This window comes from Tenrec ecaudatus, chromosome 14 (assembly GCF_050624435.1).
Source record: "Tenrec ecaudatus isolate mTenEca1 chromosome 14, mTenEca1.hap1, whole genome shotgun sequence".
Classification (NCBI taxonomy): Eukaryota; Metazoa; Chordata; class Mammalia; order Afrosoricida; family Tenrecidae; genus Tenrec; species Tenrec ecaudatus.
The window spans coordinates 53,338,979-53,472,058 of record NC_134543.1 but is presented as its reverse complement, the minus strand read 5'-3'; the positions used below and the strand labels follow the sequence as shown (position 1 = coordinate 53,472,058).

The 133,080-nt window shown below is 45.4% G+C and overlaps 2 protein-coding genes across 3 annotated transcripts; one reads left to right on the top strand and one right to left on the bottom strand.

The window, feature by feature from the left end:
• The first annotated feature begins 19,658 nt into the window (after positions 1–19,658).
• On the top strand, positions 19,659–34,226 carry RTRAF (RNA transcription, translation and transport factor). Its single transcript, XM_075531180.1, has 8 exons — positions 19,659–19,825; positions 21,420–21,544; positions 24,265–24,364; positions 30,345–30,431; positions 31,273–31,361; positions 31,855–31,923; positions 33,716–33,764; positions 33,901–34,226. Exons 1-8 carry the CDS (start codon positions 19,765–19,767, stop codon positions 34,053–34,055), a joined length of 735 nt encoding a protein of 244 aa, XP_075387295.1. The 5' UTR covers positions 19,659–19,764; the 3' UTR covers positions 34,056–34,226.
• A 113-nt stretch (positions 34,227–34,339) lies between these two features.
• NID2 (nidogen 2) lies at positions 34,340–119,599 on the bottom strand. Of its 2 annotated transcripts, none has more exons than XM_075531178.1 (21): positions 119,320–119,599; positions 118,380–118,688; positions 98,214–98,446; positions 92,015–92,742; positions 74,383–74,532; positions 73,766–74,011; positions 71,689–71,889; positions 69,827–70,057; positions 63,211–63,354; positions 62,279–62,407; positions 61,273–61,416; positions 47,892–48,011; positions 46,720–46,953; positions 42,730–42,951; positions 42,081–42,250; positions 39,750–39,879; positions 39,006–39,177; positions 38,152–38,309; positions 36,179–36,302; positions 35,286–35,398; positions 34,340–35,019 (listed from the first exon to the last, which is right to left on the bottom strand). In XM_075531178.1, the coding sequence occupies exons 1-21, from the start codon at positions 119,524–119,526 to the stop codon at positions 35,009–35,011; spliced, it is 4,176 nt and encodes a 1,391-aa protein (XP_075387293.1). In that variant the 5' UTR covers positions 119,527–119,599; the 3' UTR covers positions 34,340–35,008. The 2 variants fall into 2 exon arrangements, with proteins under 2 accessions (XP_075387293.1, XP_075387294.1); XM_075531179.1 differs by having other exon boundaries at positions 46,720–46,950.
• Between the last annotated feature and the right edge of the window lie 13,481 nt (positions 119,600–133,080).

Below are 133,080 nucleotides of genomic sequence, written 5' to 3'. Positions count from 1 at the left end.
ACACATAAAAGCAATAGAGTTCCAATACGCCCTGATTCTCAGAGACAGAGAGGTATTGCTCAGAGTACAGATTTTTGGGGGTTATTTTACATTTTTAAGTATTTGAAAAAAACCCAAAAGAATAGTTTGTGACACATGCCAGGTGCATGAAATTAAAATGTCAGTGACCATAAATTAGATTTCAACAGAACACAGCCGTGCCCATTCATTTCCTCTGCCTGTCTTAACCTACCACCACGCCAGGTTTGAGAAGCTGTAATCGTGGAGTGTTTGGACTGCAACCACGAAAATGTTTGTTATCTGGCCTTATGGGAAAAAAAAGTTTGCAAAGCCCTGGCTGACGGTGATATTCTGCATGTGTTCAAAAGTTTATATATATATAGAGATGCTCCATCATGACTAATTCTGAAGGCCTTCTACATGTCATGTCTTCAGTGCCCAGGGTCTCAGAGCTCCTTGGGGGTGGTTCTGTCCCCTCTTGCTAATAAGGTGAAGAGCCCACAAGTTTGAAATCCTAGCCTGAGCACTACTTTGCAGAGGTTCTCCATTGGGCTCCCTGCGGTTGGCACCTCTATCACTCTGTGGCTGTTCTGGTTGATGTCCCGTGGAAGCTCTGCTAGCACTTACCATTAATTACAATAATTGAAATTAAGTGGTGCCTCCTGTGTGGGAATTTTCCAGTCCCTGGTAGGACCGGGCGTCCAAATATTTCTTCCTTCTCAAGCGCTCCCTCTGCTGGTTCATTTTCGGCAAACACCACATCGCCAGGATTAAATGTGTAGGAGGACTTCCCAGCCAGAAAGTATCAAAAGAAAATTTCCACCGGAACCAGCAAAGGGCATTTGGGGAGCTGTCTCCACGCCTAGTCAAGTCCCTCCCAGTGCGTGGGCATTAGAGTTGATAAGAAGACAAAACCCCCATTGCTTGGAAACTCACAACTCCCTAGTTACCCAGAAGAGGACTACAGAAAAGGAAGCCTGGTTGAATGCTGGCCATTAAAATGACAAAAGCTGTCAGCTCCCGGGGTTACAATCGGAGTTGACTGTGACACACGGGCAACCAATGAGTGTCAGAGTAGAATTGTGGTCCCGGGTTTTCAACAGCAGGTTTTAAATTCCCCCCCACCCCCCCACCCCCCCGAAGTCAATAGCCAGACCTTTCTTCTGAGCACTTCTGGGGAGCCGAAAATCCCCACCCTTTCCCTTGGCAGCAGCACCCAGGGGTGCCTGTTGATAAGGCAAAACTGAGTACTCTGTCAATGAAACTCTGATAATGTCTTGATGGGGCAGGGCTCTGTCCGATGTATTAAGGTTTTGAAGCCTTATGTAAGACTCATTTTTTTCATTGGGGGAGAGGAGCTACCTGGTGAGCACTGTAGGGTAATCGTTGATAATTAGTGGGCATTGCATAATGAAGCAAATCTTACTGCCTATAGTGGATGAGTAAGCTGTTGTCTTGGGGAGATTTCCCACAACTTCCTCCAATGGACCTTAAAGAATGGCGACTTTGCTATTCCAGGACAAAGGTCTCCTGAGTAACAAAGTAGGCTAGTGATGATAACAGAGCACAAAGCACACTCTCATGTAGCCAGTAAACCGTGTGCCCTTGGAGAATTGCGATTCTGTATCTCTGGAGAAAGCCTCCTCATTGTCTGGAAGGCTTTCTGCAAGAGACATTGGCACAGCCTGACCCTCAGCCCCGGTGACTTGGGACAAAATGTTGGGTCTACTCTGGGTTCCCAGCTTTGTCGGGGCAAGGGAAACCATGCTCTGACTCTCCGCATCCATTCGGAGCTAGGAACTCCCTAGCTATAAAGTAGCTATAAAAGGGCTGATCTCTGTAGGCTGCACGATGCTGACTTGACATCCTGTACAGGGTCACTATGAGTCAAACAGCAGGAACATCTGGATCAGACCCTGGGGATCACAAGGGGATGAGACACCATCCCTTGCTGCTGGTATCATGGGAGAGCTATGGAAGGTACACAGGCAGTAGGGTGCCAGACTTGGGTGACTGTAGGGAAAAGTCACAGAAACAAACCCTCACAGAGCTGATTTTAGAGCTGGGCCTTGTGAGGGGGCGGGGTGGGGTGGGCATCGGTCTGGGGAAGGAGGGCCATTGCTGAGGTCTTCCAGGCTTGAGAAACTGGTCAATCAGCGGGGCTAGCAAGCTCCCTGCCAGTTCTGGAAATGACAAGTGGAGCAGGATGCATAGCTGAAACAAATGACAATGTGTCCCCCGCTGTCTGTTTGGCATTTTTTCTCCTGATGTTATATGTTTGTTGACTGAAGTAACAAACACAAAGCAGTAAAAATGTAGTGTTATCAAAAGTATAACACAAGTTTTAGAAAATGAATGAATAAATATTACAAGCATAGTTCTGTCTAATTTTTTATACCTATTGACAGAATGGATATTATTCCAGTACTTAGAATATGCTGTTGTATGATAAATGTCTAAAAAAGGGAGTAGGGATGCCTTCATGAAGAAATCACTGAAGAGAAAACAGCAAAATATGGTTAAGAGAACAGATGTACCTGGCTGTCAGAAAAAATAGTATCTGAGGTCTCAAAAGCTTGTCTCGAAACAAGTAACCATCTAAGAGAGGCATGTCAATTAAGTCCACATGGAAGAAGCATGCCAGCCTGTGTGATCCAAGGATTATAAATAATATAATCCAAATCCAAAGGAGGGAATGATATCAGAGCTTAAATTGTGAACTGGCTTGAAGAAGACTATGAACGACAGTGGAAGCCCAAAATCCATTTGCAGGATCCACACACCAATTAAGCCTCCAGTGAGCTAGCTCCCTCTGACTGTGGTCAAAGGAGGTGAACAGCCTCGTTGACAGATGGAGAGTAAGGTAGGGGCAATTATAGCAAATACAGCCAGGTTAAAATGTCACATGTGATTAGATCCCCCTTTTGTGCTTTATCAGTTTTTTGTTTGCTTGTTTGTTAAGTAAAGGGATATGCACATGGAAGAAGCCTCTGGTGAGTCCACTCTGAGCACAGAGCAGGGATGTGGCCAGCCTTTGCTACCACACAGCGCGCACGCTGGGAAGGGGGTTATGGCAGCTACAGTGAGGTTAAAATCTAACACCTTATCATGTGATCTCCCATTTGACTCATTTTAATGCTGTTCTAGTTTTTATTATTATTCTTTGTCAATGGAGGTTTTCCTCTATTTTGTTATAATTGTGAGCTTTTTTTGTATTTGTAAGTTTTTTGGCATATGAAATTCAGGATGGGTGAATGACATTTACTGGATTAATGGGGATATGGCAGGGGAAGCTGGAGGGAAATGGAGAGCTAATAACAAGGAGTACAGGAAATAAGAAAATGCTTTAAAATGAATTGTAATGGTTGTGCAACTCTTTTTGATATGACTGAACTGATTTGAGTTATGATACTTGGATTATGTCCCAATAAAACTTTATTTAAAAGAAAGAGTAAGGAACATATATTTGTGATTTCTACATTGGGCGCCTGCCTGGCTACCCACCTTAGAACCCTGATTACAAGTACCATTTTTACAGCAAACCCCCAAAATTAAACATCCGTTCTACTGAATGGGTGTGAACCAGCTGAATCTCACCTCTAGACACATGTACATGTACACACCATACATACATACAGCATATACACTGCCCTGGTTTCCATGGGCTTTGCCTGACCCATTTTGAACCAGTTCGAAGCCCTGGTATAAATAAAGACGAAGTTAACAAGTTAACACTTTGGAAGGAAACCACTGGCACTTATGCTGCCAAATCAGTGGTTGGGCAAAGTTGGGTGTCTGGCCTGGACATATTTCTCCCTCTCGGTACAGAGATTTTGTCAGAGGAGACCAAGAAGCATCTTAGAATAGGTCCTCATCTCCTGGCTCCAGGTGCCACCTGTCCAGGGACAAGGACCCTGGGTAACATGTAGAAATGTTCTTGGGGAAAGATGGAATAGACACATAGAGGCCCGATCGGAGGAGGACACAGAACGTAATTAGTTTTTGTACAACAGAGGATTTGGCCTATTTCTTCCTCTGAGTTTAATCAACTCAATGCCTGAAAGGGTGGGAAAGGAGAGAAGTTGGAAGGAAATTGTTCCAAATGAAGGCTGCCTCCCTGGGGAGCCAGCTGTGCAAGCAGCTGGAAAGGCAGGTGTGTTCTTGAACTATGAATCATGTCTCCTTGTGGAACAAGAACAAAGGAATGGGCCTCATGGAGGGAGGGCTGGGCAAAAGCCCTAGGAGGGGGCTGAGATAGGAAGTCCCTGTGGAGGAAGTCTGTCTATGAGAAGCCCTGGGATTTCTTCAGCTGTTTCCAAATTGGAATGTGTATCACACTTACCTGTAGGGTTTTATTGAAACACAGTTTGCTGGGCTCTGCCCCAGTGGTCCAGACCCAAGAGACCTAGGAGACAAGGCATGTGAAGGTGTAGTTCAAGCAAGTCCCCAAGTAATGCTGGTGCTTGAGCCAGGGATCAACTTGGAGAATCATGTGAGGTATATGACTGTAGATGGTGGAAAGAGTGGGCAGTGATGGGTCAGTGGCAGAATTCTTTCCTTCAGTGGGGAAGATCCAGGTCTGATTCCTGGACAACACACCACATGGGCAGCCATCATCCATCTGGTGGTGGAAGCTTGGGCGTGGCCGCATGCTAAACAAGTTTCAGTAGAACTTCCAGACTGAGTGTGGAGAAAAGAGAAATTAACCAGTAGATCACAACTGTCAGGTCCACAACCGATGACAGATGACACAGGGCCCGCAGCGTTTTGTTCCATTACACATGGGGTTACCGTAAGTGGGGAGCCGATCTGATGGCAGCAAAAAACAGAGTAAAAAATGAAAGACTACACAGTCACTACACCAAGAACTAGTTGACCCTCAACCATCTCAAGAGGAAGTATATAATCAAGAACTAATGATACTAAAGGACGAAGTTCAAGCTTCACTGAAGGTCGTAGTCAAAACGAGGCTCCAGGAATTGACAAAATACCAATTGGAATATTTCCATAAGCTGATGAAGCCCTGCATTCACAAGGCATGCTCATGAAAGCAGCAGTCAAGGAAGCAAAAGAGAAATTGCATTGGGTGAATATTCTGCCCAAGACCTTTTTAAAGGATTGAAAAGCAAGGCTGTGCATTTAAGGATTAAGGTGCACCTGACCCAAGCCAAGGTATTTTCAGTTGCCTCGTATGCATGTGAAAAATGGACACTGACTAATGAAGACTGATGAAAACTTGATGCATTTGAACTACGGTGTTGGCAGAGAATATTGAAAGTACTGTGGACTGCAGAAAGAATAAACACATCTGTCGTGGAAGAAAGGCCGTTAGAATGCTCCTTGGCAGCAAGCATGTTGAGATTTCATCTCACGTACATTAGACGTGTTAGCAGCAGATTAGTCCCTGGAAAAGAACAGCGTGCTTGGTAAACCAGAGGGGCAGGGAAAAGGAGAAATGCCCCCGACAAGCTGAACTGGCACAGGGGCTGAACAGGACATAATGAAAATGTGTCCACTTAATGTGTCCACATAATGAAAATGTGTCACTTTTTTTTTGGATCAAAAAGTGAGTGCTGGTAAAATGTGAACATAGCAAGGTTCATAAAGCGGCATGAAAATGACTAACATTTGGTAATAAAAACACACGAACTATGACCGTTGCAACTCTAATTGGAGCCTTGTTTGGGACAACGTGGCCTCCTGGACCAGCATCGGTTCTTAATCCCACGCTACCTCGTACAGTGCTTGGAGGTCAACCAGTTCCTTTAGGCACAGGGACTGTTTTCCTGATGCCATCCTTTGGTGCTTCCTGCCGCGTTCCATATTCCGCCCATAGAGCCCGTCAGCACGCCTCCTCGGGGCCTCACGTTTGTCTTGCGCTCTTTTCAGCTGGCAAACTGCTGAGCGCGTTGTTCCTTTCGGGCTTTCTAACTGCAGAGTTCGGCAGGTGTCGATTTTACCCTTTACCGTCTGGAGCTGCCCATTGAGATTTCCTATTCCATTTGCTTTAGCTAATCTACATTCAAGAGTTTAAAATCTCTTCTAATACCGCTTTGATCTTTCCTTGCTGTTTTTCTTTATAAAGACCTTTTGCTTTCTATGATAAAATAATAATTATAAATTATCAAGGGTTCATGGGGTGGGGGATGGGGAGAGGGAAAATAATGAATTGCTGATAGCAAGGGCTCAAGTAGAAAGCAAATGTTCCGAGAATGATGAGACAAATGTGCTTGACACACTGGATGGATGGATGGATTGTGATAAGAGTTGTACGAGCCCCCAATAAAATGATATATTTTTAAAAGGATCTTTTGCCTTCTTCATGTAGGATGTTCTTCATGTCACCCCAGAGCCCATCAGCTCTTCTGTCATGGGCGTTCACCGTGTCAAATGTTTCTTGAGTTCTATAAATTCAGGTGGAAAATATTCAAGGGCATATTTGGAAAGAAAAACAAAACAAGACCAATAGATAATATCAATGGAAAAAAGATTGAAATTGTCACGAATTTTATTTTTCTTGAATCCACACCCAATGCTTGTGGCGGCAGGATTCCAGAAGTCAAACGATGTGCCGCATTGGCCAGCTCTGCAGCACAAGACTTTGTTTAAAATGCTAAAAAGCAAGAATGTCACTTGAGGACCAAGGTGAACCTGACCCAAGCCCTGGTGTTTTCATGGTGCACTTTCTGACGTGCACATGAAAGTTGGACAATGAGTAAGTCAAACAAAAGAAGAACTGGTGCATTTCAATTAGGATGTTGGTGAAGAATATTTAAAGTACTATAGGCTGCCAGAAAAACAGGTAAATCTGTCTTGGATGAATTTCAACCAGAATGCCCCTTAGGAATGAGGTCTTAAAAACATTGTCCTATGTCCTTTGAGCGTGCTGTTCGGAAAGAGCAGGGCTTGGAAAGGGCACCGTGCTGGTTACACTCGACAGCCACGGAAAAACAGGAGGACCCTCAAAGAGAAGGGCGATTGCAACCATGGAATCAAACATGACAATTGTGAGGATGGGGCAGGGCTCCGACTTGTTTTTTGCACATGGGCTAGATATGAGTTGGAATCTGTTTGATAGCACCTAGCAACAACAACATAGCAAATGAGGGTAAAAGGAACAGAATTTATACTGTGTATTGTTTAGTTCGGGGTTGGGGTAAATGTTCAAACATAGCTAAAGAAAGCCAATGTCACTCACCAGTCAAAACAAGCCCGGGTTGACACTGCTGCTGTCCCCATGAGCACAGCTGATGCTCTCTCTTATGAGGGCAGTTCTCTGGACCCCCATGTTCTAGGTGAGGCAGCTGAAGTTGTCCAAGAGTACAGCCAACTGGAAGCTAAGGTACGACTAGAACCTACAGAACATCACAGATGCAAAGATGGGGATGTGCCTAGGATACTGTCACTTAGAAAAGTCCACAAACTTTCTCCAACACCTCCACTCCTGGAAATGTAGGAACCTCTCCCACGGTAGCCTGGCCTTTGGCCTACATCTCGTCCCTCCCCTTCTCGCCTATGGACGGTTCAAGCCCTCGAGAGGGAGTCTGCAGTACACATGAGAGCAGGGCTTCTCCACCGTCCTCAGGCCGTGACCCTTTCATACAGCTCCTCATGTCGTGCCGACCACCCCCAGCCATAAAATTATTTTCATTGCCCCTTCTTAACTGACATTTTGCTACTGTTATGAAACATGTGACCCCTGTGAAAGGGTCGTTTGACCCCCAAAGGGGTCGCAACCCACAGGTTGAGAATCACTGCATTAGTATGTAGGTCTATGTCCTGTAGTTTGATCGTTTGCACTCGGGTACTGTGTTTTTCTTGTTTTGAACACTGGTCTGGGCCAGGAGACTTTAGAAGTGCTGAGGACTCAAAAGCCAGTTCCTACCCCAAGGAGTTCCTGGTCCCCAGTTGGGGACAAAGAAGGGGTAATGGCATTGAGTGGTGACATCATGAGGGAAAGTGCACACGCGGAAGGAACGCCTCACACCGCCAACTAGAATCACGTTCTTAGATTTAAGTATGAAGTTCATATTGACATTGTTGGGTGAGGGGTTCCCCAACACCCAAAGCCGTCCTCAGGAGCGACTTTGCGATTATAGAAAATATTAAAGGCAGACAGCCAGACGGCGGGGCACGGGCTCCACATCCCATGTCAGAACCAAGAGAGTGAGTATATTTCCCAGCAGGTATAGATTACAGAGTTTACGGGCCTTTCATAAGACATGCACGCCATACAGTTAGCATCAGACATAATCAATAGGTGATATCATAAGCAGGTAACAAAAAGCAAGCAATGATATGAATCAGTGCTTTGATTTAGTGCTAGTTGAAGTTGACCTCAGACTCTTAATCTCTGATCAGTATCAACAAGAGATGTTAAAACAGAGTCTGCTACATTTCACAGTGGGTTGGCTATGGAACCTGACTGCTTTCATCCACAGATAACCTCAGGCATTGTGAAGCAGCCAGACACAGAAATGATTCATCTTCTATGGTAGCTCCCCTATGACACTTCTTTTATGGGGAGGGGGGTTATTGGAGTGACTGTGTCCAGTCATGAGAATATATATTAAGATTTATTTCTATCTCTTAACCATGAGAGTCTTCCCCCACTAGACCTGTAATTATGAGCACGGATAATTGAGCTGTATCGCATTCTCATCCAGTCCCTCTGTTTACCATAAAATTCCATTTGACAACAGAAAGCAGAGCTGTCTGTGTTTCTTTGAAATTCATGAGAATTCACGAGAATGACAGGAAGAGCCCAGATCCCTGATTTTTTTTCTACCTTGGCTCACCATAATGTGACCAATCCAATGGCATTCTTGCGTTGTCCTTTACTATTTTTGAAGTCATTCCATTTAGCAAGTCTGTGCCAGAAGGAGCAGGCGGCAGAGTTACAAGTTGGAGGGCCAACCACAAGGCCAACAGTTTAGTCCCATCAGCCGATCCCAGGGACAAAGACGAGGCCTTCTACCTCCCTAAAGATTTACCGTCTTGGGAAGCCACAGGGGCAGTTCTACTCTGTCCTACAGGATTTCTCTGAGATGGAATTGACTCAATGGCAGTGATTGTGGTGTGGCTTTGATGTTGAAAGGTTGCGACATCATAGGGCCATAATGCTCTTTGTTAGTATTACATGGGCAAGAAGGTCCTGCAGCCCAGGTGAGGGAGACAGTGACACACACGCACAGTGGTTTGATTGCCAAGAGAATGGCCTGTCGACCTGTGTCCCACCAGGGCTCCAAGGCAGGAGCAGGTAAGAAGGACCGGGTAAAGTGCCTCCTAGGAGAAGTACCGCTGGAGAAGTCCTCGGAGGGGACAAAGAGAGGGTGGACAGTGATGAGCACAGCATCTCAGGCGGAGGGACCAGCAGAGGCGAAGCTGCAGAGGTCTGGGAGTTGTTGAAGACAGTGCTGACATCTATTTTTTCAATTGAAAGATCATGGGCACAGATAGCAACTGGAAACACAGGGAATCCAGGACAGATGACTCCTGCAGGACCAGTGGTGAGAGTGGCAATGCCTGGAGGGTGGAGGGAATGTGGGTAGAAAGGGGGAAACGACTTCAAGAATCTACGCATAGCCTCCTCCCTGGGGGAGGGACAGCAGAGAAGAGAGTGGGGGAGATGTCAGACAGTGTAACATATGACAAAATAATAATAATTTATGAATTATGAAGGGTTCATGAGGGAGGGGTGAGTGGGGAGGGAGGGGTGAAAACTGAGCAGCCCGTATTAAGGGCTCAGGTAGAAGGCAAATGTTTTGAATATGATGATGGCAACAAATGTACATATGTGCTTGACACAATGGATGAATGGATGGATTGTAACAAGAATTGTACGAGCCCCCAATAAAATGATTTTTTAAAGAAAGGATCATTTTATTGAGGGCTCTTATAACTCTTGCTACAATTCACACACTGATTATATCATACATAATTATACATATATTGCCATCGTTCTTTTCTAGACAGTTACTTGCCCTTGGGATCAGGATTCCCACTCTGGACTGGACAGGAACATGTACATGGGTAGAGACAAGAGGTAAAGCTCACAGCACATGGAATACAGGAAAAGGAATGGGAACAGTGATACCAAAAGGGTAGAAGGAAGGTGGGGAGAGGAAAGGAGAAAGTGGAAACCGATTGTGATGAATGGCATATAGCCACACACACATACACGCCCTCCAGGGGGAAGAACAACAGAAACCAGGAGAGACAGTAGTCGGTGTGAGCTATGAAAATGATAACCATTTATAATCTATCAAGGGGCCACGGGGGGTGGGGAAATCTATTAGTCACAGCAAGTATGGAAGCCGAGAGCAAGCATTGTTAAAGCATAGCTAGCAATTTTATAGAACAGTAAGTTTAATTCTGTTGAAATTAATAATTTCTGAGCTTGTATTGTGTATATTCTTTTTGATTTTTGTTTTCTTAGCATATTTTATGAAAATCTTGGTCTCTTTATCGATTGGGTATTTGAAAATTAGTCCTTTGTCACAGCTAGCTTGAGAAGCACCAGCGTCCAGGGAATGTTAAGGCTCAGCTCCATACAGTTTAGGATGTGAAACAGAAAAGAAATATGTGAGAGAGAAATGACAGATTGAGTCCTATTATATGGGATTTTTGTTTTGTTGTTTTGTGTTTTCATCAGGGCAAGGGTAAGGCAAGCCAAGTTTTGGGCTCAGAGAAAAGAGGGGTTGGGTATGGGGGTGCAGAAAGAAAAAAAGAAATCTAGAATGTATGAAATCCTTTTAAAAAATAATTTAATTGGGGGCTCATCCAACTCATAACAATCCATCCATTCATCTATCCGTTGTGTCAAGCACATTTTTACTTTTGTTGCCATCATCATTCTCAAAACATTTGCTTTCTGCCTGAGCACTGCTACCAGTTGCTCATTTTCCCTCTCCCTCCCCACCCCTTTCCCTCTCCCTCTTCATGAACCCTTGATAATTTATAAATTATTATTTTGTCATGTCTTACACTGTCTGACATCTCCCTTCACCCACTTTTCTGTTGTCCGTCTCCCAGGGAGGGGTTATATGTAGATCCTTGTGTAATCAGTGAATGAAATCTTTTGATTTAAATGTTGGCTCGTGTTTTCCTTTTTACCAATTAGCCCCATTCAAACAGAATGCATGTGGGACCCATAGTGGTTTGCGGTCTTTGACATCTCAGACAAAGCAAAGCCGCTAAGCGTGGCAAGCCAGGCTGTGGCAGAGTCTGGTCCAGGGTCCCAGTGGCCCCAGAAGTGGAGCTCTGGCCCTTGGAGTGGTGTGAGCGTAGCGGGTGAGCCTGTGTGCTGGAGAAGAGCACAGTGGACATGGAGGCCCTGGGACCTGGCAGAGGGCAGCATGTGGCACAGCAGTGACCTGTGTGCCCACCACCAAGGATTGCACAGACAGGGAACCGCCCCTGGGGGATGCAGTGTAGGCCAAGCGGAGCACTGCACAGATCTGCCGCCAGTCACCGGCTCCTTGGCCTTTCAGAAGTTCTCCCCAGTTCAGGTGAAACTTTTAGGTAGCTAGAAACAGGGGCTGGGGATGTCCCCCTCCATGCCCGGAGCCCCCCTTCCAGGAGGTTGGAAGAGAACCAGGCGAGGTTCGGGCAGCCATATAGGCTAAGGGGCAAGTGCCATTTCAAGCTGAGCCAGGGGGCGGTACACCTGGGTAGGCCCAAACTAGGCCAGGTGGGCTTAATTCAGCCAATGGGGTTAACGCATACCTTTGGCCATGCCTCCCAACCAAAAGCCCCAAGTAGAGACCTGGAGGCTGCCCATCCCTGTTTATTCTTCGGCCTGCAAAGGGGGTGTCTCTGGACTCAGGCTGCCACGTGTGGGTGGCCTGTCCCAAGAGGTTGTCCATGCTCGGTGATGAAACCTGATACTTTATAAGGACCCACTTGGGTTACAAACCAGGCTCCCTTGTGACATCCTTTCTCGTGCAAAGCCAAGAACTGCTATTTCCCACCAGGAAAACCTAACAAAACTCCTGGAGCGAGCAGGGAGTGGTGGGGAAAAGAGAATCACCTCTGAGTCCCTTTCCACCCACGAGGGCCCCATTTGTGGATGGGCTGCATTTGTGGACACTTTATAACGCGTTGTCCAGCAGTGCTTCACGTGAACAGTCCGGGACCCATTGGATTTCCCAGAGGCGCCAGCGAAAGCCACTACCAGAAGCTCTATCCTTTAACCCCCATGTTTTTGGAAAACCAACTTACAAATATTTCCGGAATGTGAGCAGAGAGTGCAAGGGTGGCTGCCTTTCAGAACCACACTCATCTCTGAGCTCCCAGGTTCAACTCCGCTGGGAAGTTGGGCTCACTGGGGGGAAACTCTCAGCCTCATTAACAATCTAAATGATTTATCTAACAGTCATTAGTGGGGCCCGTGAGTGAGGTCAGGCCTCCTGCTCAGAAAGCCTGCCCTGCTGAGGATGAGAGATCCTTCAGTCCCTGGGCATGGGGATCCTGCCAGGCCCTGACTATTGGGTCCTGAACACTAATCCCAGAGGCCCACTGCGCTCCCTTGCTCTGCCCAGAGCAGCCAAGGCCGGCCAGCTCACACCACAAAGAGAAACACCGTGTTCAATCAGTAGTGAATACAAAGAACAAAACTACGTATACTCTTTGATTACCAACCCCCAATATAGTCCCGCACTCGCCATCCATTACGGGGAGCTTTTTGAATGAAAAGATGCACGCAGAAGTCACCGTGCTTTGTCTGGGCTTGGAAGAATTGGGGCCAGCACTTTCCTGGGGCTGAGGGAGCTGGGGGAGAATCATTTGTTTGAATAGCCATAGCTAAGGAGGTGGGAAGGACAGGCCTGGATGTATAGCTCTCTCTCTCTCTCTCTCTCTCTCTCTCTCCCCCTCCCCCCCCTTCCTCCCTCCCATGTATTCCTCCTTTCAGCCTGAGAGATTATGTCAGCTCTGTAAGTGAAGAAATGATGCCATGCTTCCTCCAGCTAGCTCTTTCAGCAATGCTGAGTCCTAAGTGCAAGGTCGGGTCAGGCCATAAAGGGAGTTGGTGACAGGTGGACAGGGCACATGTACTTGGCTGCTTGCTAATCAGAAGGCCAGAGGCCCAAGTCTGCTCAGGGCCGCTTCAGAAGAAAGTCCTGGAAATCCATTTCCGACCAACCACAGGCACTGGAGTACAGCAGCCTGGGAGTGCAGCCCTGCTCTACTGCGTGGGGAAGCACCATGACCGTGAATCGGGTCAGCAGTCCACTAGGGAGGAGTAGTGCACAGAGGTCACCTTGACTTAGAGTTGAGTAGGCAGCAACTGGCTTTTCTGAAGGAGAATTATCCCTGTGGTGTCTCAGTCACCATAGCAGTGCCTGGGAACACCAAAACCGCACTCCCTGCCATTGAGTGGATGCTGACTCAGCGACGGCCTGTGGGTTCCTGGGACTGTAACTGTTGATGAGAGTAGAAAGCCTAGTCTGTCTCCCGAGGAGCTGCTGGTGGTTTTGAACTGCCGACCATCCAGCTCACAGCCAAATGCCTAACCACTGCAGCACCAAGGCTGGGAAGACAGACAGTAAAGGGTGTTTTGCAATAGATTAGCCTCACCCCCCAACACACACACACACACACACACACACACACACGACAGATAGTAAAGGGTGCTTTGTACTAGATTAATCTCACCCTCCAACACACACACACACACACACACACACACACACACACACACACACACACACCCTTCTGACATCCACCATTGCCACTCGCTGTCCTCAACCTTAGCTGGTCACCCAACTTCTGCTCTTTACCAAGCGCATTCTGGTTTCCACACAGCAGCCAAACCAGTCTGAAATCCCAAGTCAGTTTACTGCCCGTTTCAAACCTCTCCTGGGTTTGTATTCCGGGATCCCTTCCTTGAGTGACCTGCCCATACCCCACCATCACTCCCTCCTCACTCAGCACACCCTGCTCCTCCCACCCCTTGCTCACTGCCCCCCACCACACTGATCTTACGCTGGTTCCCCTTCCTGCCTAAGGACCTTCTAGTTCATGCTGTTTCCTCTGCCCTTTCTTGCCTTTGGAAATGCAGGAACATCTCTGATTTATTGGCTCAGTTTCAATGTCACCTCCTTTCAGAGACCTCCTTTCAGAGGCCTCCTCTGACCACTGTGTGCTAAGTTGGTCACTTCCTGGAACTATCCCTGCCCTTGTCCATCTGTGGTTGTGGTCACGCTCCCTGTTCAGAGGCAGAGTGCGTGCAGGTGGGGAGTGTGCCTGTCTGCTTCATCTTTATGGCTCGAGTGTCTAGCATGGGACAAGTTGGCTGTTCACGGCTGTTGCATTTGCCCCTGGTTCCTGGCAACCCAAGGAGTAACGGTTGTGATCCATAGGGGTTGAATCAAGTGGATCACCAGGCCTTTCTTCCTGGCCTATCACCGCAACACACAAACCTCCAATGACAGAGGTGGTGGTCGTCCATGGGTACATTGGCAGAGAATCTAATTCCGGTCTTTCACCCGGAAGGTGAAAATTCTACCCCTGAACCAACAGACTAATATACTTTTTCCCCCTTCTTCTAATGGATTTGTGTGTATGTGTATGTGTGTTACACATAGAGGGAACAGAACATTCACCATTTCAACCATCTTCTTCACAGATACAGTTGAGTGCATTCATTATGTAACAGTGGCCCTTGAGTTGTTTCCCACTTATCGTAATCCCATGTGTGTAAGCGTCCATCTGTAGTTCTATGGTTTCAATTCTTACTGTATGCTGCCAACTCCTCAAATGTGTTTCCAGTCTGTATTAAAACAAACAACTACTGCCATTGAGTCAGATCTGAGTAGTGCCCCTATTGGACAGACTAGAACTGCCCTTGGTGTTTCATGGGAGCAGGAAGTCTCATCTCTCGCCTGAGGAGAGGCTGCTGGTCTCAGATCGCTGACCAGGCAGTTAGTGGCCTAACATGCAACCCACGATACCTCCCTGACTGCCCCACGTCGATGTCACCCCATAGCCACCCTCTAGGGCAGAGTAGAACAGCCCCTGTGGGTTTCCATGCCACGCCACTCGTTACAGGAGTAGATAGCCTTGTCTTGCTCCTGAGGAGTAGCTGGTGGGTTTGAACTGGCAGCGCTGCAGTGAGCAGCTAGGGCTCCTCTTAAATAGCTCAAACTCAGCAAGTCACAAACCTGATTCTTCAGCTTCTCCAGACGGGTTCACTTCTTCATTGCTCCTCCTTCAAGTGTCTGGTGGGTGACTTTCGGCAAGTCATTGTTAAGACCTGCATCCCCATCTAATCCTTCCATTGAGTCAGCCAGGGATTCTGTGCAGTGCTCCTTAAAAATCCTCCAGGGATCTGGCCTCGTGTGTGTCCATTTCAGTGACAAGACCCCAGCTCAACGTGATATAGCGCAAAAAGAAATTCATTGACTCATCTATCTGGACCCAAGCCCTCACAAGACATTTCCAGGAATTGCTTGTCCCCACCACCTGGCTCTGCGCTGCTTGCCTCTGTGTTGTTTTCTCTGTTGGACAGGCTTTGCCCTTCAGGATCAAGCACAGAACGCTAATGGGTTATGCTCCTCGTGTGGCTAAATAAATCTCATTGCATTCCCATTTCATTTCTACCCATAAAATCTAGCTCTGCTTTCTTGCTTTTTGCTTGTAATTCCAACTCAATGAAATTCCAAAGCCTGGCCTTAAACCAATAAATAGAAGCAAGTCTTCATTCTCAACAGAAGTGTCTCAGAAAGAGATAGAAAAGATGTTCTCCCCTCAGCCTCCTTTCCAGAGTTCTAAGGGGGAGAGAGCTTTCTACCACATGAAATTAGTTTAAAATCTTGCCATCTGATCTGATGAGGAGTTCAAATGAAAGCGTTCATTAAGGGAACAATTGATTTTTGGCACAATAGAGATACTTTTGTGGTTATTCCTGTGTTATCAGTTTGTCCTGTTCTCTGTCTTTGGAAAAAGAATTTGAACAAAAGGATCTAAGAAACTGTGAAAGACTTTTAAAATGTTGCAAGTTGTGAAAATAGCCTCCAAAGAGTAGCCTCTGAGTAGATGTCCGACTGTATCATGTGTCATACTGATCGCGTTGTTGGTATCGGTCCCCTGCTTTCGTGAAACCATATAAACTTGCGGATCGTTTCAGACTTTGTGGGCCTTACACTCTGTTAGAACTTCTCAACTCTGCCCTCATGGCATCAAAGTAGGACATTAAGCAGACAAGTGTAGCTGTGTTCCAACACAATTGTATTTATGGATGTACAAGTGCAGATTTCATATGAATTTTCACATATCAAGAACTGTATTTTTTCAATCATCTAAAACATGAAAATCATTTTTAGCTCTTGTTTTCTTTTTAAAATCATTTTATTGGGGGCTCATACAACTCTTATCACAATCCATCCATGCATTTATTGTGTCAAGCACATTTGTACATTTGTTGCCATCATCATTCTCAAAACATTTCTACTTGAGCCCTTGGTATCAGCTCCTCATTTTCCCCTCCCTTCCTCCCCCCCACGGACCCTTGATAATTTATAAATTATTATTATGTTGTCATGTCTTATACTGTCCAATGTCTCCCTTCACCCACTTTTCTGTTATCCGTGCCCCAAAGAGGGGATGATATGTAGATCATTGTGATCGGTTCCCTCTTTCTCCCCCACCTTCCCCTTCCCCTCCTGGCATTGCTACTCTCATTATTGGTCCTGAGCGGTTTATCTGTCCTGGATTCCCTGTGTTTCCAGCTCTGATCTGTACCAGTGTACATATCCTTTGGTCTAGCTGGATTTGTAAGGTGGAGTTGGGATCATGATGGGGCGGGGGAAGGCACGGGAAGCATTAAAGAACTAGAGGAAAGTTGTATGTTTCATGGGTGCTGTACTGCACCCTGACCGGCTCGATTCCTCCCTGTGACCCTTCTGTAAGGGGATGTCCAGTTGCCTACAGATGGGCTTTGGGTCTCCACTCCTTACTTACCCTCATTCACAATGATATGATTTTTGTTCTTTGATGCCTGATACCTGAACCTTTTGACACCTTGTGATCACACAGGCTGGTGTGTTTCTTCTATGTGGGCTTTGTTACTTCTGGGCTAGATGGCCGCTTGTTTACCTTCAAGCCTTTAAGACTCAAGACACTATATCTTCTGATAGTCATTAGCTCTTGTTTTCTATTTAGGTTTCTATTTAGAACTCTTTCCCACCATCCATGTGGTCAAATCCCTTCCCTTCTTCTTGTGTTAGTTTATACTTTACCTTCCAACAGTTCACCATATCCCACTGCCCTCACCCACCCTTACCTCCCTCCACTTCTTACTCCTCTTGGTTTGTTGGGGTGTTTTCCTCATGGTACTTACCATCTTTTAAAACAGTAAATATGTATTTATTATTAGGTCGTCTTCCCCTGCCTCAGAGTAAGTTCCCCGAAGGTGGAAATTTTCCTCTATAAGCTCTCAGCGCATCTAACATGTCTAGGAGCCTGCCTGGCACACAGTTGACACTTAATCATTTTGTTGAATAATCAAATGGCTAAATTAATACCTGAAAAAAGAGGCAGACCTACAACAACATGGGTTGACTCTGTGGCTGCAACAATGAGCTCAAACATAACAACAATTGCAGGATGGCACAGGACCAGGCAGTGTTATAAAAGTCACACTGTGCTTCGTAACCGCTTGAGGGCCCCAAATAACAATGACAACAACAAAGAGACCTCTGAGTGATCCTATTACCTGGCCACTTAGTAATAGAAGTTAGTTCCTTCTTTTTCAAGTGCACAGAGAACTTACTCTTCAGAGTGATGTGGCTGCAAAAGAAGTCAGCACAGGTTGCCAAGGGGCTGGGGGTTGGGGGGGGGGGGAATGTCCACTAAGGAAAGGCACTGGGACTAAACTGCAAATTGTCAGGCTTGCTAGAGGAGGTAATGATTAATCTTACTCAACCTTAAAGGATGACAAAGAGTTAGCAAGATGAATATGATGCAGAAAGATCTTCTCTGCGATAAACAAGCGGCCATCTAGCTGAGAAGCAACAAAGCCCACATGGAAGAAGCACGTCATCCTTTGTGATCACGAGGTGTCCACAGGATCAGGAATCAGGTATCAAAGAACAAAACATCATACCATTGTGAATGAGGGCAAATGAGGAGTGTAAACCCAAAACCCATTTATAAGCAACTGTACATCCCCTTAAAGAAGAGTCATGGGGAGAGACAAGCCAGTCAGGATGCAGTATAACACCGATGAAACATACAACTTTCCTCTAGTTCTTTAATGTTTCCTGCCCCCTCCTACTATCATGATCCTAATTCTACTTTAAAACCCCAGCTAAACCAGAGGACGTACATTGGTACAGATCAGAGCTGGAAACACAGGGAATCCAGGACAGATAAACCCCTCAGGACCAATAATGAGAATAGACCTACCAGGAGCGGAGGTAGGAGAGAAAAGGGGAACTGATCACAATGATCTACATATCACCCCCTCCTTGGGGAATGGACAACAGAAAAGTGGGTGAAGGGAGACATTGGACTGTAAGACATGAAAAAAATAATTTATAAATTTTCAAGGGTTCATGAGGGAGGGAGGGAATGAGGAGCTGATACCAAGGGCTCAAGTAGAAAGCAAATGTTTTGAGAATAATGATGGCAACAAATGTACTAATGTGCTTGACACAATGGATGTCAAGAATCACCCTGCTTTCAACAGCTGGTGGTGACATCACATAGTATAGTTGTATGTTTACCTGCAGGACACTCCCAACTGCATCTCACTACTGGGACGCTTGGTCTTCAATCTTTATAGTAGCAATGCCTTTGGTCGTGAATATGGAAGACAGAAGAATTGATGCATTTGAATTTTGGTGTTGGCAAAGAAAGCATCAAGGCTGCCCAAAGAACAAACAAATGTGTCTTGGAAGAAGTACAACCAGAATGCTTCTTAGAGCAATAATGGCAAGACCTTGTCTCAGGAACTTTGGACGTGTTATCAGAAGAGACCATTCCCTGGAAAGGGACATCATGCTCCGTAAAGCAGAAGGGCAGTGAAAAAGAGGAAGACCCTTGATGAGATGGATTGATACAGTGGCTGCAAAACTGGGCTACAAGACAATTTTTTTTTACAATTGTATATATGGATACGGAAATGCAGCGATAAAAGAGGGCAACTTGAAAGACATGGATAGGCACAGTGGTAGCAACAATGGGTTCGCATAAGACAATGCTCAGGATGGCGCAGGGTTAGGCGGTATTTCATTCTGTTGTGCATTGAGTCGCTCTGAGTCCGGCCTGACTCAGGGCATCTCACAACAGAACAGCATGCAGAAGACACACAATGAATGAATGAATGAATCACTATGGTTAAAAATACTAAACAGTAAATTTTTGATACAAAAAGGAGTAGGGCCAATAGCATGGCCGCACAGAACACTATTTCCTGCATGCTACTTCAAGAAGGCGAAGAACACACGAGGTAACTCGTTTTACTTCCCAGTTGCATGCTACCTTTTGTACAAGTGGGCAGCTGACAATAAAGTTTATTTGGGCGTCGACGTGCCCCGACGCTGGCCCCGCTTGCCGTAGCGGAGCCGCGATTGGCGGACACGGGCTGACGGCCGCCGCTCCTGCGCTCCGATTGGCTAAAGCCTCTGTCATTCCCGAGCGTGCCGACGCCGGCTCGCCCTCTCGCCGCGTCGCGGGGCCTGCGCCGGCCGCTCTTCCTCGCCTCGCCTCGCCTCCCGTCTGCCGGCTGCGGCGCGGGGACCGCTGCGGGAAGCCGGGACCATGTTTCGACGCAAGCTGACGGCCCTCGATTATCACAACCCTGCCGGCTTCAACTGCAAAGGTGAGGCGGCGGCCCCGCCGACCGCGCGCGTCTCAGAGCCCGGCCGCCGCCTCAGCTGGCATCCTCCGCGGCCTGGCCTTCCCCGTGGGCCGCGGGGCGGCCCCTTTCCCCCAGGCCGCCACGCACCACTCCCACCCCACCCCCACCCCCACCTGGGCTTCCGAGGCTCGCTCCCAACGCCTCGGCGTCGCCGCTTTTCCGACTTGGTTAACTCGTAGCACCCTCGCCCCTATCTCTGCACTCCAAAGGGAAAGCCTTCGTAATTCCAGCATTGACCCCCTCCCCCCCGGTGTTTCACTGGGCGGCCCCTGCACCTGCGGAGCACCGGGGGCGGGGGAGGGGCGGGGGTTGGGGAAGGTGCTGATTAACTTGGAGACAAGTTCACTCCCGTCACGGGCGAAGGCGTGAGGGTCGGGGACCCGGGAGGCAGTGAAGTACAAACCAAGCCCAGTACCCACCGTGCAAAAAAAAAGTGCAAAAAAGTTCGTAGCAGATGAGATGGATAGTTGAGTTGTAAATACAAAGGCATTTTGTTGCAGTAAAGGGGGGAAAGCTTAGCAGTAATACCATTAAGTTCACTGCCATCATGTGTACAGGGTTCCCCAGATTGTAAATTCCTGCGGCAATAGACTGCCAAGTCTTTGTCCTGCTCTCCAACTCTGCTGCATGGGTTCGGCTATCGCCTCCCTCAGGTCTCACTTTTGTTTTAATTGTCAACTTTTATTTAATTACAGCGCCCTGTTCCTCCTTAGACAGCCGACTCAGCTACTCCCTCCCTCCTGTCTTATCGTTGTTACCCTCCTTGGTGGTCTAAGGGGCCAGGGCATTTTCAATGGCTACTTTTGTGCGGGAGCACGAGTGGGCTTCACAAGTGGCTTTGGGCGCTCTCTACATAGTTAAAAGTCTCAGAAACACCAGGGCACTTCTACTCTGCCCTGTAGGGTCGCTGTAAATCAAAATACCGGTGAGAGGTTTGGGGGGTTTCCCCATATAAAACTGGAAGGTTTACCAAGACACTCAGGTACTCTGGGTTTTGCATGGCATCTTAATTCTCCTCCCCCAGCGATGATGGGCTTAACAGCCAGCTTCTTCTGTCAGCAGCCAAATGCTTAACCACTGAGCCACCAGGTGCCTCATTAAGACCTACTAGTACCCAGGATTATTTTATTAGCTACTTCTCATTTCCTCCACTAGTTTTTGGTAGACTACTGGTTTGAAAGTAATTATTAAGTACAACCTGTGACGGAAGTTGAATTGGACGCAGATAAAACATCATTTGCAAGAGGATTGCCAGTGCTTTGTTGATCAGTAGAAGCATACAAATTTATAGAATTTTGTTTTTCTCTTTTTTATTTAACAGAATTGGCAATAGCACTTAAATCTGGATTTGATTCTTTGACCCTCAGTTTTCTCTTCAGCAAAATAGGTATTTTTTTAACCTCAAGGGAAAGCATGCACTGAACATGCAAACACCTTAATATTGTTTGCATAATCGCCATGAACTATTGGGGGCTAAAAAAACTCCCAGATGACTATTTACATGTGAAGTGTTGAATTGTCTCTAGTGATTTTAATGATAATCCTTTTTTTGCAGATGAAACAGAATTTAGAAATTTTATTGTGTGGCTTGAAGACCAGAAAATCAGACAGTACAAGATTGAAGACAGAGGGAATTTAAGAAACATCCACAGCAGCGATTGGCCCAAGTTCTTTGAAAAGGTAATCACCGGAAAATAAAATTGAGATCACATTCTCAAAGACTGTGTGATTTAAAACAATAACGAATAATGATCAGATATTGAACTTTTTTCTTATTTGTTATCTTGTTATTAGAGAAAATTTTATAAGCTCCTTCTACCAAGCTTAAAATAGTTTTCTCTGGAAACATTGTGTTTTCTTTTTAAAAAATTCCATAAATAGCAGTTAACAACTCACTTTAATTATGTGACAAAAATTGGGTTCCTTATATTAGATTAAAAATACAAAAATAATATACTGTGATACTTAAGCAAAGAAGGACATTATTGACATGCTTAAAATTAGGACATGTGTTTATGGTTGTGTATAATGTACACAGAGGTCCCTTGTTTATAAGGTAGAAATAATATACCGTAAATAGGTTTGTATGTGTATTACATACTGCCTCTTCAATTTTGGGCATACTCATTAACATCTATGCCTCAATTTTCTCATCTTTGGTTAATGTTAACAATGTGCTTTCAGGAGTGGTGAGTGCTATTAAAGGTCCTTCATTGGCACAAACAGCTTGTGCTTGACTACTAACTTAAAGGTTGATCATTTGAACTCCCCTGGTAGTACTGTGGAAGAAAGGTGTGGTTACCTGCTTATGTGAAGGTTACAGTCTGAAAACCTTGTGGAACACTTTTATACTGTAATGTGAATTGGAATGGACTCAGCAGTACTGATTGGTAGTTGTTAGTTCGTAGGGAGTCCTGGTGATGTGGTTACATGTTGGGTTTAAGACTGCAAGATCATCCCAAGGAGAAAGATGGGACTTTCTACTCCCATACAGAGCTACACGCTCTTGGGAACTCATGGGGGCAGTTCAACTCTGTCCTGTATAGGGTCACTGAGTCCGTATCGACTTGATGGTGGTGAGTTTGGTTTTGGTTTGGTTAGTTAATGGTACACTGAAGATGCTCACAGAGGGAGCTCCCCCGCTGCAAATGTTTTATGTTGTTTATCATTATTCCCTCTACTGCAATCTCCAAAAAGAAGAAAGGTGCTGGAGTGGATTCCACCTTACGGCAACCTCTTCAGTGTCAGTCAGAAGTCTGGCATTCCAGGCTCAGAGCCACACTCACTGGTGTGGCCACACTCACTGGTGGTGCCGATAGGGCTTTTCAATGACGGGGTTTTGTTTTTGTTTTTCGAAATACATCACCAGGCCTATCTTCTGAGACACTTAGTTTTTCAGGTGGCAGTTTAGCATGTTACTGTTGGCACCACCCAAGGACTACTGCCGAATCGTTTTCCTTTGCTCTTAAAAAGTTTTCTTTTTTAAGACTTAGAAATAAACTCAATAGTTATGTGTTTGTTTATGCCACATTTTACTGAAAGCTGATTCTTATGTTGATTCTCAGTATAGATTTCTACATATAGGTGAGTTTTTAATGAATGTGGAAAGCTGACGCTACACACCGCGAAGTGACTATAAAGTTATCCAGTTATAGTGTATTGGAATTTATACTTCCCAGGTGCTGTTCTACTTAAAAGTCGGTGTGTTTGAAATGATGATGCCCCTTCTCATTTGAAATGACTTTTAAATTTTAGGTTACATCTTTTGGCTATCCTTAATATGGACAGTTTCTAAATTGTGGAAGAGGGTTTGCTTTTTGATTCATGGCTAAGGTTTGTTTTTTTAGCAGAGGGATCATATTTTTTAGTTAGGAAATGAATTAAGACTAAAAGGTACTGATTTTTTCATTATTCCTGATAGGATTCCCAAAAGGGAGGTCCAGAAGTTTGGAGTAAATGGCATCATTGCTGGAATTAGATTTTAAGGTCCCGAGAGAATTATTTGGAGGACAGAACTCGTTTAGCTACATGGCTTCTGGTACTTAAAATCTGAAGTGGCACATGTACGTTGCCTGGCTTCCTTTAGTCGGTGGCATTTCCATAATGTAAACGCTAAGGTTTAGAAACTACCGAGGTATTTTTATGCCCTCTTTTTGTAAGTTGTCCTTCTATTAACTGCTGTGTGTGCCTTGGGTGCTGTAACTAACCATCCCTGACTCTAGTCCTAGAGATAATGCATCATTGTTGGCAAGTGTAATCCACTTTAGGGCTTAGTTTCCTCATCTTTGAAGAGTAAGTTACTGTAGATCAGCAGTGTCCTACTGGCATCTATCGAGGTAAACATTTTTTTATCGTTAAATCTTTTTTATTTTTAATAATTTTACTTCTTTTCCAATCTAGATACATTTCTAGTTTTTTTTTATTGCTCTGGCTAGGTTTGTTTTTGTTTTGGTATCATTTTATTAGGGGCTCTTACAGTTAAAAAAAATTTTTTTTAACATTATGGACTCATACAACTCTTATCACAATCCATATATACATCAATTGTATAAAGCATATCTGTACATTCTTTGCCCTCGTCATTTTCAAAGCATTTGCTCTCCATCAAGGTAAACTTTCAAAAAGCATGGTGAAACTTTTTTTCATGTTAATAACATGTTTCCTTTGGGCATTGTTATCAAAAGTTTTTAATTGTCTCCTTGCCAGGAAATGGGAAGATTGATTATATTACTTAACAATGGCTGTTGGAGAAACTCTAAAATCAGGAGGTTGGGCACGTAGACCAAGAGGTCATAAATGAGAAGCTCCAATGGAGGGCATCTTTCAACTCCCCAATTTTTTTGGTTCTGTGATTTTATGGTAATGAAACTGCATTTTGGTTTGTTTTTTTCTATTTACAGTATCTCAAAGATGTTAACTGTCCTTTCAAGATTCAAGATCGACAAGAAGCAATTGACTGGCTTCTTGGCTTGGCTGTTAGACTCGAATATGGAGATAATGGTAGGTTTGTGGGGAATATGTATTTTTAAAGATAGGGGAGTATAAAGGTTTAAAGGAATTACACCAAACTCAACGGCTACTGAGTTGATTCCGACTCATAGCAACCGTCTAAAGCAGGATAGGGCTGCCTCTGCCTAAGTGGTATAATGGGTTACATGTTGGGCTGCTAACTTCTAGGTAATCAGTTCAAAGCCACCAGCTGCTTCTGAGGAGAAGGATGAGGCTGTCTACACCCATAAAGAATTAAAGTACAGTAACCACCTGGGCTCCTAGAAATGTCTAGGTTGTGTTTTTTGTCTTACGTTGTTTTAGCTTTTGTTCATTTAAGTCTTTAACTTCTTCACACACACACATACACACGCACACACCCCTTTCAGCATCTATTTAGAATTTTACTTTTTGTTTAGAACCTTTCTTCTGTATCCAGGTACCAGCCCCCTCAATCTCCCAAATTAGCTGAGAATGCATTTTATCTTTATTACCACAAAATTAAAATTATTTTTTGCTAATTTTCACTGGTTTGGATTTTTCTTTTGAATTTGGGAATGGAGTCTGTTTCCAAAGTGACTGACTTAGGTATATTTGGACTTTGCAGTCTGCACCTTAGCCTTTCATGTTCAGGAACTGGTGTTAGTGTCTCAGAATTGATTTCTACATGTTGGTAGCAGACAGTAGTTTCACAGTTACCTTTGAAATTTTATCTACTCCATTACCACTGCCATCATTTTAATTAGGCTCTGTCACTTTCTGCCAACATTATTGTAATATTTTCCAAACCAGTCTCTTGTTAGTGTCACCTAACCTGTCATACACATGGGTCACCAATCTGAACCTTCTGAAACTTAAATCTGTTTGAGAGCGCTATTGGTTCAGAGCACAGCACAAAAGTTGTGTATTAACTGAGCATCATTGGCTGAGTTTTCTACAAAAGCAACTTCAAGTATGGTACTTGGGGTCTTTCATGATTAGTATCCAACCAGTGTTTGTATACTGGACATGCTGCCAAACAAAAATTAACCCTTTCCTTTTTGCAGCCTTTTCTTCCTTTCAGTTTCTTGGCTCTCAGTTATCCCTTGACCGATAATGCCATTTCACTCAAGGTCTACCAATCGGAATCCTACCCATAGTTTTAATGTCCAGCTTAAATGCCATCTATCTGCAGAAATCTTTCCTTCAGAATTTGCATAGCTTCTCCTCTGCCTTTTAAGTCATTTACCACCATTTCCTCAGCCCCACTAAGTTTTAGCTGATTTTCAGTGTGGTTTTCTGTGTGGCACCTTGAATTCATTTCCCATTGTTGCTGCAACAGGTTACCACAGATTTAGTCACAGGTATATTATTTTACAGTTCAGGAGGCCAAAGGCCCCAAATTGATCTCAGTGGGCTAACATCAGTGTGTTGGTGGGACTGGCTCCTTCGGAGCTTCTAAGGGAGACTCTGTTTCCTGCTCCTTTCCTGTTTTTAGAAGGAGCCTGCATTCCTTAGCTCCTGGTACTTTCCGCCATCTTTAAAGCTAGCAGCCTATCACGATGACATTTTCTACCCTGATTTTCCCTCCTTCTGTGAAATCAATGTCTGGTGACTGGTGACATTGGACCCTCTTCATCCATACCTGCAAGACCCTTTTCGCCGTGTTACTTAAAATGTAGTCAGGTTCTAGAGATTGGTTCTTGGACATCTTTGAGGGAGCCATTGTTCCCTTGGCAACAGCATCCATCGTAATTTCATGCAAACAGTATATGATATCAACCTCAATAAATGGTGGCTAAGGCAATATATGAATGTTTACATATGTATCAGAAGCAGCCAGGTTTTGATAGTGCCTCAGACTTCAATTTCAGTAGTCTTTCAAAGTAATTTTAAGCATACTTCTCATTTGGAATTTTACTTTCAAAAGAAAACACTTTTCTTTAGAAAATAACATAATTAGTATTGGTAGTATTGCTTGATATTTAAGACCCTTTTCCAAGATCTTTCTATGTATGGATTAATTTGCAGTAATGTCGGAGTCAGGGGGTCCACAGGAGCGACTGCAATTGTGGAAAATATTAAAGACAGTGGCGTGTAGGGGCTCCTCGTCCTATGTCAGGACTGAGAGCGTGGATGTATTTTCCAATAGGTATATAAAATGGGGCTTACAGATCTTTCATAAGGCATGCATGTCATACAACTAACATATTACATAGTTAATAGGTAACATAATAAATAAGCAATGAGATAAGTCAGCATCTTGACCTAGTGCTAGTTGACCTCAAACCTCCATGAGGGGACTGCTACATTTATGGTGGGTTGGCTATAGAACCTGATTGCTTTTTATCTACAGATAACAGGTACTGTGTTAGGCATTGTGAAGTAGCTAGTCACAGTAGGCCTTGTGAAGTGGCCAGTCACAGAAATGATTCATCTTATATGGTAGCTCCTTTATGACATTTCCTTTATGGGAGTGGGGGAGGGTTATTGGAGGGACTGTGCCCAGTCATGCGAATGTATATTAAAGTTTATTTATATCTCATAACCGTAAGACTCTTCCCCCACCAGTCAGCTTTCCAGACCCGTAATTTTGAGCATGGATGATTTAACTGCAGTATAGTCTTACCTAGTCCCTCAGATTACCCCACAGCAGTATATTCCCTAGTTTATCACGAGTGCTTTTCCATTATTCCAAATGGGTCATCATATTCCTATTTGTTTTACACTGTTTAATTAATATTCCATTTATCACATTTTTTAAAATTTTAAACTCAAATTACCGAAGTACTGAGAATAGCAGGTATTATGGGACTGCATATTCTTTCAGTAGTTAAAGTCATTTTATTGGGTCTCATACAACTCTTACCACAATCCATCCTTCCATCGTGTCAAGCACATTTGTACATTTGTTGCCATCATCATTCTCAAAACATTTGCTTTCTACTTGAGTCCTTGGTATTGGCTCTTCATTTTTCCCCTCCCTCCTCCATCCTCCCTCATGAACCCTGGATAAATGATAAATTATTATTTTTTCAAGTCTTATACTGTCTGATGTCCCTCTTCACCCACTTTTCTGTTGTCCATCCCCCAGGGAGGGGGTTATATGTAGATCCTTGTGATTGGTTCCCCCTTTCTCCACCACCTTCCCTTCCCCTCTTGGTATCACTACTCTCATTATTGGTGCTAAGGGGTTTATATATCTGGATTCCCTGTGTTTCCAGTTCCGATCTGTACCAGTGCACATCCTCTGGCCTAGCCAGATTTGTAAGGTAGAATTGGGATCATGATAGTGGTGGGGAGGAAGCATTCAAGAACTGGAGAAAAGTTGTATGCTTCATGGGTGCTGTACTGCACCCTGACTGGCTCGTCTCCTTGTGACCTTTCTGTAAGGGGATGTCCAGTTGCCTACAGATGGGCTTTGGGTCTCCACTCTGCATTCCCCCTCACATTTCTCAATAATAGTATTGTATGGTGTTTTCGATAAATACCATTGAGGAACTAGTTCATATCTGATGTAAATTTTCTGATCTAAGAAAAGAAAGTCAGCATAGTTTAAAGGTAGCTACAAAAGTGCATTAAAAGTCTAAAAAAAAGTCTAAACTAGAACACGTTTTTGTTTAAAACAGACTGATAAAAATGATTAAAGTATTAATACTGTCCAGGAATAATGCTCATTACCAATAGGAGGTGCTGATGTTCCCTTGTGGTTTTTCCTTAATATGCTGTGTTTTCTTGATATGATTTAAATTTTTAAAAAAATATCCTTTGGTGAAAGCGTTGTGAATATTGTGCCTAGTTATACAGTACTGCTGTCACAAATATCACTAAAGTGGATGACTTTGCTGTGTTAGTTATATGTAATCACAGGTTCTAGAGATTGGTTCATGGACATGTTTGAGGGAGCCACTGTTCCCTCAGCAACATTGTTCTCTGGGGATCCCCAGATGTTAGTTTTACTTCATATGCTCATTCTTTTTCTTCCTTCATCTCTCCCTCATATTTCAATATACATGTCCTGAAAACACTTCTGTTTATAATCATAGTACCCCACCTGTGAACGAACATTAAATTGACTCTGACTCCTAGCCGTCCTTTAGGACAGAATAGTTGTTTCCATATTATTTCAAGGCTGGCATCTTTACAAGACTGCCATATCTATCTTTCTATGAACAGCTGGCTTTTTGGTTGTCAGCGGGGCACTTTAACCACTGTGCTGTCTGGTTTCCTGACAATAGTACTGTCTCATTTTGATAGGCATTTGCTTCTATTGACAGTTTTCAAACTTCTTTTTTTTTTTAAGGAAAAAATCCTGGATCACATCATATTTAGTATTATACTAGTTGGTGGTGGTGTTAGATACCTTCAAGTTGGCTTCCGACTCATGGCAATCCTGTGTACAACAGTTCAAAACCCTGACTGTTCCTGCACCGCTCGCCTCTTTGTTACGTTTGAGCCCACGATCGCTGCAGCCAGTGGGTCAGTCCATCTTGGCGAGGGTCTTCCTCGTTGTTGATGGCCTTCTGCCTCACCACGCATGTCTCTTACCAGGAACTGGTGTGGCATCCTTGCTTCTATGGGGAATGGACTGTTCTAGGACAGGTTTGTTTGCTCCTTGGGCAGTTCATGATACATGTATTCTTTGCCTGCACCGCAGTTCAAATGCACCCATTCTTCAGTCTTCCTTATTCAGTGTCACAACTTTAGATGCCTATGAGATGATTGAAAATAGCGGTTTAGTTTTAAATGTATTTGACTTATGTAATATGAGAAGTTCCTCACTCTGTCTTTTGTTCCTAGGCAATTAGACTCAGGGTTTCTATTGCTTGTGTTGTAAAGAGCACAGATGTGTGTTACAGCAGAAGACAAGTGATAGCTGATGTGCCTTCTTACTGATCACAGTAACTTCCATCCTTCACCTAAAGTTGCTCCCTTGTAATGAATCCATGTATTGGAGGGGTACTGTTAGTCCTCAAAGTTCCATGCTATAATTACTATGGTGCTTAAGGGGCTTGGGGGGGGGGGTTTCCGAGTTCCTTTATTCCTTCTACATTTCTTTTTGTGACTTTCCACTGTACAGAGAAGTTTTTCTTTCTCTCTGGTGATGTGTAAGTAAATCAGTATGAATTTTGAGGTTCTTAATTTTATTCAGAGGGTTATATTCCTTTTTGTCATGTATTTTTATGCCTGCCAGTGGAAGCCCTTGAAGTCAAATCCTGTGTGACTTATAGTGCTTTTTTCATCTTATTTTTTTCCATAAATTATGTAAGTGCTATAGATGAAGCTGCTTTTATTGTATGTTAAGCTTAGTGAATTATTATTGAGTGTTTTCTTGCATTGTTTGTATGATTTTTTTTCAGCATCAAGGATTTTCCAGTGAAGCTATAAAAATCTACCTTTAGAGCTCTATGATTTCCAGTCTTCTTGAAAAACAATGTAGATCTATGTATGGTGACGTGTTTGACCTATTGATTTTTTCGAAATAATTTAAAAATCTACCGTATCATTCAAATGAAGATTAGGGATGGAACTTTTTAGTCATTTTTACATTGATTCTCATAAAATGAAATTCTTACTATTTCTTTCATGCTTATATAGCATGTTTTATGTGAATCTAACTTTAGACCTCGTCTAAAATTCACATATTGTTTAAAATTAATTACTATTAGAACTGTTAATGAAAAGATATTTGCGTCAGGCATTCTAGAAATAGGCTTAAACAAAGAGTTGTAGTCATGTTGTCATCTGTTATGTTGGATGGGGGTGGAGGGGGAGAAGTTTTAGGTGTTTTTCAAAAAGTTTGTGGGAAAATTCCATTCTGTTTTTCCAAAAATGCCATTTCATTCTCCCACAAACTTTGAAGTCCTCTTGTATATTGTATAACAAAAAGGAAATTTTGTTGATTGGATGCATTGTCCCTGCACATAATTTGGCATTCAAATAAATTGAGCAGTGCTGATTGTACCTTAAGTTGCAGTTCTAAAAATGGTATTTTTGCTGCCTATTTTTACAGCTGAAAAATACAAGGACACAGTTCCTGATAATTCAAAAAATGCTGACAATGCAGCTAAAAATGCAGAGCCACTGGTCAACTTGGATGGTAAATATATTAATGAATATGTGAGGTTTTTCATCAGTCTACTTTCAATAAACTAAGAATGTTTTATGTAGCCAGTGTTTAGGGAAAAATTTCATTCTCTGATAGTCTTTCTCTCGTACCACAATAACTGACTTTTAAAATTTTATTCCTTAATTTGGTCATGGTCATTTGGAAGATGACTTACACTGAATCGTGGTGGTTGGAGAATTTTTGCCCTCTCAGATGTATAAAGAATTTTCTTTGATCTTGTGACACTGAAACAACCAGGAAAAGTTTTCACTATTTTAAGTACCAGTTGCCTTTCAACAGTTTTCCCCCTTTTAGAAGTGTGAAGGTTATAATTCGTTTACAAACTGTGTTAAGTATCCTTCCACTTGGTGATTCATTGTAACCTATACTTCATGAGTTTTCCTTATGAGTTAATAAATGTCCAAGAATGGGCACTCCAGAGCTGTTGCTTAGGAAAGCGATTTTGAGAAAACTGTTCCTTAAAGGATCCTACAAATTAAAATTAATAGCCTGGGGAAGAAATGTTAATTAAGAGTCTGTGTAGAGAGCTATGGGACAGACATGATGTGAGTTAGTCATTGCTAGACTGTTGAGTTTGACTGCTGACACAGTCACAGGAAACCATCAAACTCATCTTAAATTGATGCTCTGTGCTGCTCTGGGGTGGTTTTTCTTTTTCTGTCAGCAGTTTTAGAACTTAGAAATTTGTTGGCATTCTTACTAGGAAATAAAATATTTGTACATTTGTCTTCATAAAGATCAAGCTGTGAAGATGTATATTTTCAGAGCTGTAAGTTTTTTGTGTATGTTTTGTTTTTTTATTCCTTTGTAGTAAATAACCCTGATTTCAAGGCTGGTGTAATGGCTTTGGCTAATCTTCTTCAGATTCAGCGCCATGATGATTACCTGGTAATGCTAAAGGTCAGTTTCCTAGTCTCTTATTTTTGACAGAAGCTGTGCATATAGGAGAGTTCATTTTTCTAAAAAACTGATGTGTTAGTCTGGGTAGACTAGAGAAACAAATCCATGGGCACACATTACTAACCTTGTGGTTACATGTGTGACTGCTTGTACACATGTGGGTCTTTTACGGATAGATGAGAATCCTAACAATGATTCTTCTTGAGAAGGTCGTTGACTGGCTGAGGCTCTGTAGTGGGAAGGGGGCCTGCTTTTGACATGTATCCTGAATGTCTATGAGTCTGCACTACACATGCATTGCCTACTCAGTGTGTTTTAACTATGACCACCTATGTTATTAAACAGTGGAAGTATGAATTTTAATGTAATTTTTAAAATTATTAGGAAGGTTCATGAAGGAGATAATTCCTCTAACTGTGGCATCCTTAATTTGTTCTGAAGAGAGACTGGCAGAGTCCTTAAACAGTAAAAAGTTATTTTTTGAATGTCATAGGCAATTCGAATTTTGGTTCAGGAGCGCCTGACGCAGGATGCAGTTGCTAAAGCTCATCAAACAAAAGAGGTATGTTTATTTTTATAAATTATAAATGATCATTGCCCCCCCCCTTTATTTTCTGGTATTGTTATGGGTTTAAACTTTGTAAGTCTTACCTTAGACTAGTCATTCTGTTAGAATCGTCTAGAAAGGAGGATAGCTCACTTTGCTAGGAATGAATGTAGTTCTTGAGCAAGTTGGAAGTCAGGAATTCTCGGATGTAGCCAGCTTTGCTGAGGCTCCTTTTGGTTGGTTGGTTGGTGTTTCTGCTGTGAAGATGCTGCAGTGAGGACAGTTGGGATTCCCAGCTCCGCCATCTGCCCCCTGCATTCTGATCAGGGCCTTCTCTCCTAACTCCTGAGCCAGGCAAGCAGCCTTCAACGGTCACTGATGTCAGGGCTAGACAGTTGCCGCTGAAAAGCACCCAGTCTTCTTTGAAAGGTTCTTACTGACTGATGGTTTAATTCAGGGCACTGAAAATTAAGGATCTGCTGATTTCACCCTCTGTAGAACAGATGGTAAATTGTTCTAGTAAAATAGAATCATCCATTCATTTGTTCAGCAAAAGTATGCCTTTGGAAGGCAGTACAGATGTGAGTTCAGCGAAATTTCTCTGCTCATATTTGCAAAATAAAATACATTTTTACTTTTTAAGCCATTTCAAACTATATCAGCCTATAATAATGTAGTTGAATTTCCATAGTTTAGTGCTCTTTTATAAGCACTATTAACTAGCATTTGTGCCATTGGGTAGTTTTCAGAGGTAATTGTTTCTCGGTGATCTGTTGGCAGACAAATGGGAAAACCGGAGACTCATGCTAGAATAATTTTATAAAGGCAATCAATAAAGCTCTAGTCTTTAATGTTACTCATTGTATTTCCATATATTTTGCTGTTCTATTTATATACGTTTGTGGTCACATGTCAGGCTCCTAATTGCATGGTCAGTTGTAAACCACCAGCCGGTCCAAGGGAGAAAGATGGGGCTTTCTATTCCTGTAAAGAGTTAGTCTCAGAAACTCACAGGGGCAATTTTGCCTTCTACAGCATCACTGTGAGTTGACATCGACTCAGTGGCAGAGTTTAGATACTGCTTTTCCAAGCCCTATTAGAAAATTTAGGAAACAAGGGCAGTATGCACATTTAAAGCAGTGGTTCTCAACCTTCTTAAATACAGTTCCTCATGTTGTGGTGACCCCTGTGAAATGGTCGTTCAACACCCCCCCAGGGGTCACGACCCACAGGTTGAGAACCACTGTTCTAAAGCAACCTAAAACTGGCTTGAGTGCCGTTAGTCTGGTTTTAGTACCTTACTTAGCTCAAACTGTGGCATCCTTAGTTGGATTCTGAAGAGAGGCTGACCGTTTGAGTCCTTAAACAGTATTTTAAACCCAGGGAGATCTGCATTAATAAATTTAGCAAGAATACTAAAGCATTTTAATTCATTTCATTCATGCTAACTGAAAATAAAAATGCTTTCAGTAGGTTTGTCCAAATCTGTGAAGACAGATGAATGTGCTTGGGGAGATTATTAAGAGGCTCCTGTTCGTTTGCTCTGTGCGCTCACTGGCTGAAGCGGGCAGGGCCTGCTCTGCCTTCGTCTGCACTGAGTGAGACTCCAGATGCTGCCGCAGAAGGGTTAGAGCAGTCATTGCCTTTGCTGTGGTGCTGCCCGGTGTGATTCCGGGCGGTTTCCACTCCCCCCACCCCAAAGCAGATTTAAACCAAACAAGTCTTTAGAGCTGAAAGTGGTTCATAGAGTAGTTTGCTATTTTTCATTTTAAATAAATGTAAGGGTAACTCTCTTGTCTTTTTAAAGGGCTTGCCTGTTGCGTTAGACAAGCATAGTCTTGGATTTGACACAGGAGGTAAGTGATTTGTTTTTGATTAACTTTATGGAGAGGAAGTCACTGATGGGAGAGATTTGGGTTTGTTTTTAAGGTCAGATGACCTTGAATTTAAAAAACAACATAACATTAACAGTGTTCCTTTGTTATAAAACAGATGCAGTCCTTAATGAAGCTGCTCAGATTCTCCGACTGCTGCATATAGAGGAGCTCAGAGAGCTGCAGACAACAATCAACGAAGCCATCGTCGCCGTTCAGTCCATCATTGCGGACCCAAAGACAGACCACAGACTGGGCAAGGTTGGAAGATGAACACGCCAGCTTCTCACCTGCTCGGCACAGTGGGGGGCCGTTGTACACTGCTGGTATGTGTTTGGAAATAAAATGTCACATTTTCGGGGACAGATCACAGAAAATAGACTATGTTCTAGATATTTACCATCATAGCTTTTTTTTTCCTTTAATAAAGTTTGGGCAAGTGGATTTGTTTATTGGGTTATTTTCACAACGTGCTGCCATGCCATAATTCACTTGCTTTTGTGGTAAAAGTACATGTCAGCCCCCAAATTTGTCAGAGAGACATACAGAGTCTCAAGTCACTTTAAAGCATTTTATTGGAGTGATCTAGAAAATTTGAGAACTGGTACATCTTTGGTATTTATAAATGTAGTAGAGGCACAGGATCAGAAAATACAAATTGAATCATTCTAGCACCTTTTAATATAAATAGAAATGTATTGATGCAGAGGTAAAAACAGACACTAAAACTCTTTGTTGGGAAATTATAAATAGGTTGGTTCTTTCCCTTCCATTCTTCTGAGCCACATGAAGACTTGTGATCTTTAAAATTTGTAGTGTTAGATGGATTGCATGTGCTTTGAGCTGCTATTGGTCAGAGAAAAGCCACAGCAGAAGGCACATTTAAAGGCTCAATGTACCCCTAGCTGGTTCTTAATTTTGGCCTTTAAATATATTACAAATGTTTATGAAAACTTGCTTTAATAAGCAGCAGTTGAAATTCTCTCACTTTTTTTACTTGCAATAGCAATGTTTCTTTTTAAAATACAGTAGTAAAAATTGAGGTATAAACTTTTCACAAAATAGCACTTAGTACTTTTGCACTAAAAAATATTCATCTTGTGTGTCTAGGAACAACTAATGGCCAATTCCTCTTTCATTTTCTCCACCTTAGTGTTTGCAGGAAGTGTTCTTTAGGGTTCAGATTCTGACTGTGAACTTCAGGTCCTCCCCTTCAGACTGTACATTTACTTTCTTCCTGTCAGGGGAGAGAGGGGACAAGGGAGCACCAGTGAATGATTCGGAACCCAGAGTTGCAATAGTGCCTCTTCTTAAAAAGAAATACTCCCATCTATCGGCCACTTTGGTGTCTAGTCAGGTTACATAGATTTAAGGAAGTCAAAGTGGGTTCCCCAAGATGTTCACGGTGGTGGCCAGGCCTGTGGCAGCAGCCAGGTTCAGGGTGAGCAGGTATGTTCCTCTCTCCCTGCTTACTCGAAGGCGCTCCAGGAGAATATTGTTTACCTGTTGGGCAGTAGGGGTAAACTGCAGTTATCCCATAGAGATGCGATCTCTGCTCTGGGAGATACTCGTCAGTAAACTGGCCGCCTTCTTTCTTTACTGATATAATACCATCCCTGTGACAAAGAGTGAATTTGTAAGTCGTTAAACATTTTAAGAGGTTTGATAGAAATGGTTTTAGTAAAGATCTCTGCCAACCCTTTGGAGTACATTTTTAAAGGTAAAGAGGGTTTGCCAAAATCATGGTTCTCAAAGTCATGATCAGTGTCAACTGAACTTATTAGAAATACAAGTCTTTGGCTCTCACTTAAGCCCTCCTGAATCACAAATGTCAGTCATCTTCTAAAGATGGCCTTCTGGGTAATCTTGGCACACAAATTTGAGAGCCCTTGGTCTAAGCTGGTGATTCACCACCTTTGCTATGTAGTGCAATCACGTGAGCACTTTGAAGTGTTAATGTCTGGGCTTCACACCAAACCACTTGAGTCAAAATTACGATTAAGATTGTGGAAAGGAACTAGGGCTTAGATTGCTTGTCTTACCCCCAGTTCCTTTTTTGAGAACTACTAGCTTAAAGTCTTCCAGGTGGCTCACTAATAGGACCACAATGTCATAAAAAGAATTAAACAAACCCTGTATGTAATACAAGGTACCATTTAAGGGGTAGTCTTAGAACCCTTGATGTTCAGATTTCATTTAGTTAGGTTAGTTTCTCACAGCTTTCAGCTTTGCCTCTGTACATGTGAGCAATACCATCCCATTCCTTTGTAAAGTTGAAACCATGACTTCAGAGGCCTTCCTTAGAATAATTACTTAATACCATGGTGGAACAACTGACAGCCCTCCAGAAGAGTTCCCCCCTTTTCAGCCTTGGCCAGATGTGGTATTGACCTCACCTCCTCCAGTCTGTGTGGTAGAAGTGATCTGCATAGCTCACAATGCTGAAAGGGTAGTTGAGGTTGTTTTGAATGACACGCCGACCAGTTCCATCAGGTAGGGCACACTCCAGCTTTTTGGTTCCTTTTAAAGGCAGCAAAGAGAAAGGGGCCTTTTAAGCCATGGGAGGTGGGGGGAAGCTTTGCAGGTAGATTGTTTCTCAAGAAAACGAGAGGAAGCAGGGTGTTTGTCTCATTGCAGTCAGAAATTAGCAACTGAAATTTCCCATTCTATGAACTAGTCCCTAAACAGTTCAATCCAACACCAAACAAAACTCACTGCCAGTGAGTTGATTCTGACCCATCTTGACCCTCCAGAGTCTGGGTTTCTGAGACTAAATCTTTGCAGAAGCAGAAAGCCCCATCATCTGCCTTCCCCTGGTAGTTTCAAACTGCTGACCTTCTCGTCAGGTTACCAGCCAAACAAGTAACCCACTATGCCACAGAGCTGCTTCTGGCAGTTCAATAGCTTTCTTGTTTTAATTTCTTTTGGAAGAAAGGACAGAATTGAATAAATTTGACAGTTTCCCCCAAAGCAGAATAGGAGCAAGGTGCATGTCTCTTAACTTACAGATCAAATCTTAGCTCATAAATTATGAAAATATAAAACCCACAGCTGGGTTTTAGTCTATTTCTACTCAGAGTGACCCTATTCGACAGGGTGGAAGCACTGCATCTGTCCCGAGGCTGTCTGGACTTGCTATATGCTTCTCCCAGGAGCGGCTGGGGGCTCGAACTACCAGCCTTTTCAGTTAGCAGCTGTGCGTCTAATCACTCTGCCACCAAGACTCGAGGGCAGTGGGGTTGGTTGTTTGTTTTTTGATAACTTTCTAGGTAAGAAGGGGGAAATTAAAATGTTAAGTAGCATGACCCACACACTCCGTCAGCAGTTCTCAATCTGTGGGTTATGACCCCTTTGGGGGTCAAATGACCTTTTCACAGGGGTCGCCCAATTCATCACAGTAGCAAAATTAGTTATGAAGTAGCAATGAAAATAATGTTATGGTTGGGGGGGGAGGGGCCACCACAACATGAACTCTACGAAAGGGTCGAGGCATTAAGAAGGTTGAGAACCACTGCACTAAGGCTTCAAAACGTTTCATGGGGAAAATTCTATTTTTCCCGTGAATGTTTTGGAAGCTATTATAATTTTCCATGTAGTTTTGGACAGTGTAGGCAAAGCAGCTTTGAAATTTTCCTAATAGCTAAACGAGTCAAGAATTTCTGAATTTCTTATTTCTGTGGAAACAAATTTCAAATGCTTTTAAAACACTAATTTGTTTTAGACAACTGTAAATGTTTATTTGGAACTTTTTGACCATAAACTCCTTCAGAAGACTCACATTCTTGAGACTCAGACTGCATGCATCCTTTCAGTTATGCTAATAACAAAAAGCACACCAGAGAGAAATTAAGAGTTTGGGTGTAAGCAGCCATCCTGCAACATCACTTGTCAAAGAAAGTCCCTGGCATAAGACCTGTGTGATAGTAAAGTCTATTGATGAGTAAGTTATGCACACAAGCAAAAAAAGGAGAAGAATCTCATGAACTCAACCACGCAAAGCAGTACAAAATTGGTTGGACATAGGTTCAGTTTTCAAACTTAACGTATATACTCATGCATAAGCCAAGTTTTTCAGCACATTTTTAAGGTAGTTTTTGTGGTAAAATTAGGTGCCTCGGCTAATATTCGAATCAGCTTATGCTTGAGTATATACAAGTAAATGGCTGATTCAACCCATCCCCCTAATTCTCATGAGGTTCATTATAAGAATCATTTCAAAATGTTCTCTAAATGATAAGCTAACTGCCGTGATGCTGTAAGTGCAAGCCAGGAGCTCTAAATGCAGGAGTTGTTTCGTAATAGCACCTGTCTCATCGCTAGCGCCTACTACAGTTAAGGGTTAGCTATTTGTGTCCCTTCAGTAGATTACCTGCATCTGCCCAGCAAAGCAGTTTGGAGAAGGGGTCAAAGGTTAAACCATTGGGTAGCCCAATGTCTCTGTTCACCAAAATCCTTCTGTTTTCTCCGCTTAAAGTCGAAGTTTCAATTTTAGGAGCTTCTCGATTCCAGTCTGTCCAGTACAAGTTGCTGTGGATAAATTGAAGAGGAAACAAGTCAACATGGTACTCCTATATGCTGAGGCACTCCTACATCCTCAGGAAGCCCCTGGAGTGAGGGCTGGCTTTTGTGATTGCTTTTTGTGAACAGAATGTGGCTGAGGTGAGGAATGTCATTGCCAATATTAGGTTTCCAGATGACTGACTGTACCTTCTCTCTTGGGTGCCCTCACTTGGTCGACTGCTCTGAGACAAAGTGGCTGTCATGGGACCTACCCTGTAAGAGGCCCGTGTGCCAAAGAGCTGGTGTCTGGGCTTGGGTGTCAGTCTCTACTTAACTGCCGGTAAACCTTTGAGGTAAAGTAGCTCTGACACTACAGTCCCCACATGTTGCTGAAAGAATCCCTTTCCCTTGCTTGCTAAAGGTTGTCTCCTCAGAAGGTGTGCCTTCTATATGCTTGAGATGTAGGCCTAGTCACTCTCACAGCACTCTGAGTCATGTCACAAGCTAATGTTTTTACTCTTCCTAAGAGTAAAAATTTCTGAGGAAACTAAAACCTTGTTTTTGCCTGGAGCAGTGCCTAGTACCTAATAGATCCTCAATCAATAGTTACTAAATTAATGAATTGGAACCTTTACTCGTCACCTCCCCACGGGGCATGAAAATTCAAGTTTGATGAAGTTACAGGAACAGACAGGTAGCAGGAGATTAGAGAAGCCCACTGACCCTCTGATGGGATCCACAGCGATGGCTCGGGGGTTCACCAGCTCTGTGTGGAAGAGGACCCTGCGCTGAGAGCCATCCAGCATGGCGCTTTCTATCTTGTCCAGGCCACTGTCCGTCCAGTACATAGTTCTGTGGAAGTGATCGATGGTGAGCCCTTCGGGGCTTATCAGACCTAGAAGAAAAACAAAAACAGGCCTGCCATGTTTGTCTGACATGAAGGGTAAAGGAAAAGCAGGGAAATCCATGTCTAAATACCTCAAACAACAAAAAACAAACCTGAGAATGCTTAAGTCCAAAGAACAAGGTAAATAGAAACAGATTCTTGGACTACTTTTTTTCCTGTCACATCTAGTTTCTTCTAGACTAGCTGACCTACCAGCCTGATGGTAACTATGGCCACACCTGGAATTCTGCCATTTAGCTATTTCTTTCAAGAAGCTCAAAGGTCTTCCTCATTCCTTCGGTATAAACATGTTTGTTTACCAAGAGGCTGGACTGAGTGTAGCTCAGGACCTGTCCCATGGTAAACGAATGGAAAGTCTGAAGGTTCTAGTCCACCGAGAATTACCTCAAAACATTTTTAATCAGTCATTGAAAACTCCATGTGGCATAGTTTTACCTCAGGCAAATGGGGTCACCACGAGTCGTTGGCTGAAAGCAGAGTGAGATTGGCATCAAATCTGCAAGTGACTTCACCTCAGTGGAATCAGATAACATGCAGGTTTGTTGGGCAAAGCTGCTGACCTGTGTTAATGATGATCTCGGGCTCAGCTCCTAGGGCCAGACTCGCACGGCTGATCATTCGTCCAGCAACATCTGTCCAGTACACCATCCTCTCCTGGCAGTCGTAGTCAATTCCTACGACTATAGAGCCCTTCACGGACCAAAAGGTAGAGTTAGGAAAAGGCGGCCGCCTTGACTTTCCTCTAGGTTCACCACAGCTGCCTTTCACCTGCCTGGCTGCACTGAGCCCCCTGCCCTGTCGTCTTGTGGACAGTCAGCAAGTAGGGTGCGTGATGGAGGCAAACTTCCTGGGCTCAGAGTCAGGCCTGGCCACAGCTGTGTGGCTGTGAGTGCTTCACCTCTCTAAGCTCTGGAATCTCTTCATTTGCAGAATGGAGGTAATAATAGTGGCGTACTTCCTGTGGTGTTTGTACAAAGTATTCACCTAAGGACTAGTCAATCATTAGTACACAGGAAGACTTCACAAAGTCTCCTACAGGAGCCCTGGTGGGGCCCTGAGGAAAATGTTGGACTGCTGACTGCAAGGTTGGCAGTTGTAGCCCACAAGCTGCTCAGAGGGACTAGATGCAGCTCTTCCTCTGGAAAAGAATGACAGCCTCAGAAAACTCGCATCAGGTCGCTAGAGTTGGGGCTGACTCGCTGGCAGGGGTTTCATTTGGTTTCGGGGGAGTGCTATTCCTGTGGGCACTAAAGACAAGTGACTTCACAGGAATGAAGACCATGCATTTCATGGAAACATTTAATCAGCTCCTGCAATAGATTGAGACAAAAATTAGCCCCAGAAAAATATGCCCTTAGCATTTTACTGGGCAAGATATTGGGACCCCTTTCCAATGTTACCAGTATCCCTTTCAAAGAGCCTTCCTGAAGTCCACCACCGTGTGCCTACAAAATCCACTCTCCGCACCCTGTGAGTTTAAGCGCTCCCCTGCCCGAGGTGCAAGCATTCCTCAGAGAGCAATGCTTAGCTTGTACTCTTGCACAAAAAGAAAGTTTGCATCAGGACAAACGTCGCCCCACCTCTGGCTCCCCTCAGTGCTGCAGAGCTCTCACTAAATACCGGCTTTGAGAAAATGCTGAATCTGAGCTTTGCCCCACCGCCTCATTCTTCACTTAGCCCAGCAGATGTGGAACGCCAGCCTGGAGAGGCCATCTGCTGTCCCAGGGTCACGCCAGTTCCCTCCTTGCCTGACAAAGCTCAGCTTAAGCCTCTGGGAGAGCAGTCAGCACCAGCAACAAAGTACAAAGCAGGATTTGAGTCCTGCTGAAAATTAGGCAGGGCCCCAAAGGTCAACTGTAATTCTATGAAAATAGAAAACTCAGTTGTCCCAGGCAAGAGTCCTTTCACATGAATCTCCACTAACCCAGGGAATCATGGGATTCCTTAAACTTTCTTGGAGGCAAAAGGTCCCAGTTTAAGCAGACTTCTTCCACCTGTGCTTCTAACCTCTGTCCCATTTGTCAGTTCCACCACATCGACCCCACCCCAGGCCCTTTCAGAAATGAAGTGAGGCCATCTGACTGGGCCTCAATCGATAGGTGGTTCGCCTGGGTGACACCAATTTCTTGCTTATGAACCCTTCTTGAGAAATATTTACAAAATATTTCTAAATCCTGGCTGCTTATAAACTTTTTGGGGAACCACATGAGTTAGCTCATGAACAGAAATAAGTACAAACACGTGCAATGCGCTGTTCTTACCCCTAGATCAGCAAGGGCCCGCAGCACGAAGTAGAGAAATGCAATTGGACGCCGAGCCGCGTTAAGTGTCAAAGGTGGTGCCTCTGAGTCAACCCTGCCTCTTCCTCCCGCACGCCGCCATAAGGGAGCCCTTGGCAGCAGGGAGCATTTGTTACCCTTGGGCAGCTCAGTTCTCTGCCAGCCTCAAAGCAAGGGAGGGGAATGAGGCCCCATCGCACAGCAGAATGGGAGGGGCGGGGAATGCAATGGGGGAGCCTTCATCAACTGATTACTGATTCATTCATTTCTCAACTGGTGGCAGAAATTACAGCAGTGGTTGGGATTTCTCCTGGCCCTGGGTGATTAAGATCGTCAATTCTTAACTGGGTCGCCCTCTGCCTCCCCTTCTTAACATTCCTGGAATCCCGTCTATAGCTGAAACCCTGTGTAACAGCTGGAGGCAAGTGACCTTGGGCAATCTGAGGTGACACCTGCCACTGAAGGTCCCACTTTCTGCCAGGGCAGGTGCAAGGCCAAAAGATGGAGCCCCAGCCTCCTGTCTATCCAGTCCCTGTCCTGAGACATCATGGCCAGCACTGGCCGCCTGGAAGCCACACCTTAACCCAACCCCACAGGAAGCATCCACTTTACATGTAGTGACAGCAGGGTCTTGGCTGCGTCCTTCTGGAGCCTGGTGCCATTAAGAGGCAAGTGGCCAATCTGCTGGCCCTGGGCATAGAGCAGGAAGGTGCCCACGGAGGGAGGGGTCACATCTGGGCGGGGGACCGGCCGAACTGTGGGTGGAGCAACCGTGGGTATACCTGCCATACAGAATAGAAGGGTGTAAACACGGATCAGGGACAGAAACAGCGCAGCGGAGTCTCCCCAAGAACATGGCACGTTCTTCACCCCCAACAAATGGGCTCCAGATGTTCTTTACATTCTAATCGCTAGGGTGGGGTTTTTTACAATCAATTATGTAAATCACTGCGAATTACTAGGGAGGGAGACAAAGATTTCCCTCTGAACAAAGCAGAGGATCTTTACTCTTTGGAAACCAGAGCTGGTATTGTGCCAGCTTCCCTGGGACGCAGGGTGACGTGTATCCCCTTTCACCCAGGAGGGCGGAGGGGACCGGTCACGTGGAACAGGATCCCAGATGGTCTGATGGCAGGAACTGCTAATGACAACACCAGACATTATCTCCTAAGGAATGGGGCTGGAAGTCAGATGAGCACTCCCCTCACTTCCCCATATTCCTACACAATGAAGCCCTCAGAGGCTGCTGAGGGGTGCTTACACGCAGGCGTGGTGCCTGGCTGGGAGCGGGTGCCCTCCACCTCTCTGCCGTCTTTGTCCACACACCAGCAGAAGTCACTCTTCCCGTGGCACTGCAGGGGGACGAAGTGGCCCAGGTCATCACACTGGGGCACGTACTGGTCATCGCGGGCGGTGCCACCATAGTGCGCCAGCAGGCTTTCCCTCCAGCGCTCACAGACTGTGCGAGGTCTCTGGGTGGGCTCTGCGCAGACGGAGAGGAAAATCCTTTAATTGTGGGTTACGGACGGCATTTGGCATCCCCAAGAGCCCCTGCCTGGCCAGCCTCCTTGGTGTGTGCTCTTGGTGGGCCTTGTGGCCCCTGGGAGCTGGGCCAGGGCTGTAGCTATGCTCTGAGCCACCTCTGCCGGTTTAGGAGAATGGGCTGGGTCTTGATGCTCCTGTCTCCTGATCCTAGGCCCAGCCACATCAACATGCAGGGCTCCCTTGGCCTGGGAAGGGCAGTGACCCTTGGGACTCAACTAGACTCCTTGAAGACCCAGTGGCCTGCCTGCATGACGCTCAAAGCCAATCATTACTTTTCCCACAGCTTCAAGCTCCAGGACTCTTCTGGGAGGCTTATGCAGCATTTTCTGAGTTCCCTACTTATGTCCACTGAGAGGTACAATGGTGGTGGCATGTGTCAATGTATGTGTGTGCACCTGTCAGATATCTTGAAGCAGACTTTGGATGGTTCCATTAAAATACGAAGTCATTTCACGTCACGCCTCTGTTCAAAACTCTCCAGTGGCTTCAGGGGATGAAGTTGGAAACGTGATTTGGTTCCCTCAATGACAATTTCTCTGGGAAATCAGGAAGATGGTGAACACAATCCTGAGAGACCAAACCCACTGAGGTCAACGGCAAAAGTCACTTTGTCAGGTAGAAACCACACTATCTCCTGACCCTTTTTAGTACCTCATGGATTATCTCACCCAAATGTGTCAGAGGAAAGAGCATCTGCCATCAGCCCGTAGGTGGGATTCCCTGGAGAACCTGCGCCGACCACCCAGTCCCACAGCCCTAACTCAGAGGACCTATTCTCAGTTCAAGGGGCCACCCCCCAGGCAAAGCTATTTGCCTGGAATGCAGGCTTAAGCACAGTCAACTTCTGGGAAGGGTGCTTCAAATCACTTACACATGGGCTTCTCATTCCTTACTATTTCAAGCTGCTAAGTTCTCAGCCAGATTCTGGATTGACTACGCTTCTGCAGAACCTTAAATCAATTCAACTTGGTTCCATTAGTGGCTGATGACATGACGCCAGAGCAAACCCAGAATTCAAAAATGTGGGTGACCCAGGACAGAACATTAAGCAGAAAAGGAACCATTATAAGCTGAAGCCCTGCTGAGGAGCCCTGGCAGTGTGGTGGTTACGTGTGGGCAGCTAACCACAGGTCAGCAGTTTGAAACCACCAGCTGCTCCAAGGGAGAAAGACAGGGCTTTCTACTCCCGTAAAGAGTTGCAGTCTCAGAAATTCTCAGGGGACGTTCTGCCCTGTCTGGGGTCGCTCTGAGTGGGCATCGACTCAATAGCAGTGAGTTTAGGTTTTGGTTTTCAAAGGCCTATTCCATCTTTTTAGCTAAGAGCACAGTGTGTACCTTCCATAGCAACCAAATCTTGTGAATGACAGTTGAGAGTGACGCTTCCTGGCGCCTGGCTCAACGATGATGTGTGTTGCTCTCCACTGTCCCAGCGATAATCTGATGTCACCCATCAGGTTTCTGAAAGGGCTCTTAATCTGCAATCATGTAGGGCTCACCACACTGCCTCTGAGTCTCCCGTTCCAGTCTGTATTTCAGATCATCCAAATATTAAAAATCGAGCTGCTCTGGTTTGGCTTCATCAGCCACGAGTGAACTGGCTCAGACTGGTTTGCAGCCTCGCTCGCTCTTCTGTTTCTGGTCAGTTGGGATTTGCATAGTTGGGAACCTTTGGCGCAGTGTTCTCCCCTCAAGCTGACCCAATTATGGAGATGAAGACTCAGAAACGGCAGCCAGGGCCAAGGCAGCGCCCAGAGAGAAGTCTGGGCCCATGGGAAAGATTCTGCACAGAATATGCCCCCATTGTAGTGGCCAATTTAAGTCTCTTGGCTCTCTTCTGAGTCATTGTTTTTCACAGATGTCTTAAACTACTTGATAGAATTCTTAAGTCATATTCCAACCCTCTGATTTCTCCAAATACTGGATGGAATTAGAATAAAAACTTTTATAGGAGGGAAGGATGAGAGAGCCAGGATCTCTCTGTATGATTTTTTCCCCCCTATGTAGGCTCTTTTCCCAAAGTAGAGAGACTAAACAGAGGCCTGCTACCACTATGGAAACACACGTCTGTCTCTCAAAGCAGTATCAGCTTTTACTTAGATAAGCTGTAGAAATCACTGCAGTCCTGGCCATAGCAGTCCACACTGTTAAAAGGATCAATTTTCCTGGTCATTCTCCAGTGCTTCTGGCTTTACTCTTGAAAGCAAAGACCAATGTTTATAGGTCCTTTTTTCAATAATGAAAATGGACCTAGAAATTATTTTTGGCAAAAATGGTATCAAACCAAAGGTATGTTTTCATAGTAAACTTTTCTGAATTACAAGTCATCAGAATAATTCAAATTCAGGGCAAGGAGAAGCAGAAGCCTGCTGTTGGCTTAAACTGCGAGCACTTCCTAATCCCTCCTCCCCACAGGTCTGGAGTACTTAGGTGGTGATAGGCAACATCACCAGCATCTCCGAGTCTGGCCAAAATGGTGTCCAAAGATTCACAGCCATTCAACTAACTTATATAGGGCATGGGATACAAAGGAACATGGGGGTGGGGGAGTGTGCCTGGCAGGAGAGCAATTCATCCCAGCCCCAGGCAGAATTCCAGTCACAGGAAGGGACCCTGATGAGGATAAGGGATGACTCCAGATGAGAAAAGCTCTCCAAATTGAGTCAGAGCCCGCCCTGCTGTGACCTAATACAGCAGATCCCTGTCCATCTTGATTGTAACCTGGGAATAGAGTTGACTGCTGGGCTTGACTGGAGAGGGCTGTTGAGCAAACTGGTCGGATCCACCATGTGTCATCATCAATTTCTCTATTGACATCAGCAAGGTTATTCCTTGCAATTCAGAAGGTACAGGGAGACAGTTACAAAGGCAGGCAGTTTTCCTTTGGGACAAAAGGCTAGCCTGGCCAGGTCCTCTCGCTCTCTCTACACTGCCCTAACAGATGTGGGCCATGCCTTCAGTCAAAACGTCCAGGCTTGTATTAAGAATTTAAGAAGGTGGCATCTGCTGTAACAGACTACTTTGTCTCTATAACATGATTGTGTGTATGTGTGTACATACATATCTGTATATACATTAGTGTATGTGTGTATATTATATGTGTGTGTCTGTACACACACATGTGCTTACACATCCTTCCAAGGAGGAGCCACCACCCAGGTATAAATTTGTCATCCGGTAATGGCTTGCATATTGCTATGATGCTGGAAGCTGTGTCGCTCATGTCAAAGGTCAAGAGGAATCATTCATAGGTTACAACGGAGCTTCTGATCTAAGACAGACCCAGAAGAAAACATGCTAATATACTTACAGAAATTTGCCAGTGAAGCCCCCAATAAAATTATTTTTTTTAAATTGTTAGTGAAAACTCAATGGCTCACCGCCTAACACGGCCCGCTACAGAGCTTGAAGATGAACGCATTGGTTGGAAGGCAGTCAAGCTACACAGAGGCCACCCCAATGGCCGGAGCAGTGCTGGGAAGCTGACACAGGACTGGGCACCTTCCTGTTCTGTTCTATGTGGCGGCACCATAAGTCAGAGCCAACTCTGGCTGCTCACAGCCCCAGGCTAGAGGAGGAGTCAGAAGGATGCTGAGTGACCTTGAGTCAGCATGTCTGAACAGGGGTTATGCCCTCGCCCCACCCCCCAGCCCCCAGTGTCCTGCTTGAACCCCAGGCCTGGCCTGCAATCCAACTCCTGGTTTCTCACCTGGGGCCCCACAGTGAGGTGAAGTGGAACCAGGGGGGGTCCGGGTGCCAGGGACTTCATGGCCGCGTGGGTCCACACACCAGCAGAAGCCTGTGCTGCCGTGACACTGCAGTGGCAGGAAATTGCCCTGATCATCACACTGGGGGATGTGGTGTGGGGATCCAGGATAGGCAGGCTGTGCCTGGGCATAGCGCTGCTGGTGATGACAGGGTTTCAGTCCTGCAATGGGCTCTTCTGGGGCCGGGGGGGGAGAGACAGAGGGAGAGACAAAAGGCATCAGAAGCTATTCATGTTCACAAGGGAACCTGCAAGTCCCCTGTCCTAAGACGAGACATGGAAGACAGCGTGCCACTGGGATTTGGTAGTCCTGGATTTTCATTTTCTCTCTGCTGCTATCTAGTTTATTCCCAACTTTCACCGTTCACACTCTAAGTCGCTCACTATGTATAAGCAGGACAGCAGTCTCTCATCTCAACCCTTAGGCTCTCGTTGCTGCCTGGGTCAGACACCGAAGCACCTCTGGTTTCTGTCCAGAGGTCGAAACATGGGAGAAATCAAGTCAAACCCTCACGCATTCCTGGAGGTGCTGAGCTTCAATCTGAGCAGCTCCGTGTCACCGGTGCTCAGCCAACTAAACGGTGCTTCCTCCTGGCTCTCCCGTGTACACAGCTCTTGTTTAGTAAGCTTCACCTCAATCACCTAACCTGAACCCTTCCTGGCAAAGGAGAGAAGATGACAGGGCATCTTCCCCAGGCTTCTAAGAATGCTAATCACTACCAAACTTCAGCAAACTGTTATCAGTCCAACCTGGAGCCTTGGGTGGTGCAGTTAAGCACTTGCCTGCTAACCTAAAGGTTGCTGACTCAAGTCCACTCGGAGGCACCTTGGAAGAAAGGCTTGGTGAAGTCTTTGAAAGATCACAGCCTTAAAAGCCAGCCCCCTGGAGGACAGGGCCACCCTGCAACTCGGGGGCTCCCCATCAGTCGGAATTGACTCCATGGGAACAGTGTGGTTTCATCATTAAGTTAGGCAGCAGTTGGCAACTGGAAAATTCTAGAGCTTAGAAAAATCTACCGAGGCCCCCTACCTGTTCAAACTATGAGTGGACTGAAATGTTGCAGATAACAAAGACCACCAGTTTCCTGTGCCTAACTTGGCGTCCCAAACCTTACCAGGCGTACACTGAATTCCGTCCCCACGGTATCCAGGCTGGCAATGGCAGGAAAAGGAACCGGGGGTATTGTAGCAGGTAGCTGATGGGTGACATCTGTTTTCCAAGCATTCATCAACATCTGCCGAGGTCAGGAACGGGTTAGAGCGGGAGAAGGAAAAACAGGATGAGTTCATCACACACCCTCTGTGCTACTAAACTCATTGAAACCAACTCAGAGAGACCCTAGAAACAGATTACAACTATCCATTAGTGTTTCTAAAGCTGTACCCATCATGTAAATAGGATGCCACTTTTTTGTTCCCAGAGTGGCTGGTGGGTTCAAGCTGCTGACCTAATAGTTAGCAGCCTCATGCTCAATCAACCATTATGCTACCAAGGTCCCATCGCGTTCTGCTAAATGGTCTTCATGCACATGGATCAGCAGTAAGTTGTCAACTTCAGAGGTCTTGCCTGAAATGGGCTCAGAGAATTTTCGGGCAGGGGTAGACAAAGGCTGTAATGGAAATGTAGGCATTGTAGAAAGAAATCAAGGACTGTGCGGACTGAGGATGAATGCTCAGAGGAAATGTGCACGTTGCTCACTCACCATAAAAACAATGTTGCCTTGTATTTCTAGAGCATCTTTTAACTACAAGGAATTCCAGGCAAAATTAAGGAGCTAACAGGAAAATTCTTTTAACTACAGTGAATTACCTTTGAACTAACTTTTAGACTACAAACCAGGTCCTTTTCGATCAGTAACCCTACAATACAGATATCTATATATATATACACACATAAAACAGCCTTTTCCTTTCACTGCTGGCACTGTCTCCCTACAACACATCGCTACAGATGCAAAGCCCAGATGTCATTCCATATCGTTTTGTCCAATTAGCACTGCATTCATCAGTGACCTCTTTCCCAGAGCCTTAATTAACCAGATGTTTTCTTTATCTACCATTTTAGTAGAAAAAGTACAAGTACCACCAGGGATGTTGGAACAGCGCATAGCAAAGAAAATGGAAACATTTCAGGCATTAAGACCGCAAACAATTCGGGTCTCCCCACCACGTGTGGTACCAGGAGGAGCCATTTTCACCCTGACATTTCTCAGAATTAAAAGCCAGCAATGCTGACCAGAACGGAAGTGACATTCCATAGGCTTTATTACTGAAATCAGCAAGTGCTATCAATAGCAGTGCAGTGAGGTAAGCGATTAAGCCAGTGCCCAATGGAGAGGAGCTTCGCTTAAGAGATAGGAAGTTATCTCGAGTTAAAAAAAAAAATGCTAAAAAAAGGGTGAATGTCTAATCACGCTGCCACCAAAAATCGAACAAAGCAGTAGTCCTATCCATGATGACATTAAAAATAAATTTTGTAAGGGTGAACAGGAAAAAAAAAAAAGGAGTAGAATGTTCAGGGAGAATTCCCGAAAAAGAGAACCTGAAGACGGACACTGCGTCAGTTCAGGAGGGCTCGTGGGCAGCTGTTGGCAAACTTCATGGCGCCATGAAATTTGAAATTCTCTTCCACTGTTGGCCCCTCTGATCAGGATTTCTCTATAATAGACTTTAATCTAAATGTTTAGTGATGATAGCTGAGCACCATCTGGTTTTTCTGATCTCATAACAAGGAGGCAGATGTTTCTGGAAGCAACCAGCAACATGGTCCACATGCTCTTCTTTCTGACTCCTTTCTCTGCCATTCCAGGCGAATACGCATCAACTGTGCACTCCGATGGCCACCTAGCAGCTTTTAAACCACAGGCCTGATTCAACAAATTAGGAGGTCAAATAGAAGCCCTGATTATGTTAATGAGCCAATTAACTGGTATGTCTCATAATACCAGGGCCCTAAATCACCAAAACAAGAAACTAGCTCCCGTAAGGTTTGGGGTTGTAGCCCCAGTAGCTATTTTTCCTTGTCATTATAAATATATCTATCACAGGACTTGTGCCCATTCAACTCTTTACAGGTGTACAATCCTGGGCAGAAATTATACAGCTGTGCATCTCTGCTCTTAATGTGGTACATCTGTCACCCACCACTGACTCTTCTTTCCCCACTCCCGCCCCGATAACAACAAACTTACTTCACAATATACATGCCTTTTCTTACGTTTTATATGTAAATTCACAACATGTATCCTTTGGTGACTGACTTCTTTCCCTGAGCAGAAGGCCTTTGGCCCCATCCAGGTGAAAGCATCTGTCAAGATGTCAATCCCCACTAGCTGCGCTGTAGGTTGTGGTATGCAGTCGCTCTCATTTGACCTACCCACCTGTTGATGGACTTCAACGTTGTCTGATTTTTGACTGTGTGACTTGTGCACTGGCCGGTGAGCACTGGTGTACACATTTCTCCTCGAGTCTCTGGGGCATAAAGCTTGCAGTGAAATTGCTGGGCCCTGGGTTAGGTCTATTTTGGGTTTTCGCCCCATCGTTTTCCATAGTAACTGAACCATTTTGCATTCCCACCAGCAATGAATAGGAGTTCTGATTTTCCCACCACCTTCTTGTCAACAACTGTTTTCTAATTGTCTTAGTCATCCTGGTGGGAGTGGAACGGCACCTCATCTCCCACTTTGGGGGAACGGCCATAGGATTTTCAATGGCTGGTTGGGGGAGCAGATTGCCAGGCCTTTCTTCTATGACACCTCTGTGTTGAGTTCAAGCCACAAACCTTACTGCTAGGAGCTGAATGTTCAACCACCTTCACGATGAAGTCCTGACTCCCTGTTCCTGAGTTCAATGCCAATCCTGCCAGAGTCAGGATGGTCCTCCCCTGGCTTCCCAGGACCCCATGTAATCTCTCCTATGGTAACACCCCGCCCACCTTGCTTTGAGGACACACACACCGAGTCATCTCATGACTGAAGTGCAGTGTTTTCCATTAAACAGAGACACTATGTCCATTAGAGTGAAACACCCTAGATTGTAACTAATAAACTGGCGCAGCATAAATCCACCCCTAAATCTAAATACTAACCAAGTTTAAGGCCACCCGGAGAGGCTCTGCCTAGGTAAGTATTTGGCTTCCCTAGTTACTTCCAGGTGGCCTGACAAAGGTGAAAGTAGACAGCTGTGTTTATCTACGGGGTTAGAAACACGCAAGGCTGTCTCATTCATTCCTCAGTTAACCAAATATAAGCCAATAAAAACAGTAACTCCATGAAACAAACATTTCCAAAATAATCAACGTGAGTTTTAGATGGCCATTTTTGGCTTTCCTTGAGGCCAATTTTCTGTTTCTTCAAAGGACAACTCAAATGCCCAATGCCCAGTATGGAGATGTGACTGACCACCCAGGTCCTCTGGCCTAGAGGAGGTATAAAACTGGCTGTAAAACCAAAGTTGGGAGGGGGAGAAAATGGTGATCAGATAGGACTCATCCGTCCGGAGCTCCTGCTGCCAGACCAGAAAATTGGGAGGTAAGGTGAAGGAAACGGGGAGGTGGAGTCCTGAAATTAGAACTAGGATACCAGGGGTTGTCCTGAACCCCTTTTTGTGTGGGATTTCCACTCACAAAGCAAACCAAGAACACTTTAAAGAGCTCTAGCTTTGGCGAGTCCGCAGGTACCGGCTGTGCCCTTTCAGGGAGCAGCGATTTCTGCAGGCAGATGCCCAAGAGGGGACAGAGTCCCAGACAGGAGGGGAACCTCACTCCGGAGCTCTCCGTGTGGTTGGCTGCCTTGAGCCCACAGCCAGGCGGGTAGCCATAATTTAGAGTAAAAGAAAAAAATATAGTATTTTAGGAAGATCGTGGTGTGGGAGAAAATAAGCGGAAAATTAGGAGTCCAGGGAGAAAATTTAGTTCCAATTGGCCGAGAAGGAAGCAACCTCCCTAATAAGTTGGATCTCCCCCGCTGGGGCCAGCCTGACAGCCCCCAAATCGGAGCACATCACAAGCAAAAATAAAAGGGGTGAAATATATATTATTGGTTTAAAACTCAAACCCAAGTCTGGTTGCTCAGCTCCAAGGAGCACTTAGGCAGAGGCCCTTAACATAAATCAGCATAAGAAGCAACCCAGCTAAGGAATGCCAGAACTCAGCTACAGGGCCGGGTGGCTTTAAGCATAACAAAGACCCACTGTAGCAAGAGTCAGCTTTAAACAGCAAGGAGCTACAGCCCAGTGACTGTGAGAGACAATTACATTTGAGTATACTCCAGCTGACCAGGGAGATAAAAAAATTTAAAAATTTTCTTGGTCTCTCACATTCTACTGCTAACCTCCAGATCACTCCCCTTAGCCTAGGGCATTTACACCTGTGCCACACCCAGCTAGGTGAGCTCCACCCTGTGTAGGTAGATAGGCTGGGAAAAGCCCTGATGACTCCCACCAGGGGATACTCTGTTCAACTTCTTACTGGGCAATTCCTGCCTGTGTGCCTGGGGGCATAAGGCAGCTCGGCCAACACTCCTCAATGCTCCAGGCTGCTGCAGGAACCTCTGCACAACCTCTGCGACACCAAAGCAGGCAACCCTTCTGGGGCACTCCCCTGAGAGGGAAGCCACAGGAGGATAAAGTGGCAGGTTAATTCCATAGTGAAATAAGCTATAGGCAGTTCCAAGAAGCACTCCTACAAGTCTCCCAGAGAGAGCCAGTGTTCTTTGACTCCCTGGAAAATGGCACCTGGCTCCTCCAACACACCGCAATGCAAACAGCCATCAGCCCCAACGACCTCAATGAAAAAACGGGAGAAACAAAAGGCAATGCCAGAAGATGTCCTGAACATAATGACATGCATACAGGAAGCAGACATTGAGCTGCCACAGAAAAAAAAATTTCAGAATGCTACTTGGAGTCATAGAGGATATGATGGAAACAATACAGAAAAAGGATGAAATGATAGAAGAGGTAAAAGCCATAAATCAAAGAGAACTACAGGAGCTTAGGGAGGAGATAACAGAAACCAGTAGCACACTCATGGACCCCGAGAATCGACTGGAGGAATCAGAGAACCGCATCAGTGACTTGGAGGACAGCCAAGCAGACTTTAACAAACACGAACAAAAATGTAATAAGATCATCAGAGAACCTGAAGAAAACCTAAAAGCGATGTCTGATGCTATGAAGTAGAACAACATTAGAATTATTGGCTTGCTGGAGGAAGACACAACAAAGAAGTCATCTGCAACAATAGTGAGAGAATTCTTGGAGGAAAACTTCCCAAGCTTAATGAATGAAAATCAGGAAACCATTCAGGAGGCTGAAAGAACACCCCAAGAAGAAGTCACCAAGGCACATAATAGTTAAACTATTCAACTTTGAGGAAAAGGAGAAAATCATGAGAACAGCTAGGGAAAAACAAGCAATCACATATAAAGTTTCCAGAATAAGAATATGCTCAGACCTATCAGCAGAAACTATGAAGAAGAGGAGAGAGTAGAGTAACATATTCAAAAAATTGAAGGAAAACAATGCAAACCCAAGAATACTCTATCCAGTCAAATTATCGATCAAGATAGATGGAGAAGTAAGAGTCTTCCGAGACAAGGAAAAACTCAAAGAATATGTTAGAAGAAATCCAGCCCTACAAGAGATCCTTGCCGACCCAGTATGGGCAGAAGAACAACACTCACCAAGCATAAATAAGAGACCACCACATAGAACAACCTCACCCAGAGGGCAAAAAGAGAAAAAGCTGAGGTAAGCTTAAAAAAAAAAAAAAAGCCAAATGGGGCATAGGGAAAAAGCTATGGTACACAAATATTCCTGGGGTGAGGACCAGGTAATATGGCAGGGACCAGAACCAAATACAGGGATACACATGGTAGACAACTAAAAACGGAGTTGGGGAAAGGAAAAAAATAATAAAAGAGAAAGGGGTAGAGGTGGCACAGGGCACTAACCCACCCAAGGGGAAGGTATTGTTTGTGTCTCCACAGGAAAAGAGGGACCAGACTTCAACCCGATGCTCAAAGATGTGAATGCAACATGCCAGCATGAAGTAGGGAACCAGTGGAGAGGTCTGGGGGGGCCGGCCCCAACCTCAACTACTAAGGAGACATCTGCCCCTCCCCTCAGAAGAATTAATATCAAAGGACAGCACTGAATCTACAGCTCTGGAAGAGGGACATATCTGATTGGAGCACATGGTGGCAGATGAAGGGGGAGGAGGAGAGAGTGGAGCACATCATGGCCCACCAGGCCAGGAGGTCGATGTTCCCAATTAGAACAGCCAGTCAACAGAGAGGACCACATGGCCGGCCCCACTATGAGACATGACGTCCCTCAGGCGGCAACACCAGAGACAGTGAGGGAATTGCACCCAATCAGATCCACCACACCGAGGCAAAACATTAAAGGGGTGCAGCAGAACAATAAGGGATTGAAGCGGCGAGGTCCCCAGGGAATGCTGAAGGTGGACTTTGGGGCCAGGGCATGGTGCCCCAACAGACTGGACTGGAAAACACTCCTAAAGGCCAATTCTTGAACTAACTACAAGCTTTTCTTTCTTGTTGCGTTTTGTTTTTGTCATTGTTTTGTTGGTTTTGTTGTATATTGTTGCTTGGTTGTTCTCTGTCTTGTGTTTGTGCATGTTACTATCTCCGCAGGTCTGTCTAAATAAGATAGGCTGGATGGACAATTGTAGGAGAAAACAACGGGACTGATAGTTCTGTGGGGACATGGGAGACGGGGAGATGGGACAAAGGTAGTGGTGCTAATAAACCGAGGGACAAGGGAACAACAAGCGATCCAAATTGGTGGTGAGGAGGTTGTGGGAGACCTGGTTGGGCATGATCAAGGGTAATGTAACTAAGAAGAATTGCTGAAACGCTGGTGGGGACTGAGCATGATAGTGGTATAGGAGGGAAGTCAAAGGAAATAGAGGATACAGCTGAGAAGCAGAGGGAATTTAAAGAGGTCTAGATAAAGATATGTACATATGCAAATATATTTATACACAAGGATGGGGAAATAGATCTATGTGCATATATTTATAAGGTTATTATTAAGGTAGCAGAGGGACATTGGACCTCCACTCCAGTAGTCCCTCAATGCAAGAATACTTTCTTCTATTAAATTGGCATCCTATGATGCTCACCTTCCCAACACAACTGCTGAAGACAAAGTGGGTGAACAACTAAATGTGGTGAAGAAAGCTGATGGTGCCCGGCTATCAAAAGAGATAGTGTCTGGGGTCTTAAAGGCTTGAAGGTAAACAAGCAGCCATCTGGCTCAAAAGCAATAAAGCCCACATGGAAGAAGCACACCAGCCTATGTGACCATGAGGTGCTGAAGGGATCAGTTATCAGGCATCAAAGAACAAAAAAAAATCATGTCATTTTGTGCTCACCTCCCTCGTATGATCACTGAAGACTAATGGGTGCATAAGCAAATGTGGCGAAGAAAGCTGATGGTGCCGGCTATCCAAAGATATATAGTCTGGGGTCTTAAAGGCTTTAAGGTAAACAAGCAGCCATCTAGCTCAGAAGCAACAAAGCCCACGTGGAAGAAGCACACCAGCCGCTGTGATCACAAGGTGTCAAGGGATCAGGTATCAGGCATCATCAGAACAAAAATCTTATCATAGTGAGTGAGGTGGGGAGTGCAGAGAGGAGACCCAAAGCCCATTTGTAGGCCACTGGAGATCCCCTTGCAGAGGGGTCTTGGGGAGGAGACTAGCCAGTCAGGGTGCGACGTAGCAACGATCAAAAATACAACTTTCCTCTAGTTTCTAAATGCTTCCTTCCCCCATCCCCTCCCATTGTCATGATCCAAATCCTGCCTTGCAAGCCTGGCTAGACCAGAGGAGGTACACTGTTACAAATGGGAACTGGAAACACAAGGAAGCTAGGGCGGATGATCCCCTCAGGACCAGTGGTGAGAGTGGCGACACTGGGAGGGCAGAGGGAGGGTGGGTTGGAAAGGGGGAACCTATTTCAAGGATCTGCATGTGACCTCCTCCCTGGGGGACATACAACAGAAAAGTAGGGGAAGGGAGATGTGGGACAGAGCAAGATGTGACAAAAAATAATTTATAAATTATCAGAGGTTCATGAGGGAGGGGGTAGTCGGGAGGGAGGGGAAAATGAGGACCTGATGCCAGGGGCTTGGGTGGAGAGCAAATGTTTTGAGAATGATGAGGGCAACGAATGTACAAATGTGCTTTACACAATTGATGTATGTATGGATTGTGATGGGAGGTGTATGAGTCCCTAATAAAATTAAAAAACAAAACAAAACAAAAAAACCCCAAAGTTGTATTCACATCCCATCAAATGCAGGAAAGGAAAGCTTCCTGCTAATCACAATGCATGCTGACAGTACTTCTACAGGTAACAGGAACCCCAAGCAATGGCAGGAAGCAGGAATTCCTGAGACACTATTTCTGGACACCAGGAAGCAGTTTCTACTGATTATTTTTCTAGCAAAGACATGAGGGGATTCCCCAAAGCTGTCGCATAATTTATGTTCTTAAAGCTTATGGCCCAGGAATTCTGGCCAAACTCCCTGCTCCCCACAGATGCTGTTGTGTCCTGGTAGGGAAGTGAGAGGTAGCCAGGGATTGTGAAGAATTACCAGTGAGGGGAAAGTCCTTGAAAAACCTGATGGCACGACAGGGAGAAATCTCTGTCAACCCAAAGGCCAACGAATCAAAGCCCCTGACATCCATTTTGGAGGGCCACAAGCCACGAGAGCCAACTAGACTCCTGCCAGCCACTCTAGGGCCTGAGCTCACAGTGGGCTGTGCTTTCTCTCCAAGAGTGCTGACACCAAGGGGCTTTGAGGAAGGCAGCATTTGTAAAAACCAAGAGACCTCTTCCCTATTTTGCAGTGTGTCAAGCACCAGAAGAGGAAAAATAATGGAGGCTTCCAATCCCTTGGCAGGTGGGGGGTGGGTGGGGGTGTGTGGCTTTCCTCCTGGCCCATTAGGGGGCAGGGGCCATGACATGCTGAGGACTCCCTGTCAGTAGTCTTGAGAGACTGAGAACACTGAGGCCTCCCCAAAGCGCAGTAGAGCCCCTTTACCACCTAGGTCATGAAAGCTACAGAATTCTCCACACTCTCACCGGTCAAGCTAGAAGAGAGCATGCTGGAAAGATCATACTTGAAGCACCAACCCCCCTCCTGAGCAACCAAGCTCCGGGGAAGCAGCCCTCTGTGACTCAGCTTCCTCAATGCACCGACTGGCTCCTGCCTGGGAAAGCCCCAACCAAGACAATATGCTCGTGCACCTGGCAAAGTCACCACGCTTTACAAAGACAAAGAAACTATTATTAACTGAGAGTTATTAACATAGTAACACTCCAACCACTCCAGATTGAGGGAAGCTGGAGAGGATTCCATCATACTTGGATAGGCGCCTCTTGCTAGTGACTCAGGAGAGACTGAGAACCCAGAGCAACCTCTCCGGGGAGCTTGAAGGGAACCCGCATACCCTCTGACGGAGTAAAAATAGGTTGAAGAATATATACTTTCCCAGAGTAGAATCTTCATCAAATACTCTTTAGCCCGTGATATATCCACACTGTCCTTACTCTGCCAGTCACATGATTAGTCCAATCTGCTACATGCGTGGGTCCTTAGGAAAACAACTATCCATTCTCCTGCACAGTCGGACACCCTGGAAAGCAATCATGCTATAACCCAGTACAGCAGGCAGCCTCTAAAATGGCCCCTAGTAACCCCCATATCTCCTGGTATTCACCAGGTTACCTTAACTAGATAAACACATCTTCATAGGAGCAGAAAGTCTCCTCTCTCCCCCACGGAGTAGCTGGTGGGTTTGAGCGGCTGAGCTTGTGGTTACCAGGCCAATGTGTAACCCACTAAGCCACCAGGGTGCCACTCCTGGTATTCAGAGTCAGTTTAATTGCCTTCCTTTGAGTTACTTGCTTTTAGCCAATAAAATAAAGCAACGTGGAAGGGTTGTCTGGTCTGTGATTACCTTTCCAGCAGGTCTTACTGATGTTGATAGAGTAATGCCGTGTTGGAGCTGTGCTTGTTAGGCGCCATGGAGTCTGCTCTGACCCACAGCCATCCTGGGCACATCAGAAGGGAGCACCGCCCTGCCCGTCCTGCGCCATCCCCACAAGTGTCCCATGCTGGAGCCCATTCTAGGTCGGAGAGGCCCTTGTGAAAAGGACTGAGTGCAGCCTCCAGCTAAGAGCCATTAGCCATGTAAAGAAATATGGAAGCAGAACCATCCCAAGCTGATCATACTCCAGGCCTGGCTGACCTGCTGGATGAGGACCCATGTGTGCGAAGCCCCAATGAAGTTGTGCCCAGATTCCTGACTCACAGTACCTGTGCAATAAATGTTGTTTGTTGTTTTAAATCCCTAAGTTATAAGGTAATTGGTTATGTAATAACAGAAAGGCAGTACAGATTTTGGTATGTGGAAACAAGAGGCTGCCCTGACAAATAACTACAGTTGTGGAAATCGTATTCGAATGGACAAGGGGCTGATGCTAAAATGATTTTTAGAGGATAGAAAAAAAATTGCCTTTTGCAGACAGGGAGCCGAGGTCTGGACTTGGACACCGTCGTCAGCGAGGGCTCGAAAAGAAGTGAGAGACACGCTTTTGGAAGCTGAAGGAGAGAGGTCGGTCCTTGCTAGATAAGCTCAGTAGCTCCTCAGCGACATTTCCCGGCAGAGTGCCGCTGCCGCTGCCACTGCCCACTCTCTTCCTGCTGCCGACAGCAGAGCATGAGACAGCAGAGCATGAGGGGAGACGCGGGGAAGGGCGGCCAGACGGAAGGGGAACAGACTCGATCTTGAACATTTTGAGCTCCTGCAGATCGACAAGATGCTAACATTCAGAAACGGCTTCTCAGCTCGGTTAGAATAATACAGTTTACCAGTAAAACAAACAAGTCTGTCTTTGAGGAAAACATGCAGGCAGAAAGTTTCTTAGGAGAGAAAACGGTGAGACGTCAGCTCATCCATCCAGACACACGATCAGGAGACACTGGGCCCTGGAAAAGGACACCGTGCCGGGAGCTGCAGTGGTCAGTGAGAGGAAGACCCCAAGCAGATGGACGGGCACAGTCAGTACAGCAACGGGCTTGCGCATAACAATTGCGAGGATGGCCCAGGTCGTGTTTCCTTCTGGGTCGGAACCGACTCTACAGCAGGCAACACTAATCAGTACAATTTGGTCTACAGATTAAAAAAAAAAAAGTGCAGGATATAGAGATAAAGCCAAAGGTGAAACTGTGAATCCTTCTGGCAAAAATCTACCATCCAATCATTAGAGTATTGAGTCACACAAAGAATCTTTTAAGGAGATCACGATTCTACCTCAAAGTGCTGGGAAAATTGATCAAATTCATAATCTAATTGGGCCAAATACCAGGACAAACGAATTCCAGCTGAGAATGGACATCCTTTGATAACTCAACAATATCAGTTTAAGGAAAAACAAAAGGCTCAAGTAGAAAGAAAATGTTTTGAAAATGATGATGGCAACATGTGTACAAAGCTACTTGACACAATAGATGTATGTACGAGCTATATGAGCCTCCGATGATTTCAAAAGGAAAAATGAAATTAAAATAGGACTGAGCCAGAACAAAACAAAAAGCAGACAGCAGTCCTGTACAACAAAAATGGGACCATGGAGCCAGGACAGGCACACCTATAGAGGCAGTAAGTGGACTGATAACTGACTCAGGGCCTGGCAAGGGAAGATCGGGAGAAATGGGAGGTTAACAAGTATGAGAAGAAAATGTTCTGAAATTGACTGTGGTGATGACTGCTCAAGTCTTCTTAATATGGTTGAACAATTAAATTGGAGGAAAAAGTATAACCAATGAAACCATTAAAAAATAGGAACATTAGTCAATTGAAGGCCAAAGTTCAGACAATACCAAACAGCCTGACATTTCTGAAAAGGGCTGGATTGCTATGCAGCGTGTGGTAGTTACATAATTTCATGTCAACTTGTCGATGTACAAAAGGATAGGGGTGGTATCCAATCAGGTCATAGCCTGATGGTGCCTCTTTGTCTAACCTCCCCCTCTCTCTGCGTGTCCCTTCCTCCTTGCTGACTGTGGATGTTGCTAGAGCCCTACCGAAGAGCTTGGATCCACACGACGCTGCATCCACCAGCCTGCGACCCTCCTGCACTCAGCATCATTGTATGTGGCAGCTGAGTCTGAAGAGGGATCGTGGACTAGTCTAGGACCGGACTGAGGGACCAGAGTTGGATTGAGCTGGGACACTTTCTTAATAGATAATTTACTTCTGGATATAAAACTCTTACACACATGAGTCCCCGGATTTGTTTCTCTATTTGACCCCACCTAACACTACCCTGGCTCATTTGTTCCATCGATGATGTGCTGTGTCAACTTGCTTGACCAGTCAGCCTGTACGGCTAACCAAAGGGAAGGAGGAGTGGGCTGAGGGAAGGAATCCCACGTGTGCTGGGGAGGTCCCCTGTGCAGCCTCCAGGAGTTGCAGGTTGTTCTCAGCAAATCAGCCTAGTTGGTCGGGTGCAAGCAGACCAAGGAGGGGTAAAGCCTGTCTTTTAGATTTACATTCCCCACACAGACCCCCATTGCCAGCATTCTCTCATCCCCAATGTCTCATTTGACCACATATTTGTGGGTGCCTCTGACACACAGCATGAGATTGAATTGTGTACTGTGCCGTTCCCAGGTGGCACAGTGGGTTATGCACTGGGCTGCTAACCCCCTGGTGGGAAGTCCAAATACACCCATCCCTCCATGGGAGAAAAGTGAGATTTTCTGCTCCAGTGAAGAACTGCAGGCTTGAAAACTGAAGGAAGCTGCCTTACTCTGCTCTATAGGGTCCCTAGAGTCAGAATTGACTCAAAGGCAGTGGGAAGCGGTAGTTCTTAGAATTAGGCAACGCTTTACACTAACAACGTCACACATTCATTTTGTTCCTGACACAGTTGACTTGGAACAGTTATGCCCGCATTCTCATTCACTGCTTTTGAGAGAATATCGTACAGAGTCTTCAGGGAGGTTGGATTTCTGGGAGAAAAGCTTCAATAATCGGTTTGCATTCACCTTTTCTGTCCACAGAGTGCTGCCGTTGCCTCGTCTTAGAGGAGAGGGGACTGAAAAGAGGGTATAATTGCACATATGTTCAGAGACCGCTCACGATACGGTCTCAACTGGGACAGTGGCTCTGACAAACCACCAGGTGTGCCGAGAAGCATGGGGCTGAGCCGTGAAGCAGACAGACCGGAAGATGGAGACTTCATTTCTCCAAGATAAAGGAGAACATGCCGCTATTCTGAAATCCCTCCCACCCAGGGACAAGGTTAGCTCAGCAGGCACCGTCGAGCCAGCCCGTGAGGAGTGTCTCCCCCGAGGACAAAGGGAATATGTTCAACCAGGCAGATCTAAGGAAAATCATCCACACCCCCCCATCCCCCGACACCCAGCTGAAGTGGCCTTGCATGTACTCACCAGCACAGTGGTGCCCTGAGCCAGTGTACCCTGGCAGACAGGCACAGGTGAACGTGTCGCCTCCATGGTGAATGCACCGGGCCTGCCCAGCAGGAGCACAGGTGTGCCTGCCATCCTCACACGGGTTGGGAGGTGGGCCCATCACTGCAAAGAGAAGGCAAGATTGCCACCAGTTCTGGCCTGCTAATGGCACACCTGACTCCTCCCCATTGTGGCCCATAGACCCACCCCCATCTTGGGGGCCTTTAAGAAATACAAGTTCTCAGGCCCTGCACCGATCCAGTGAATCAGACCCTGATTTTTCACAACATTTCTGGATGATTCTCATGAGCATTCAAGTTTGAGAAGCTCTGGTCTGCTTGCGGTTGGAAAGTGGGTTTGCAAGATCAGCCATGAAAACAATCCTTGGGTACATTTTATAGTAATTCCCCAGAACAACTGCTACACCCACACATTTCTACTATCATTACTACTTTTTCATCCTATTAAAGAGTGTATTTTCTCTACTAGTGCCTCGCTCCATCAATAGGATGAATTTGGAATTCTAGTCCCTTTGTTTATATCTTAGGTCCAAAGTATTTCTTGGATCATTAGAAAGGGCATAACCAGAGCGCCTCCTTGGTTGGTCAAGTGAAACAATTGTCTGTGAATTACGCACATCTACTTCATTCTAATTTTAAAAATAGAACTTGACCTCTGTAAAGAGCTGGATGTTTATTGGAGAGGTTCACAGACTTGTGGCATGATTGGGCCAAGTACCGGGGCTGACAGGAATCCTAAATAAGGATTCAGAACTTCAGAAACTCAATCCTGAAGCTAGCCATCAGAAATCAGGGCTGGGCTATAGCTTTAAGTCAATTCTACATGAATGCTACCCCGCCTCCACCCCACCCCCACCAAGAAATCATACAGCAGAGGTTCTGCACAGATGCAGCAACATGTCTGAATTAAAAGGGCAAGATCCAATCCTCTTGGCCCATGTGAGAGAAGTGGCTGTGGCGCTTACAGATGCAGGTGTGCTGATCCTCAGCAATCTTGTACCCGCTCCGGCATTCACACCTGTAGCTTCCCCTCAAGTTGATGCACAAGGAGTTGGGGCCACAGCGATGGAAGCCAGTTGCACATTCATTTACATCTAAGACGGGATGAGAACAGACACATGCTGCTTTATTCAAAGGTCTCAGGAGCGGCAAGACTGGAATGCCAACGTTTTCTCATCACTAGGAGGGACCCACAGGCCAGTGGAGCAAACAGCAACCAGATTGTAATGTTTCTAACCACCAGAGATATGGGCATGGTCCAAGAGCATCATACATGATATTTCAAGTCACTATCTGCACAGGGAGATCATCTTAGAAAACACATCCTGAAAATTCTTTAAACATGTTAACATTGTTGAGTGTTAAGAAGAAAAGGTGTAAAGGTTTTTCTCTCTTAAATTGTACATGGGCTTCAAACGTGGAAAAAATGGAATTAAGATTCCGTGGACATTTGAAGCACTGAAAACACACACACACACACTTCCACTGCATTTTGGAATACCATAGGTGAACGATAACCATGTCAGAAATTTAAAGTTACCTTTAAAATAGACGTTTTACTAAATCTAAGGAATACTTAATACAGGCACAAAATTATAAACGTAGAATTCAAAAAATCTCAGAATTACAAAAGGCGTGCTCTTTTCACAAGTCCTACTCCACATACCAACGCCAAACTGTTCTCTCAACACTCAACCAGGAGAAAAAAAACAAGAACTCAACCAGAAGCAACTTTCGTTTTTCAGCAACACTCTCAGGCCAGTAACTAAACTCACGGCTCAATGGCGATAACAAGGAAGACATGTCTGTACATAGATGAGCGGACACACATATGAACACAGTTGGGGAGAGGGCGGTCAACAAGCGCATGAGAAAGGTAAGAGAAGACGGCTCTTACCCACACAGCTCCGGCCATCTCCCTGGTACCCAGGTGCACACTCACAGGTGTAGTCTACAGTTGTCCCTGGATGACACTGTGCTGCTGTGTCACATGTGTGGCTGCCATCATGGCAAGGATTCACTGGAGGAGGGCCTGGATCCTCTGCGTGGGTGGAGAGGAAATAAAACAGAAAAGCATAACATGATTGTTGGATGGAGATGGCAGTCAGGGCACAAGAGACCGGCGAGTCCTTGGAACAGAAGGTCGACTTGTCTGTGTTTTGTAGCACATTTTGAGATCTTGCAAAAGTCTCACTACCCAACGGTACGGGGGGACTCTCATGACTTCTTGCCTGCACTGTGAGAACACTTCCTTGGTAGAGTTCTCGGTAGGCTTGTCTCCAACCAACAGCCATCTCTGCCACATGCCTTTCATTTGCTAGTACCACCTCCTCCTGGGCTCGCATCACTCTCCTCAGTCCCACCTGTTTTGCCCCTGACCCCTTACCTCATGGAAGTGGGTCTACCAACAGTTAACGGTCGGCTTGGCCTACGTACCCTAGCTCATAGACTGGCCATCTCCCAGTGCTTGCCCACCTGCCCCGGGCATGGCCCTTGAAGATTTTCCTTTCAGTCTGAGCTAGGACGCCTGGGTTAGTTCCCAGATAGGGACTTGTGCTTCCTGGCAAACAACAATCCACTTTGAAAGAAGTACAATAGTGTATTCTTGGAATAAAAGATTCTCAAATAGTTCCCATGTATGTCATTGCCTAAAAGGAGGAGGACCATGGGTTAATTGTGAGTTCACATCAATGATGTTGGTTGAAGTAATAGAATCTTGCCCAAGTCAGAGGGTCACCACCAAGCAGCTCTGGCGCTATTTAAATCGGACAAACTGCAGTGTATCAGGAGAAGCTTAGCTCCCTAAATGAAGCAGAAGTCCCCCTGCTTCTCACCTCCTCATGCCGCCGCTGGATCTCTTGGCAGATGGGAAGGAAGCGCAGAATTTGGGTTACAGTGACTAAATCCACTTGATAGTGTAGACCAAGTTCCTGGCTCAGGGCTCAGCACATGCACCAGCTACAAGTGACGAGATCGCGTCCTCCCTGGCTGCCTATGCTGAGGCAAGAGCCCGATGCTCCCCTCTTTGTAGTTCTCCATTTCAGGAGGAGATTCTATACCAAATGATTGGCTTACCCAGCAAAGACAAAAAGCAATCTTCAACCTGTTTTAATTTGTAACTACTAATGGTTAGTGCCCTAATCCAATCCATCCCTACAGCAAAATGTCACCATGGCACATTCCAGAGAAGTGTTTCACGAGAGTACACACACACACGGGTACAGAGCTCACTCCCTGCTAGCCATCATAAAGAGGAGAGAAGGGCCCAAAGCACCACCCACTTGGAAAGAATTTCCTTGCAAACTTGGACAAGATATGAACCAGTCCATTAGTTGACCTGAAATAGAAGGGAACATGTCCAGAACCTGCCGGGCTCAGCACCATGAAAACTCAGGGTCCCTTGTTAAAAACAAATAGGCATGTCAAGGCAGTGCCACTACCACTAGGCCAGCTGCGAGCCCGTAGGAGTGCGAGGCCCCGGGGTCACACACCAGGAAGCCCCTTCACTCAACACTGGTTTCCCAAAACAATTTCCCACACATCTCGAAAGCCACGTGGCTGGTCATTCTCTATGCTCGCTCTTCTACTGTACTAAGTAAATAGACGTATCCTCCCTAAGAGGACATCTTCTGCTTCACCCTCAGCCTCTTAAACTGACTCCGACAAAGAATCTGGAACTAATTTGCTCTTCTAATGAAGGGAAAAGTGATTCCCCTTAAAGCAACAACAGTTCTTGGCAGCCGCCCTTCAGCATCACTGCACGGCCCTCTGCCCAAAGTGTCGTCAACTCGCTCAAAGGGGCCTGAAGTGGGAGCAAGGACAGGAAGCATGGTTGGATCCTGTCCTGTGACTCCCCCCAAAGCAGCAGCCCACCTGTGCCATTCAAAGAACCAGTGCATCTGTGGGGGCCAGGGGGTCTTGGAAAGGCACGGGCTATGGGCCCAGGTTGGTCCCTGGGAAGGCACAATGGTGCCTTCTCAGCCCCGAGAGGCCTGGATGCTCCCACACCAGGTCCAGACAGCTGTGTTGTTTTACACGCATCCCGCCTCGGGGGGAAGACAAGATGCCGCGCTACACACGGAGGAGGAAAGAAAAACGGTGTTCTTTTTGTCATTGGTGTGCTCTTGTCCTTGTTTTGTTTTACCCCCTCCCTCTTCGGCTTGTCTCCCATTGCGGCAGAATAAACAGCGTGGCTGCGTGAGGTCAGGAGGAGGGAGCAGAGTCCAAGCAGAGGGGCCTAAATCACTGGTTCTCACCACCCCTTTCCCACAGGGCCTAAGGCCGTATTTCCAATGGAGACACCACTCCCCTGCCCATCTCCAGGTGGGTCCGCCCACATGCAGATACGCCCACATACGGGGTCACCCCATGAACTGTATTAAAGGGCCGTGGCATTGGGAAGGTTGAGAACCAGATACCCACTCCTTTTTAAAGGAGTCCTCAGTTAGATGCAGTCACACAGGTCGAAGTCGAGCCCAGCTCACCACTCACTAGCTGTGGGCAGGCAGGTGGCTTCCCCTCTACACCTCAGGCTCACCACCTGGAGATGATCACATCTGCTGCCAGGGTGATGAGCCCTGGTGACGCAGTGGCTAAAGCGCTAGGCTCAATCAGTTTCCAACCCAGCAGCCGCTCCAGGGGAGGCAAACGTGACAGTGTTTCTACCAATATTTGCGGCCCTGGGAATCCTGCAGGATGCTTCTGCTTGGTGGGATGGAGCCTGGTGGACGGCAGGGGCTGGGCTTGCTTTATTGGAATCAGATGGTTTGAAGATGGGCTGAGTTCATTCCCCTAAGGGTCTCAGTACGTGCTACTTTCTTAATCTTCTGCAGTCGGCTGGCTTTCTCTGCCCCATGTTCCGCGTGTGAGAAAAGCACACCCACAGGTCGATGGCTCCCTAAGTCATTTCAGATTCTATATGGGGCTCTATGGCTTAGTCGTCTCTCACGCAAAAGACCATTTTTACAGATTGGAAGCTTACGCCGGAGAAGAGCTAAATGGTCCATTTATAGGTAAAGGACATTTTCCCCAGCTGCTTTTGCTTAAATCTGCCCTTGAGAAATCTGTAGTAAGTCTTTCCCTTCCAAATGTACATGTCCTCCTAAAAATCAACCAACATGTGTATATTTGTATGTTATTAATTCACTGCCTAGACCCCGCCCTCCCCCCACCAAGTTGCCTAAAACCAACAAAGAGACAGCAGTTGCACTATAAGTCATCTCTGCCTCAGAGAGCAATCTAGTTTCTCTTAAGAGCTTGCTGTGCCGCTTTCACGTTGAGCCCTTGAGCTTGGGCAGACATAAAGGCTGGCCTCTGGGTCACTAATAAAGCCCGGTATTGCGCATGCGTTCCCTATCTGCGGTGCCAGTTCTAGACAGATCAGGACCAATCTGGAGACTAGATAAGGGCATTCTTCTCTCCTCTCGTACTTCCCACCTTCTTAGAGAACACACAACCTACTGGCTTTCAAAAGCAGACTGTTGCCTTGATTTGACTGGGTGCAAGTGCCCGCCCCATCCTCCTGTAGCATGCCTGGAACATTTACACCTGCCTGCGCATCAAGCTTTGCAGGCACTGTTAATATGCACTGCAGTCTGAGAACTGCTGCTTTCAGGCCTATTTTCTTTTGAGTTTTTACACCTTAACAACAACACCACAAAAGATAAAAATTCACATATATAAAATTCTTGGGTTTAAAGTGTATTTTTATTATATTATTCAGATTTGTGTGGGCACCACATTCCACAGGAATGTTTCCGTCTTTTCTTCTCCCCTCCTCAGGTGTAGCGAATTCTCTTCCCTTCACCTAATTTAACACCTGTCGACCCTCTAGGCCAGTGGTTCTCAACCTTCCCAATGCCGTGACCCTTTAAGTTGTGGTGACCCCCCCAACCATAAAATTATTTTCGTAGCTACTTCATCACTGTAATTTTGCTACTGTTATGAATTGGGTGAACCCCATGAAAGTGTCATTCGACCCCCAAAGGGGTTGTGACCCACTATTTGCTTACAAGAATACTCTCATTTTAGCTTTCACATTTATGTATTGGATCTAGTTTAAGTCATTTGGGACATATGATGTGAGGTAAGGATCCAATTTAGGTGTCCAGATGTCTCAGAACCATTTATTACAAAAAGAACAAAATGATTCCTACCCCCCACTAAATTTTGGTACTCTTGTTGATAATCAATTGTTAACAAAAGCATTCATGAATATTTGTGCATTCTAAATTCTATTCTGTTGATCTTTGTCTGTTCTTATGCCAGTACTGCAGTCTTGATTACCTAACAAATCTGAGCACATCCTCTACTTTTGTTCTTCTTTTTCACGATTATTTGGCTACTCCAGGACATTTCTGTAAAAATGTATCTGGGATTCTGATAAGGAATGGGGAGTACTGACATCTTAAGAATATATTAAGTTTTCCAATACATGAAAATGAGATATCTTTCCATTTATTAAGATAGCCTTTCATTTCTTTCAAACTGTTTTGTAAGTTTTAGAGTACAAGTATTACACTTCTATTCCTAAGTAGTTTATTTTTTGAAATAGAATTTTCTTAAATCAATTTTCATTTTGTTTACCACCACTGTATGGGAACATAACTAATTTTGAATATTGATCTTGTATCCTGCAACCTTGAAGAGCTTTACTAGTTTAATAATTAAATTAGTTTGGTAATTTTTTTGGTGGATTCATTTTTTTAAAATCATTTTATTGGGGCTCTTGCAACTCTTATCACAATCTATGCATACATCCATTGTGTCAAGCACAATTGTACATATGTTGCCATCATCATTTAAAAAATGGTGGATTATTAAAGGCCTGAAGGTAAATAAGCGGCCATCTAACTCAAAAGCAACAAAGCCCACATGGAAGAAGCATACTAGCCTGTGTGATCACGAGGTGCTGAAGGGATCAGTTATCAGGCATCAAAGAACAAAAAATCATATCACTGTGTGCTCACCTCCCTGATAAGATTGAAGACAAATGTGTGCATAAGCAAATGTGGTGAAGAAAGCTGATGGTGCCAGCTATCAAAAGATATAGCGTCTGGGGTCTTAAAGGCTTAAAGGTAAACAAGCGGCCATCTAGCTCAGAAGCAACAAAGCCCACGTGGAAGAAGCACTCCAGTCTGTGCGATCACGAGTTGAGTCAAAGGGATCAGGTATCAGGCATCATCAGAACAAAAAATCTTATCACAGTGAATGAGGTGGGGAGTGCAGAGTGGAGACCCAAAGCCCATTTGTAGGCCACTGGACATCCCTTTACAGAAGGGTCTTGAGGAGACGAGCCAGTCAGGGTGCGATGTAGCAACGGTGAAAAATACAACTTTCCTCTAGTTCCTAAATGCTTCCTACCCCCGCCCCCCCTACCCCACTATCATGGTCCCAATTCTACCTTACAAGTCTGGCTAGACCAGAGGATGTACACTGGTACAGACAGGAACTGGAAACACAGGGGAATCCGGGGCGGATGATCCCTTCAGGACCAGTGGTGTGAGTGGCGATACTGGGAGGGTAGAAGGAGGGTGGGTTGGAAAGGGGGAACTGATGTAACCTCCTCCCTGGGGGATGGACAACAGAAAAGTGGGTGAAGGGAGACATGGGGCAGGTCAAGATATGACAAAATAATAATTTATAAATTATCAAGGGCTCATGAGGGAAGGGGGAGTGGGAAGGGAGGGGAAAAAAATGAGGACCTAATGCCAGGGGCTTAAGTAGAGAGCAAATGCTTTGAGGATGAGGGCAAAGAATGTACAAATGTGCTTTACACAATTGATGTATGTATGGATTGTGATGAGAGTTGTATGAGGCCCTAATAAAACGATTTAAAAAAATAGTGGATTCTTTAGGACTTTGTGGTTACACAATTATGTTCTTAGAGGAGAGTCATCGTTTTACTTTTTCCTTCTACCCTGGATGCTTGTCACGTTGCTCTCCTGCAAGCTGCCCTGGCTACCACCACCAGGCACCAGGTTGGATAGCAGTGGATACAGCCGACATCCTTATCTGTTCCCGTCTTAGAGGAAAAGCATGTAATCGGTCACCCATTATGTATGAATTAGCTAAAGGCTCTTCATTGGTACAGTCATTTGGTTTGGTGCCATGCTTCCCATCGGTTTTGACTGAAATGCCGTTTCCTCGAGGGCATCTTTCGTGAGTCTCCAGACTAGGCTATCACAATAACCAACACTTGTCAGCAGAGCTCTGTCTCCTAACTGGGCTGCCAGGGCAGCAGCTCCGCCATCTCATTCACAGATGTATCCTGTCGCTGGTCAGCATACACAATTGTTAATGAAAACCAGCCTCACCTACTGTGCTTCATTTCCTGGCCTTCATTTCCACCCCAAAGACAAAGAATATCCTTTAATTAGCCGTGTGACACAGACTGGCACCCAGTAACTCTTATTAATTTCTGCAAATCACTCTGAGACTACTTAAAAAGGAATGCTGGGAAAAAAAGGCTAGATGCAATTCACGCTCAACATCAAGAAAAAGGGAAGCCTCACCTTCCACAGGGCCGACTTGATTGGTCACAGCGAACCGGAGCACTCTCTCGTCGGCATTGTACAAGGCAAAGACCCGGTCCACAGTCAGCTGCTGGGTGGCCGGGAAGCCCTGGCGCCGGGGAGCGTGCCTGCAGGCCTGGAACGTGATGTTCTGCACGATGCGGTAGGACAATATTTGGTTGGTGGCGCCAGATATGAGAGAGTAGTCCCTGGAACTTGTGGAAGTCACAACTGCAATAGACAGGATAGAGTCGCACTGAAGAGGGAGGGGATGGACAGATAGATGGATACGTAGACAGACAGCTCAACTCCCATACCCGCAAGTTTTCTCCGCATAGTTTTTGCTGTTGCTTAATACACTAATTTCTTTTAAGAAGCTACAAGATCGTAGTTCACCAACTTATAACTCAAGAACACCAAGCTCGTGGCCATCGAGTCAATTCCCATTCACAGCAACCCTACCCGACAGGGTCGAACTGCCTGAGTTTCTGAGACTAACTCTTTATTGAAGTAGAAACTTCCACCTCTCTCCCCGCCTCATAACAGACACACAAATTTTATTACTAAAACAGTCTGTGGACACTGGGTGCATGGTAAGCCTGTTTTATCTTTTGAGGTTCACACTGAGACTTCAATGCTAAATATTGACAATTTTGCATTTAAATCGGTCTCACTGTATATCTTGAGTTGTAACTCTTCCATCCACACAGCTGCTCACTGTCATTTTTTAAAGTATGAAAAATATTCATATTTTGCTGTGTAGTTACATTTTCCTCTTACTCCTGGAACACGCATCCTTGGAAAGTCCCTGACTTTATACGGAACACTTGCAAGGCAATCACTAGAACCTGAGTGGAGGTGAAGTCAAACTCTTAACGGAGGGTTGGTACTGCCGTCGATGCTACTGTACTATATGCCTGCCAAGCCCTTGCCTGGGTGCATGCTCACAGCCATCCGGACCCTGTGAAAAGAGGCTTCCTGGGGTCAAGTAAGTAGCCTAAGGTGGTGGGGAGTGGAAATAAATCTGGCTAGCAAGTTTCTAAGCATTTCATCCTCTCGCATCACGGACCTGACTGCTTTCACTGCCTCTCAGTTAAGTACGTCTGGAGGGTTCCAGGGAAAGCCATGGGTCTGATCTCTCAACATAAGCCCGAGTCCAGAGCCCAGGTATCTGGCTGGCAGCTGTTTGGTTCTCTTGCCTTCCTCCTCTACCCAACTCCCGTGGCAGGAGAAGCGGAGACCAGGGCAGGCCCAATTCAACCAAGCCTCTGGGTGTCTGCACACCATACCCACCACACAGGGGCGAGAGAAGGTGTTGTTCTTACCCTTCAAAAGATGTAGACTTTTAACTGGTAAGTGATCTTTCCCAGTGATTTCTAAAAGTCCACAATGAGAATTTCTATTTTCGGACTCCAAATCCAACATTAATTTTAAATACTGCACAGATTTTTTCCCTGTGATTTTTTAAAAAGCAGGTTGCCATGACTGGCATGGAAGCAAAGTTACAACAAGTATAAAGTCCATTAATCAACAATCGTACACGCCCCAGATAGCATTATTAGAAAGTATATATAATTATATGAGTCTTACCTAGTCCTATATACAATGTTATGATTGTTACTATTATTTGGAAGGACCGGGTAAGGGCATTGATATTGTTGCCCATTACAGTCAGAACCCTGTTCACTTAAACTATATTTGACAATTATGAGACAGACAGGCATCATAGGCATACTGAGCTCATATTATGTGCCCCACACTATTCTGAAGACACCCCATGTACAAATTCACGTCACCCTCCCAACCACCTTGGGAGATTTTACGATCCCCGTTTCGCAGATGGAAAAGCAGGTTCCACTCACCTGACTCGGAGTAGTGGTAGAGCTCCTGGTAGGGCGCAATGCGGACTGTGAAATTAGCAGGGATGGGAGGCACCTGGCCCCGGATGGTGGTCCTCACAATCAGATAGTTCTCTGGGTCAAGCCCCTCGGCCGTCTGAGTGACATGTACCCGCTCCTCTCCAGGGGAGAAGGTGACTTCCAGGTCATGAGTAAAGGCAGCACCTGGGCGAGGAGAAAAATGACACCAGGAGGATGAAAGCAGGCCTTGCTTCACTGAATGACGGCCAGCCATGTCTTGTCTTCCCCATTCCTACTATTGCTGGTGGTGGGACCTACGAGATGACCTGATCTCACGGCTAAGGCCTCCCTGCAGCTGCTCTCATACCCTCCCCCACGCCCACAAACAAAAATGCTGTCACAGGGTGGTGTCACTCTGCCTCACGCCTCGCCTCTTTCTAGGAACTTGTTGCTGAGAAAGAGAGCTGCTAGGTGTAGGCAGGCAGCGACACAGGGTGTGGGTTAAATGTGAATCTGAAAGAATAACTTATTAGTGTAAGTATATCCCTGTAATAATGGGGACATCCTGATACTAAGTGCAAACTGACCTGGAGATATGACATCCTGCCCCTCTATTTGGAACTCAGGTTTTAGTCATGACGTGGCGGCTGCTGAGCACTGCAGCGGAGCTGGGGAGAACTTGCCCCAACACTTCCTTTCATGAGGCAAAGCAGGGGTGGGGGGAGAACTGACTCGGACTTATAGTGTGGCCTTTGTAGGGTTTCCGAAGCTGTGAATCTTAAGAGGCACAGATCATCTCCTCTTTCTCCCGAGGACCAGTTGGTGGGTTTGAACCATCAACCTTGTGGTCAGCAGCCCAAAGCCTACAGACTGCACCACCTGATTGCATGAATGGTCAAGATAAATCCACTAGGGGGTGGGGGAGTGAGGGAAGAAACACGTGAGCACCTGATATCAAGGGCGCAAGTAGAAAGAAAATGTTTTGAAAAGGATTATGACAACATATGTACAAATGTGCATGATGCAATGGATGCATGGATTGTTATAAGAGCCCCCAATAAAATGATTAATTTAAAAATGATAAATTCACCAGGAAACAAGATTTTTCAGGCAGGGAGCTGGAGAACCCATGAACTGTCCTACACACATTTGCTCTCAGAGGGTGGTCCCTAGACGGAGCTTGTGGAAAATGCAGACCCGTGCACCCTTTCCTGGGCCTCCCAAATCACTCTGCAGCTCAACAAGACCCCCAGGGGATTTCTGTGCAGTTTAAACTCTTGGCGGGTGTGCTAAGTCGGAGACACAAGGGGCATGAAAGTGGGGGAGCCAGTCTCTTTCCCTTCAAGTAAAATCATCTCTCATTAAACTCATTGCCACTCAGTCGATTCCAACCCATAGGCACCCCACAGCACAGAGTAGAACTAACTGCCCCTTAGAGTCTCCAGCCTCCAATCTCTACAGAAAGAGTGCCGCTGTTTTCTCCTTTAGGGTAGTTAGTGGCTTTGAACTTCTGATCTTTGGGTTAGCAGTCAAGTGCCTAACCACTGACCCACCACAACTGTTAAAACACCACAGCCCCAGTGAATTGATTCCCACTCCCAGACACCTGGGAGGATAAAAGAAAACTGCTTCATAGTTTCTGAGGCTGTAGAGTTTTATAGGCGCAGCAGCCCTGGGGTGGCTGGTGGGTTTGACCCACTGACTGACCTTGCAGTTAGCAGCCCCAACCTAACCCACAGTGCCACGGGGGCTCCTTAGAGCTCCTCCAGGTGCCCCGAAGAGGATTGCTTGGAAGTTGACATGTTTGTGCAAACCATACGCAAAGTCTGACCAATACATTTCAACACGTTGGAGTGAAAGGACATAAATGCTCCTACTTCTCCGAGCAGCTTGGAGAAGATTTGGAAGAAATCATGGTCAATCATGCAAAAACAGCCAAACCATCTCTACACACTCTGAGGGAAATGGAGACGCCTGTAGCTCTAAGACACGAAACACTAAGCCCCACCTTCACTATATAAAGGCCCGGGCAGTTACTGACTCACTGTGGGATATCAGCCCTCCCAAGTTCCCCACTCACCGGTGGTGCGGAAGCCGTTTTCTGAGCCTGGTTTTTCTAACGCAAAGAGCCAGCCAAACAGGCCTCCAATGGAGGTGAGGGGCAGGAGGGCCTGGGCCGCGGGCTCTGGGATGTCGCTGATCGCTGCGTAGGCTCTGCCGTCATTGTCCACGATGTAAGCGTGCAGGTCCACGTCGGTGAAGTGCACAGGTGTGTAGCCCACATGGAGGTGGCCACTCACTTTCCCATTGACTCGGTGAGGTGCCCCTAATGACAGCAAATACACTCATCCATGGCGGAAACCCACAAGTCAAACAATCCCGCTGACAATTCCCAAAACCCACTCTCTCACAAGCCGATGGGTTAGCTAGAGCAACTCCATGTTCCCCAACTCCCATCTTCTCTCTCCTCTCAGAGCTGGCTCTAACCGAGCTGGGGGAAAGTGGGGAACACTTCAAGACAATTCTCAAATCAGGAAATCAGCCCAAATATACTTAGTCCGCCAATGTCTTGAGCACCGACACGTGGCTCGTTCTTTGATCAGGGAGCAGGGTCCCCGGTCAACCAACAGCGTGGCTGGAAACAAGCCTGCTGCAGGAATGCACACAGAACAGCCCCGCCCAGCCCGCACTAATCACCTTCCAGCAGACACTGCTTGCCATTTCCGTAGAACCTGGACTGGCAGTGGCAACAGAAGCCGGTGGTGTAGTCGGTGCAGAAGGCGTGCTGCGAGCACTGCCTGTGGTTTCGCTCGCAGGTCTCCTTGTTGGCACCATTGTACCTGAAGACTGAAACAGAAAACAAACGTGCAGGACAAAGACTAAGGGACTCCACCGCTGGCGCCGCCACGCTGTATCATACACGGCATCTTCACCATAGGATCAGTTTAGATTTGCAATAAACAAATGGGTTTTGATGTTGAAGAGACAGGAACAACTTTCCACCCAGGGGGAATGAAACTGCTTTGCCTTTTGGCAGCGAGGGCTGCTTACTGCTTCCATATGGGTCTGATTTCAAAGTTGGTGAGCCAAGATGAGGCGAGAGTGCTCTAAAGTGAAAGCCAGCCACTAAGTGTATGAAACGAAACTGCCAGATGTCGAGGTCAGAATAGTAAAATATTAGCAATGTTGTGACTCATCCAAATAGCAATGACCTCCTCAAAGGAGGCAAAAGTAGAGGAAACTATCAAGTGAGGTCTTTGTATTTATTCTTTTCTTAGAACTTAAAACAGATGTATTGCTTCCTTACTATATATATACACACATATATAGATGTGTGTGTGTGTGTGTGTGTGTGTATCGTCAGTGAGATGAGGCAGAATAGGTGGTATGTGGTCCATCCCATGGCTGAAAGAGAGTGCTTTCTCCCAGGACACAGGGGGTGCTGATCCCAAGCATGACCACAAGGTGGCAAAGTGGCTGCACACACCTCAGCCTCCAGGTCCCTCAGAGCTGGCAGTAGCTGGAGCATCCAGGAGGATGCTGGACACTGGAGGATGCTGGACACTGAGCGCTGGTGTCCAGCGCTGCTTCAGAGGAAGAAAGCTACTCTGCCCTCCGTGAGTGGTAGTCATGCTCCAGGTCTGGGTTTGGAGGAGGAGATGGAAGTGAACAGAAGCACAGGAAACACCAATATTCACTCCTGAGTCCAGGGAGGACAGAAAGCAAACAAATTAATGGGGAGGATATAGCGGCGTATCTCCAAAGATACGATCAATAGAAACTCTTGTATCAGCAAGTGAAAACATAACAGTGAAAGGCAGCCTTTAAAGCCCACATAGAAGCAGCACACCAGCCTGTGTAATTGCCGATGGGATCAGGGATCAGGCATCAAAGAACAAAAAATCGTATAATTGTGAATGAGGGGGAGCATGGAGTGGAGACCCAAAGCCCATCTATGAGCAACTGGACATCCCCTTACAGAAGGGTCACAAGGAAGAGACGAGCCAATCAGGGTGCATTGTAGCACCGATGAAACATATAACTTTCCTCTAGTTCAGTGGTGTTCAACCTTCCTAATGCTGTGACCCTTTAATACAGTTCCTCATGTTGTGGTGACCCCCAACCATAAAATTATTTTTGTTGCTACTTCATAACTGTAATTTGCTACTGTTGTGAATCAGGCGACCCCTGTGACAGGGTCATTTGATCCCCAAAGGGGTTGCAACCCATAGGTTGAGAACCACTGCTCTAGTTCTTGAATGCGTCCTCCCACCCACCCCCATCCCCCCACACTATCATTATTCCAATTCTACCTTACAAATCCGGGTAGACCAGAAGATGGACATTGGTACAGATCAAAACAGGAAACACAAAGAATCCAGGACAGATAAACCCCTCAGGACCACTAGAGAGTAGAGATACCTGGAGGGGAAGGGGAAGGTGGGAGAAGAAAGGGGCACTGATCACAATGATCTACATATAAAACCCCTCCCTGTGGGGGTAGGGGAGCAGACAACCGAAAAGTGGGTGAAGGGAGACATTGGTCAGTGTAAGGCATGAAGAATTTTAAATAAATTATCAAGGGTTTCTGAGGGAGGGAGGGAAATGAGCTGATACCAAGGGCTCAAGTACAAAGAAAGTGTTTCAAGAATGATGGCAGCAAAGATACAGATGTGTTTGACACAATGGATGGATGTGTGTGGATTGTGGTAAGTGTTGCATGAGCCCCCAATAAAATTTTTAAAAAATAAAGGTAACCTTTAAATAGTGTTCCAATTATGGCAGATAGTATTCTAAGTTCATAGTTATTAACTCTTCATTTGCCTAACAGCCCAAGGAAGAAGGAATGATTTTTACCCGTTTTGAATATTGAAAAGCTAAGATGCAAAGGATTAAAGCGACTTGCCTAAAATTGGGGTTTTTACCCAGGAAATCGGGCTACAAAATCCATGCTTAACCTCTGTCCTCTAGTACCATCCCTCAGACTCCAAGGATTTTGGTCATAAGAGCCAGGTGCAGGAATTCATCAGGGGCTGGGGTTTATTCAATATGGACATCAACAAGCAAGACCCGAGTCATACTTCATCAATTGGGCTCGATATGAGAAGAGAGCAGGCAAGATTATCCCCGCACATCAGAAAGAACCTCCGAAGAGTTTCATAGCAGCATTAGCGTCTCCACAGGGCTGCAGTGCTGTGGACAGAGCCATCTCTTGAAGCACCAAGCAGTGGGGGCAGCAGGATGAGTAAACTTTCCTCCAGTGGAAAATCTGACTAGGTACCTAGTACGAGTCAAGTTATTGACTCAAGATTTGGTACAGGGCCTAGAGGGCTCCGATGAGAAATTCCATTTCGATATCAATAGGAAATTTGGCATAATGTTGAACAGTGGACAAGAAAGTGGCAAAACTCAAGGCAAAACAAAACCCCCACCACAAAGACGCAAACAAAACCTAAAACAAAACTTCACTGCCACGGAGTCCATCCCCACTCATGCCGCCCCCAGAGGACAGAGTAGAACTGCCCCTGCCGGTTTCTGAGAGTAACTCGTTATGGGAGCAGAAAGCCTTATCTTTCGCCTGTGGAGCAGCTGGCGTTTTTGAACTGCTGACCTGCAGTTAGCCAACCAATGCATAATCCACTATACTACCAGGGATCCTAGGCAGAAATAATGGGAGTAAGTAATGGTAAAAATATCATAACTGTTGCCATGGGAAAATTTTTTTACATATATAGATATTTTTCTATTCTTGGTTTAAGAAAAGGGAGGAGACTTTTTGAGTAAAAAGTAATGAATGTAATTTGGGTGTGTCAAGCGCTCAGTTTTCTCCAGCTTAGGAAGACTCAGCGAGGTGGGGCTGAGGGTGGGGAGAGTGCTGGGCTCCCAGCTGCGTCAAGCAGCACAGCTCTAGGGGTTCGCGCCCACCCGAGCACCTCAGACGCTCTCAGAACACAAGCGAAGGAGGCTCTGTTTCAACAACGGCTCCGGTGGCTTCACAGAAACGGTCGTTGGCCTCAGCCTCCCCGGCTGTAAAACCAGGATGGCTTTCAGCCCCTGCCTCACCACCGGATCACACGCCAATCACATTTACGCTGAAGGCATGGCTCAGCACGAAGACCAAAGGGTGTGCTTTTCAGGACATTCAAGGACAAAGAAAACGGAGCAGCTGCTCTGTTCTGCCCTCGCAGAGTCCTGGCGGCACTGCGGCTAGCCAGCAGGTCGGTGGGCTTGAACCCACCCGCCTCTCCCCGAGAGAGGGAGCGGTTTCTGAGACGACCTGCAGCCAGCAGGGAGAACGCTCTGTGGGGGAGCGACTCGGTCCTGCAGGATCACCAAGAGTCAGAGCTGTATTGGATCCCCTCGACGTTAGCTGTTCTGGGAAGGGTTGTGCTTTGACCTCCCTCCTGTCCTAAGAGAGGACTGTGAAGCAGGTGCGACAACAGACGTGGAGACTTAGGTTAATGTCACGAAAAAAGCAACGTTAGTCATCAGTGTCGATGGTAAAGGGAGATGTAGTCATGCACTTGGCATTACACATAAAGCTTGAGATGTTTACAAGTCGATTGGAATGTAGACTAATTTTCTACTCCACCCCACCCCCCAAGCAAAAAAAAAACCCCACAGGTAACAAATGGTGAGCGTCCCATGAAAGGCTATTATGAACCTGAAACTCATCAACCCACGGTCATCCAGTTGATTACGACTCAGTGACTCTCTATAGGGTTTCCTGAGGCTCTTCATGTTTACTGAACAGCTTCCTTTCTCCCTCGGGATGGCTGCTGGGTTTGAACTGCCAACCTTATAGTTAGTATTCCAACTTTCACCCGACCGTGTCACCAGGACTCCTTCAAACAGGAAAGGCTGCTGAGGGACACGACCTGATTTCTGATGCACGAAGAGATGTTGCCACGGCAGTCAGACGTGGTGGTAGTAGAGCAGATGAGAAGGAACCAGATCTGGAATAGTCTGAAGGCGGAGCCACAAGGGCTCCTGATGGTTAACTGTGTGGTGTAAGAGATAGGAGTCCGAGATGACTTTTGCATTTTTTGTGTGAAAAAGTGGAAGGGTGGAGCTGCCGTTTACGGAGATAGGGAAGACTGGCAGGGAGAAGCCAGCCTAGAGATTAGGCCTTCTGGCAACAGCTGCAGGACATCAAGGAAGTCCCATCCCAGCTTTGACAGCCACTTGACCCCCAGGAGGATACCAATCAGCCCCTCAGGCAGAGCTGCATTCCTCCCCAGGATTCCAGTGACCATTAATCAGAATCGTCTAGGAAGCTGGTGAAATGCAAATCCCCAGGGCCCACTTCAGGACTACCCATTCCGGCTCTGAGTGGCTCCTGGGAATCCCGCCAGCAGTTCCCAAGAGATGTTTGTGCCCACTCATGTTGATGTTGGTCCTTAGAAATGCAACCGTCTCTCATTCCTAAGCTAGGGTTGCTCATTATAAGATAATGAATTTAACATGGTCAGCTAGCTCTCACAACTCAGTACTGGCCGTCTGAGAAGCAGAGCTCAGTGCTGATGGTCGACTTGGGTCTAGACCCACAAGTAGGCAACATGACCATCATTTCGTGGAGGTAGCCAGTGTCAACTTGCCCACAAAGCAAGGTAAGCACAGGCTTACTTGTATTTACCTACTGATCGGTGGGGAACAAGTTCACATGTTTCCACTTCTAGATAGGCTAGCATTTCTCTAACCCACAGCACCTTCCTACAGAATCCAAAAGCCTCTTCACAAATCTACAGTCCCTCGCATGAACTGAGCATCCTGTAAGCAAGGTAAGCACAGGTTTACTTGTGCTTATTTATACATCTGTACTGGCCATTTCCTTTCTGGATAATCTCTGAGGTAGTAGAAAAACATGTGACATGGCTCCCTACAGATTAGTAAGTAAGCACAAGTGAGTCTATGCTTACCTGGCTTAGTGAATAATCAGCCCTGGAGGTAACCCAGAGCCCGAGAACCTTTCCTGGTGAGAGGAGAGAACGGGTCTGTCTTAGAAATATGATCACATGTAGCTGTCATTCTAAGGCAAGGAGAGCAAGAACTCCGGCCCAATGCGAGTTCTGAACTCTACGAAGGACTTGCACTTAGATGCGAAGATGCTGACGCATTTGAAGTGTCAGCGTCATTGTCCAGGTCCCGGCTGGATGAGATGCTCAATGAGCAAAAGCAAAGACACAGGTATTTCCCCCTCTTGTCACTGCTCACATCAATTTTCAAATGTATTTTCATACATTTTTCCCCGTTTTGGTTCAGTGGCATCATATGCATGTTAAAGATGAGAAAACCGAGACCCTCGGAGATGATACGATCTTCTGAATCCAAATCCCCCTGGGCTCTTTACACGGCACTGGGGTCCCCCCTTTGGTGGGCATCACGTGCAGATTCTGATGGAGACAATGAAGACAAACTCACTGCCGTCGAGCCCATTCCAACTCATCGTGATGCTATACGAGGGGGTCGGGGGGAGAGAACTTGCCCTGTGGGTTCCTGAGGCTCTGAGTCTTTACAGGAGTGCAAAGCCTCACCTTCCTGCTGTGGTAGGGCTGGTGGTTTCAAACTCCTGGCATTGAGATTAGCAGCCCCCAGTGTACCCCACTCCACCACCAGAGATCCTCAGAAGGTTGAAGAGAAGCATGGAAATTAGTATATTTAATAAGAGTCCCCCGGTGAGTTAGGTGGAGATAGATTAGAGCCAGTTTACACAGCAAATTAGTCTCCTCTTTAACCATCATTAAACAAGAATTTCAGGCCTTTGGTTACCGTTTTTCACAACAAGTCAGCCTTTTCATGTATCTCCATTCTGTCTGTTCCCTTTCCATCAATCTAGCTTCCCTTCCCCACCTCCTTTCCTGTGTCTCCGGAATGGTGCAAACCGCTTACATTCAGCGCAATTATTGATATGTGACGCTGCCATTTTGCAATGCTTGTGTATGTTAATGGTTTCTTTGTTCCACTTAATTTTGTGTGGCGAACTAACTTAGGGTTTTTTTGGCTGTTCCTTTTGAGGTTGGTTTTGTACTTGCTGAGTCTATTTTCTTATTTTGGTGAGATTAATTTTCTTCGTAGTTTCCCTAGTTCGCCTTCATCTCTATAAAGCTATGGCAGCCTGGTATCCCATTACCCCTTGGACTCTCTCCCATCTAAGGTTCTATCACCACACCTTGGTCCCCCTTTTGTTTGGAAGTGGTCATCAGTTACAGATTGACATTCTGGGTTCCCTATTTTCACTTTTTCAGCTGTATTGTTTTTAGAATTCCTTATCTGAATTTGTATCTGGAGGAGACGGTCAGGTGTCAATCTCAGATTTTTGGCTGGTATCATTAGTTCTCTGCCTAAAGTTTCTCTTTAATATTTCTTGTATGTTTGGTCTGGCTTTTACAAATTCTGTTGATTTTTGTTTTTCTGGAAATGTCCTAGTTTTGCCACAATATTTGAAATACTTTTGCAGGATATGATTCTTGGTTGGCATTTCTTTCCAGTCAGGGTTTTGCATATGCCACCCCATTGCCTTCTTGCCTACATGGTTTTTGCAGAAAAATCAGAATTTAGTCTTATTGGTGCCCCTTTGTAGATGTTATTTCACTTAACAATAGTTGCTCTCAAAATCCTGTGTGTTTGGACAGTTTATCAGATGCATTGGTTGGTTTCTTTTGGGTCTATACTGTATGGGGTTTGTTGAGCTTCTTACAGGAAAACCTTTCATTTTCATGATATTAGGAACCTTTCCTGCCAATAAACCTTGTAAGATTCTGGTTTTTTTTTCCCATTCCTCCTGTTCTGGAATTCCAGAAATAATCATGTAACTCAGATTTTCATTTTTTCTTCTGATGATTCAAATAAATTAGTACCCAGAGATGTGCCTTTTATTTCACTCATTCTTTTCCCCATTGATTCTATTCTATGCCTCTGCCCTCCTATTGAGCTATATTTTCTCAGATTTTATCATTAGTCTTCTGGATACCATTTGGGTTTTATGACTTCTAATATTCTGCTTGTCATTTTGAACTCATGTTGCTTTCCTGAATTATTCTAGGTCTTGTATCTACCTTGATCTCTTTGTGGATCCAATACATAAGGCTTTTGAGTTCCTTGTGAGGTAATTCGGTTACCATTTATTCATTCGGATAGAAAACTATCCCCATTTTCTTGCTCACTTGTCCGAATTATCTTATCCTATTCACACTGTTTGCTATTTCCTACGGTCTGAGGCATTAAGGTACGACTGATTTAAGTGCAAACAGCTTTCAGGACTGGAGTGCTGTAGCTGAGGGGACATTAGATGAGGGACTAGCATCACCTCGTTTGCCAAAGGTACACTGGTGCCTGTCGGGATGGGAATGCTGTTGGTGTTGAGGCGATGTGTCTGTCCAGCCAGTCACCCGGATGAAGGTGCAGGGAGCATTCGCGCTCTCCTGCCTTGGTGGTATGTGTGTTTACCACCTATTGATTGTCAGGTGACTGGGGCAAGGGTGGACCAGCCACTGATCTCAGGATAGATGGCCCAAGAACCCATACACCTGCCACTGGGTGAGCAGAGCAGTGCCCAGGTGGTCAAAGTGAGCAACATAGCCTGACAGAAGGTATGAGAACATGCGAGTGCATCCTGGATCACTGGTAGGTTCAGAGATGGGCAGAGGCAGTCACCCATCTCTGCTCACAGTCCACTTCCGAGGGACCGCACCACACACTGGACATTATCAGTGGTGACCAGAAGGGTACAGGGGTGCTGGGAATCATGCTTCCCAGTCTCTGGCGTGGTCACTGGGGCACTCCCCACCAAGTACAGCTGGAAATCTGGTCCTGGCCTTGACCAAGTGTGTGGAGCAGGAGCTGTCCAGAGTCTAGATGGGTGGGGAAAGTCTAGCCTCTGTTCCCATAATCCTCTGCTCTGGCAGCACCACCCACCAAAATGGTAGGGCCCAGTGCTGCTGCTTAGTTCTGACCTATTTTCTAGGTGCCTCCCTGCTCTCTGGATCCCCCAGGCTCGTTTTCACCTCCCTGCAGAGTCCCCTCCTTTGACCCAGTTCATGTTCTGCTCACCTTGCTCCACTCTGGGTTTGCCTGCACGGCATCTCTGGCTCTTGTGGTTCTGTAAAGATGGCTTTCTGTAGTCGTCACCCAGGAACACTGCTCACTTTGGCTCAGGATGGCCAGGCTGCACCAGGCCAGCTGGAAGGGCCCCTCCAGTGTGTCCATCTCCTTGTCCATCGTTTCCCTTCAGTTTCTCTCCCTTTGGTGTTTTAGCATCTGTGCGTGCTTCTGGTGCCTACATCGTCATCTGCATGAGTTTCACTGTGTTCTTTGTTCTTGTTGCAGGGAGAGGGCAAGGTATAAGTGACTAAGCCACCATCTTGGGCCATCCCTAGAGCCTACCTTTTGAGAAACAGCTTTATCCCATAGTCTCTTCCCCTTTGTCCTTACCCGTACAGGGCTGGCTGTCTGGCAGATCCTGCGATGGCACACACTTTTCTGGGGAACTCCTATTGTGGATGTGGAATGTGTTACAGTGACGAAAAGACAGGTCAGCTGCCAACTTTGCCTCACAGGGTGGGGACACTGGCTCTTGGACTTAAGAGATTAGTTGATTAAGGTTTCATAGCTACTAAAGGGATCTTAACACAAGAACGTTGTTGGTATCTTACCTTTGAACTCTTCTCGTGTTCTTAATCTTTAAAACATCAGGGTATAAAGAAGAAAAGTAAAGGCACTACCAAAGTTGGTAAGGTTTATCCTACTCGGGAGTTTGAACAAAGAAGGAAAACTTCTCGGCCCTTGTTCTGTCTGACCCATCCTTCAATCTTAATTTCCCCCAGAAACACTTGCACACTTGCTGTGCCCTTGGCCTCCCCTCACCGAAGCCTCTAACTCAGCCTAGAGCAGCAGTTCTCAACCTGAGGGTCATGACCCCTTTGGGGGTTGAATGACCCTTTCACAGGTGTCAGCTGATTCATCACAGTAGTAAAATGACAGTGATGAAGTAGCAACAAAAATAATTTTATGGTTGGGGGAGGTCACCACAACATGAGAAACTATATTAAAAGGTGGTGGCATTAGGAGGGGTGAGAACCACTGGCCTAGTGAGAAGACTGGTGTGAAATGACTTCACCCTGAGAGCACCGAGGGGTCTGAGGGCTGTCGGCCTGGGCAGGGGGTCAGTTCCCCATGTGCTCATGCGGCAGCTGGAGCGATTTTGACAGCAATATTTACTGTGATGCCAAGAAAAAGAACCAAGAGCAAGGTGATAAACGCTGTCAAAATGTCAAATGTATGACACATGAGGGGTGGGGATGCGTGGCTGCAAACAGTTCATGAGAAAATGAAATTAAAGGAAAAAAGATAATTTCCCCCACAAACTTGTTGAAGCCCCTTTGTATTGACCACATTTTTTTTTTAAGCCAAGAAGAAAAGGTGCCAACATTTTCACGGCCAGACAAATCTTTGTCATCTTGTCACTTCCCAGAAGGTGAAAATGAGAGCCGAGCAAGAAACAACCCAAACCAAATTAAAAATGGAAAACGGTCCATATTTTCCCTGCCTCATTTTACATCTCGATTCCTTTTGATGTGTAGCCGGGCACACGTGACTAGGACCCTGGGGTGTTTGCATCTGCTGCCACCACACTAACAGGTGCTCTCCACTGCTGGTGAAGGCACTCGGCCACCGCCCAGTGAGCCCCCTCCCCGGGCAGGTATCTTCACAGGGAGGTCTCCTGTCGGCACACACTCAGGGACCTGGAGGAGCACCTGGGCTGGGTGCTTCCACACCAGAGGACTGAACTGGGTGGGAGAGCCTCCTGCAATTCATCTCAGGGCACAGCCCTGTCGACAACACACTCTGTGGCCCTTCCTGAGGCCAAAAGATAAGGTGGGCTGGAGGCCACAGGAAACCGCGTTCATACCCTGGGCTTTGCCAGCATGACTGCCAACCAAGTACAACATGAGTACCCCCAAAAGGAATGTGATGGGGCTGCCCAGGAAGTCCTGAATGCCAGGTGCCCCTCCCCATTTCTAAGTCATCATGCAGCCCCGGGTTAGAGTACACTTCGCAGAGCACCACCCCGACAGGCTTCAAAACAGCTAAGTCACCCTCATCCCTTGCGACTCACAATTCAGGCATTCACTGGTCCTAGTCAGTGGAAGCTCCCTGGCAACTACCACGTCACTCTGTGTCTGTGTGCCTCTCTTCCTCTCCGTTCTTGCCACTCCCTCCAGAAAGGCCTTTGCTCACTCTTCCCCTCCCTTCCCTAGGACTTTTACTTGAAGGTCTGGTACAGCACTCCCTCCACCCCCACCTTCACAAGGACTTCCCTGAGGGCAATCTCTCTCTCTCTCTCTCTCTCTCTCTCTCTCTCTCTCTCTCTCTCTCTCTCTCTCTCTCTCTCTCTCTCTCTCACACACACACACACACACACACACACACACACTCCCTTTTCAGCATTACCTTCTACCTTTCAGCAATTCTTTCATGATTTACATCGAGTCTTGGTCTGTTTCTTACTAGCTACGTAAAGTCAGAGAAACTTCCTGATTATCTCTGGCCTTTACTTTTCTTCTCTGTAAACAGGGATTCCTAATAGCATCCTATCTCTCGCAAGGCCAGTGAAAGGTGATAACATGATCTGCAGTGAGCACCCAATAAACGCTAGCGAGGGGGCAGTGACTTATTTAATATGGGTCTCCAGCCAGTCTTTGTAAACCCCACCAAAGGGCTGCTCCCCAAGGCGTCTGGGCAGGAGGAGGGCAAGGACGAGGTTGACAGCGTATAAAATTCAGTTGTGCGTGATTGCTAACAGGATTAACTGTGATGGATTGGCCCATTTTTGCTATGTCGCTGAATATAAAACGAGCCACCTCAGCCACAGGAAAGGGACTATCTCACTATCAGAAAAGAGCCACTGTGCACAGCCCCGGGGGGAAGCTGAGAGGCAGATGGAGACTGCCCTGGGAAGAGAGGGAGAAGCACAGCGACCATGGATGGGCTACTCACAGTTCCTTGGAGGAACAGAGCAGGACCAAGGATGACGGGCAGCAGTTGTAGCATTGTAGCTCCGTTCTGATCCCGCCGGATGTGAAAGGAGAACTGCTGGGGACCAAGGACTCCACAGTAATCCCCTTAGCAACAGACCTAGGGCTGAGGAGCACAGCCACCACCATGACAAGGTTCCAGACTTCCATGGGAAGAGGGCCAGAGACAGCGAGCACCATCAGTCATTGGACTACTGAGGCCGAGCCCAAATCACCCGGAGTCCCAAAGCATGAGCCTCAAAAGCTAAAGAATCTTTCACAGCATGCTCAGGCCGTGCAGCTGGGCTGGAATGGGCTTGTGTTGAAAAATCAGCTGCTGCAAATTCTAGAGGGTGGGGGTCAGAGGGTCATCAGTGGGCCGCTCAACCAGCACCCTTCTGGCAGTAAGCAGCCCCAGCTGAAGATCGCTCAGGGCCTGCGGCTAGGCCAGCCCCAGCTCAAGTTCACATGTCTGTCAGGCAAGGGAGTGCTCCCCAGCCATCCCGGCAAGCCCTGGTGGGCCTGGGAGAGAAGATGCCCATGGAGCTAGTCTTCTGCTTGAAACAGGAGTCAGGGGGAGCAGGGCCAAGAGCAGACACACCACAGGCATGCTCAATGCCTTCCCTCCCTGAACTTCCCACGGCGGTGCCTCCAGTCCGCACCGAGCACGTTAGGAAAGCCACAGGGGCCTGCACAGTGCCAGTTACAGTGAGAGACACTGCCCTGCCCAGACCTATCTTTTGTAGCTCCATGTTTATGTCCTCAAAGCAGTTTTTTTAAAAGTCTGATTTTCTCCTTCTCTGTACCCTTGGTTTAAATTCTCGGCTACAATCTTTATTTGGTGTGGGGTGAGGGGAGCAGAGGCCTATTCACCAGCAACATTTCTAGGAGCCCTGGTGGTGTAGTGGTCAACATTTGGGGGTGGGACTGGGGCAAACAGAAGGTCAGCAGTTCAAAACCACCAGGCACTCCTCAGGAGTAAGAGCAGGGTTTTCTACTTCCTTCGAGAGTTACAGGCTCAGAAACCCACAGGGGCAGTTCGACCCTGTCCTACAGGATCACTGAGTCAGCACTGACTTGATGGCAGTGAGTGTGTTGTACAAGCATGAGAAAGGACACCTGTTATAACTTCATACACTAGAACTTGATCTATCTGCTGTGTTCTGTGTTTATATCCTGAATCCTGAATTGTAACCTGTTGACTCCTCTTACAAACCGCAATCACAAGTGTCTACAAGTTTCGCGTGGTCTGTGCCATGAGTAATTGGACCCAGCACCGAGGCTATTGAGTGCCGTTGGGGGGCGGGGGGGGGGGTGGTAGCAGGGGGGGAGAGACGGCTGGTGTGAGAAGTAGTAGGAAGATTGGAGGGTGGCGGCGTGTCTGCACTCTGCGTCTTGTAGAAAAAGCCTTTGGGCTGAGGTGGAGTTTTATTCTCCTGGTGAAGTGTGAGGAAGCCCAGTGCTACCTCAAGCTCATTTTCCACACCAGTAAAAACAACCACTGGTGCCAAGCTCAAAGACCCCTGGGGCACCAGCCAGGGACCTTGGACTGCTGACTCACCAGAGCTGGCAGTGCACACTTGCTGTGAGACCTTCATTAGTGTTCTTTCACCTTTCTGAGCTCTATGCCTGGTGCAATGGCTACCGGGCTTCACGGACAAAATTCAACAAAGGTTGTTTTAAGGAAGCTAACAAGTTGTAATGCCAGTGAAAAAAACGCTCAGGGTAGAGTGGTGATCAGAACATGTCTCAAAGTTCTTTTAGGTTTGTAAACAAACACCCTGCTGTAAGCCTCAACCTGAAGGCCTGCAGCTAAAGCTCCTGGGTCAGCAAACCAAGCTCCCCAAATTAAGTGCCCAGAGGCACTGCAGTCCAGGAGGCCTCAGCCTGAAGGCACTCTGCTCCACTTCCGAGGGTCAGCAAGTCCAGATTCACCAATTAAGTGCCCAGAGGCACCCCACTCTGCAAGCCAGCCTTCTGGCTAAAAACACTCAGCTTTACATACTCCGTTTCATGCTCCGGCTCCTGATTCTGCCGCTGCTCCTCTGATGTCACAGCTGTCTTCTGAATCCCGGAGGTGCACCGAACAGGGATCATAGGTCCAGAGGACCCGCTCCACTCCTGACTCTTGCTGGTAGTGAGATCCCTCCCCTAGCTTCTCAGAGGGCTCATTTTATACACAGCAGGCTAGCACTGCACCAGGATGAATCCTGTTGACAATTACTCACAGGTGAATCCTATCAGTATGCTACCCTCCGTTCGTAACAGACTCACGCAGGGGAAGTTCATCATCTGGTGGGAGTTAGAGGCTTGGGCCACAAGAGCGACACTAAATAATTCACTGCCCCTGCAGCCATCACCAGCTCCAAAAGAGAGAGATGAGGCTGTCTGCTCCTGTGTAGATTTATAGCCTCCGAAACCCAAAGAGGATTGCTATGTGCTAGAACAGACTTAGTGACGGGTTTTGTGTGCCTCGTTCAGATATTTGAGTAAATTTTGGTTTGACAACAAAATAGAGCTTTGTGGAGAAAGATGACACCCAGATTCAAGATGCTTCTACACCTACATCATCGAGGTCTGGTAGTTTATAAAACTGGGGGAGGGGGGAAGAGAGAGAAAAAGCGCAAATCATGTAAGACCAAAATAAGAACAGGATTGGGAAATTTGGCCTGGTACATGTGGGAAACAGGAATTGGAAGAGAGTGTATGTGGACAAATTCCTTATTCTCATATTTAAGAAGCCTGGGTGGCCAGGGTACTGGGTGGAGGGAGGTCTTCACCCTTGTGAATTAGAGATGATGTCCCAGTCACATTCTCATAATTAAGATTAATCACCTCAATATCCTCCCATAATAGTGGTACCTTAAAGTGACCTCTTCCAAGCACATAGCTGCTTGCTATCTGGCCAGCAGCTTTATCTCTTGGAGCAGACATGTTGCTATTGCTCTCCTTGCACCTGGGATATTCGCTCTCCCTCCCCCTTACCTGCCCCCAGCACTGGTGTTAGGTTACTCTTCCAGTGAACTCAGAGACCTTTAGGGTTAAGGTACAACCTACTTGTTACATATTGGTTACTTGTAATTAGGGGGCTTGCTGCCCCAACACTATGAGTTGATGTGAGAATACATTTTTTCTCTCTCCTGGACCTTGTTCCAGATACAATGGAGGTGAGGCATCCCAAAACTTGTGTATGTCTCTTAATTTCTTCCCTTCATGATCTGAAAAGAATATAGATTTCTCAACCAATAGTCTATACTAAACCCCTCAAACTACAAAAATGAAATAAAAAGAGGAGGCAGAAATATGTTCTGGGCCTTTCACTAATTCTTACTACTGAGTTTAGCAAAGTGACTACAAGGGAAACAAAATTTATTCGATTTGATGCTTCCCATCCTCCAGTGGATCTTATTCTAATTCTCAGAACAACTATCTCCATTTTACAGAGGAGGAAAAGGAAGGCCGTATAGCAAGTGTATGGACTTGTTCAGAACTGTACAGCAGAGCTGGGGATCCAGGTCAAGTCCATCTAATGCCCAAACCCACACTTTCTTCCACTCCACCAGTAGCTGGGCCCTTAGAGGATACTGTCCCCTAAGCGTCCATCAGTCCTGCCCCACCCACATCCTCAGAGTGAGGATTCTTGCATGGACGTACCTGTTCTGTTTGAAAGAGAAGGGTCAGACCTCACATGATTGAACAGTTACATCACTCCACATTTCACTCCGTCTCCCTCAGGCTTGAGGTGAAAACAGAGACTCGTTTTTATGTATTTTGCTCTCTGTGCCCTCTAACATGATGCTGGGTAATTCTTTTTCATTGAGGGCTCAAGGATTTCTTCTGGTTCAAAGTTTGGTTTTCTCCCCACTAAGTATCTCAATATGTCCACCAGCCTTTTATATGCACCTTGGCATGTCCAACATTTCAGGACTAAACTCCATCCATCAAGACGAGAGCTCCTGCTCCACAAAGACTACAGCTGCCACCGTCTGTCCTTCCCTTCCACCGGTTCCTCAAGCCTCCCGCCCAGGACCCCATGACCTCAACCTCCCCCAGAACGACCTCAACCTCCCCTGGCTCAAAGCGGCGCCGGAAGTGCCCTTCTGGATGCATTACTAAATGATGCCGTAGGTTTGCTTTTGGGAATTCCCAAGCTCTTCTCAGGGCAGGAAAGCAAAAATCCACAAATGAGAAGATCCTTCCAGAATGTATCATCACCTTGAGATCCCTTTGCTAAACAAGGTTGACACTGGCTTTAAAATCTCTCCAGCTGTGTTGCTAGGTGCCACGGAGGCAGTTCTAACCCATAGGCGACCCCTGGACAACAGAGGGGAACACTGCCAGTCCCCCACCATCCCACAAGTGCTCTTACTGGAGCTGCCCCGGGGGCAATCCTTCCTGCTGAGGGCCTGCCTCTTCCTTGCTGCGCCCTCCTTGACCAAACATTCCAACGGAGCATTCAGGAGACTGTCAGAGGGTCTGAAGGGTCTAATGCCTTTCCACAAAATCACATCTTTACAGAAAGGCTGGCCCCGAGTCACCAATTAAGACAAAATAGCTAATCGGCACATTATTTGCTCTCCATCCACGTACCTCCTATTCCCACTACTTAAAATTTTATTAAATTTATTAAATTCTGGACAACAGCTTCCCTTTATGAAGAACCAGCTGGAAATTGATCATGGTACAGTTAAGGGGTTTGGTTGTTAACCAAAAGGTGGGAGTCCAGCCATGGGTTCCTCAGAAGAAAGGCCTGGCAATCTGCTTTCCCAAGATCCACCGTGGAACCCCTCTGGTGAGCCCAGGCGATCAGCCCTCCGACACACATGGGCTCTGCCTGAGTCGGAATCGAGCCAACAGCATGGTTTGGTTAGTACAGATCTGAAACTAACATTGAAACCTCCTGAACGTAGGGACAATCAGGGCACTGGGATGTCCCTAACTTGTCTTGGGTCACCCAGCTAGTGTGTCAGCCACGATTCAAACCTGAGTGTGACACCAAGACTCTCTCGAATCATGACTGAATGATCCTGGTTGGTCAGAACATCCTTTCTTCCCCTCTGAGAGCAGCACTTCTCCAAGGAAAATCAGACCACAACTAAGGAGCCCGGGAGACGCTTTTTGATACACCAACCTGTTTTTGCCTTAAGAGTTGGGAAACAGATGATTAAAAAAAAAAGAGTTCTGAAGCACTTTCCCTTCCAACCCCCTGTGCCCTCCCTGTCAGAGGTCAGGTGAGCAGTCACTGGAGCAGATGGAATGATCTACACCCAATTCCTCAGTCACGTTTTTATACGCCTGACTGGGAAGGGGGAAGTGGCATGACATCGCTCAACTAGGAAAAGCAAGCGCAACGTGGCTCTGTGTTCATTAACTACCGCTTCACACGGCCTCCTGCTGACACTTTACCCCTCGGTTCTCAACTCCAGCGAGTCATGAAATGAGGACAGGGCTCCAGGGAGGTGATACCACCGCTGCACAGCCACCACGAGAAACGACAACCGACACAGGGTTTTAATTTCCTATCCCCCTCCCTGCCGGGATTCCCATTCCTACACACGGCAAAAAATGTCTCCCGATAGCATGGGGTACGTAAGGGCTGCCCCTTAACAGACTAAGCTTCAGGCATGTTCGACTGAGCAGCACAACTAATGGCTTAAGTGAAAGCACAGAGCCCTTCTGCCAGAATACTGAACACATCTGCACTGGAAAAAGTACAGGCAGCAAGCTCCTTAGAAGCCAGCATGGTGAGACCTTGACTCATGTCCTTCGGACATGTTATCGGGTGGAAGCAGTCAAGAGAAAAGTAGAAGACCCTCCATGAGACGGGCGAGCAGCGGAGCTGCGGCCAGCAAAGCAGCCATTGCGAGGAAGGCGTGAGCCCCCGCAGGGTTTCCTCCTGCGGTGCGCAGGGGTGCTGGGAGCTAGCTCCAACTGGGCCGCCCCTGACCGCCAAGCCCTCCGTTGCCGTCTGTGCAGGAAGCTCACCGCTGCTGAACTTCCAAACTGAAATACTTCATCACCCTGGAGAGCTCAGCTGGCACAAGCAACCGTTTCGCCCCCACTCACTGTATGCGCCCCATTGGAAAAGAAAGGGAGAACAGCATCATTAATAATCAAGAGATTTAAAACAGAACATGCCTGCCAAGATTTGTTTGGCAAAGATTTCCTATATTTCTTGAAACATGAGGTTGAAAGATGAGTTCCAATATTCTTTGTGGGCTAAACTCTTCATCTACCACTGGAAAGAAAAATCCCGACTCTACCCAACCCAGCAGCTTAGAAAGGAAGTGAGAGCGGTGGCATTGAACCCTGCTTACCCTTGGTGTCGGAACTGATGCTGTCCTCCACGTCGACCACCTGCCGCCCGCCACTCCAGGGTGCGCTGGGGACTGGTAAAGGGGAACGCTGACGAACAACTTCTCCAGGGTGAGCTGGGGGAGCATCCGATTCTGGTGGCCCTGCCCCTCCAGCTGGGTAGGGCTGGTGGGGTTCCTTTGCAGGGTAGGGTGAGGGGGCTTCCCGGGAGGGGTCCCGTGAATCTCTGTCACTTTCGGGTGAAGCTGGGCTTCTGCTCTCTGTCTGCTCAGAAGGCTGAACTTGGCCGTTTCTATTGGGAGTATCCTTCTTTCCCAGAGGTTCCCAGGCGGTGGCCCTTGTTTCAGGGTAGAATGGTAAATTGCTAGGGGCTGGATGTGGCAGAGCCGGGGCCAGCTCAGAGCCTGGTAGAGAGGCACCACCTTCTGAAGCCCTTGAATCGACTTTCCCATGGAAGGAAACATGGATCGTGCCACGGCCAGTCCCCACCCTCTCGGCTTCACTTGGTGGATAGTCGACTTCCTCCTCAGTCTCATCATAATAATCCAGGCTGTCTTCAGTATAGTCCCCTTCCAGAGCCCCATCAAGAGGGAATTTCGGATGATCCAGTGAGGGCAACGACTGGGCTTTGGAGAGGTCCCCTCCAATTGTTGCTGGCCTGACATTGTCCAGTGGGGAGGTGCTGCCGATATGAAAAGCCCATACTCCAGGAATTCCCACGTTGCTTAGTCTAAATAAAGAGAGAGCAGTTCGTTGTAACACGCGTGTCCACTTACCCACGTTTCTACAAAGGTGACCATTTATTTTTAAAACTCTTAAGATCAAATCCAGGGTTTTCACTGGTGTAGAAAATCAAATAAAAGTCGACTCCCTGTTACCTAAAAGGACTGTGCTGGAAGCCTGATGTAAACTATCTTTTGCTTAACATTCTGTTTCAAAGTCCCTGTCCACAAAAGGCTAGATTACAGCAAGTTATAAATTTGCTCAACAATCCAAATATTTTCCCTACAACATGGCTATGTGAAAACAAATGGTGAATGTGGAAATAGTTTAGCCTTCCTTTACTTGTTTGAAGAAAACATAGGGATAAAAATCCTTCCTACAAACGAAAACAAAAGAGATTTGCTTTGGAGAGCGTTCTGTGGCAGCCATGTACTCAGCATTCTTCCACAGAGTCGGCCATGATCCTGGCCAAACTTACAGCGAGGTGCTGGGAAGCTAGGTCAGCTTTGAAGGCTCACAGCTAACGATCGGCAGAGTCGGGCTTGGATTCTGAGAGCATTGGGGGCACGGTGGTTAGGCACTAGCCTATAAGCCAAACAGTCAGTGGCTTTGAAACCACCACCCAGACCAAAGATGTGGCAGTCTGCCTCCAGGACGATGACAGGCTTAGACGCCCTCCGGAGCAGGGTGCCTCTGTTCTATAGGCTCGCCAGGATCAGAAGGGATGGGAATACAACTCGCACACCAAAGCCCACCCTCTGTCGATAGTGTATTCTATCTGTATTATGTGGGAAAACACACACATCCGAGTCTGTCCACATCTGAATTATTACCCTTTGGAATGGCAAACTCATTCCACTGCTTAGTCACATGGGCCAATCAAAGAAAGATGATCTGATGCAAAAAATCCAAAGAAATAAAATACCCATAATTCAGAGCAAGTACAGAGCAAAGTTCAGGGGCAAGTGAAGCCTCATGACACTGACAGGGGTCAGAGGCCAGAGATCTTTCCAGAGACATCCAGAATCCAAGGACTCTCTTGTTTTCTCCATCAGAGAATAGGGGCTGCACTCATTCTTCCAAATATCCCAACCATCCATTCCTTTAGAATCGGTGATACATTTTGAATAGGAAAGGTGCATAAGGGATTATCTCGATACATAAGAATGCAGTTGAGCAACGAGCACCAGGAAGCTTGAAGACCCTGGTCTACTGTTCCTCTGATTATGCTCAGTCTCCATTGCAATTAAACGTCTTCCAAAGTCAGTCCAGGAGGAATACAAATTAATGATTAATAGAAAATTATAAATTAATTAAACATAAAAATAAGAGACCTCTTGCTCATGAGGATAAGTAGCCATCCACATAGCAAGTGCTTCGTGCCGGCTATCTTCTCTTCCAGGAGAGCGGACAGCATGGACTACTCAACAAGTGCAGATGTGCACGTGCATCCCTAACTTTGCAGAAAGACTTACGCAAACACACTGTGAGAAGTATACACTTATGACTTGTGAGATTATAATTTTCAAGGAAGTTGTAGAGAACAAGTTCATTGAATAAGAAATACCTTCTTCAGAGGTTCACGCTGAAGTGATTGGGAATGAAACGGCATGATGTTTGTGACTTATTTTACAGCTTTGTGCAGTAAAGAAGGATAAATATGGAAAACATGTTGACATTTAAAAATTGAGTAATGGGCACTAGAGTGTTCTTTCTAAATTCCTGGATATTTTCATAAAGTTAAATTAAGGAACTGTGAAATAAAAAAACTAAACGGAGGAACATTACTGTCATTCTGAGGTAGAAAGAATGACACCAATGAACACGTAATGGGACAGACGATTAATTCTGAGGCTCTGTGTTTACAACTCCTAAATCAAAAGTGAACCTCATAAAACAACTAGATAAAAATACACACAGCAGATGTCCAGTGAATGCTGCTCCTACAGCATTGCTGAAGTCCCCACAGGAGATGAGCAAAGAATGTGGATGGACGAGTAACAAGCACCTATCTTTACACAGCCATGAAACATATGAAAAGGTTCCAGGTGGGCTCGAATCTAGCAATGACTGGGGCCAGCTCAGGATCAGGTGGTGAGTCATCCTGTCCTGCGGGGGCGCTCTGACTCAACAGCACCTACGGATAATAACCACAGTAACCAAAGAGAGGAACAGGAAAATGTGAACATGTTTACCTATCAGATGGGCAAATACTAAAAATCACCAGGGAATAGACAGGATCAATTGTAGCAATAAATGAAGGGGGAGGAAGCAAGTTGAAGGGTATTTCTGAAGGTCAACTTGTGAATATTCATCAAAATGTTAAGATGCATATAACCTTTGTCTCGGGGATTCTACTTGGAGGAATTTATTTTAGAAGGCAAGAGATGTCAGCGATGAACATTATACTGTTGTATACTGTATACTGTAGCATTAATTATAACTGTAAATATCAGAAGGTTTAAATTAAAGAAAAAAAAATTTTAACTCACTGCCATTGAGTACATTCTGACCCAGTGACCCTACAGGCAGGGGTTTCTGTGACAGTAACTTCTTTATGGGAGTAGAAGGTTTATAAAAATGTTCCATGACCATTGGGCCTCCACTCAAATACTCCTTCAATGTAAAAACACTGTGTTGTATTAACCTGGCATTCCATGATGCTCACCTTCCTGGCACAATCACTAAAGACAAAGCAGGTGCATAAGAAAAGGTGGTGAAGAAAGCTGATGGTGCCCGGCTATCAAAAGGTATAGTGTCTGGGGTCTTACAGGCTTGAAGATAAACAAGTGGCCATCTAGCTGAGAAGCAACAAAGCCCACATGGAAGAAGCACACCAGCCTGTGTAATCACAAGGTGTCAATGGTATCAGGCATCAAAGAGCAAAATATCATATCACTGTGAATGAGGGGGAGTATGGAGTCGGGACCCAAAGCCCATCTGTAGGCAACTGGACATCGTCTTATAGAAGGGTCTTGGGGAGGAGACAAGTCAGACAGGGTGCAGTGTAGCAACCATAAAACATACAACTTTCCTCTAGCTCTTTAATGTTTCCTTCCCCCCACTATCATGATCCCAATTCTACCTTACAAGTCTAGCTAGACCAACTGATGTACACTAGTATAGATAGGAACTGGAAACACAAGGAATCCAAGACAGATGAACCCTTCAAGACCAGTGGTGAGAGTGGTGATACCGGGAGGTTGGGGGGAAGGTAGGGTAGAAAGGGGGAACTGATTACAAGGATCTACATATAACCCCCTCCCTGGGGGACAGACAACAAAAAAGTGGACGAAGGGAGATGTTGGATAGTATAAGAAATGACAGAATAATTTATAAATTATCAAGGATTCATAAGGGAGGGAAGACATGGAGGGAGGGGGAAAATGAGGAGCTGATACCAAGGACTCAAGCAGAAAGCAAATATTTTAGAGAGATGATAGCAACAAATGTACAAATGTGCTTGACACAATGGATGGATGGATGGTGATAAGAGTTGTATGTGCCCCCAATAAAATGATTTTTAAAATGTTCCACATCAAGTAATTAACATAATAATACTACAGAAGGTACATGGCGTGATGTTTTTTCCAGAGCTAAAATGATAACACATACAGACATCTGACTGAAAGATGGCCATAATGCAGTGTTGGGATGTGGGGGGCATATAAAAGTAAAATTTGTGTATGCCTAAAAAAAAGCTGGAAGAATTAATACTGAATTAATCACGCCCTTGCAGGAGTGGTCACGGGCAATCCTTAGTTTTATCCCACATGATCCTGTGTTGCTTTTATTTTATTTTTATATGAACCATGGATTACTCCAAAGAAAAATCTCTTCATAGGTCATTTTGTTCCTATGTCTTCTTATGTTCTCATTCATCAATTCAGAGGTTTCTGGACGGCATAAAGGATAAGAATGAGGGAAATATATAAAGAGAGTAAATGGAAGCTGTGTGTGTGTATGTGTGTGTGTGTGTGTGTCTGTGGGAGTGGGGGTGGGAGAGAGAGTTCTTATGGAGCTCCACGGCTATGAGTTGGGAATATAACGGGTTTTCCACCACAGGCTTTTTGGTGCTTTCTGCCTACTGTACTCTTTACAGATATTAGCGTTTACTCCAATTCTCTGACATTGTTGATCCACTTACCTGTCTGGGGTCTTCAGAGTAGAAGAGGGTAGGACCAATGGAGAGTAAACCAGGAGTTACGTTTGCTCTAGATTCTAGGCTGAAAGGTAGCCTGATGGAAACGTTGCCCCAAAGATTCCCAAGGTGGGTTTTAAGAATGGTCAAAGAGCCAAAGGATTCAGCAGAGGTTCTCCCCAAACCCAGACAATAAACGGGCAGTAAAGCAGAGCAGCCCAGCGCCTCCAGACCTGTGCCTGGATTTTGCCTTGCCACTTAGTACCTGTGAGATGATAGGCAATTGACTTCCCCTTCCCTACGCTCGTTTGTAACAATATAGAAAATAGCAGTGCGTACCTCCTAGAATTCTTATTTAAGATGATATTCTTGTCAATGGAATTTAATGAAGTGTTTAACACAACTGCCTGGCGAAGAGGACGCTCTCGGTAAGCGTCAGCTCGAAGCACCCCGGTTGTGGCTGAAGGGCCCGACTGTGGTAGCGAGTAGAGCAGATGCTAGGCAAGATTGTAAGGTGTTCAGGGCAGATTTCATGAAATGACAAGTTAAGGGAGGCTTGGAAGGAACCGATGTTATGTCTGGCTACTGGATCCGTATTCAACAAGGACATAAAACCAAACACAAAAGAGAAAACAAACCCTGACATCAATAAATCGCTGCTGATCTAGAGACTGGCATTATGGAGCTTGACAGAAAGGGAAAGGGTTATTGTTGCCTGAGTGGAGTGAGCCATCGACAGGACCGAGGCCTGCCTTCAGTTCTGGCTACTTCCCAGCAGTCAGGCTCACTTCAGGTAGGGAAGCCAGAGAGAACTCCGGGGACTTCTAAAAATGGATCCACCTCGTGCTCGTTTGTTTTTCTTTTCCAAAGGACATTGTTTTGACTTGAATTTCAACACGGATCTGTCCAAAAGACTAAATCATAATGCATCTTCCTGTGAAATGATTAACTTGGAAATCCTCAATCTGGGCAGTCTTATTTACTAGATGCTTTCATGTGGTTCCAAGAGCAACGTTTTCCGTAGCATGCCTCAGTGGCTTTGTATATACATGCGCGCACACGCACACACACACGCGCGCGCACACACACACGCGCGCGCACACACACACACACACACACACACACACACACACACACACTCTTCCGTTTCTGGTAGCTAACCCTGATGGGACAGGAAAAATATAAATTTTGGTGAACTTGATCCTCCCTGAGGCAAATTTCTGGTTTGGACCTGATGCCAAGAGAGTAGTTGTGATCTTGTGGCCACTCACGTGTAGGCAGCTTCTCAAGGTGCTGCCGTTCAGACAGGAAGGGGTGTAAGCCCTACCATTACTCACTGGTAGAGATTTTTTATAGACTGTTCAGTGCTGGTCAAGCTGAAATACAGCCCTTCTCTCTTCAGATCGTCAGTCTCCCCTCGGCAGAAGCCCACTCGGGCTGGGAGTTGGAGCTGGACATTGTAAGACTCCTTGGGGCGTGTTCCAAAGAAATGAAGGCCATTGGTCGGATAGAGAAAGAGGGCGTAGGTATCAGACGCATCATATGCCAAAACCACCTGGAAAGTGTTTCGCTGAAAAAGAAAAAAGGAGAGAACACAAATTAGAAACACCTGTAAGAAATCAACAATAGGGTATGCATACATCGCATCATTAAAAAAAAGTGGAAAAAAACTTCTCCTTTCTGTTTTCTCCAAATTGTGTCTGTAAATATAATCATATTTGTTTAAATGTCCTCCTGTTACAAATGTCATTGTGTAAATTATACTACTCATTGTCATCTTTAGTCAATCTCTGTTAATAGTCAAAGTGTGTACTACGCAATGCTGACTCACAGTGACCCTATAGGACAGGGCAGAACTGACCCTGTGGGTTTCTGAGACTGGAACTCTTTACGGAAGTAGAAGTCTTATGGGGCAGGGTGGGGGGGGGGATAATAATTGCACTGCTATGGGAAAAAGTTGGTGAATATTTCCCATAAAAAGCTAAACATAAAGTTAACCCCAGCCTAGCAATTCCACTCTTGGGTGTAGTCACAAGAAACTTGAAAAGAGAGACTCAAACCAATATTTGTATACCAATATTCATTGCAGCATTAGTCACAAGACTCAAATGATGAAAACGCAAGTATTTGCTAAGAAGAATGGATAAACAAAATGGGTTATAAACAAACACTGAAAATTTATTCTATCATAGAGAGGAATTAAGTGCTGATACACACTATGACATGGATAAACCTAAAAAATATGTTGAGTGAGTAAGTCAAACACAAAAGAACAAATATTGTGTAATCCATTTACGTGGACGAGGTCATAGGCATATGCAGACTATGTAGAGATGTCAAACTTTGGGAAATGGGTAGACGTGATGGTGACATACCATGGTGAAAGTAGTTCGTGTCACTGAATCACACACGGCAAACTTTCCCATTACATCCATCTATCTATCGGTTTCACACATCTCTCTTCCAAACCTCTTTAATCTGGTAACATGTAGCAATGTTAACCTGGGCAGCCACTGCCCTCGGCATTCAACAGCTCTTGTCTTGATTATTAATCCATCCATACATCCATCCATCCGTCCGTCCGTCCGTCCATCCGTCCATCTGTCTGCCCACCCATCTATCCAGTCAGCCAGCCAGCCATCTAGCCAGCCAACCAGCCAGCCTGATCAGGTAGGCATAATGCCAGGCACTGGCTGACTGAAAGGTCTCCTTACTGCTCTCACTGCCTCATTCTCTTTCTTTCTCCAATGTACCATTTCACACCAGTGCCCCTGTCTTCATTTCACACATACGGAACGAGAGGCATAAAGGTTCGCAGAGCTTGCTCAGCTGAGGTAGTTAGTTCTGCTCCAGAAACTGCGCCTTGAACCATTTGCGATCTGGCTCCAAACTCCCTTCCCAGGCTCAGTTCAGGCAAATTGTTTAATACTCCACATTTGTGCCATGTTCTGTTTATGCCTGGAAACCCTAGCACATCCTCAAACGCTGCTTCTCTGAAGTGTTTGTGTTTCCCTGCAGAATCATGTCCACCTCATGGGTGTTTCTAGTTAAGAGGCATCTCATTTTGCCTTAAACTATGTAAGTAGTTTAGGGACCTGTGAACCCTATACATCTATCCATTGACTCATGGATGAATTGTGCATCATTTTCAAGTGCTTACTAAGCTCTAGGAATTATGCTTGGTGCTGGAGAGGCAAGTGAGAGGGAGAGGTTGAACAGGGCAGCCTCATCCTTTAGGAGAGAAACGGCCATGGCAGAAATGTTAAGCTTGGTACTCCCATGGAAATAGAGGACCCGCTGGAGGGTGTGTGTCCACGACTAGGGGGTGGGGTGAAGGGTGGGGAGGCATCACAGAGGCTGCTTGTGAACCTTAGTAAACACCACAGGCGGCTGAACAGACCAGCAAAGAGGAACCAGGAGCCTGAGTTACCCACAAAATCCACTCCAGACCCTGACAGAATTGCTCTAACAGGTTAGCTTACTCTCACACTTTCAACAAAAGACCCTCTGCCTTTACCTACCCGGAGCTATCTTTTTTACCCCCTTCTCTATAAAACCCACTAGTCTGTAACACCTTTAAAAGGTAGTCTATTTAGAAATCCGTTAACACCGCCTCTAAATTCTACTCTATTTACAATTTCGTTGGGACCTGGAAATGTATCTAAAAATAATACATACTTCATTCACTACTAAGTTGAATCGCTTCCCGGTTTTTCTAGGCAAAGAGATGACCATCCACGTAAGGACGGACAACGCAGCAAAGACATGCGTTCTTCTCTTTCCCATGTGTTCCTCAGGCTCTTTCCTAATTGAAAAAGTTCCTTTCATGTTTACAGTCCAAGAAGAGTGTTGAGGGTCTGCGTACAGGACCAAGAAAGTCAAGTGTTACAGCACGATTTACCCGGAAAGCTTTTCTCTTGGTTCTCTAACACAGGAAAAACCCATCTTTCCTTCTTTGTTATTTCAGCCACAAAGTCACAACCAAGAAGCCTCTTATTCTTGTTGCTGTAGTTGTTGACTGTTTCTTCGACAATTCTTTGGCTTTCCCAAATAATTTGTTCTAACATTTCTAGAGAGTGAGGAAACCACAACTTTGAACAAAGGCTGTTCTGCATCATGTCTGTACACTGCATGCTCACGTCGTTGATTAACATAGATTCAATAACGGCACAGGGTTGGTTTAGTTTGAATAAATAATGTTCAACTGGGGAAGGAAGCTATTTCGGGAGAAAGGGACTCATTTTAAAAAGCTAAGCTTTCAAAGTTCCTGGCACCCATGTCCTATAATAAAAATACGAGGAGACAATCCTGGTTGTGAGCTTAGAGAAAATCTGAAATAAGAAGGTTGTATAGATTGTGAGGAAATGGAAAGGGATAGGGGAGTCTGGCTTTTTCTTGGGGGGGTCTGGAAATTTAATATTGTTCACTTTCTTAGTCAGTCAACAAAGTTGTGTCTGTTAAACTTTATGCAACTTCTTGAATATGCCACCCCTGAGACAAATAGGTGGTGTTTTCTGTACTTGTCGCTACTGAAATAGGCAAATATCGGAGGGATAAAGACAGCTTCTTCAATAGAATTTAAGAGTCAAAAATCTACTCCAAAGGAGAATGATTCTTTACAAACCATCTGGTGGAGCACACCAGATGACCACTTCTGAAGTTCCCCCTCTCTGGTCTGCAGAATTCCACATCTCCTTGCCAAAGAGCCCACTTCCTGAAGTCCTGAGAGGCTCCTGCTCCCACAGCCCTCTTTGACTGGCTTCCAAACCGGAAAGGTCATTACATTCCTAGAGAGAAACACGTCTTTGCAAGAGCCGCACACACTCTGTCTCTGAAGGAAACCCTCAGATGGGCTGCCAAACTCCACAAAAGGGTCAGGGGCTCCTAACTCCGCCAGGATCCCAGAGAAGGCAGAAGGCTCAAAGGCGACGAGGAGCAGGCGAAGGAGCAGGGACAGTAGTCCCAGAGCCTCGAGGTTTGCTCCACCCTGTCCTCAGAGACAAAAGCAGGGACTCTCAGCAAAAGCCAGGGAGGAGTCTGCCTTGTCCTCCCAGGTCTGGGACATCACCCATCAGTGATGGCTTGACATGCAACAGAGCCAGACTGACGGACACAAAACATTCCCCTCGGTGAGTTTCGAATGTCTGTAATGCATTTCATTCATCTCAACCATCTGATAAAAAAAAGAGCTGTGCCAAGGAGGCTGCCTGTGGGGGCATCCAAAAGTGAAAATGCAGAGTCAGGGCGACTCGATGAGGGTTGGGAAGTTCTTCTCCCGGTCTTCCTCAGGGCCACATGGTTTCTGGATTTGTGGGATCGTTGAATTCTACCCTGATCATGTCTGTAGGACATGGTTACAGACATAAATGACCTCATTCAGCTTCTGCTCTAAATCTGCCCAACCCAATGCCACTGGGTCAGTTCTGACCTTGCAGTGATTCGTATTTTTTACAAGAAAACATGGCCTCATTTCCATATTAAACAGATCCGTGTAACACGCTCTGGACATATCCCATTGCTAAGGCAAAACATAAGCCGATATGCATCGTATGTAGATATGCTAAAATATGCAGCCAGCATTCTCTTTCGAAGTCGGGACAGGCACAGTTTCTCTCCGGGACATTCAATGTGTTATCAGGAGTGACTAGCCCTGGCAAAAGGACATCATAGTCATTAGAGGTGCAGCGAAAGAGAGGAAGACCCCCAATGAGATGGACTGACCCGGCAGCTGCAACAATGGGCTGAAGCATAACGGTAGTGAGGAGATTGCAAGACTGGGAGTTGTGCGTGCTGTTGTTCATAATGTAGCTATCGGTTGGAAATGACTCAATGGCACCAAATAGCCACAGGCCCCAGAGATACCATGGTTAAAACAAATAAACACCAAGCCTCGTTATGTCTTCCATTGCTAAGTTCTTTGACAACCAACACCATGACTTCTTTGCTCCAATCTACAGCCCGCTGGGACAGTGGATGACCTCTTGCTCTTTGACTCGATAAACACTGTTTGTTCACATTTTTCAGATGCAATCACACCTCGATGTTCCTAAAACATCAGGTGCCACATTCCACCACACCCACCATCCACGGCAGATGTAGAACTAAAATCGTTTTATGAGCTAAAGAAAAGATGCCATTCCTCTGATATATTCAAGTTTCCAGTAACTTCGCAATATAAAGTTAGTATGCCAAGGTTTAAGAAAAGCATGCAAACTCACAGTCTTTCAACAAAGCAGATTAATGTTTGCCAAAAATATATCTCCAAAGAACAATTAAAATAAGAACTCAAGTGGCAGCGTACTTTAAAATATTCAGAAGAACCTTCAATGTGGATAATTGAAAAAACATCCTCCCTCCAACAAGCATTTTCATCTCTTTCCTAAAGGAAATCAATTCTAAAGCCAACACAGCATATGGCAACGTCTGAAGATTTTCATTAGGAAAGTGAAGGAAGAAGGAATCTCCAAGCCGTGCTCCATTAGAAGTTGTAAGTGTCCTTACACAGAAGAGCTTAGAGTTCATGTAGTAGCATCCACATAGAAATAAAGCAATTGAGTAAGTCAAATTTGGCCGAAGCAGGCATAAATAGGGACACGCCGATTGGTTGTACATCTGCACCTTCTGGCTATCAAGAACCACAATGGCTAATTAAAAATATCACTTCTGTTAATTCCCCAAGTAACCCTGTAGGGAAGGCATGGAGAGTCCATTTCAAAGGTTAGGAAACTAAGAGTGAGGCTGAGCCTTTGCTTCCAAAGTTACACTGCTCATAGATAAACCCCTTCTTTTCAAGAAGGGCTTTTTATCTATATCGTCATTATCTTTCCACCCACCCTGGCTGTGATGGTTAACATGTGTCAGCTTAGCTAGGTCATGATTCTCAGTATTTTGCCATCATCCTCCATCCTGTGATGTGAAGTAAGAGGAGTTTCCTGACGGTGTGGCCTGCATTCAATACATGAATTCTTTTGTCCTCTGGCTGGATCATTCGCTTCCAACTCTCCAGCATATGACCTCTGGTTCTTTGGACTGGTGCCAGCAGCCTAAGGCCTGCCTTGCAGAGAGTCTCCATTTAGGATTCTCCAGGTCTTTCACCCAAGTCATCCCTCTGATATATTCAAGTTCCTGGTAACTTTGTGATATAAGGTTAGTATGCCAATATTTAAGAAAGGAAAGTTAAAGAAAGAAAGAAAAGTAGAAATCCCACAGTCCTTGAAGCAAAGTAGATTACTGTTGGCCAGGAATCAAGGTGTGGAAATAGGAGTGGTACCACTCACTATTACCCTAGTGATTCACTCACAACTCTTTTGGGTTTCTCCCTGCCATTCTGGGCTCTGCAGGTCTTAGTGTCTACGGGAGCCAGTCATCTGAGCTTCTTATTTTGGGCTCTTTAGCCCTTGCAATCACAAACGTCAAAAGAAACGTCCAGCCTGATACCTGACCCAAGCATTTGGGACTGAGAGTGGTTATCTCTCACCCTCACTGCCACTGAGTCCATTGCAATTCATCGTGACCCTACAGTGAAAGTGATAATTAAAAATAAGCAAACCAAACAAACTCACTGCCACCAAGTCTATCCAACTCATGGCAACCCTTTAGGACAGGGTAAAACTGCCCCGGTGGGTTTCTGAGATTGTAACTATTTATGGGACTAGAAAGCCTGGTCTTTCCATTATACAGGGACAAAATCACAGGATGAGTTTTCTGAAGTGAATGGTAATATGTGGATCCTCTAATGTCAAAGTTTAAGAACCTTTCCATAAGGGGTCTGAATTACAACTTTTGTGTTGGGTCAGGGGTTGGAAATTCTCAAGTCTAGCTAGTCTTAAAGGCACTGGTGACTCTGCCTCCAGTCGCAAAGAGGGCGCTGCGAATCCAGGGTATGCACTATTCAAAGAAATATGCAAAATACCACCACCACTGGATTAAATCTTTGTAAGACACAAGACTGCTTGATGATGTATTTATACTATTCTACAGTTCCGTCAGAATAAAATGTGTAAGTTGACGGGAGATTCGCTAGCTAAAGTGGGAAGATGAGCTCCATCCTTCAGAGCACAGCTCAAGCACCATATATAAGACCTAAAAGTTGCTACTTGTGCCTACAAAAGAGCTTTATTTCTGGTAGCAACAGGGCTGATACTACCAAAAACCAAACCCAGAGTCTCATCTCCAGACTGGTTGAATCATACCACCAATTGAATTCCCAACCGAAAACGATGTCTGAGGTCAAAGTGAAGGCAAAGACTGGAAAGAAATGCGATCTTGAAACCTGATAATACTGGGAACGCAAGAAACAGACAAAAACAACAAAACAAAAAAATCTCAATAAAAAAGAAAGCAGAAGGTGCTGACACCAAGGGCCTCAAGCAGAAAGCAAATGTTTTGAGAATGATGATGGCAACAAATGTACAAATGTGCTTGACACAATGGATGGAAGGATGGATTGTGATAAGAGTTGAACGAGCCCCCAATAAAATGATTTCAAAAAGAAAAAGGAAATACCAAAGAAAAAGTAAATAAACTAAAAAAAAACAAGAAAAGAGACATAAAAATGAACTTTAACATTAGATGGGTCAGAGGGAAATCAGGTAACAAGGGGGTGCACTATAGCTGAAGAACATCTGTCATAACGACTTTGTCATGCTTTCTGATAACAATGCTTGTCTGATAACAAGGCGATTGACATCCTTCGACTATGGGCTGAGGGATTCCCCAGAGACTGAACCCACGTGGGGACCTTGCAAATGTATTGTGGACTCCCATTGTCCTCCACAGCCTTCTGCAGACCAAGTGTTCATAATTTACGCTCTGAGACCACTCATTCATTCCTTCAGATTTTCTGCAAAAAATTTTTTTTATTCTTAGATTGAGACTAGAATGAAGTGTAAACCCCAATCCATTCATATGTCTCTGGTTTATCTATGTCTCTGGCTCACTTTAGAGATATCATTACCATTTTATGATAGAGAACGTTATAAATCATCCCTCTGACGGCAAGGTAATCCTACTGATAGTGTCATTAATCCAGCCAATGGTATAGATTTTAAAACGCTGCTGAAAAACGGAAATTATACACTTACAGACCAGCTTTTCAGACTGTAGTACATGAATTGTTGATTTGTACAGACTGGAAACTATTTACAAATCAATGGGAGTTGGTGATAGGGCAAAACTTTCGATAACACTCATTCACAAAGGCAGAGCCATGCCTACATATGTCGTAAGAAAGCAAAGAGGGCATTAAAATAGTAAATGTATGGTAGTCGTGGGCCACCACTCATTAGGCACTCTTAAAACGAGAGCTTCGAACCAAATCCAATGACCATCAATCCCATAACCTTGGGATAGCAGTCATCTGCTTCTTCTCACACTAGGGAGTTACAGTCTTAAGTCCAAGGATGTATGTCAGTTCCTTAAATCTGCGAGAGGTGAATTCGAGGTAAGTCATGCTCTATCAGCAAAGAAAGGTGCTGGAAGGCTTTACTCTATTTCCACCATACGGCTGACTCTCCTTTGAGAAGGCAGCTTCCCCAGCTGCTTTTGGAGTGCCTGCCAGCCTGCGGGGCTCATTTTTCAGCACCACACCTGACAACATTTAGATGGTATTCAGAAGCTTTTCAGTGACCTGTCCCTCAGAAGTGGACATAGCCTTCCTTCTTCAGTCTATTCTTAGTCTGAAAACCCCACTGAAAATGATTCACCTTGGGTGACCTTGCTGGTATTTGGAAAAAGCAGTGACATCGCTGCCAGCATCAGACCACACACAAGTCATAACAGTCTGAAAAACGGACAGACCAAGGGAACCTGTAACAAGAATTAAGTTCCTGAAAACCCCCCATGAGGAAACATACAAGGTGTGCAGTACATTATACTACAAAAAAAAAAACAACTACTTGTTTTCTAATATGTAGCAAAAGAAACCTGAGGCATATATTTGGAAATGGCTAGTGAGAATGGAATAATGGTGTAAGGAATATAAAGTTGAATCAGTCAGTTTACAGAACTATTTTGGTATACTGTATAAGAAAGTATCTCAAAGATTAAGGAAATTAGCATGTGAATTTATCAGGTTGGACCCATGGGTAAGGAAACAAGTTTGTAAAAGAAGTCTAGCTTTCATGAAGGAGGTTATAATTACTATTTTATGTTACGCCAGATGATTACTACCTTAATTGAAGTAATATACCTAACTACAGTGGGCTTGATAGGAGCCAAGTGTTAGCACTTAATGGAAAAAAAAGTGAGGGACACCCCAATAAGACTGGAAGGTTTTTGTTTGTTTCAAAGCTATGTATTTATACAAAACAACCTTATCACCTTCAAAGAACCCTCCATTACACTTAATATATCGGTCAAATCTGCAGTTTCATTCTTCTTTTAAAAAAATCATTTTATTGGGGGTTCGTACAACTCTTATCACAATCCATCCATCCATCCATTGTGTCAAGCACATTTGTACATTTGTTGTCATCATTCTCAAACATTTGCTTTCTACTTGAGCCCTTGATATTAGCTCATTTCCCCCTCCCTTCCCGCTCCCCTCTCTCACGAACCCTTGATAATTTATAAATTATTATTATTTTGTCCTATCTTACACTGTCCAATGTCTCCCTTCACCCACTTTTCTGGTGTCCATCCCCCATGGAGGAAGTTATATGTAGATCCTTGTAATCGGTTCCCCCTTGCTAGCCCCCCCTTCCCTCCACCCTCCCGGTATCGCCACTCTCACCACTGGTCCTGAGGGGTCATCTGTCCTGGATTCTCTGTGTTTCCAGTTCCTATCTGTACCAGTGTACATCCTACAAAGTGTACAGTGTACAAATCTAGCCAGATTTGTAAGGTAGAATTGGGATCGTGATAGTGGAGGGGGAGGAGAAGGAAGCATTTAAGAACTAGAGGAAAGTTGTATGTTTCATCATTGCTGTCCTGTACCCTGACTGGCTCTTCTCCTCCCCGCAACCCTTCTGTAAAGGGGTGTCCAGTTGCCTACAGATGGGCTTTGGGTCTCCACTCTGCATTCATCCTCATTTACAATGATATGATTTTTTGTTCTCTGATGTCTGATACCTGATCCCTTCAACACCTCGTGATCACAGGTGCGCTTCTTCCATGTGGGCTTTGTTGCTTCTGAGCTGGATGGCTGCTTGTTTATCTTCAAGTGTTTAAGACCCCAGATGCTATATCTTTTGATAGCCGAGAACCATCAGCTTTCTTCACCTTTTTTATTTGCACACATTTGTCTTCGGTGATTGTGCCTGTAAGGTGTGCATCATGGTGCAATTCCATTCTTGGAAACATTTTTCAAACTCATTTGTTTGCTTGGCTGACAGTACCTTCCTTGTTTATTTCTTCACCTCTTCTACATCATCAAATTGCTATCCTTTCATGTCCCTCTTCATTCATAGAAACAAAAACAAGTCACACAGAGCAAGGTCAAGTGAGGAACACGTGTGGGGCAAGAGAGGCATACTGTTCTTTGCCTCAAACTAGCACACTGGGATAGCTGTATGAGCAGGTGCATTGTGGTGGTGGCAAAAGCAGGCCTCCATCTACCAAAAATCAGGCCTTTTATTGTCATACACTCTTAGGCAATATATCTCTTCAGAACTTCTAAATAGAAAGCTTGATTAACAATCTGACCTGGTGGAATAAATTCCAAATGCAATACGAGTCTACATTTCCGTCTGTTTGGGAAAGTAATGGTCATCCAGAATAAGGTTTGTCATCAATCGGCGTTTCACCTTTTTTGAAACGAGAAACCCTCTCATCTCCTTAAGTTTTCCCACGGTGCTGTCCTTGTAAGCTTTGTTCAACATCACAACAGTTTTTGCAGCATTTTTTCCAAGCAGGAAACAAAATTTCACAGTCACACATGTTCTCTTAAATTGGCCATCACAAAAAATGAGGTTCAAGTAAAACCGCTTTTATGAAAAAAATTCACTGTGACCAGAGAGAACCTTCCCAGGAGATGCCACTGGGTGTAATAACTCAGAGTGAGTTGCTCAGTACTCACCCAGCAGGGAAAATGTGTACTATGCTCAGTCCAGTGCAATTCCGGTTTTATTTGGGTACCCCTTTGTAGGTGTGATTAAGGACAGCGAAATCAAAACAATAATTATAATAGTCTGACTAACATGTACTTATGGCACTCACTATTTAGTCGCAGGTGCCTTGGTAGCACAGTGGTTATCCATTGTATTGCTAACTGCAAGGTCAGAAGTTCAAAACCACCAGCTGCTATGTGGGAAAGATGAAGTTTTCTACTTCTGTAAAGTGTTACAGTCCTGGAAACCCATTGGAGAAGCACTACCCTGTCCTATAGAATCACTATGAATTGAAATCAACTTGATAGCATTGAGGTTGGTTTAGGAGTCTTTATTTAGTCAGTGTCCCTAGGAGTGGAATATCATGGGGCTTCAAAAGTTTATGGATTCCATTATTTTTTAATTCCATTTGTCCGCACACTTTTCTGCAACCCCCTCATAGAAGGGAAATCCACTAAGTACTCATATTTATTTGATCTGTTCTAACTGGAAGAATTCTAGGCCAAGTGAATCGCAATCTAACTTGAATCACCAGAATAGAGTCACAGCCCCTCAGTCAACTCCCAGAGTTGAGCCAATCTACAAACCCATGACCCCTTCATTGAAAGGGAATCTGGGGCTCCTTAAAGAAGGACACCCACTGCATTGCCAAAATGTCCTAGCATCTCCAAAGGGATCTCTGAATTTTTATGAGAATGACTATTGATTGGAAAAAAATTAAATAATGAAACTTTTCTGGATTACTGAACACTTGTTCTGAACTGACACTAATTCCAGGAGACCCGAAATGTCACTGTAGCACACCATTCAGAGTCAGGGTGGAGGTCAAGTTATTAATAAGGTCTTAGCTCAAGTCCATCGCACAGTGGGTTCCCAAGCATATCCTGTAATGAATTTTCCAGTTCCACATGTGTAACGAGGCTAGACATACTCATCAATTGATAAAACACTCATATTATTTCCCTGATATGGTGAGGACTATTATTGTAGGAAAAGCCAAGTGGGAGCTGTTAGAATGGTCCCTACCTAGAAATGTCGCAAACTGAAAGCAATACCATATTCTTGGAAGAAATGCAGAGATTAGTGCCACCATCAACGACTTGGAGGATGCAGGTGTGGTGATTCCCACCACATTCCTTTTCAACTTCCTATCTGGCCTGTGTAGAAAACAGATGGATCTTGAGAATGACAGTGTATTATTTTAACTAAACCAGGTAGTGACTCCAATTGCAGCTGCTATTTCATATGTGGTTATATTGCTTGAGAAAATTAATGTAACTCTTGGCATCTAGCATGCAACTATTGATTTAGTCAATGTCTTTTCCTCGACTCTAGTTTCTAAGATTAATCCCTGTCAGTTGGAATTGATTCAACGACAGCAAGTTTAGTTTTAGTTGGGAAGAGAAACATCAGAAGCAGTGTTTCTTATGCTGGAAAGGCCAGAAATACATCTTCACTATCCTACATCAAGAGTATGCCAACTCTCCAACTCTATGTCATAATATAGTTCTCTGGGGCCCTTGATCACCTTTCCTTTCTTTTCCATAAAACATTCACACTGGTGCATTACATTGTCAATATTTTGCTGACTGGACCTGGTAAGGAATGTGTCAATGACTCTTGATTTATTGGTCAGACACTTACATACTGAATGATGAGAAATAAATACAACAAAAATGCAAGCATCTTCTATCTCAGTTAAGTTTCTAACACTACAGTGGTGTGGGGCACAACGAAATATTCCTTCTAAATTGAAAAATATCATGTATCTGGCCTGTCCTCTAACTAAAGTGGTGGCACAATGCCTGGTTGGATTTTGGAGGCAACATATCTATTCTTTGGATGTAATATACCAGCCTATTTATTAAGTGCCACAAAGAGCTGCTAGTTTTGAGTGGGACCCAGAAAAAGAAGGCTGCTATATGCTCTGACCCTGGAGCCATATGATCTAGTTCCTCCAGTGGTTCTTGAAGCATTAGTGGCAGAGAGAGATGCTGTTTGTAATTTTTGGAAGATCTCTACTGGTGAATTATAGTACAGACTCTTAGAACTATAGAGCAAAACCATGCGAGCATCTGAAGATAACTTCTCTCCTTTTGAGATAACAACTTTGGGCTTGTTCCTAGGGCTTAGAGATGGAACATATAAGCATGGGCCACCAAATCACTCTGCAGACTTAGCTGCTCCTTTTGAACGGAGTGTTTGTGATCTAAGGCTTATCAGGTTGGCCATGCAGAGGAGCACTCCATTACTAACTGTAATGGGGTCCTTGAGCAGGACTGGAAGGCACAATTAAGTTACACAAGAGAGTGACTGAAATCTCCATGGTCCCCAGTTTTGTCATCTTCTCTCCCCCTAGTTTGCACCTATGGTCCTATGGGACATTTCTTATGAGTAGTTGACTGAAGAGAAAACGTATGCCTGGCTTACAGATGGTTCTGAGTGATATGCAGTAAACACTGGAGCCCCTTCCTGGGACTTCTCTGGATGGTAGTGCTGAAGAGAAACCCTCTCAATGGTCACAACATCAGGCGGTGCACGTGGTTATTCTCTTTGCTCGGAAGGGCAAATGGCCAGATATGAAACTGTACACTGATTCATGGGCTATCACCAATGGTTTGCCTGAGTGCCCAGTCTATCAGTAACAGAGACTCATACTGAGTTTCCAATATAACAACATTCCTTGGTCTGATCAGACATCAGAGTAGTGGGTTTATTGTGCTCATGGAAAGGACAGTATTTTGTTCTTACTGGGATAGACATTTATTCTAGATACAGGCTTGCCTTCCTTGCAAGCAACATCATTTTCAGGTGCCGTCAAGTCAGTTCCACTTTGTCAATCATCTTGTTGAGAGTCTTTCTCTTTTTCACTGCACCACTACTTTACCAAGTATGAAGCTCTTCTCCAGGGACTGGTCTCTCCTGACATGTCAAAGTGCATGAGACAAAGTCTTGCCATCCTTGCCTCTAAGGAGCATTCTGGCTGCGCTTTTTCCAAGATCGCTCTGTTTGTTCTTGGGGTAGTTCATGGTACTTTCAATATTCTTCACCAGCACCATAATTCAAACAATACTACTACAAAAGTACCATACATGGGCTTGCAGAGTGACCTATCCACCATCATGGTATCCCATAGAGCACTGCCTCAAATCAGGGGACTCACTTCACAGTGTGGCAATGGGTCCACGCTCGCGGGGTTCACTGGTCTTAACCATGTTCTCCATCAACCTGAATGATGTAGGGGATTGACAGAACAATGAAAGGCCTTCTAAAAGCACAATCATGGCACCAAGTAGGTATTTTGCAAGGGTGGGACAATGTTCCCCAAGAGGCTCTTTATGCTTTAAACCAGCATCTACTAGATGGTGCTGGTTCTCCCACAGACAGGATAAATGCGCCCCGGAAAGAAGGGGTGGGGGTAGTAATGGCACCAGTCATAGGACCGTTATGATCCATTCACAGCATTGCTGTTTCGGTACCTGAGACTCAAGACTCTGCGGGTCAAGACGTCTTCAGTTCCAAAGGGTGCCATGCTCCCATTTGAAGGCACAACACCAATTCCATTGATTTGGAAATAAAACAGTGCCACCCAGCCACTTTGTACTCCACAAGGTTTAATAGGCAGAGGAGGCAGGTACTTGATCTTGATTAAAAATCAAAACGAAATCCATTGCTATCGAGTCAATTCTATCATAACCTTATAGGACAGAGTGAAACGGCCTCATGGGGTTTCCAAAGCTATAATCTTGATGGCAGCAGACTGCTTCATCTTTCTCCCATGGAGCAGCTAATGAGTTTGAACAACAAACTGTGGTTATCAGTCAAGTCCTTAACCACTGAGCAACCACGGCTCCTTTGATAATCATAGGCGAGGGGAAATCATATCGATAGTGTATAATAAAGATAAGTAATGAGGTCGTCTAATCTGTAGTACAATTTTTAATTTCATCTAAAACCTGATAAAATGTGGATGTAAAATTTTACATCCTGAGCAGATGCTCTAGAATGGCTTCCCGACCCTAGAACCTCTGTACAATTTCTCATCTTGTGGATTCACATTGCTTACTAACTTAACTTTGTCTTTGTTTCTCTGTTGAAAAATGAACACAGATGCAGCTGATTTCTCTTCAGAAGATTTTGATACTAATTTGGAAGTAATATTGGCATGCAAATTGTCTCTGGAAGCAGATTTCCTTCCAAGTTCATTCTTTCTTTCAATGAACTATAGTTCCAAGGGCCCATCTGTTACTATGATCACAACGAGAGACTACAACTCAAGCCTTGTTAATTGAACGCCTTTGGGAAGGCACAACTATCATTGTTTACACCTACATCACTCGTGCTAAGGAAATAGCCGTGCATCAAAAGTCTGAACAAAACAAAGATTAAGGAATCTGTATTCTAGACCTGCCTCTGCATCACTCACAGCTGCACTCTGGAGAGTTGCTTTCACTCCTTTTTGCCTTTATCTATGAAATGCAAACATTTATTCACTTGCCTCTCTTGTAGGATCGTTGTGGGGAAAGAGCATAGTAAAATACTGTTATGAGAATTTAGCAAGACAGAGCATGAACACACACAAAGGTGAAGTGACCAGTCTTTCCTTTGTGTCTGTTCATTCTCTTGCTTGCTTTTGTTTTTCAATCATTTTATTGGGGGCTCTTACAAGTCTTATCAAAATCCATCCATCCATCCATTGTGTCAAGCGCATTTGTACACATGTTGACATCATCATTTTCAGAACATTTTCTTTCTACTTGAACCCTTGCTATCAGCTTTGTTTCCCTTTCCCCCATAATCCCTCCCTCATGAACTCTTGATAATTTGTCTTTTTTTTTTCCCCATGTCTTATACCTTCACCCACTTTTCTGACATCCGTCCCTCTGGGAAAAGGTTGTATGTAGATCATTGTGATCTGTTCCCCCGTTCTCCCCCGACATTCCCCTTCCCCTCCAGGTATTGTGACTCTCATTATTGGTCCTGAGGGGTTTATCTGCCCTGGATTCCCTTTGTCATCACATGACTATGTCATCAGACTCCACTAGAAAATACTCCTAAACACACCTGGAACTATTTAAAGGCTTTTCTTTATTTGTCATTGGTTGTTTTTAGTTGTTTTTTGTGGGTTTTTTTATTATTGTTTTGCTTTGTCTTTTTTATGTGATTATTGTCTCTGCAGGTCTATCTAGATAAGCTAGGCGGATAAACAATCTGGAGGAGAAAACAACAGGACAGATGGTTGTGGGGGGGCGGGGCAGGGGACAGGAACATGGGAGAGGGAGAGGCAGGAGAAAGGAAGTGGGTGTTAACAAACCCAGGGACAAGGGAACAACAACAAGTAATATAAAATTGATGGCAAAGAGGGTAGAGGATGCCTTAATCAAGGGTAAGAGGAATTACTGAAACCCAAATGAAGGCTGAAGATGATTGTGGGACAAGAGGAAAGTATAAGAAAATAGAGGAAAGAACTAGGAGGCAAAGGGCATTTATAGAGGTCTAAATACAGGCATGTGCATATATAAATATATTTATATATAATGAAAGGGAAATATATCTATGTATATATATTTATGTGGTAAGTATTAAGATAGCAGATGGACATTGGGCCTCTACTCAAGTACTCCCTCAACACAAGCACACTTTGTTCTAATAACCTGGCATTCCATGATGCTCACTCTCCTGACATGATCACTGAAGACAAAATGTGTGCATAAGCAAATGTGGTGAAGAAAACTGATGGTGCCTGGCTATCAAAAGATATAACATCTGGGGTCTTAAAGGCTTGAAGATAAGTGACCATTTAGCTGGGAAGCAACATAGTCCATATGGAAGAAGCACATCAGCCTGTATGATCATGAGGTGTCCATGGGATCGGGTTTCAGGCATCAAACTCAGAACAAAAAAATCATATAAATGTGACTGAGGGTAAGTACGAAGTGGAGATCCAAAGCCCATCTGTAGACAATTGGGCATCCCCTTACAGAAGGGTCACAAGGAAGAGATGACATAGTCAGGGTGCACTATAGCATCGATGAAACATACAACTTTCCTCTAGTTCTATAATGCTTCCTCCCCCTCACTATCCTGACCTCAATTCTATCTTAAAAATTCAGCTAGACAAGAACATGTATACTGGTACACATAAGCGCTCACAACAGAGGGGATCCAGGACAGATAAGTCCCTCAGGACCAACAATGAAAATAGCGAATAATCTCAACACAGTCAAATCAAACTCTCTTGGAAAAACAGTCCAATTGTACCAATCCCCTGTTTAAAACTCTTCAAAGGCTTCAGACTTTCAAAGAACAAAGTCCGAACTCCTGATATCCTTCTTCCTCTTCAATAACTGTGTGCCAAATACAATGGCCCCGACATATTATCTTTTATAACATATGTGGGATATGTCATCAGCTATCTCTTCTGACTGGAATGCTCTACTCTGCTCAACACAGGTTCAAAGTGACTCCTTCACTAAAATCCTCATTGACTTTAACTAGGAAAGAGCTAGGATTAGGCACTTTAAAGTTAAGAGACTGATTACATTGAACAATAGTCTATATCACTACTACACTATGAGATCTTGGGGGTAAAGAGTATGCCCTTTCATAGTGTCTATTCTTGTCCTGAGCCACAGAAAATATGTAAACCAAGTTTGTTGAATAACTAAGTCTCAACTCTGCTTAAGTATAAATTATTTACATACATTTATTTAAATATGCTACATATAAGATATATGTTTAAGAAAAATGAATATTGAATGAAGGGGGAAGTGCAGAGTGGAGACCCAAGGCCCAAGGGTTGGCCAATGGAGATCCCCTCACAAAGGGGTTTAGGAGAGGAGATGGGTCAATCAGGGTGCGAGGTAGTACCGATGAAGAACACAGCTTTCCCCCAGATCCTGGATGCTTCCTCCCCCCAACTACCATGATCCGAATTCTACCTTGCAGGGCTGGATAGGGCAGAGGTTGTACACTGGTACATATGAGGGCTGGAGGCACAGGGAATCCAGGGTGGATGATACCTTCAGGACCAAGGGTGTGAGGGGCGATGCTGGAAGAGTGGAGGGTGAGTGGGTTGGAAAGGGGGAACTGATTACAAGGATCCACATGTGACCGCCTCCCTGGGAGAGGGACCGCAGAGAAGGGGGCGGGGGGGGGGGGAGGGAAACTCCGGATAGGGCAAGATATGACAAAATAACGATGTATAAATCACAAAGGGCACATGAGGGAGGGGGGAGCGGGGAGGGAGGGGAAAAAAAAGAGGACCTGATGCAAAGGGCTTAAGTGGAGAGCAAATGCTTTGAGAATGATTGGGGCAGGGAATGTATGGATGTGCTTTATACAATTGATGTATGTATATGTATGGATTGTGATAAGAGTTGTATGAGTCCCTAATAAAATATAAAAAAAGAAAAGAGGAGAAAAAAAATGATTAGGGCAAAGAATGTACAGATGTGCTTTATACAATTGATGTATGTATATGTATGGACTGTGATAAGAGTTGTATGAGCCCCTAATAAAATGTTTAAAGAAAAAAAATGAAGAAAACAATAAATTATTGATTAATTAACCTGATTGGGAGAATTACAGTGTTTATTTTCTGTTTCCCAAATTCCTTACTACAATCAATTTTTCAAATAAGTTTTTAGAAACTTGAAAGCAAATATGAGTGACTGAATAAACACAACATAATGGAAGGGGTTTAATCTTATTCTTTGTATCATCTCAAACCTCTCCCCAGCCCATTGCCCTGAACAAGGAAGGTACTCATTTGTTTGAATTGAATTATTCTGTTGAATGACTGAAATGTCACATTTTGAAATTATTCAATCATCATCAGAACTAGATGTTATCTGACCAAAATGTTAAAAGGCAAGAAAATCTTAAATGCGAGTGACTTTTATATCCAGCATCTTCTTTGCTGAATAGACACTGGAAGTGATCTTGGCATGAAATGGTCTTTGGAAGCAGATATCCTTCCAACTTCACTCTTTCTTTGAGTGGCATTCCATTCCGAGGACTTTCCTGGTACTAACATCACATTGAGAGAATGAAACTCAAACCTTGTTAACTGAAAACCTTCGGAAAAAGCACAGCTCATGTCCTGAGAACGTGGAACAAGAATGGCCTGGTTGAAATACACAGTGACCATGGGCGAGCTACTGAACTCTGGAAGAGAACTTTTGCCATCGTTCTATTGCCTGGAAAGACTCATGCTCTGAAATCAATATAAATGTTACTCTTGAGGTATGTTAATTGAAGATTCAAGTCTGGTATCAAAGGAGGATGCACTCACCTACTCCAACAATTGCTCAACCACCCTTGTCTACTTGAGATATATTGAGAGAACTTCAGTGGCCTTCAAATGGCTGCACAGCCTAGAGTAGTGGTTCTCAACGTGTGGGTTGCGACCCCTTTGGGGGTCGAACGACCCTTTCATGGAGGTCGCCCAATTCATAACAGTAGCAAAATGATAGTTATGAAGTAGCAACGAAAATAATTTTATGGATGGGGGTTCACCACAACATGAGGAACTGTATTACAGGGCCACAGCATTAGGAAGGTTGAGAACCACTGGCCTAGAGACTGGGGGCCCGGATGGTAAAGACTGTGAAACACACCCAAGGTGGTCTCCTGTACACTAGGGAGCATGTATCCTGGCACCTGGAGGGCAGCTTACCAAAACTAAGCAAGAACTTTGGAAAAAGTGCAGCGTGGAATGTCAACTAAGGACATAAGGAAAGATTTAGCTAAAAATAACGAAATAAAAATAAAAGAAAATGAGCTTCGTATATTATAAATAATCATGAAAAGCTGAGAATAAGCCCAGTGACCATTGGAACCCCTGGTTGAGGAAACAGTGGCAAATCTCCTGAGTGGAATATTCTGCAGTCAGGAGACATGATGTCAAAATATCCTTACTGACATGGACACATTTACTATACACTATTCAGTGGAGAGTAAAGTAGGTAATAAACAGTCTGTGCAGGGGGAGCAGAGTCTTGTTAGCAGATATTGATAGCTACAGATCTGGAAATGTTTAACAGTGGGTATCTTTGAATGGTCAGGAAATGAATAGTTGTTCTTATTATTTCCTGGTTTCTCCTTCAGTGAACAACATATAATTAGAAATAACACTTCTACACTTAGAGGCCATTGGAAAACTAAGCAACCAAACAGTAAACTGCGTGTGTTAACCCAGACGGGCTTCTGCAGCCTGACCCTCAATCCCCTGAGTACAACCTTTCCTGAGGCGGTGGCCATCTCTAAGGGTCTCTAAGATGTCTGGAAACAGCTGCCTTCTTCACATCCAGGCCACTCAACTCTGGGTGTCACCACATGATCCATCAGGCTCTGTGTTGCCCCAGGCTCAGCAAAGATGGAATCATTTCTCCAATTCAGGATTCAGGCTCATCTCTCCCTTTGATAGATCCCAGAGCCTCACTGGTCACTTACCTCTCCAGAAGGTGGCACCCCTCGGGTGACTTCCTCATAGGCACCCACTTGCTCCCAGGTCACTAGGAAGGCATTGGTGGGGGCGAAGCGCGTGGTGGAGCTCGGGAAGCCTGTGTGCACGTAGTAGGCAGCTTTACTCAGCACTTCCGAGGAGGTGTCCTGACGATACAGGATCCGGCCCCTGCCCTGGCTTGTGTCTATATCGGCCAGGAAAGGGGCGATGGCCGGGAAGTCTGTGGGGAAATCATCGTCCACGTATTGTGTCTCCCTGGGGAAGTCCTGGGTGGAGATGATGCCATTGGTGCCCACCTGGGAGACAGGGCGAAAAGGTGACGGTCACTTACCCTGTAGGAAGTCAACAGGAGGCCACTACAAACCCACATGTGTTTCCCAAGAGGCTTGAAGGACAGTCACAATTCCAAACGGGCCAGGCACAAACCCACGACTAAGGCAGACCACCGGGAACCCAATTCCGGCGCAGGGAGACGCGCGCGCCCAATTCAGTGGGGTACCGGACCCCTCACTCCTACTCAGAGACTCCTCAGATCCAGGGGCGCCCAGACGTATCACTTCCCGCACAACTCTGGGCCCTGGGGAGCAAACGCGGGGGTGGGGGGGAGTAGGGGGGATTGGGGGGTGTCAGAGGAGGGAATGCATCCTGGGCGTCCTGCTGCGAACCCCCACCAGCCTCCTGGGAAACCCCACCTTCTTTTCCACCGGGGATGAGCAAAGGCTGCGAACAATTCCCTTCGAGGTGAGGAGGCGGTGGTCAGGCTGCACGCCCGCTGCAAACCCCCCACCCTGGGGCGAGCGACCCAGGGAAGGGAGCCGATTTTCTTCCTTGGAAGGCAGCGCTTCGGTGCGATACTCTGTGCACTGACCCCTGGAAAGAAGCTGGGGGAAAGGTCTGGAATCCGCACCCCGGCCGGGATGGACTTACGTAAAGGTCACGGAACTGGGTTTCGTAGAAGCGCAAGGGGACGGCCAGCTTCACCGCGGCTGAGCTCTCATCGTCGCCTTCTGGCAGGAGCTGGTCCTTCCACGACTCCCCGAAGGGGAAGAGCTCGCTTGGGTGCAGCGCTGCGACCTGGGACAGCAGCAGCAGCAGCAGCAGCGCCGGCCTCCGGGCCGCCCGGTCCCCCCTCATGCTCGCTCGGCCGTGGGTGCCCCGCCGCAGCGCGCGTCCGCTGCCTGGCCAACCAGCCCACTAGTCGCTCGGCGCCAGCTTCGAACCAGGAGCCCAGCGGGCGTCCTGCCGGGGCGGGGCCGCGGGCCCTTGGAGCGCGCTGATTGGCCGAGGCGCTTGGCCGGGGACCTATCGCCACGTCTGAGAAAGTTCGACAGCGGCCGCCACATCTGGTTCTCATTAAAGGTTTTCTAAGGCAGCGGTCGCTGGAGCCGTGGGCTGGGGCTGTTCTGCTCCGTCCCTCCCGGACTTCCCGGGTCACCCCAGGACCCCGTCGGGGCTGCGGGATCCTGGAGGAGAGTGGGGCTGCGCTGGGGGATCCCGGCCGGAGGGGACACCCCGCAGCCATGGATGCGGCGCGGGATGGTCAGGGCGAGGGACTGTGCGCGAGGGCTGCGGCGTAGGGACTCCCTGGCCCTTGAGGCCACTCAGAGAAGCAAAGGAGCATTGTCGCTGCTTGGCGGCCGCTGCCCTGCCCCGGAGACGCCCTGCGGAGAAGCGCGCCTTTGTGCGGAGCGGAGCCAGCTGCTTGGGTCCCTGGTTCCGTCCCCTCCCCGAGGCCCACTGCCCTGCGCCACCCCACCCACACGCCCGCCAACCGTGCTGTTTACCTTCTCCGAGGTAAACCGCACCGGGGGACACCCTGAAACGCCGCTGTGTGGGACGTGGGGCAGCGCCCCGGGGCGTAGACCAGACAGAAATGGGGCAGGAGGTGAAATGAGGCGCCGGGTGGGGTGGGACCTGCGGGCATCGGCGCTGCGGCCACCGCAGGTAACCCGAGCCTCCTGGCCGCGCGGGATCGGCTGGAAATGGCACGAGCTCAGACCCGGCTGCACCAGGGGGTGGGGGTGGGGAATCCCACCCCCCATCCACACCCCTCTGCGAAGCCTCAGGGGATGGTTGAGATTTTATTAGCATTTTTATTACCAAGGGCTTCAATTGCCCCGAGAGTCTGTTTTCTCTCCCTGCCCCTGCCCCCCCCCCCCCAATCTGGGCCTTGGAAGCAAAGGTATTTAAAAAGAACGCGCGCGAAGCGAGCAAACGCTGGGAAAGCCTTAAGGGACTCTCAAAAGATAGGTTTCATTAGATTTTGGTAGGCATTGCATTGCATTGCATTGAGAAGGAAACAGTCCCAAGAACATTCGGCGATTTTCCCGAGACTACCTAAATTACTCCACGATATAAATCCTTCACTGGCTCCCTGTAGGTTTTCCAAATTTCTCGATTCAGTATCATAATAATAGCTAACATTTAGTCGGTGCTAATAAATTATAGACTAGCGTGGCCCACAGGCAGGGACTTATATGGCCTGGTTGATCTCCATTTCCTGGTATTCGTGTCCTTGTGTAATCCTCTCCCCTGGAGTGTGGGCCGGCTCCAGGAGTTGCTTTTAACCAATAAAATGTGACAAATGTGACAGGGGTGTCACTTCAATAATTAGACTACAAAGAAAGCTGGTATGTTAGGAAAAGGCATGTGGTAAGGAACTGAGGGTGACCACTAACCACAACCAGGAAAGGACAGAATTCTGCCAGCAAACATGGGAGTGTGGCAGCCGACAACCTTCCCAGGCAAGCCTGGAAAGGATGCCACAGCCCTGACTGACACTTTGCAACCTCCGGAGAGACTCTAAAGCAGAGAATCCAACTACATGGGCTCCAGATTCCAGGATCACACACACTGTGAGGCAGTACTCGTGTGTGGTTTTACGCCACCATGTTTTGGGGACCATTGATTAATATGACCAGGCATTATGCTTAGAAAACGGTGACTTCCAAACTCACTGCCATTGACTGGATGCCGGGTTTCTGCTTGTCCCTCTCATATCTTCTATCACATACCCTCTAGTCACTGTATTCCGTTTGTCTCCACCACCACCACACCTTGAGAGCGGGGACTCTGTCTTATTCAGTATCTGGCAAATGCCTGGCCCATCAGGAAAAGCTTATGAAAGGCTGTTGAATGAACTGAAGGTGAACAAGAAGACCTATAGGATCCCCATCTGCTAGCTTGAAATGCAACATCCTTTCCTCTATACCCTCATCCCTGCTGATCCGTCCAATTTTCTAATCCTCTTTACCAAACTGCCTAGCAACTCACCCACCACTGCTGTTAGGCTCCATCATTCTTCCATTCAACAACTCTTTCCTGTAAATTTACCATGACAAGCACAATTCCACAGGATACAAAGGAGGACAAGATGTGGCCCCTGACCTTAGACGCTCATGATCTAATTTGGAAAAGAGCATAAATATGTGTTGAGGTGGGGGTGGGGTGAGGAAACAGGAAAATAATCCATTTAGCATGCGCTTAACAACAAAACAGGCAAAAAGGTCCTTGAACCAAGAGTTCACTAATCGTTTTGAATCTTGATTCCAAGAGATTGACATGAAACTTCCCAGCTTCCTACCTGCATGGCAGCTGAATTCTCAGAATCTGAGACTCTGGGTAGCTATGTATAAGCAGTCTTTTTAGCTCTTACGTTAATGCAGCAATGATATTTTTTAAAGCGGGCTCTGGTGGCATAGGAACTGTGTGTTGGGTAGTGGACTGAAAGGCCAGCAGTTCAAACACAGTGGGCTGGTAGTTCAACATCAGTAGTTCAAAACCACCACTGCTCTGCGGAAGAAAGACAGGACTTTCAACTCCGATAAAGAGTTAGTCTCAGAAACTCACTGGGGCAGTTCTACTCTGCCCCTGTATGATCACTCTGAGCCAGCAATGCCTTGGTGTTTTGAAGCCATTTTGAGAGAGAAGGGTGTAGCAATTTCTTCTGGGAAGATCACTATCTTGCAAGCCCTCTGGACTGTTATATTTTGTCCAGTAGGATCACTCTGAATCAGATTCAACTGGACAGTTATAGGTTTGCTCTGGGGATTATGGCACCAAAATAATGGTTCCCCCTTTAAAATGTCACTTTGAGTCTTGGGAAGAAGCAAAAAAATCTATCATTGCTATTTCACTGGACAAAGAAAATTGAGAAGAAATACTTCCATTATAGCCACAGCTCCTTTTTCAAGGATGGAATTTTTGTGGCCTGCCAGACAGCTTAAAGAGCCGGAGGGCCCTTTTCAGCGGGAGGTGATAGAGAACTTAAAAAGTTTTTCGACTCTTTCCATTGGATCTTCAGAGTAGAGCTGAACATTGCTTACAAGGTAAAATTAGCTAGATGCAGACTTTTAAAATACAAAGCCAGGGGTTATGACACTTTGCCAATGGACTCAGCAAGAATCTCCATAATTGTATTTTCTTTTATGGTTATGTTTGTGTTATAAATATCAAGAATCCAAGAATGATGACATGCCCTGTTACTTTTGTCAAAAGAATAAAAACATATTTGCTCCACAGCGTGGCCAGTAGATGTTAGTATTTGAAGAACAAATTCTAACTACAACACTGACTGGTATGTATGCATGTTGGTATTAGGTGAGCTTGGCAGAAAATGCCCTGTTTTTGCTCTATACGGTGATTCTTTGTCTGAATTTACTATCTCCAAAGTTCCAGGTTGGGGATGACTATGTATAAAAAATAAGAGTTGTGCAAATGCGCATGTCTCCACAGACTTGCATTTGATTTGAATTATCCAAGGCCTAGGAAAACTCCATTGATGAGAAATCATTTAAATTAAGTCCATTATGAAAAGATTCTATATCTTTCAGTCCTTTGACACTTCTCACTGAGGATGCAGTTTTACCGTGACATGGAGAGGGTGGGTGTGGCAGACACCGTTGGATATTTTCTCTACAGGTCTCCCCTTTATTCCCTGGTTTTAAAAGCTTCATATTGTTCTAGGGAAAAGTCTCATGGGAGTCATACTCCTGATTATGACTTTGTCCTTTCCAGTGATTGGCCATGTGACCCCGTACTGACAGAGGAATCTGCTAGGTGACTCCTGGGGAAGATCGCCAATTCACGCCTCTTCTTCCTTCTTGCCTTCTGATACCGTCTTGTGAATCTGTAATGCGTGGACCTGCACCATCCAGTGTAGAAACCTGAGGAGAAAATCCACTGTAGTATGGGTGTCAGAAAAGAACTGTGGGAAGACCTTGGATCCTGGATGGTGTCATTGGGCCACTGAATTGATCAATCCTGGAAATGCCTACCTCCATTGCCTGGTTTGAAGAAATCGTCTCATTATTCCAGAAGCATTAGTAAATTATTTTGTTACTTGCAGCCTAAAGCACCCTAATTGGTTGACTCTCACTGCCATTGAGTCTGTTCTGACTCATAGCTGCCCCAAAGGATAGCGTAGAGCTGCCCATGCGGGCTTCCTAGTCTGTAAATGTTTACACGACTAGTGATTTCTAACTCCTGACCTTGTGGCTAATAGCCCAACACATAACTCACTGCGCCGCCAGGGCTCCTATTGGCTGACTAGGAAAATATTTCATTAAGCCCACAGAGGGGTTTTTTTGTTTGTTTGTGTGAGTGACATTATTATACTTATGAGTCTTTTATACAGAAGATCAGATTAAAAAACAAAACAAAACTTGTTGAGTTCTCATGTAAATTGTTCACCAAACTCCTGTATCTCTGGTTACACAGAGGACATCCCCAGAGATAAACAAATTGATCTGCACCTGGCATGTTGGCTGGCCTCAGAGGCAGAGATGACCTTTCCGTGACCACCAGAGTGCAGATCCCATTCCATACATTCCTCGTCCTTACTACAGCAATTATCCCTGTTTCCTCCAGGGGCTCACCCCTTCTCTCCATTTGGCTCTCTTCCCTTAGCCTCCAAATGCCTCTCAGCCTTGCGCATAAAAAATGATGAAGTGCTTAAGCGGAGAGCAAATGTTTTGAGGATGATGAGGGTATCGAGTATACAAATGTGCTTGACACAATGGATGGATGGATGGGTTGTGATAAGACTTGTATCAGCCCCCAATAAAATGATTTTTTTTAAATGACGATGATTACAATGATGACCGACACGCACGCGCACGCGCACGTACACACACACACACACACACACACACACACACACTCCTTGCTTCCTTGTGCCCTTAGTTTTATTTCTCTCATTTGCAAGCACCTCCACTGAAAATGAATTTCTATTTGCTGCCTGGTCTGCTTCACTGCCCTGTAAAATGAATGATTGTGGTAGCAATTGTACGATACTACTTGATGTGATTGAACTATGGAAGCAGATATCTGTATTAATTCCCAATAACATGGTTTTGGGAAGAAAAAAAAGGACTTTTTCCACTTCTGTCACTTTACTGAAACTATTTGAGCAAAGGCCAACAATGAAGTCCATGTTATTCAATCTTATAGACACTGTTTATTTACCTTATTGGATCTTTTAGATGCTTTGACCCTGCTAGACCCTTTTAGATGCTTTGACCCTGCTTTGACCCTGCTAGAAAGTATTTCCTCCCTTGCTTTCTCTGACCATTCCTTTGTAGTATCTCCTATGATTGCCTCATCCTCTGTCCCCATTGTCGAAAAACATGGTCTTGCCGTGGCCCGTGTCCTTTTACTTCCCTATCTTCTCATTGAGTATTTTGACTCCTCTGATAGTCTTACCTCCACCTGTATTCTAATGATCTTTAAACATAGCTCCAATCCTGAGCCTTCACTTGAGTTTTGAACTTACATCCAACTCCCTGCTGAGCATTCCAATGAGACAGATAATCCACAAAACCAAAACACACTGCCATCAAGTTGATTCTGACTCATAGAGCACTCTAGAACAGAGTGAAACTGCCCTGGTGGGTTGCTCAGACAGTAGATCTCTACAGCAGTAGAAAGCCTCAGTTTTCTTCCTCTGAGCGGCTTGGTGGTTTCAAATTGTTGAATTTGGTTAGCAGCCCACCTCGCCAGCAGAGCTCCTTGGGATGATCCACAGGCACGTTAAATCTACATCTATGACCAGTAAATCTGTTACTCAGAAGTTCTGAGTTTTCAGTGTCAGTTTACAGCGATATCTCTTGATTATGATTCTTTGTTGCCATTGCCCTCTCTCAGGCCCTCACCATTTCTCACTTTCTATTGGTTTTGTGGCAAAAACGATATCTTACCTGCCCTCACACTTATTCCCAACCTTCTCATCTCTAGCCTGCAGTTACCATAGAAGTAAAACATGTATTGCTTTCCCGGCTTCCTTTGAAGTAGAGGTGACCATCTGGTGTAGTCCTAACTAAGTACCAGAAGCCTGCTGAAAATGTGATGGTTCCAGGGAGGGCTTTTACTGTGGCGGTTCTAGGGGTTAGCAGTGCCACTCTTATTGCATTAATCATTGGTATGAACTTTTGAGATTGGCCAGCCACTAGCCATGAGGCAACTACCAGGAGAAGAAAACCCAGCATGCTAAGCATCATGGAGTAAAAAGGTAGAAGAAGGATTAGTGTCTGAGCAGTCAGAAACTCTCTACCTCCAGATTCGTACTATATGACAAAGCAAACCCTATTTGCTGAAGCCACTGCTACATGCCATGATGCCTATTTTAACTATTCTAGACTTTCCCTAAATCCTTTCTCTACATATGTCTAAAACACAAAGCTGACCATCGCGTGTCCAGGCCTATGGTGGAGCTCTCTCATCTTGAAACCAAAAAATTACACTCACTGTCAACAACTTGTCACATAATGGCCCTACATGACAGGGTACAACTGTTCAGCAGAGCTGGGACAGTCATCATTGGCTTGGCTGCTATGTGTCATCTCCTGCCATTTCCTGCCTTAGCTCTTTCGCAATCCTGGAATGTTTATATTGCTGATCCCCACAGGCAATAAGCTCCTGGCATATCCCTACTCATGCTGTAACACCTTCCCATCTTCCCTTCATCTTATTTCCTTCAGTGTTCAGTTCAAACACTATGTCCCATGCCTGAGTCCCAGCTGCTGCAGAGAGCCTCTCTTCTGTGCCACTGTGACCATCTAGCACATCTTGCCGTAGCATCTTACTTACAGCTCTGGGATAACCTGTTCTTTCAACGGATTAAAAGGTGCTTCAAGGGTGGCCTATATGTAAAGATATACTGTGGTCTTTCTATTCTGTCTTACCTACTCAGTATTTCTGTTTCAGACTGCTTTTAGCATGAGGCAGAACAGAGGAAATGAGGAAGGGCCTTAATCTGTATACTTGGATAGTGCCACAGGGTCAATGGAGTGGAAACCAACTCTTGATGGCAGGGCTGCATCTTTCTCATTCCATATTTCATGGTTCTAGCACAGTACCCTGGTTACACACTGGGCTGGGAAACTCAAGGCCAGCGGTTTGAAATCACCAGCAACTCCAAGGGAGAAAAATAAGGCTTTCTACTTCTGCAAAGAGTTATCATCTTGCAAACCACAGAGGCCGCGCTATCCTGTCCTATAGGGTCGCTATGAGTCAGAATTTGCTCAATGGCAGTGAATCTGTTTAGTTGGAAGCACAGTAGTTGGTGTAAAGGGCTGCTGAGGAAACCTTTACTGATCTCAAATGAGGTAGAAAAAAAGATCTTTAGGGAACGCTTTCAAAGTTCCTGAACACTTTTTCCCCTGATAAACCACACCCGAATTCTTAACATATTAGGTACATTGTGGATTGTTTCTGGAAAAATAGGGCAGAAAAATGTGGCTTTTATGTCGGAAGGTGAAATACCTCCACTGCTGATTATATTTGAAGATGTTATTGCTAGTGACATTATTTTCCTCTGGAAAGAATGATGCATAAAAGTCACTATTGCTCTCTCCCCTCTTGTAACTCTTAATGAAAGCATAGGGCAGCCCACACAATTTAGCATGTAGTTAAATAACATCTGGATCAATCTTCTTCAAAAAGACTTCTTTCTCCACCCAGTCTATAAGTTCCTCCAAGATTCTACTGTTCACTTCCTTTAACACTCCCACTGCTACCTCCTAACACCATGTTGAGTAAAAAAGAACTGTTCAATTTCTAATGAGTTGAGTGGCTGCCCAAGAACGACGTCAGTGTGCCCTGTCTTCCTTGGGTCGGGGCTGTGTTTCTAGAGGCTGTTGCCCTTGGTGACATCTGTACTGCTTTCCAACATATTATGTGCTCTCAATCGAGGCACCTCATTTCTGTTGCACGTGACCCGCTGGTCATTGTTACTTATCCTCGAAGCTGTTGCATGAGTCATAAAATATGCTAATGAATCCAGTGAAAATAATGATAGCAAGCCTTAACGGAAACTTATCATGTACTAGACTCTGACTAAGAACTGTGTATCTATTATCCCTCTAATCCCAAGAACATGCCAAGTTTCCAACTAAAAAAATAGAGCTGAGAAGGATTGAGTCATTTCAACAATAGCCTACTCATCAAGGGTTGAAACTCGAATTTAGACCGAATCTGTCTGATGCTAAGACTCAAACTTTGAATCTCTCAACACGATCAGTGTGATCCTCTAGTCGACCAGTCCCCTTGCTCAGGAACCTAATTATAGTCTGTACCTCTAATTCTACCAACCTCGTGAAATTATTTAGTTCTAATATTTGCTATCATTTATAAAGACATAATTATATTGTTTTTTGAACACCTTCTCATGCATATCTGGAGAACTATAAATATTTCAACTTTGTAGAGAAAACATGATCCCTCTACTTAATACATCTGCAATCTAGATTTGGAGATGATAATAGCTATACTTTATTGAGCATTTATTATGCAATAGATACTTCGAAATATCATTTACATGGGGCGAGATCCAGATAGTACGGCAGGGGCCAGACCAAATCCAGGTAACCAACATATGGTAGCCAACTAAAAAGGAGGGTGGGAAAAAAAAGAAATGGGTAGCAGAGGAACAGGGCAATAACCCACCCAAGGGGAAGGTATTGTTTATATCTCCACAGGGAAAGAGGGACCAGACTTCAACCTGGTGCTCCAAGATGTGAATGCAGCATGCCGGCATGGCGTAGGGAACCAGTAGAGAGGTCTGAGGGGCCGACCCAAAAACCAACTACATGGACAGCTGCCCCTCCCACCAGAAGAATTTACTTCAGAGGAGAACACTGAAGGTACAGCTCAGGGAGATGGCCATGTCTGATCAGAACACACAGGAGCAAATGAAGGGGAAGGAAGAGAGAGTGGAGCACCTCCTGGCCCACCAAGCCTTGAGGACAATATCTCTGCTCAGAACAGCCAATGCACAGAGAGGACCATATGGCCGGCCCCACTAGGACACACAACATTCCTCACTAACCCAGAGGCCTACAGGGGACAAAAATGGAGACACAGTGTGGGAATTGCACCCGATCTGACCCCACTCCACCGAGGCAAAACACTAAGGGCGTGCAACAGAACAGCAAGAGGAGCAGAGCAAGGAAGTCCTAAGGGAATACCAAAAATAGATTATGGGGCCAGGGCGTGGCACCCCATCAGACACGACAAGAAACTGGCCTAGATTCCTATTTTGCATACTCCAGGTTCCACTTAGTAGTGAGTGTTCTCAGCTATTTTTGGTCTCATTTCAGATCATGCCCTAGGCTGATACTCGAAAAGCTCTTCACTGCCATGAAGTCAATTACAACTCACAACGCCTCTACAGAACAGGTTAGAATGACCTATTTGGATTTCCAAGACTATAACTCTTAATGGGAGGAGAGAGCCTCATCTGTCCCCTGTGTAAGCTGATCGCATGGTTTTATCACCAAAAATTAAAGCAGAAATCAGAAGCAAGCGTACTAACTATGAGAAAGATAAGTCACAGCACATATACCAAATGAAAATCACCAGTTAGAAAAAGTCACTGTGATACAGTATGTATAATATCAAACGTGCCATTTTAGCCATTTTTAAATGTCCAATTTAGTGTGTTAACTACATTCACAATGTTGGATAGCCATCATCATCTTTTCCAAAACTCTTCATCACTTTGGTTTTCAACTTTTATAGAGGGTATTGAGGAGAAAAATCAACTTGATATACATTGCGATATCTTTTTATAAAGCAATAATCCACTGCCACAATCAAAGAGAGCCTAGGGAGACATGGCAACTGAAACATGGTGAAGGACCACCAGGGGCTGTCCCAAGGGAATCTGAACAAAGTATCTAGCAATGCATCACCATTGCTTCACCAATTATGACTACTATATTCCTGCTCTAAGTCCCATATTTCCAGTATATCAGAGTCAAATCAAGCAATTTGGAATATCAAAATATGTCCTTTCCTCACTCAAAGGTTTTCTCCATTCTCCAGCATTCAAGATAATTGTTTCACGATCCAGGAACACAAGCATTAGTTAATTTTATCCTGACAGCAACTCTCAGGAGGATAATGTTATTATCCCATGGAACACTCATGAGCAGAGACTCAGAGAAAGTAATTTGGCTGCAGCTGAGATTTGAACCTGGGCAGGCTGACTCAAAAAACAGAGCATTTTACATCCTTAATTTAACATTGTAGGATATATCCTAGAACTTTAAAAATGTCTGCACTTTGCTCACCAAGTCTCCTTTGACAGTGTCATTGGGTAAAGTAGAGGGGAAGGGAAAAGGCAAAAGAGACGGACTGACACAGTGGCTATAACAGCAGACTCAAAATAAGAACTGTGAGGATGACCCAGGACCAGGAGCGGTTTGGTTCTGTTGCACATAGATAGGGTCGGAACCACACCGACAGTGCCTAACAACAATAACAACAGTGTCGTTTGTCTCCATCTTTAATTTTTATTCAGTGTATCAAATGTCAAGTGTACTGACAAACACGTGAGGTCGTGATACAGGAAGAATGCTGAGCTTATCTATCCTTGAACTTCATTATGGGTTTCATCTCATTGAATGCCAAACAACTTTCTTGTTTTTTCATAGATATACAGCATGTTAGAGCGGGAAAGGGCCTGGGAGATCCTGTAAGCTAACCCCCTCATTTTAGTGTGACAAAACTCTGGCTCAGAGATTCAGGTCACTTGTTCAAATATCACAGCACCAGCAGGAGCAGAAACAACTCTCTAGTTTCCTGGGCTAGCAACCATTGAGTGGACTTCCACCCTCTTCTGTCCCACATCATGTAAGGAATACAGAGAGGTGAAGCAGGAAGAGCATCCTCTCTAAGACCAGTTCAAGGCAGTAGTGATGCACTTTCTCAAGCTTTCTGGCCATTGTGGCTTCAGATGAAAAGTATATAGAAAAGACATTACAGATCGTGTTAGATGTGGGAGCGTTAGTAAGGTAGCGTGGATTTAGAGGCCTCCCTGTAGCTTCTGCTGGAAGCATCAGCAAGCCAAAGTAAAGAGACAAGTAGAAAACATCAAATAAGCAAAGAGCTAGCTTATCCATGTTATTTTCTGGCAGGGAGATAAAGGTAGTCTATTTTTTTTTAAAAGAGAGAAGTAATGCAATGAAAAAGCAAGTGGGGGAGGGCACTTCCTGCAGCTTAGACTCACTGAGTGTGTGTGTGCGTGTGTGCGCGCGTGTGTGTGTGGTCACTTCATTAAGAACATCTGGTGCATCATAACCATAACTTACATGCGGTGCCACTTGAAAGGCCTCTTTATACAGAACAATGTTTTAGACTCTTCTATTTATAAACCAAATTTGTCAAGTCTGAACCATTAACAATGAACCATATGAATAACTCACTAAGTCACTGTCATTGAATTAATTCTGTCCCATAGTACACCACCAGGATTCCTCCCAAATGACTAGGCTAGACTGCATTTGTGGGCTGAGTTGGAAAATGGATGTGTCCAAGGAAAGCTCAGCCCTCCAGCCCCAGGTTAGTGGATTTTACTGTGCTGTAACTTTTATCTCCTCCTCCTCCGTTCTACCTCCCAACCCACCATTACCCTTCCATGAGACAAACAAACTTAGGGTATAATATAATCAAATACAGTGTCTTTATTTTGCCCAATACCATGTTAATTACTTAGAGGTTGTTCTCACACTGCCCACCCAAGCATTGCCTTTCCCATTTTGGAGTCTAAGCAGACAGATTGCTGCTAGGATCCACAACATTATCAGAAAATAGAGAACCGTGTTGTAGCCCTAGAGAGTTTTTTAGTGTCACTGAATCAGATTGAGAAAGGGCCCAGCACAAGAGTATTTGGGTTATATGTTGGGTCACATGCAAGGTCAGCAGTTCAAAACCACCAGCTGCTCTGTGAGAGAAAGACAGGGCTTCCTACTTCCATAAAGAGTTACTGTCCTGGACACCCACAGGGACAGCTATTTTATGTCCAACAGGGTCTCTCTGAGTCAGAATCGACTGGATGGTAGTGAGGGAGGGAGAATAATGTGCCCTCAGAGTGCCTGGTGGATTTGAACCACTGACCTTTCAGCTAGCAGCCCAATGCTTAGTTCACTATGCAATCAGGGATCCTGTATGAGGGAGCTTCAGGGGTTTATTAAAAAATTTCATGATCTATTAATTGCAGTTTACCAATGATCGTTTTCAAGTCCCCTCATATATAATATTCCAGGTAACTCTCAAGGGACACAAAATTGGTAACAAGGCCTTATTTTTAGTCAGCTTTATTCATGCTTTCAATCAAAAGGAAGAAAGAGCAACAATAATTTAATATAAGCATGATCCACCAATTTTCCATGTTGGGCTGATAGATGGGTAGAAAAGGTAACTCTGTAGTATCGAGGGAGAATTATCAGGAGGTAAAGCCTCAATAAGCATCAACCACAATCTGTATCATCCTCTCATAAATAACCAAGTGTCGACATTCACATCACAAAACTTGCTTCTCTATGGAGAGCTCCACCCTCCACACGTAGCAAAAACATTAATTATGCTTAGAAACCTCTTTGTCAAATTAAAAATACTTACATTTAACTCCACCCAATAATGTTACAGGTTGACTTAAGACTTGTGGAGGTATTTTTTATTCTTCTTTATTTTCCTTTATAATAATGGTGGCATAAAGTATTTATCTTGATGAAATTTTGGATAATTTTCCTAAGCATAATGTTCTCTATTTTTTCCATGTTTGGAAGACTCGTGATTGTTTTTTTGTTTATTAAGATCATTTTATTCGGGGCTCTTACAGCCCTTAGAACATTCCATACATCAATTATATTAAGCATATTTGTACATAGGTTGCCATCATCATTTTCTAAACATTTACTTTCTATTTAAGCCCTTGGTAACAGCTCCTCTTTTTTCCCTCCCTCCCCGCCACTCCCACCCTCACGACTCCTTGATAAATGATAAATTATTATTATTTTCATATCTTACACCAACTACTGTCTCACTTCACCCATGTTTCTTTTGTTAGTCCTCCTGCTGGTGGTGGTGGGGTGGGGGAGTGTGGTTATGTGTCAGATCATTACGAGATCGGTTCCCCCTTCCTCCCCTCCTCCCCCCATCTTTCCCCTACTCCCATTTCTTTTCCTGAGGGCTTTATCTGACCTGGAGATATATATATATAATTAGTAGCAATTTTCTTTTGATAGCATGTTTTAAAAGTTATTTTAAAACTTATATAAAATTTACCTCTTTTGGGGTGTCAAGTTCTATGTGTTTTGACAAATGCTTAGAATTATGCAACTACCACTACAGTCAAGATACGGAGCAATTTCATTACCCCAAAATATACCCTGGTTTTTTAATCTCCGC

Bases quoted from the DNA above. Each gene is read 5' to 3' on its own strand.
- RTRAF (XM_075531180.1), top strand. From the start codon at position 19,765: ATGTTTCGACGCAAGCTGACGGCCCTCGATTATCACAACCCTGCCGGC. The intron at 19,826-21,419 runs GTGAGGCGGCGG...CTTTTTTTGCAG, and splicing joins TGCCGGCTTCAACTGCAAAG to ATGAAACAGAATTTAGAAAT. The intron at 33,765-33,900 runs GTAAGTGATTTG...GTTATAAAACAG, and splicing joins TCTTGGATTTGACACAGGAG to ATGCAGTCCTTAATGAAGCT.
- NID2 (XM_075531178.1), bottom strand. From the start codon at position 119,526: ATGAGGGGGGACCGGGCGGCCCGGAGGCCGGCGCTGCTGCTGCTGCTG. The intron at 98,447-118,379 runs GTAAGTGACCAG...TTTCTTTTTCAG, and splicing joins GGGTGCCACCTTCTGGAGAG to CGAAACACTTTCCAGGTGGT. The intron at 71,890-73,765 runs GTGAGTGGGGAA...CTCCTCGCCCAG, and splicing joins AAACGGCTTCCGCACCACCG to GTGCTGCCTTTACTCATGAC.